At 32.8% G+C, this 121,896-nt stretch overlaps 2 protein-coding genes across 2 annotated transcripts; one reads left to right on the top strand and one right to left on the bottom strand.

The window, feature by feature from the left end:
• Positions 1 to 14,160: 14,160 nt before the first annotated feature.
• rau (RA domain-containing protein rau) lies at positions 14,161 to 115,231 on the bottom strand. Its single transcript, XM_035354417.2, has 8 exons — positions 114,813 to 115,231; positions 96,144 to 96,352; positions 43,993 to 44,170; positions 28,573 to 28,657; positions 27,343 to 27,409; positions 24,959 to 25,091; positions 23,653 to 23,765; positions 14,161 to 19,739 (listed from the first exon to the last, which is right to left on the bottom strand). Exons 2-8 carry the CDS (start codon positions 96,321 to 96,323, stop codon positions 19,602 to 19,604), a joined length of 894 nt encoding a protein of 297 aa, XP_035210308.1. The 5' UTR covers positions 96,324 to 96,352; positions 114,813 to 115,231; the 3' UTR covers positions 14,161 to 19,601.
• On the top strand, positions 29,612 to 39,084 carry LOC146992951 (uncharacterized). Its single transcript, XM_085809588.1, has 5 exons — positions 29,612 to 29,658; positions 30,428 to 30,535; positions 31,044 to 31,162; positions 31,473 to 31,498; positions 32,241 to 39,084. The coding sequence occupies exons 1-5, from the start codon at positions 29,612 to 29,614 to the stop codon at positions 33,924 to 33,926; spliced, it is 1,986 nt and encodes a 661-aa protein (XP_085665714.1). The 3' UTR covers positions 33,927 to 39,084.
• Positions 115,232 to 121,896: the final 6,665 nt, after the last annotated feature.

The following is a 121,896-nucleotide window of genomic DNA, read 5'->3' on the forward strand; positions in this document are numbered from 1 at the left end:
ATGTTCAGAAAACCGCATTTATCCCAAAGTTAGGCGTTTATGCCTTTTTAGTAATGCTGTTTGGCTTATGCGGAGCTCCCGGGAATTTTCAGAGAGGCATGGACCTGTCCTCGGTAAAAATGTTTTTATTTATGTAGATGATAAAATCATAACTAATCAGAAGATAGATGAACATATTAGGAATTTGCGCGAAGTGCTTTCACTACTAAACGAAGCTGTATTAAAAATAAATGCTCAAAATGTAAGTTCGCCGCCAAGGAACTTCCTTTACTTAGATTATAAGATATGTAAAAAAGGAATTCAACCTGGAGATTAAAAAATAATTGCAATAAAAAATTACCCTCCACCAAATACAAGAAAAAGTTGTTCTCATTTTTTGGCATGTATTCTTATTATAGGACATTTATCAAAGGTTTTGCTACGGTAGCTGAGCCACTGTTAGAATTAAAATAAAGCCAAATTTACTTGGTAGGCTGAAGCAAATACAGCGTTTCAACAGCCTAGGCCAGCACCAATTCAAGCATCGGTGTTAAAATTCCCTGAAGACGATGAGAATTTGGAAATCGGAGCGGATGCCTCAAATTACAAGGTTGGTGTCGTGCTGACTCAAAATGAATAGCCGATTGTATATTTCAGTAAAACTCTTAATCCTACGCAGAGGAATTATATCGCTACAGAAAAGGAAAACTTAGAAGTTTTATTATCAATTAAATAATGTACAGCGTATTTTGGAAAGACACCGGTTACTATTTATTCAGATTACGCGATTGTGAGTCCTTTATATTCCGGGAAAGACTCACCGCCAAGACTTATTAGATGGACCCTTGAATTACAAGAATTTAATCTAATCATTAAACATACGCCAGGAAAAGGAAATTTAGTGTCTGACGCCTTACCAAAAATAAAATTAGATGAGTTAGGTAACAACCTTAAATGTGTTAAGCTAAAGGTTAAAGTTCTTGATTCTCGTGAAAATATCGTTTCTGAATTACAAACGGACCCCGAATTAAAATATATATATACTTGTCTAAAAGATCCTGATCATTTCGAGGATCAGGACATACTGCTACTAGTATCAGAGCCGTAAACTAAGAAATCAATGATAATCTATTATTTAATTCAAAAGCAACTAATGAAAACAACGAATGAAGACCGATTATCACAGCTAGGCTAAGATTAAGAGTTTCGCAGGAATTGCATGATTCACAAACTTCAGGCCACCTTGACGTAAGAAAAAGATACAGCGAATTCATGAAGCTGTTTATTTTCCACAGCTACAAAAGTTTGTAAGTCAATATGGAAAGTCATGTCACATTTGCTAGTTAGCGATGTTAATTATAGCACAGCCGGATACATAAATAGCATAAAAGCCACTATTGCAAATGAATTAATGGGAACTGACTTATTACCCACGTAGTGAAGTCAATGAAAATAAATATTTACTCGTCAACATGAATCATTTTTCATAGTGGATAGAAATAGTTTCCCTCTAAACAGCCTCAGCAAAAATTGTAATTAATTCTTTTATAAATAAATACATTTTAAAATATAGAGCTCTATTAAAAATAATTTCGGATAAAGGAATAAAATTTTTTGTCAAATATTCGAGGATCTTTGCGCAGGGCTTGGCTAAAGGCATTTAAAAATGTACCTTATCGGCCGCAATCGAACATAGAAGAGCGGGTAAATAAGAATGCAGTTAAGTTTGATTATACGTAGTTATGTAAAAAAACTATCATTAAGAGCTGGGATAACTGCGTTAACGAATTAGCATTTACTTTGAGTATCGGTAAACAGTTACTACAGGAAAAAGCCAGCAGAATTGTTCCTTGGAAGAAAATTGATTACCCCTCTGGATAAAATATTTTTCTTTCAAAAGATGGCACCAGAATTTAAAATGGTGGAAATGCAAAAGTTAGTCGACGGAGCTAGTCGGATTTTGCAAGACTAAACAAAATTATGCATTAAAAAAATTTAAAAAGGAAGAGAATTAAACTTTCGCGTGCTAGATAAAGTCTTAAAAGTCGAGCATTCTTTATCACGTGCTACTGAAGACAAAGTGGAAATATGTTGCCTAAAATGTGAAGGCCCATATGTAATCAAAGGATTCGGAAAGTTGTTATTTATTTACAGAAAGAAAATGGGAAAGAGCTGATTACGAATATTGACCAGTTGAAAAGATATTATAAAGGATCTGACATGCTTCTTTCAAAAGATATTTTGTAGGAATCACAGCCTGGTAGAAATGCAGTACTCGCAAGGAAGGTTGTGGAAGTTCTGTTTACATCGAAGAAGCAAATTTCTGATAGAAAAAGAGAGCGCAGCTAATAGAAAGAGAGAAGAAAAGGCCGAGGGTTGAAAATTCAACCAAAGCAGCAGGCTAGTGGGAGACGCTCGTCGCTGAAAGGATGAGCGACTACCAGAAAAGCAAATGGATAAGTGCCAGTTTATTTTCTTCACGTATTCAGTTTTTGTTTTGTATCTAAAAGTGCAACAGTTACTGGTTATCTTAAGTTTTCCCTCAAGAGAGGTAATTTGAGTTTTATTATGCACCAAGAACCTTTTGAAATTAAATAAGCATTTATGCGCAATAATTTCCGGTTCAGTCTAAAAACAAAAAAATTTGATTTTAGTCCAACAGACTGATCTTTGAGGAATTTTGACGAAACTCTAAAATAATTTGAGCAATTCATGTACATGTGATGTAAAGTGTAAATCGAAGAGAATTTTCTTAATGCATTGTATTATAAATGTTCCATGAAGTATATTTAATAGTTAAGTATTGCAAGCTTAAAAGTTTAGGTTAATCTGTGTGTTAAAGTAAAAGTAAATGCTTGCATATTTGTGAAAGCTGAAATCTTGAAGTATGAATAAAGTAAGATAAAATTAAGTTACAGCTAGCGGTTTGCTTGTAATAAAAAGTTAGACCCTCCAGCCAACACAAACGTTTCAATGACCTATTTTGATTAGCGTATTAGGTTCAGTTTTTAAATTAAGGTGTTTTTTGAGGTCTAATGTGTCTAAGTTTCTAAGAAGTAAGGATCTCTATTAGATAGTAATGCTGATGTTACCGTTAAAGTGCAGAAATCATTTGTTCTATAGATTATCTAAGTAATGTGCAGATTAACAAGGATGATTTGTAAAAGTGTCGAAAAAGTGTCTTAATTGCCGAAAATTGTTTCATTTCTCAAATTACCTAGGTATTCTGCAAAGTACCTGGATAATATGCAAATTACTTACTAGGCACTCCTTAAAAAAGGAAAATAAGATCTTTGCTGGAAAAACAGCACCGTTTCTATACTCTTAAATTAACATAATGTTATTTATTTATTTTTCGATACCTAAAGAATCAAGTTAATGTAATCAAACGATCACCAAATTAGTTGCTAGAATTAGTCAAAGTGGTATTGTAGCCAATACTACTTTGTAGTATAACAAAAGAAAACAATCCCACTTTTGCGGGACAACCGAACATGGCTTCGTATGGACTTATGGACTTTAATTTTTTAATTATTGGACTTATGGAGTTAAATTTTTAATTATTGGACTTATGGAGTTAAATTTTTATTGGACTTATGAACTTTAATTTTTAATTGCAGAATGATAGGCAAGATTCTTCATGAATTGTATAAATCGTACGCCCTCATTCCACTTATTAGTTTGGTTATTAGCCATCTAAGTAGTGAGCATATTTTGAATCTCTTGATTTGCTCATTCGATACTTCCTTGACTTTGGCTGTATCTGGGTGTGCCATAAACCATTTTGATTTTGTTAGAAAATTCACGTCCGTTATCAGAACGCAAAATACTTGGAGCACCCAAAAGGAGAAAAATATCAAGCAAGTTATAGGCTACTTCAAAAAATATGACCGTTTTGATGTCAGCGGCTTCAATACAACAAATTTTATTAAGTGTCTTGGTATACGAAACTTTTCTTCTGGCCGAGACTGGTAATCAAAGAGATCTACCTAGCATCTGCTACTGAAATGCGATGAAATATCGGCTTTAGAACGATCCCTTTTTTGTTTTTGTTGACAAAGTTTGCATAAATCCGAGAACATTTTTATTAGGGTCTGGGTTATGTTTTTATAAACTGTATTTTATTACATGATCATTCTGTCTCTTCCACTGTGGCCAATATACAAATGAGTAGAATACAATATGTCAAACAGTTCTTTGACATGGACAAACTTTTACACACTTTCTTGCGCATCTGACAACTGTTCAACAAGTTTTTACAGCGAGGCCCAGAGGGTATAGTGGTTAATGGAGCCTGACTGCATTACCGAAGGGCTCGGGCTCGAATCCCGGAGAAGGCACGGATGTAAAATTGTCTGTCCCTTCATAGCAAGCCCACCAGCGGCCGAACGTAAAGACGCTGAACACTGGTAGTTCGGTCTGAGGTTCGAATCCCGCGAACGGGCTGGCTGCATGGGCGTTTTCGTGGTTTTCCCCATGTGTAACGTGTATACAAGCCAGTTTCCCTTAGAAAGTCCTCCACGAAGGCATCCCTTCCTTTAGGCAGATAGCCCTCGTGTCCTTTGCCATAATTGAATAATCCAATCCAATCCAACCCTTCATAGCAAGTAACGGTAGTCGCTTATTAGGTGCCTCCATAATAAAATGCTCACCCACTTTTGGCCTTAGTCATGGCCAATGCCGTTATAGGCAAATCCCCGCCATTTGGGGGGGGGGGAGTTTTCCACAGCTTTTTTAGAGCCAACACATCATACCTCTGAATTGTGCGATAATCTCGAGATGATTCTTTCTTCTTGGAAGCTTTTATTCGCTTTACATCTTGAATTTTGAAATCATACTTTCGTTTTGTCATTAAAAGACTATTATCTTTTTAATCTTCGCTAAAGAAGTTTGCGAAGAATCTTTTCTTCATTTAACTTACCTATTCGGCGCTTGCTTGCATACTTGGAGCTAAATTTACTGTTTAAAAAAAATCGTGACAAATCCACTCGCTAACAGCCGAAAACGAATGAATCAGCATGCTACGCACTGACAGCCGCCGCAAATTATGAGAAATAAGACCAGCGACGATAAGGCACTGGCGAAAACAAACCAAAAGTCGGAGGGAAAAAGCTGTAGGGAAAGTAATGAGAGAAACAAACTTTTCTGATACGGAAGCCGTCATTGTGCACGTTACCTAGGTAAAATGCAGAAAACTATTGATTCCGCAAGTTAACGGAGCCAATCAGTTAATCTGCAGATTAGCTACGTAATGTTCACATTAATGGCTTTTGGGCTTTAGGAGTAACATTGATACACTTGTACAAATGACATTTGCTAGTACATATCGGCACATTTTGTTGAAAAGAAATGGGGAATGAAAAATTAATCCTAGAATAACTGAAGCTGTATGAAAGTTTCTGATAAAATGTAATTGAGAAAAGATTTGGACAGTGTGATTTAAAAAGGAAAATGATGTGAAATATGTTAAATTTTGTTGTTAAATCTTTTTCCTTCCAGATAACTGGAAGCAGAGCAACTGGTCGTTAAAGACCTTGGTTGCGATTATTTAATTTCTGGCAGGGAAGGATGTGAGGTTTATTTAATTTGTTTAACTTGTATTTTTATGTTTTGAACCTGTACTGTAACTTCTTTCTTTCCGTTTTCCCGCCAGAATGCAAATTAGTTTGCGTATATTTAAGTGAGGGTCTCAGATTGTAACTGTTGGCCGTGATGTTTGCTGTGTTTGTTACGCTTGTGTAGAAGCGCTTATATATTTGTGCATACTGATTTTTGGTGTCTAAAAGTGCTGTATTTGGAATGTACAGGCCTTTCGGTTTGTGAAGATGTCTTGCTTTTGAAGATTCGAGGATTTTTGACCGAGTTACAGGCATTTTAGGATTCATGCGTGTTTAGGGGCTCATTTGCACATGACTTTAAAGTTTTGGCCTGTATTCTTTTACATCGACTTGGTGAAGTATTTTTGTTTTGATATTTAGTTTCTATACATCTTTTGCTATCTGTATGGTGAATTTGATTCAATTTCATGGCCTATTTTTAAAGTTATTTTGTATTTGAAAATTTGATACTACGTTTTGTTTACGTTTGAATCTTTGTGATTTTGCACCGCGAGCATGTCAACTTTTAGCCAACTGGAAAATATTGAAAATTCGGATTTTTAAATGTTATAGCAGGAGAGACATGTGTAAGTTGGTGCATTGATTATATATGTTTTTCAGCCCGTTGGACAATTTTTTGAATTTTCGCATGTAAGATTGATTTTATATTTTACTATGAATGCTTTTGAGATTTGAGGTGTTTTTAAGTATTTTTGATTATTTTAATTTGTAAATCTCAATATGTTCAGCTTTTAAGGCGTTTTTAGTTTTATTTACTCCTGATATTTATAAAATTGGATTGTTCGGGTGCTAAAGCTGGATGGATTTGATTGTGCTGTAAAAACATTTTTGATGCGTTTTGCAATCATCTTAATTTTGTAGAATGTATATGTTTTTGTGTGTGTTTCTGTTTATGTGATACAAACCATTCTGTATTTTACTGAATTTTATTGTACATATGAGAGTTCTTGTCATTTTATCTAACTTTAAATTGTAATTATTGTAAATCTTACATTTGTATATATGTTTTTATTCTGAAAATTTTAATACGGCCCCGTCGCAGTTATATTAGTGAATAATAGTGTGAACTTTTCGTGATTTTTGTGATGAGTCAACTGAAGAGTAATAGGGAGAGTAAACTTGTGGAAGCTGAGGGAGAGACTTTGGAGAGTTCGGATGAAATAAAAGAAATTATGGACTGTGGTAATGATAGACCTAACGATGAAGGAAAAATTGAGAGTGTACTCGTTGTTGTTAGATCATTATCTGATTTTGTAGACAAGTTAAAAGCTAGACGAGTCTCACGGGAAATTACCGATGGCCTAGCTAGAGGTATAGATAGAGTTTTGGATTTGCTTGTCTCACAGAATTTAAAGACTATTGAAGAGGACATGGTGCAATCAAGAACCAATGTTTTATTTGATATTAAACAGGATATAGATGAAATTAAGGTTATTTTGCAGAAAGATCGAGATACATGCGAAATGAGGGATAGAAAGAATAAAGTATTGGAGAGAAAATGAATTAATAGTTAAACCAGCTGCGAATGGCGTTGATGTATACGAGGAGTTAAGTGCTAATGTTAGACCAGAGGATGTTGATATAAAAATAATGAGCTCCCATACGAGAAAGAATGGTGATTTGGTGATGAGCTTTAAAGATAGCAGAGAAGTAGACACGGTACAAAATGTTATTGAATCCAGAAAAAATTTAAGGGATAAACTTTATACAAGGATAAAAAGGTTTATATAACCGAAGATTATTGTATATGGCGTATGCAATTTAATAGATGATAAGGAGATTATGGATAAAATGAAGGAGGAGTGCGTTTGTGATGGAAGTTGTGTTCGTCCTCTCTTTAGACAAAAATGTAAAGAGTCCGACGAGATTTCTCATCGCGTTTTCCGTGTAGACCCTCGATGTCAACGTGTTGTCCTGGAAGACTGCAGAGTTCGTATAGGTTGGAAGGCATATTCGGCTAAGCTCTATCTTAATCCGAAGAGGTGTCTGCGTTGCTTTCGATTCGGACATACTACCAAAAATTGTAAAAATGAAATTATATGTTTTAGATGTTCTGAACCACATGAATTTAAAAAATGTAAAATGGATGTAGAGATTTGTATAAACTGTAAGAACTCTAACTCGAAATATGGTACTCATTTGGATGTTCATCACCATGTTTTATCACGAGATTGTGAACTATACAAACGTGAAGTTAGATTTATTTCAGAACATATACATTTAGTGGAATGATTTATTTTGGGTTTTAAGGGTTAGAACTGCGATTGGGCTGTTTTATTATATTTTATACTGATCATTATCTTATGGTGTATAATGTTTTGTTTTTTATTATTAGCTATTGTACTGTTCCCTTGATTATGAAAGTGCTAAATATAAACTTGAATCACTGTGCGGTGGCAGCTTGCCAGTTGGCTGCTGTTGAGGATATTTTGGAACAGAAGTTTGACTTGATAACTGTCCAGGAGCCCTATTATGTAAATACAGAAATCCCACATTTAAAAAAGGGTTGAAGAGCGGTGCATGATGTAAGGGGAAGATCTGCCATAATTGTTACCAAAGAAGAGATTGAATTTATTATAGATTATAAAACAAATGAGATAGTAGCCAGCTCCTTGAGAATGGAGAACATTACAATGGGTGTTGTGTCGGTATACTTCTCCCCTGCGGAAAACTTGAATTTACCTTTGACAAGACTTGAAGATGTTTTGCACAAGTATACATTTTATTTTATTGCTGGAGATTTTAATTCGAAATATTTTAATTGGGGTTCTAGGACTGTGGATGATAGGGGTGTTTTAACCATGGATTTTTTAATACAGAATAATATTATTTTATATAATCAATCAGACTCATTACCAACTTTTGTTTCCGCAGTAGGGAAAGGTTGGACAGACTTGATTCTCAGTTCTGTCTCTCTCTCCTCGTTTCGTATTGAACTCAAGATACATGAAGAGGAGAGTCTTAGCGACCATAGATATGTTGTTGTTGATATTGAAGATGTTCAACCTGTGAGACATGAGATACTGTTTTTACAAAAAATCTTGTTAGAATAAATAAATTTTGTAAAATACTTAAACTGGATATGGAATTAATGACGGATAGACTGAGATCAATAGATGATGAAAATAATTTGGAGAATTTTGTGGATGACTTTGAAAGGTTGATTGTCCAGAGGGCTAAGATGTACCTGACTATACGTGGAAATAAGGTCAAGAAAAACTATTGGTGGAATACGAGTTTGCAAAAAATGAAGCGGCGGACGAGAGCATTGAGAAAGAGTTTTCAGTTCAGAGATATTGATGAAGAAACAAGAAATAAGAGAAAAGTTTTATATAAAAGAGAGATGGCACTTTATAGAAAGCAGATTAAGAAGAGAAAATATGAGAGTGAAATTAAACATTTTTTTGGAACATAAGGTATATCATGACTGTTACTTTCGTTTTGCCCAGGGAAAGCGTCGGCTACCACAGATAATAAGAAGAGTCCAGGAGGGTGAACATAAGGAATACACTGAGGTGATTGAGGAATATTTTAATAAGAATTTTGACTGTGGTGAGTTTGAGGATGATATTATTGATCATGAATTGTTAAAATTTTCAAATTGTTGTGCTGATGATCTGCCTTTTACTTCTAATGAGATCGGATATGTAATTAATAAACTAAGAAATAAAAGTGCTCCTGGACTGGACAACATTTCTGCAGTGGTTGTGAAGTGCCACTTTATAAGTATTATGAAGAGTTTTTTTGTTTTATTATATAATACATGTTTCCGCTTGTTGGTTTTTCCGAGGGCGTGGAAAATATCAAGAATTATGTTTATACCGAAAAATGAACATGCGGTTAGACCAATTTGCTTGTTAAAATTTTTTAGTAAGGTCCTGGATAGACTTCTCACCAATAGCCAACTGGCAAGCTGCCACCGCACAGTGATTAAGTTTATATTTAGCACTTTCATAATCAAGGGAACAGTACAATAGCTAATAATAAAAAACAAAACATTATACACCATAAGATAATGATCAGTATAAAATATAATAAAACAGCCCAATCGCAGTTCTAACCCTTAAAACCCAAAATAAATCATTCCACTAAATGTATATGTTCTGAAATAAATCTAACTTCACGTTTGTATAGTTCACAATCTCGTGATAAAACATGGTGATGAACATTCAAATGAGTACCATAGATTGTATCATTTTTTCTACAGAGAAAATTTTATTTCGGATAGACAGTTTGGCTTTGTCGCAGGCAGATCAACCAATGATGCTTTGTATAAATTGATCAATATTATTTCTGAGAAAAAAAGAGATTATCATGTAACTGTTGTCTCATTTGATATTTCAAAGGCCTTTGATTCCATTATATGGTCATCGCTGCTCTCCACCCTCGTGAATTTTAAGATTCCTTGCAATATATTAAAATTTTTTTGTAGCTACTTTCACAATAGGAAGGTTGTTTATTCATATGGCGGGGATTCTGAAGTGGTTAAATCAGTTTATAAAGGTTGCCCACAGGGATCCTCGAGTGCAGTAATTTACAACTTGCTGAATACGAGTCTTCCCGAGGGCGTTGAAATCATCTGTTATGCAGATGACATACTTTGTGTGGTTTACGATGTGTCTCTAAAAATTAGAAAAAAGATTTACATTGGTGTGTGATGTCCTTGAGAGATGGGCTATAACAGAAAGACTCATCTTCAACTTACAAAAGACATCTTTTTTGTTTTTCCCAAATGGGGGAAGAAAGACTAGACCTCCCAGATTACGATTCCAGGGAACACTATTAAAAAGAGTCGAACAACTCAAATACTTGGGAGTCATGATAGATGATAAACTGAATTTCGAGTCACACTTCAAGGAAATTCAAAAGAGAACAGATTCAATACTCTTATTTTATAAGAGAAATTTTCCAGCGGGTGTCATCGACTTTAAGGGAGATATTATTAGAACTATTTATAGAGTAGTTGTTGTTCCTATTGTGTTATATGGAATTGGTTGTTGGGGCTCCAGAGCGGCGGAGTTGTTGAGAATCAGGAATAAGTTATTGACGATTCACCGGCCCTGGCTGCTGTCACTGGCTAGGTGTTTTAGGACAACTCCAACTGAAACTGCCTGTGTATTGGCCGGCACGCCGCGCCTCTCGATTTTTTTTAAGTTCTTTTATGATAAATTTTTGTTATCTACATGTAAGAGAGATTTTATGTATTATGGGGATTATTTAGCTTATTGTACTGCATTTTATAATGTTAATCCTTACTGCATACACCCAGCCAAGAGAATGAGCATTAATTATGAAATGAACTTTGATTGTTTTGGTGAACTTGATATTTTCACTGAAGGTTCTAGGTTTGGGGAAAGTGTTGGCCTATCTTTTGTTGTTTACTATTACGGTATAGAAATTGATTATTCAAAGATAAAGTTAGAAAATTTAATTCTGTGTTTCAGGCTGAACTTGCTGCTATTTATTTTGCTATGAAATGGTTATTTTGCTAAGAAAAACCTATCTAAGAGTTATAATATTGTAGTTTATAGTGATTGTTTATCTGGATTACAGGCCTTGAAAAGCTACGATTGTAATAACTCTTTAGTTATGGATATTAAGTGTTTATATAAAGAAATTGAAGGTTTTCATAATATTAAATTTAGATGGGTTAAGTCCCATGTGGGTATTGAAGGTAACGAGAGGGCCGACGTGTTGGCCAAATAGGCGACTTTGGATGTTTCCGGGGAGTGTTCCATTGTCCAGCCTTCAAGAAAAATGGTTATTACTAGAATCAAACAGTATTATATTGATTTGTGGTATGATAATTGGAATAATTCGAATAAAAGAAAAGAATATGCCTATTATTTAAAACCTATGTTTAATAAAAGTATTTCTTGTCATTTGGATTTTAATCAAATTGTTACTGGACATGGGCGCTTCCCGGTGTATCTTAAAAGATTTCGCATACAAGAGAATGAATATTGTCATAATTGTGGAGTTGTCGGATCGGCAAGGCACTATGTGGAAGAATGTACACTTACTTATGACATACGAAAAAAATATAATTTTATTAAGATTTTTACAAGTGCTGAAAAAGAATTTAAATTTGCAAGGGAACTTATGTGTTTTCTAAATAATAATCGCTCTGATGTTGGTATTTTTATTTGATAAAAGTTTGTTTTTAAATTTTGTGTTACAATAATTTAAATTGAGATATTGGTGTTTATATGGAATTTTAACATAATTTTATTCAGTGCGTTATGTGGTGTATTTTATGCGTTTTTATAATTATGTATTTTATATGTATTTCATGTATAATTATGTATTATATATATATATATATTTCTTTTTTTTTTTTTTTTTTTGTTTGTTTGTTTTTTACTTGGCGCAGCCCTTGTTTGTCATAAAATCTTGTCGATTGGGTGGATGGGGCTGCGCCCTATTTGTACAGTATTTGTACGGAAGCCGTCAATGTGCACGTTACCTAGGTAAAATGCAGAAAACTATTGATTCCGCAAGTTAACGGAGCCAATCAGTTAATCTGCAGATTAGTTACGTAATGTTCACATTAACGGCTTTTGGGCTTTAGGGGTAACATTGATACACTTGTACAAATGACATTTGCTAGTACATTTCGGCACATTTTGCTGAAAAGAAATGGGGAATGAAAAATTAATCCTAGAATAACTGAAGCTGTATGAAAGTTTCTGATAAAATGTAATTGAGAAAAGATTTGGACAGTGTGATTTAAAAAGGAAAATGATGTGAAATATGTTAAATTTTGTTGTTAAATCTTTTTCCTTCCAGATAACTGGAAGCAGAGCAGCTGGTCGTTAGACCTTGGTTGCGATTATTTAATTTCTGGCATGAAGGATGTGAGGTTTATTTAATTTGTTTAACTTGTATTTTTATGTTTTGAACCTGTACTGTAACTTCTTTCTTTCCGTTTTCCCGCCAGAATGCAAATTAGTTTGCGTATATTTAAGTGAGGGTCTCAGATTGTTAAGACAAAGCATGTTTTACGGCTTGAAGGCCACATTACTTGTTTTGCTATTCTATTTAAGAGTTCTCGTCTTCGGCGTTGCTACTTGCCGATAGTTAAAATTCCCGCATGTGAATTCGGGCTAATGCTCTGGTGTATCTTTTGGCTATTAGTTATTTTAATTTAGATTTGAATTTCTACCTTGAGTTTCTTCGCCATAAGTGCTGGTCGATTTTGTAAGCACGTGAAATGGTGCCTTATCTTCATCTTAATGAGTTAAATAAAGGGTCTTTTACACCCTTTGCAAATTTCTGTGCGATAAGTCGCTTAAAGTCTACCAAAAGGTTAGTCGCATTTTACAGTAGTAAAAGGCATAAACCTTACAGATCTTTCAAACCTAGGAGAATATGCTAGAAATGTTGCGCTAAAGGCGCATCACGTATTTTTACGTGATGCGCCTTTAGTGCAACATTTTTAGTGAGCCAGACCCACTGTGAAACTCGTAATATCTCGTCATAACATTAACGATATCAATAGTTATCAGTTTTGTGTCCAGAGACGAGTTCGGGGTATTGAGAGATGTCCCTGCAAGCTTCGCTCTTAGATGCTCGTAAGCATGTAACACTACTATTATAGGCTATTAGAATGAAAACTGACAAAAAAGAAGTTGATACATTATCTGTGATTCCTACTGAGATTATGATATACACTTTGAATGTAAGCCGAATTTACACTTTATGATTAGTTAATTTGCTTTTCCTCTACCTCTAATACCTCTACTGTTCTTACCACTGAAGATGAGTTTATGTCATTCACCTTACTTTTATCATTGTACTAATGAATTCTGCAATAGCATTTTCATATATTTAGGAATTAGGAATGGTGTTAATTTTCAATAGCTGAGAAATAGGAACTTTTACAAACCATAGACTGAAATGTGATGGATTCTGTGATATACATAGTAATATTTCACTTCTTTGTGAATGAGCTTGGCAATTAAAAGCACCATTACTGATTCATGAACTGCATTATAAGTGGACTGAATACACGTTTTTTTCTTTATAAGTAACTTTCTTGAAGATTTATAAGACTGGAATTACATCATTTTGTTTTGATAAAAACATTTGCATTCGCAATAACCAAAAAGTAGTAATAATGACGTTTCCATTTGTGATCTCGAGGCACTGCATTGCATTAATTCGAGTTTTTTAAAATTTATTTTAAAAAATTAGTTTTATGGTGGTATAATGCTAGTGTTAATGGTGAAGAATAACTTAATTCAAAACAATAAGTGTATTTCCTAAATCTTAAAGAATTATCTCTTAAGTGCCATAATAACCATTATATTACTAATCTTAAATATCAATTTTCTGATGAGATTACAAAAAATCAGTTAGAAAAGATAAACTATGGAAGGAAGAAAGAAACAAAGCATATATTCAAACAGAAACTGTGCATAATAAGCTAGACCAGATTAATCTTTAGTTTCCTTTTCATAAATTTAGGTCTTTCTGAATTGACATTTAGCTTACTTATCATAAATTTAAGTAAGAATTAAAGTTTTAAGTACACAAGACATGTATAATTGATACATAAAAATGAAAGGATATCAAAATATTTTATTTGCTTTTTAGTTAAATGCTTAAATGTTATATTTTACACTGCAACAATGATGAACGCAAAATGTACAAAAAATAAACAAATCTTTTCTTACATATCCTCAAACATCAACTGTAATCATGGATTATCTACTGAGAGCACCACATAAAAGTAAAGAAATATTTATTAAAGCTTTACAAAAATAAATTCTTAATTATATAAAGAAAATGGCTATAGTATAAAACACAGTCACACCAAAATAAAATCCAACAGTCAGAATTTATCACAAAATCATCACCATTTACTTATGAAGAGTATAAATCATGTGAGGTAATTAACTGACAGTTCTGGAAAGCATGTAAATTGTTTCAAATTTCAAGAAATGTGGGCTACTTATGCTTTAATATTAAACTAATAGCAACTGAAATAAAGTTTATAATAAAAATGAGTGAACATGATTTAATTTTCATACAAGGCATAATATTAAAAAGGAAAAGCTACAATACCATACATAACAAAGAAGCCCCCACACATTTGAACACAATTATAATTTCATTTCATTTCGAAATACTTTAATTTAATATGCAGAAAATATCAGGATATGTTGTTATACCTGCATAATTTTTGGTACATACAGGGAATCAAATGAGTTGTTTTGAAATTAAAACTGCTACTTCTATCTTAGAAATTAATAAATATTTGGTACCTATAGGACACATTTCACTAACATTACACATTCAGAAGTGTAAGGAAACATGAAAATTTATACAGTCAAAAGTCTTTAATCCGGACTCGTCGGGACTTCGGCGATTCCGGATTGTAGATCATCAATTGAAATCTGGTAAGATGGCATACAGAAATTATAAAATTAAAAATATGAAACAGTAATTTATGAAATAAGGAGCAATTATGATCTAAATGATATCAAAATTTACAAAAAAAAAAGCTTAATATTTATTTGTTTACTTTATTAAACATTTCTTTCAACGCGCGCATGCGTAAAGCATACATTACTCATAGTCGAAATTAGAAAATTGCAACCAGAAATCTATTTGATGTGCATTCGTGATATTTATAATGACGAGGAATCTGATTTAAGTCATATCAAAGACGGAGTACATTGAGATGAAATACTACATTTAGTAAGGAATTATAAGCCGAATAAAATAAAAACATCTGCCCTGAAGATAAGGATAGTGCTGACAGATCAACTTCCAGTTCATTGCGCGCCGCGATGTTCCGCCCTCCTGCAGAGCAGCGTGAAATTGATAAACAGATTTCGGAATGGTTAGAGAAACAAAGGATATGCCTTTATCCATTTTTTGCAGCAATTCCACTTTTTGTTTGATGGACATCGAAACATGCTTTCGCTTTGTAGATCCTTTGGCAGCTCCAGAATCGGAAATTCTTTTTGACATAATCGAAAGTTCAAGCTTACTTTTATAAAATTGCTCTAACAGTCTGCAAAAAATAATAAGCCGGATCCTATTCGAAGATTAAGAAACAACGCAATTTGCAACATTAACTGAAATAGATAATTTTAGCTTAGCTTATACCGTCCGTTATACATAAAATGCGCATGCGTAAACGTATTGTGTGTGTGCGTAAAGGTGTTACGCGCATGCGGAAACGCATATGTGCATGCGTAAATACATTATGCGTTTACACATGCTCAGAAAGTTTGTAGCTTTGAGTTCCGGATTATAGATCATTTCGGATTATGGACGTCCGGATTAAAGACTTTTGACTGTATAATCAATTTTCAAATCATAAATATAGTACGCAAACTTATTGCTCACTTTATGCAAATAGTAACTTCTATAAGTAAAGGCTCCCCCTCTTTAAGAAAGTGCAACGAGCACAGATGGCTTAAAGTGAAGCAGTTGCCATTAATTTTTATCAAAAACGATTTTGGGCGCTTCTATGTGTTAAAAAAGAAAAACTTTACATAACACTAAATGAAAGAATGGTTCAATAAAATCCATATAATAGAAATAATCACAATCCACATGAATAAAAATTATGTATATCTACAGTATAGTTTCATAAACAAAACTTAAAAGACAACAATTACAAGACTCGGAGGAAATGACAATGATGATGGTATTTTAAGCTGAATCGTCGGAGACACAGCTACAAGGCAGTATGACGACCATCTATTAATATCTCATTGCTTTTTGTATCCAATAAGGCACTGTGTGCAAAATTTCAATGCTTGCCTGCTCCTACTTCAAATTCAGATTAGAGTCATACTCTGTACCTTAAATGAAAGGCTGAGGTAAGTCAGTACACTTAGCTGTTAAGACGGCTGACATTTTTACCACATAGTTTTTTATGGGCAATTAAAATATTTTGCAAGACTTACACTTCGCTGTAATTTTATGAAATTAAGTTTAGCTGCAACCACTGCATAAAGAAAATGATGAATGATATTTTCACTTCTCATTTATTTTTCAAGAATGTGTAAACCATTTTTTTAGTTAACCAAAAACTGGAGAAATTCACAAAGTGGGAAGATGCCAGTATTGTTTCCCAATAGTCATAGCAAAGTCGTTTAAGTTTTATAAAAAAAATTTCATACCAGCATGCAGCTTATACTGAGTAAAGAAATGTAAATACCTTGATATTTATATATACAAGGACAACATTTCCAATTTTGATGCCAAAAATACCACATACAGTTCCTCAGCACCAAATCTGAAATTACTATTTCACTCGAACACTCAAAACTCGTAGGAATTTTTTTTGAGGGGGGGAAGGGGGATCTGCAATAAATTAAAAGAAATACTTTTAGCATTTAGTCCCAATATAAGTTTTAATTCTTTTTCCTTATGATAATTATAGATTGGAATGACAGGTACAGGAAATAAAAATGTTATAACTTTTTTAATTTACAGCAATAAGTTAAGTTATCAAAGTAAAATTTAGAAGTAATAAAAGGAAAGAATAATTAGAAATTATACTCGTGTAACCTATATAAAATATTTACAGTGCAGAGCTTAAACGGAATGTAAAGAATATTAGCAAGTCTATATCTAATGTAATAAAAATTTTAATTTAGTAGTACAATTAAATATTTACTAAAGCAGTGTCCAAACTATCTATAGAAAGGGTGGTAAACACACATGTAGTGCATGGAACATTTAGTGGATTACGCAGCTGCTGAAAATAACATCTGGAGTTGCACTTATGCAAGCTTAAAATAAACTTCCATTTTCTCATGAAACTTATGAAGCAGGCAAAATTATGAATGCATAATATGTCTCATGATCGCAGACTAGTTTAGCTACACTCTTTCATATTATTTATAACATGTACAATTTCTTATACTCAACGTATTCAGAATTTTTTGCTATCATTTATAATATAAATACAGTAATAAATTAATGAAATTAATTAATTTTGCTTTCTAATGCAATATGCAATGAAATCTTTGAACAGATAAATGTGCACATATTTACTTTACGTACTTCAACATTTTCAACTGGCTATACAAAATATATACAAAATGCAACAACAAAGTTTTTGTTGCACATAAAAAAATTGCATCATAATGGAGATCAGTGTCATTTACATACAAGTGCTATAATCAATTTAATTATTCACACGAAACAAACAAATTAGAGTCCCACATGGATGAATAATTATTCAGAATTGCCTTATGACTGATTTATGTTCATATATATATATGTCTGTGTGTGTGTATATATATAAATATATATATATATACATACACAGTACTTCATTCTAAGAATATCACGAAAACAATACACAAAACTTTGGTTTGATGAGTATCGTACAGATATATATATACATACACAAGAAAAATTTCTGAGCATAAAAAATTTCCACAGGAAATAACATGTCATAAACTTGTTACTTTTCAAGAAAAATGAGAGCAATAGCAAAGTTTTTTAAATATTAAAACACTTTTACAGCTCTATTCTAAATACACCGTTAACAAAAATAATTAATTTTTATTAATATTTATGCTTAAAATGGATTTTTCAGAAAAATCTAAAATATGCCTTCAACCTTCTTTTTTCTTTGAAATTATAATATAAAGAGTTTTTACAAAAATATTTTTAATGAATGAAAGCATTAAAAATTTTGAAAAACTTCTAATTATTAAATAATGCCTAATTAATAATATTCAAGCAAATTTAATACAATTGTTCTCCAAATAAGCGCCAAGTTATGGCTGGGTAAGCTGTGATAAAAAAAAAAGTCAGAGATATAAAATAGCTTTGTACCACAAAATCACAACTGCTCATTACAGAGTAAGATACAACTTACACTGAAGGTACAAATACATACATATATTTTGAGCTCTTTATAAAAATGTTGACTTTGGCTTTTTATCACACTAGGGCAACAAAACTTATCAAATTTACAGATCAGACACATTGCCATCATTTCAAAAGCAGTTTTTTCCATTCTGGGATAACAATATATCCTTAAAAAAATTTTAAATTCTACAACAAAATCTAGAAATAATAAGAGCTTTATCAAATCTACCTGTTTACAAAAACTATTTATTACATAAATATTTGTGGCATTTTGATATAGGTATTTAAAAAAGCATGCAAATTCTCTTACATACTTTCCTTGATATGAATGATTGTTGTGTTTCAAGATCATTAATCTCAAAACAATTTCAGTCACTTTTTGTTTTTATATATTGCAAATAAAATAATTATAATTTAAGCTAATGAATGAAGTTCAATTTCAAATCGTAATGATAGTAAAGAAAAACTTAAATTTAAACATAAAGATAAACCAAATAAACAAACAAAACCAACAGGGTCTTGAATTTTTCTCCTCCCTAATATTAAGAACATATTACTTTGGAATATTATACCGTTAAAAAACTACACATATAAAGTCACATTAGAAAACAGCAAACAAAATAGATTTCTTTTCGCTTAAATGCAGTATATATTTAAAAATAAGAGAAAAATTGAGAATAATATAATATGACTAGGTCACAAAAGTATTGAGGCTCATAATATAATTTTGAAGACAATAAATCTAATAAAAAGCAAACTGTTTTAAAATAAAAAATGCATAAGAAATTTAGATTGCAACACTATAATTAATGTTGTACTACTATAATTAATGTTGTACTTAAATTAATCATCAGCAATAAATTACAAAAGCATATTATTGTAAAAGCAATATGACTACAAAAAGACTCAAGACCCTGTGCTAATCATAAACTTAATTTTAAAAAAGTACCATTGGTGTTTTAATTTTTTTATTAATATATTTGCCACATTCTGATCTGGAACTGGTAGCATCTATGGACTTTTGATCATGTAAAACAATTTGCATAAAAATAGTTCTCCAACAAAGTAAAGCAGAACAATAAGCTTTAATGTAGCACAATGTTTAGCTGCCTCAGGGCCATTTTCTCAAATATTTAAAGTAGACTAGTTATTTCATATGTAGAAACAATTCTCATATGTGTTGAAAGCATCATCAGATTCTGTTAAAGAATGGAGGCCCAGACTGCTCCTCCCATACAGCCACTGCAAGTTGGCTTTACCAGATGGTTCATGACTTTGCAACCAAGGAAGCTATATTAATAATAATAATAATAATAAAAAGCAATTAATAATAATGTTTCAAGAATCACTAAAACTCGTGACTTACAAACATACTTCAGATGAAAACAGTTTTGAAAGGCACTTTTGAGTTCGTACTGAATAAAATGAAACCATTAGCTTTTGACTGAATTAATCTCAAAGATGATAAGCAATTAAAGCTATTGCAATTTTAAAAATAATGAATGACTTGATAGATTATATGTTATGTGATTTGATAAAATATAATGATTGGCTTACTGAAAAAAAAATGGTAACCACATATCATTCTATTGCTTCTAATTCAAGCAGCCTTCAAACTGCAATCAAAAGAAGAAAGTGAAATTTTTGCAAACTTGTAATCCGTTTTTGGTCATGGGAAAAAAGCATCATCAGACTCAAAACAAACTTCCTTATTATAAAAATTGGTGTGAAACGCCACTATGTTTATCTTCTTTTTCCTACAAATCATGAACTAAAACCGAGATGAATGTTGGGATACGAATGCTACAGGAAAGAGATTTTTTTTGTTGATTTAGTAATTGTTCTAATATGAAAAATACAGTGTAAAGGGGCTAAATTTTCACTTCTCTATTATAGTATCAAATATGTACATCAGTCTGGGCTATGTATTTATTTGGTTAAATAGCAAGTAGCATGAACTACTCACTCTTAAGTGCTAATCGTGATGTTTTTAAGGAACACTTTTTTTCATCAGTTTGATTTAAATAGGTTATTTAATAAAATCGATATCTATGTAGCATTAGGTATAGCTCAGGAAAAGAAAGGGCACATGATGCATTTTCTAATGGCAAAGTTGAAATACTAACTTGAAATTATGAAACCTTTTCATAATAAATAAAATACATGATGTAGTGAAATATTACACAAAAGTGATTCTTCCACGAAATAAATGTTAAAAATTGAATATTGAAAAAATAGTGAACACTAAAAAAAAAACTAAACAAAAAACGCCTTGCAAAAAACAGATCATTTAATCCTAATACCTATCTTACATTTAACTGCACATATGAACTACTCAACTAAATTTTTAAATCAAATCAATGAATTGCCTGATAATAATAATCTGATCATCATCATATTTTATAATACATTGATATAGCTGTTAAAAAACATTGTTTGCGTAGTGTAATAGTTTTTATTTATGACACAGATGATGGGATATAAGCATAAAATCAAAGTATGCATATTGTTACGAATTTTGTTTATATGTAAGTCAAATTTTATGCGAAATTGTTATAGTGAAATATTACACAAAAATTGTTATCTATCGGAAAAATAAGGTTACAGGAGCAAGCCTATTAAACATTGAGGTAAATGGCTGTGTTGCTAAATTGGAGAGATATCGCTCAGCTGACAATGGTTTGGGCGAGTAGCAACTAATTCCAAATTTGGCAAGAGATTTCCAAGAACCGCGACCGTTTGGGCAACATTTTGGTCTCGTTTTTGTATAACTGTAATCGAACAACTGCAATTTATTACTACATGTAACTATATCCGGCCCTTATATGTAACTTGAACCGTATTTTCTTTTGGTAATTCCAAGAAATGAAAGTTACTAGAGATTTCTTGTCGGCCAAAGGAAAACTATATGTCCAGAGACAGCATCAATTCTCAGTATTTTAGTTTAGAGCTCATTTGGAGTACTAAGATATCTCCGTGAGAACTTCGCCTTTTACATGCACTTTGCATTGTGTTGTGTTTAAAATTATTAGCAGTTTGAAGTGCAGTTACTAACAGGGTTAAGACCGCTGAATACTGCTAGTTCGACCTGGCTTGGGTTCGATCCCAGGCGAACCCAAGCCAGGTGGCTGGCTGCATGGTGGTTTTCGTGATTTTCCCCAGGTATAATGTGAATACGAGTTTCCCTTAGAAAGTCTTCCCCGAAAGCATCTCTCCTCTTACGAAGATAGATAGGCCTTGTGGCTTTGTGGTATTCAAATACCTAACCTAAATACGACAAAATAATACTGGGCTGTCTGAGACTCTCCCCATATTCGAAACAGCGTCTTGTGCCGGAAGTTTGAATCAGGTGATGGAAAAGCATTCCAATAGCAGCTGATATTTCCAAAATAGATCCCGGCTCCCAAACGTCCTTAAAGAGCTACACAGGAGTCCATAGTTCATATAATGTAAAGCCTATGGTCCTATTTGTATAGAAATTTGTAAATACATGCATTTAATTCTTGTTTTGTTGTATGCTATTTATTGAAATTATTCTCTCAATATTGCATTGATTTGCTTTAGTGTTAAGTATGGCTTCCTGTCCAGAGATTGCACTGCTCGGGACGTGATATCTCTGGGAATAGGATAATGTTATGAATTTTGTATATGTGTAAATAACTTTAGTGAAATCATATGTGAAATTGTACTATCTTTTGTATATTGTAACACAAAATGCTTGAAAATCGAAGTTATGCCGGAAAAATAAGGTTACAGGGTGAAGTTTCATTTAACATTGAAGTAAAAGATTATCTCGCTGAATTGGAGAGATTTCGCCACATTGGCGATGGCTTTTGTCGCCAAATTTTGCGAGAAATAGTTGCCAAACTCAGCGCTATTTTGGTCTAGTTCTTGTATAACTGTAATCAGTACTATAATTGTTCCCAATTGTAACCGTATCCGTCTCTTACAGGTAACTTCAATCGTATATGCTTTCCAGCAATTTCAACAATATGTAGGTACTAGAGATTTCTCAGCTTTCAAACTATATAAGCCGGGAGAAAACTCAGTTCTTTGTTGTTGACTCAGTTGAGAAGAGCTGTATGAGTACTTTTGTGAAAAGTTCCAAAGCTGTAAAGATTTTTTTTTTGTGTGGGGGGGGGGGGACATCTTTTTTTTTTTTTGTTTATTCAAGCCATCATTAGTTCTGTCTGCATTCAATGCATGACGAAAACGTACGCACGCAATAATATTTAAATAATGTTCTTGCGAATATGCCATATCACCGAGTATGTAGATACGTGAATGTAATTCCCAAATTTTTTAAATTATTTCATAAAGCTTTTAAATATTCAACAGGCTCTTTAAGCTTTTAGAGAAATTGAAAGCTCGGAAACTTGTTTAGAATTATGGCCCGATTTTCTGTAAACTGTATCTGATAGCTTGAGCAGTATTCTATTAGTTGATTTTATAAAACAAATTAATTTATACACACATACATACTGTACACATTACATAAGATTCTATACATGAGATTTTGAGAAACTGTACAATTTTTTATAGAATCTCTACATAAATCACTAAAGAATTTTTATACATATCTCTATAAAAACTACATCCAGAGTCTTACAGAAATCTCTGTGTAAATCCTTATAGTATACCAGCAATACCTACATACCTAAAGCATCTACCATACAAATAAGTTTTTTTTTAGAATTCTGTAGAAATTTCTATACAGTATCACCATATATCTCTATATAATCTCAATAGAAGCAACATACATAATTTTATAAATTCCGTTAGGAATTTGATTTTATAGAAATCCCTACAGAAGCTAAGTATAGTGTTTTATGGAATTCTGTAGAAGACCTCTAGAAAAATGAGGCCATAATTCTAAAGAAACTTCACTTTTTTAAAATAGAATTAAAATAGAATAAGACACTTTTGCAATGTGATGGTCATAGGCAGTGATCAAAAGACCTCGTGGAGCGATTTAAGAAATTATATATTTATTTTTTATACTATTCTATATTAATACTAATATAACTATTAGAATTTAATTTACGATAGTATTTTTACAATCTGTTATTGATTACGTTCGACGTTTCGACCAAGCATATATATAATATTATCTTATTGTGTTATCAATGAACATGTATGTTGGATAATATGAGAAAATGAAGACATAATGTTTCTTATGAAATAATTTACTGTATTTACTAACCCGTCTTGGGATACCCTCAATGTTTCGCCTGAGTTGGAAAGCAAAATGTTCATTACTGGGCCACTCTTGTTGAATCTGAAGAGGATATTCATTCAAGTGCAGCCTCCTTTCATCTGCAAGAATTTTATATAATTAACATACATTAAAATAAAAAGAAAATACAGCCCTTATTTGGAAGTAATTTTTATAATATCAACAACAATAATACGTAAAACGGCTTCAACTTATTTCTGCATCAATGATATACGAGGGTAGATCCAAACAAACAAAAAAAAAGTTACAAGGATAATACAAAATTATTTATAAATAACAGACAAAAAATACATAAGGGAATGAAGAGGTATCATCATCAGGAATTAAGAGGTAAGGACTATCATTTTCCCCCATAATCACCAAATCTATTTAGACATTTATCTGAATGCAGGAATAACTGTTTAACCAAGCTTTTTTAATGTCCTCCTGTTTAACGCGGCTTTGCAGAAATCACGTCGCTGCTCATTCAGTCCTCAGAGGCTATTTTCACATCACTGTCTGAAGTGAGCCTCATTGCAGATAAATGTCCCTTCAGTTTTGGAGAAAAGAAAATAGTCCCTGGAGTGACTCCAGATTTCCCACTTAAACTTTTGCAGCAATTCTTGAGTTTGGCGAGCAGTATGTGGCCGAGCCGAGCATTGCCATGCAGGAGGGTAACACAATCACTCAACATGCCACGGCGCTTGCGTCGGATGGCTTCATATAACCTACGTGGCACAACAAGGATGGGCAGAAACGATATGGCCACCCTCCAGATACTCGATCAGGACAACGAATCACGGGTCGCACCTCCAAGCGAGACCACTTTTCTAACCGTCTTGGCGTTTTGATCGCTTTTACGCGTATGTGTGTGTGTGTGTGTGTGATTATGGCAAAGACTCGAGGGCTATCTGCCTAAGGGGAGGGATGCCTTCGTGGAGGAGTTTCTAAGGGAAACTGGCTCGTATACACGTTACACATGGGGAAAACCACGAAGCCAGCCCTTTCGCGGGATTCGAATCTCGGACCAAACTACCAGTGTTCAGCGACTTTTACCGCTCGGCCGCTGGTGGGCCCTTTTACACGTATGAAAACTTATTCTACCTACACTCACAACCGCTGCTAGACAACTAGCGCCATCTATCTACCTCTGGAGATAGAGTAGCTCCTCCATAATAATTATTTTTCAAATACTGATGCTTGTAACCTTTTTTGGATCCACCTACATAAAAAAAAGGGCACACAGCACGAACTTAACATTACAATGTATTTTTAGCTATATGAATATACTTACAATCTTTGGTGCAAGAAATTTCATAAATTGAGAATTTTTCCTGATGTTCAGTTGAATTATAGCAATGGAGTACTAATTGTATAAGCTCTGCTACACACGTCCGGTCCGAAACGAGCAGGCTTTTATACAAAGACTGAAAAAAAAAAATTAAACACACCATTTTTAATGCAGAAAATAATATATAAGCTTATATCATTTAAGCAACAATTAGACTTAAAATTTTTTAAGAACCATTTATGTTACATGAACCAAGAAATATGTTTACCAAGGCGGTGGTCTGCAAACTTTTTAGTCCGCGGACCGTACTGGTTCTTTGACGAAATTTCGAGGGCCAAGACCTAATTAGTTAACCACAATGAAATGAACAGAATACACATGCTTTTAAACAAGGCAACGAGATTTTTGCCATTGGATCTATACAACTATGATATTACGAACCACCTTGTTTTTGAAACTTTCCTGCAGTATCTCCCAACAAATTTTTTAAAATTGTTTGAACATTTCCAAAAATATTCTTACAAGAATTAAGATTCAAACATGATCATTGCTGAAAATTTCTATGAACAAATCTAAAATACCACTATGGAAGTAGGTAAAGATAACACAAGAAACCTTTATTCCCGTAAAAAGTACTACAACATTTTTTTTAATAGAATGCTACTGTATTTCACTCATTGTAAATTTAGAAACGATTGTATAATGTTTTATAAAAAACGTGCATGACAGACAATGCATTTATAAATTGGTTGTTATAAAAATAGTTAATTTGTATGCTACTTTATTTTAAATTTTATGAAATTATTTTTTAAAAACTTTTGGCGGTCCGGATTGATAGTGCTCTGGGTCGTAGTTTGGAGAATCCTGCTCTAAGGAAAAGTAATTTCTCAGAGACACAGTCCATTAAAGAAATTAGATAACTTTACCAAATGCTCTAAAAATATGCAAATTAAGGTTTACACGAACACCTTATTTTGAGAAAACAACATTTTAAGGCTGATAACACAAATAACCAAATCTTTTTTTTTTTTTTTTTTTTTTCTTTTTTCTTTTTACGTGTGCTCCGCCCTTAGGCACTACACGGAAAGGGAGGGATGACCCGTGGAGGTCTTCTTAAGGGAAACTAGCTCGTATCCACGTTACACATGGGGAAAACCATGAAAACGCCCATGCAGCCAGCCCGTTCGCATATTTCACAAGTGCACATCAGCGTAGCCACTGAGGGAGGAGTTTCGAAAAGTGGACCAATTGGCTTCTATTACCCTTATGACGCTAAATCTTCGTGCATGTGAGCATATGTTGTTTATGTTTTAATTTGCATTTGTTTCCCAGTTATAAATGTACGGCGTAATAGCAGAAAATCTCGTAGTAATTTCGTTTTATGAGTTTACTTAATTGCTGACGCTTCACTTTCGCGATTTTTATCACGCATTATTATTTGGATTATGGTTCTTTACATTAAGAAAATGACTCACGCTACAATTAGCTTCGAATATTACGCATTTACTAACACCTGTGGATTAACAGAATTCCAGTGTATAGGTTTTTTAATTGAGCTGAGAAGGACTGAAAGTGTTTGCTGAGTATTTCTTGTGTAAACAGTATATTTAAGAGTGAGCAGTTTTTAAATGTGAAATTTAACACACTAAATGAATACAAATGCAAATTAGTAAAGTTCACTTTGAATAAAATTCTGCATTGGCTACTACTATAGAACATCTTTTTCATATAGATTGCAATAAAAAGTGCTGACTTCTATTTACATATATAATTGGTGTAAATATTTTTCTCATATGCATAGTTTTATGTAAAGATAGCATTTGGGATCAGATGTTCATCACATATTTCTTTCTTCATCTTATTTACCTTTTATTAAGTAATATTTCACATGGATATTTTTGGAGTGTCAAATATGTGTTTGTATTTATTTCAAATTCTTTCAACCAGATAGTGAAATCTTCAGAATTGTTTATATTTGATCTAAATTTACAATGAAGACTTTCAGAAAAAATCGACGTTGCTTTAATTATTCTGTACAGAAAATTGCGTGGCAAAATATTTTCAACCATCTTGTTTAAACCTTAAAGCACGCGAAAGGTCATGTGACATGACAGAAATATTACTGTATGCCCATTGGTCCAGCCTAGAAGCCACTCCCTCGGTGGCTACGCAGATGTGCACTTGTGAAATATGCAGCCCGTTCGCCGGGACTCGAACCCCGGATCCATAATATATATTCCAAAAGCATATACCATAATGCTTTTGCAACTGCAAATGGCTTCCTTTAGTTTCTTCTTTTACGTCAAGCGACAGATTTTTAACTATAAAGTATGCACATAAACTAACGTTATTGCAAGTAAGAACTTAATAAAAAGCATAAAACTTACCCCAGCCATCAAACAACTACCGCCGAACACCTTCACAAGACCACCTCTTCTCATTTTCATAGAAAATCTATTAAAGGAAAAAAATTGCGATTTATGTAAAATTATCATCAATATGAAAATAATAAATATGGCATAAAATGAGCAATCGATAATTTTTAACATAAAATGCATTTCGAATAATGTTTTATGTTACAGCAAACTAAAACTAATGTTTCTTCCCAATGATTCAACTTTAAATATTCAGTAAGAATAATTCTTAAACATTCAATAAAAACATATGATTCGTTACTCAACAACATATCTATAACTGTTGCTTACACTAATGGCTAATATTAAAATCTACAAAAATTTCATGAAATATTTGAAATTTAAAAGTACACATTGAAAAATTTGAAAATCAGACGTAGCACATGCAAGAATGCTTTATAACAACAAAAATCGGAAACAAAAACTTTTAATGGCTAAACTTTACAAAAAAGATGTAGAAGAAACCTACCAATACAAAAGACTATTTTCAATAATTATTTAAAGAAAGGGGGGAGGTACTCGAGAGAAACGATAGGCTTTGTGAAAAAAAAATATTATAAAATAAAATTTTAAAAAATCCTCTTTAAATAGGTTATCCTAGTTAAAACATTTTAAAAAACGCAATTTATAAATAAAAATTTCAAAACATTAAACAAAATTTTTTAAAAATCCTAAAAATAAAAAAATGTGCAGTGTGATTAGAATGAGAACAGACTGTACTGAACCATCTTATTCGTAATTACTTTCTTTTTCTCAGAAAATATTTAATCACATGTTCAATGATTAATGAAATTTTTTACATAAATTTATCCTCAGAGCTTCTATGCTATGCAAATTCCTTAAACATATCTACTACGTTTTTACTGTGTTTATTAAACATGTTTCAACTACTTGGTTAAAAAAAATGACACCTTTGAGTGTCTTCTAAAGTACAACGCAGAACAAGAGAACTTAAGATATAGCATTAAACGTGGACAAAAAATTTATGTTCTTTAATGGGGGAGGAATGTCACAGCTTATACGGAAAATTAAATAAACAAATAAATAAAATTATAGCTTAAGCATTAAAAACTGAAATATTTTATTCTATATCTCACGCTTGTATTAATTTTTTTCAGTCATAGTTTGATTAGAAGATAGAACAAAACTGTATTTAAGTTTTTATGATGTCTATTTTTCTTATATATCAAAACAAATACTAACTTAGATTCTCCTCTTGGATGGCACGCCTGGAGTTCAGCAGGGTGAGCATCATCTTCCAAAACTACTACAGATCGTATCGGAATGCCTATTAAATAATAATAAGATTTAAGCTCTTTAAACACTTTAAAAACGAAATTATGGAAACAAGAGAAATAGCGTGATTAACCATAAACATTTTCATTCAGTAAAATGATGTCATGCGAAATAAATGTAGAATATCGCACGAAAACCAACAATTCACAAAATGTGTCCTTGGATTAATTTCACAATTTTTACATATCAATAGTCCCCATATTCATAAATGATTATTCTGCTATTCCAGATCGATATCACGCATCTATAAAGATGAGAGTCATAAAGAACGTTTAAAAATGTGGGTAGGCTTCCGAGCAATTTGAGTTTCTACACCCAGAAATGACGACAGATTTGTTCTGCCATATAATTTTGGATTAAAGAACTTTCAGATAAGTCGATCTAAAAAAAAAAAAACCTGAAATTATTTGTGTTTCGCGTAATGCCAAATTCCTGTATCAAGTTATTAACATTACAGCAGTAAACTAAATGATTCTCGTGTGAAAAATAGGAAATAAATCTTTTTTATCTGCACTAATCAGCTGCTATTTAATCGATGGGCCACCATAGGCCGAGCGGTCAAGTCTCTGAATCGAATCCCGACGTACGGGCCTGGATGCATGGATGTTTTTGTGGTTTTTCCTAAGTGTAATGTGTATAAGAACCGGTTTCTTTTGGAAAGTCCTGCATGAAGGCATCAATCCCTTTAGGCACGCCGTTGTCGACTGCCAAAGAATCTATAGTGAGAAGAAGTCAAGCTTCGACTGCACAGCAACGCCACGGAGAAAAACTGAGTCTAAAATGTGTCTTTTTTGACAACTTTACAGGCGTAAATTCAGGTTCCCTGAAATTCATTCACGCATGCGCGCTAGAGCCAGAGAGGTTGTCAACAACATCGTAGAAGTCGTCATAGCGCGCCATATTGAACGCTAAGCACGAGGATTTCAGTAATTTTGAACATTTGGAAATGGAAAAAAATAATGAATCACGCTCTAGTGATCCTGCGTGTGAAAGGTACGTAAAAATATTTAATTCTTATACCTTTTCATAGTAGAATTATTTTTTAATTACCAGAGTTATGTTCAAATCCATTCCATAACATGGGATGGTAATCAAATATCATGTAATGAACGATTATTAATTAAGTTGGCATTAAAAAAGTTAAAAGTTTCATTGGAACATTTTATTGAAAAATTATAATTCCTACTGTTAAAGAAATCAGAAGTATTTCGAAAAATCTCTATCAAAGCTTCTTACGCAAAATTAGTATATTTGTATATAATTGCGAGGATAAAATCAAGCAATCATGGATGATTTACTATGATTGCTAATGAAAATTATTTCAGTTCTTCATATCCGATCTTTCCTGCAGTTATATGTAATGTATATTGCAACTTCTTCTATTTTCGTTTAACCAGGTATCAATTTTTTAGTTCATGATATTTTCTAATTCTATACATTGAGCATTATTTATAATCAAAGAATCTTTATAATAAACTATTCACAGATATCATTTTTTTGCTACTAAGAACTGAAATATTATCCCAATTTTTAATTATTTTTTAAATTAATTTTTTAATAATTTTTCCAGTTTTAAAAATAAAATTATTAAAGTAAATTAGCTGCATAATTCTGGTGTCATGATATTCATTGGCTCTTTTTTATTTTATTTCAACCTTGCAACTTAAATGTGTTCTGTATATTAATTATTAAATATCCATATTTTATTTTTATATATTCTGTACTGATGTGATTTAAATCTTTATAATAATAATTCATTTAGGTTAAATGATCCTTCACCAAAGGCTTATGTGCGTTGTGTAGTGTGTAATGCCAATTCTTGGTATTTTCCTGAAAGAAAATTCTTTCGGTTTCCTAAAAATCCAGAGAGGTAAAAATTTTATTTTTATTTTAAGTTATAAGTATTTAAAATGCATGAAAATAAGTACAGTATGACAGATGAAGAAACTTTTTTAACTTTCTGTTATTTAAAAAAATTATTCCTTTTCAAATGAAAACGTTATATTCATTAACATACTTTGTGTGATATTCAATGTTGCCTTATCTGTTTAGCCTAATTATATATACAATAGTAATAAAATATTTATGTAAATATTACAAAATCGTAGAAGCATTAGTTGAATATATGCATCAGCTAAAATGAATTTTTTCATAAGCAGAATGCTTAAAAATTTAACATTAGTTTGAGTAAAATGCATAAATATTAATTTTTTTGTACATAAATTAGTACTTAAATGTTATCTACATGTCAAATTTCTGGAAAAACTAAAATATGTATTTGTTTTGCACAGTAATAAGTTACATTTTAAATGAATGCTTAAAACTAGTGTTCCCTGTGTAAAGTAGGTGTAAATTTCATGTTGTTTTAACTTTTATAGATCAGCACAATGGCTTGAAGCATGTAGAATTTACTTGATTGGACGTGACAAGGAAATATTAAAGAAGCCACCTTCTCTTTTATATCGAAGTCGTCTTTGTTCCGCACATTTTGAAGACTGCATATTCCACAACTAAGAAGCATTTTTTGCATTCGAGTGCTAAACCAACAAAATTTGGTGAAACAGGTATGCATTAATTTCAAGTTTATATATTTCAAAAATTTTTAAAAATTTAACCTCTTATATATTGTACTGATCAACAACTTACTATGTTATCTTAGAAAGAGAGTAGTCTGCTGTCTTTAAAAAGAGTGATAAATCTTTTTCTGAAGGATAATTTAGTTTAATCTCCCACAGAAATTTCATTTGTTTACATAAATAATATAACTTATTTATTATGAAAGAACTCTTCTGCTGTTTCTTACATAGTCAATTTTGGTATGAGAGAATGTAAAGTAACCCTTTTTTAAAATCCATTAAATTTTCCTTAGTAAATCCTTTATGGATATAGCAGAATGTTCTTAGAATATGATATAGCAGAATATATTTACGCAAAGTATAATTTTAGGCTTTGAATCAGATTTACAAACTCAGGATAAATGAAATTAACGATAATTAAAAATAAAATTAAAACTTTGGCTAATCTTTGGAATATGGTAACTGGTAGTTTGGCGACATTTTGGTAAGGCGATAAAGTTTACTAGCTAGGACTTTAGCAGTGTAAATGGATAAAGTCAAGAGTGTACGCAATGCCATTTTTGTGCAATTCTGGGATGTTTTTTTAAGTCAAAATAGATCGACGTATACATGGATGATACCGTGTATGTGCAATTCTTAACGCTGCAAGCAGTGGGCGATTCTGCACTTTCTCCCAATTTCCCACCTAATCTTCGTGATGATTAAGCACTTTTGTTCCATAAAAGTTCTAGCATAAGCGTAATTCGGCTAGCAAATTGTTGGAAAAAAATGTTGAGTAGTAAAAAAAAAAAAGAAAGAAAAAAAAAAAGGCCTTTACTTTGTCAAAACAAAATGGCGTCCAAAAAAAAAAAAAAAAAAAAAAACAACTAGCAGGGTTGGTCGCCAAAAAATCGCCAAGTTACCATAATCCGAAGATTAACCAAAACTTCTTTTCTTAAAACTAAATGTCAAACCGTGTTAAAGGTTAGTTAAATATTTATTTGTTTAGAGATGAAATATTATGCATTAGTCTTGTTATATATATATAAATTTTCTTTTTCCTTCCTAGCTGATGAGCTGTCCAGAAACGACAGAGTTGTAAATGTTCATCAGCTGTCTATGAAGTTGTGCTCGAAATTGCAGCAGCATGCAATCAATATCGATGATAATTTAAGTCCTTTGGCAGAAACAGATTCTGGCACTTCACAAACAGATTTTGGCTCTCTAGAACTTGGTTCACACCAGCACTCCATAGAACTAAATAATATCACCGAGACGCCAAAAAGATTAAAATGCAACAAAAATTTAACACCAAAATCTTTAAAAATAAGGCAGTTAAGTCATAAGCTGGCATATTTAAAACGAAAACATTCAGCAAAAAGGAAAGCAAACAAAGCTGGAGTCGAAAAGGCATTCCAGCTGATTAGCTCATTAGTTAGTTCTGTAGTTTTCACTTTTATAAAATCACAAATAAAAGCATCAAATGTGTCAAAATACGGACGAAGATGGTCACTGATGGATAAAAATTTGTGCCTTCAGATCTATCTTAGTAGTCCAAAATCATATAATACACTGAAGGCTTTTTTGCATTTGCCCAGCAAGCCTACATTATTGAAAGCTGTATCTGGTATAAAAATGGAACCTGGATTTTCAGTTGCTGTGCTCAATGCCATAAAATTAGTTGCTAGCAAACTGAAAATCCATGACAGGTATTGCATCTTATCCTTCGATGAAATCACTTTAAAGCAAAGCTTATCTTATGATAAGAAAAGTGATTACATTGTTGGATTTGAAAATTATGGTTCCTACACTGAACTAAAAATGTTTCCCGAATATGCAACTCATGGTCTTGTTTTTATGGTCCGTGGGCTGTGTAAAAAGTGGAAACAGGTCATTGGCTATTTTTTTTCTTCTCGCACTACTCCAGGTTTTATGTTGTGTACTTTGGTCATGGAAGCCCTATCAAAATTATTTGATTGTGGTTTGATACCTGTGGCTGTTGTTTGTGATGGTGGTGCAAACAATGTAGTTTGTTACAAAAAATTTATGAAAGTCACAGAAGAAAGACCATATATTATATGTCAAGACAAAAAGGTATTCACACTTTTCGATGTGCCTCACCTTTTGAAGTGCTTGCGAAATAATTTTAGAAAGTATGATGTTAAATTTCAGGGTGGCAAAATTGCTAGTTGGAACCACATTGTATCTTTGTGGGAATTTGATCGTAAAATGCCTCACAGATGTGTTCCGAAATTAACAGACCGCCATGTAAATGTGGATTGCCTTAGTGCTATGAGTGTAAAATTAGCAGCTCAGGTCTTCAGTCATTCTGTGGCTTCAGGCCTGTGTTACCTTAGTGCACTAAATGGCTTACCCGCATCGGCTAGTCTTACAGCAGATTTCTGTTCAAACATAAATATTTTATTTGACAGTTTGAGCAGTAGAACACTTAAGCACTCTAATCCTTTTCTTGCAGGAGTTACCAAGTCATCAATTCACTTAAAAACCTGGAAGGAAAAGATGGATTTCATCAAAGGCATTGAATTTCAAACAGAAAAAAAATATATCTTTCCCAAGTATATTTGGCTGGAAATTAACACTATCAGCAGTTCAGCAGTTAATTCCAGTTCTGTTGGAAGATGTACCATTTGTATTAATGTGTCGTTTCACCCAAGATGCCTTGGAAAATTTTTTCTCTGTTGTTAGACGCAGAGGTGGAAATAATGACCATCCAACTGCATATGATTTTCAACAGAGGATGAGAATACTAATGGCACAGAATATCATAAGCACAAGTAAGCTATCAAACTGTGAACCTGATAACGATACAGTTTTGATACCTACAGAGTTGCTGACAGTTATCGATAACACTGAGCCTGGAAATGGCAGTGATGTAAATGATATGGAAATTGACTTTGATGATCCCTTATTGGTAGCAAATGAAAATTCTGATACTAGTGCTTGTATTGCAAGTACATCATATGATGTATTTTCACAAAATTCAGCAGCTTATGTTGCTGGATATATTGCTGGAAGGGCATTGAAGCAATTTCCTTGCACTTTATGTAAGAATATTCTTCTTGTTGATAAATCTTTGGGTGAACACACTTACTTTTTGTATTTTAAAGAATTTGATGTAGTGAAAAATGGATTGTGTTACCCCTCACAACAGTTTACATTTACTATTTGTGAGATGGGTGAAAAATTTGTAACTTTGTTTGATAAAATATGTAGCCAAAAAGATGTGAAATCCAAAATTATATCCCAACTGAAACTAATTGATCATGAATGGCTTACATGCCATTATCATGCAGTAAAAATGTGGGAATATATTGTCAGTTCATATGCTCAGCTTATGATATATTATAAGCTGAAAAGTATAAATAACAGCTTGAAAAACAGATGTAGAGGAAAGAAAGAAATTATTAAATTACACTAAAAAGTCTTATTTGTATATATTATATGTATTATTTGTAAGAAAAATATATTAATGTAAGGAGTATGTGTGAGAAGTTTTTGATTTTGTATTTTTGCTATATTACTATTTGTTGGATTTTAATGTTTTTGTAATGTAATGTAATTTGTTGAATTTTACAAAAGTTCATGTAATTTAATTCTCTCTCTCTCTCTGTATATATATGAAATTTCTATTTATGTATATATATGAAATTTGGATTTATGTGTGTATCTTCAAATGTAACTTCAGTATCTAAATTGTCTGTAAGTACAGTGAAACCTCAGTTAACGAATATAGTTTGTTCCTAGAGGTCATCTGAAATCTTTGTAAACCAAACCTAATTCTCCTTTAGGAACTTCTGTAAAATATATTATTGATTCATTCCTTCGCCTCAGATGATTGCAGATTTTAAACTTTTGCATTGGTAACATTTGCACCAGTTTACAATTGAAAAACCAGTGCAAATCATTAAATCTAAACTAGAAAGAAACTAGTTCAGTAGTAGAGTTTTACATGTATTAAAAAGAGTTGGTGATATAATTACAAGATAATGAGAAATGAAAAGGGAAGAAATATTGTTATTAATCTTTAAAATGAAATAGAAATAAATTTTGCTGATAGAAAAAAGGGTTACTTTTCCATTATACTCCCGCAAACTTAACAAATATCCTGAATTAATAGAAAATTACGAATTTAAAAAAAAAAAAAAAATGTATGTAAGAATTGCATTATATATAATTTTTTAACATTATTTTACAAGGTAAATCGTCAGAAAAATTTAAAAAATAAACATTTATGTAATTTTTCTGTAGCAGTGAAAATATAAGTACCTACATAATAAGGACATTTGGCTAAATGAGTAAAAAAACTCAGTAAAATAAGGATTAAAAAAATAATCAGTGTTTTTGTTGTTAAATTTCAAAGAAAAAAAAAATTGTGACACTGTTCAAAGCATGTTTTGTCTTTTTGGTACATGCATAGACTCACATTCCATGTTTCACACATGTATCTTCTATGAGGTTTCTTCCTTGTGCTACAAAGTATACACTGCCTGGATCTAAATTTCACTGGTATATGTCCAGTGTTATTTAGTTTCTTTTCATCAGATGACGTTTGTGGTTTTTTATGTTAATGGGGAGGGCTTGGTCTTTTTGGCTTTGGTACGGATCATTCATTTCCCATTTATACTTATTTTATTCATATTTCATCCCAAAATATTCAGAAAATATTTTTAATTTAAATAAAACTTTAAGCGATTTCAATTTTTATTATAGCAAAGTATATTTACATTAAATTTAAACCACAGGAAATAATTTATAAAATCACAATACTAGCTTGGGGAGCAAGTGTGTTGAGGTCAGAGAAAACTCTCTGGTAAAAGATCAGTAATAAATCAATTTTCATTCAAAAATTTCGGAAAGAAGAAAAAAAAAAATTCCAAAATTGGTGGTTTCAGGGCACGACCACCGCGCGTCAAAGGATTTAGGCATTATATAGAAACAGAAAAATCCTTAACTGTCAACTTCTTCAAAATCTCTGGTAATAATTTCTTCTAGATTGAATTCATTGTTTCATTAGTTATGTATTACAAGGCTTTGTCCATGAAAATTGAATAATAGAGAATATTAAAACTGCTCATTTTTGTTAGAAGTGACCTCAAAACATGTAGGAAATTCATTTATTGATAGCTTGTATGTTTGTCTTTCGAGACAGTTCTTTTTTTTGGTTAGGAAATTTGTTCATCGTGAAACATATTTGTAACCTGAGGTTCCACTATGCATTGAGCTGTGTTATGCTAATAAATTTTGACAATAACAATGTTTATTTTATTTATTTTTTTTAATTTACGTGTGAAAAAAATTCTGAATGCTGTATTTGCTAACATTGCATCCTGCTCTGTATTTTCTTCTCAAGTTTTTTTTTTCAACGTATTTAGACATGTAATTTATAGCTATATACAAAGTATAGAGAGATAAAAAAGTGCATTATGTAACTTAAAAGAATACAGTAGACGCTGCTTATTGTGGTCATGGTTAATGTTATTAATTGGATATTGTCATCGATGTAGTGAAGTCTCACTCATATGAAAACTTGGAAAATACTTTGTTTATCGTGATCAACAATTCAGTTAATATTGTTTATTGTGATCAACAATTTAGTTAATATGTCCAGATTCATACAGAATGGATTTTTAAAATTTAACATTGCCAAATTAGATTAAAATAGATTTTAAAAAATTGTCAGGTGACACGGAAATGTTGCGAAGTGTGAGATTAGGTTTCCAAACACCTTGATTTCAACTTTAGTCATTTATTTAAAATCAGGTTTAAAAAAACAACAACTTTAGTTTGACGTATCCTATGAGGAACTCTATTGATTTTAAGAACAATCACACATAAGTCCTTTCTTTTTCAGAAGCCACTCCCCCCCCCCAAAAAAAATCCTGAAAACACTGATGGCAAATAATGGTTGCATTTTTGCTTAATTTTACACTGGCAGTCTTCAAACAAAAGATGCATTTTTAATTTTAAGATTACGTGTACAGAAGCAGTAAAATAATATTCAGGAACATTATGAGCAGTTCACAAACACATTTTTGCATTTTCTAATTAAAATGCTGTGAAAATACTTGTGTTCTTGATATTTTTTAATTAAATTAGTTAAATTCCATTTTCATTCTGAAGTGCTTTTTTAAAATTAATGTTATTATTCTGCTAATATTATGAAAATAGATATGAAAAAACATGATCACATTAAGTGGCACCTACTATGCAGTGATTTGAAAGTAATATTTGTATGTCTTCTTTGGAAATGTAGTATTTTAATTATTGTTACACCGCTTCATGTGTTCTTTTAAAACTGCTAAATTAATCACTGAATAAATTATAAATAACCATTTGCTTATTACCTTATAAAGTTAGAATTATCTTAAGCAGTATTTCTCACAAATTCTAAAGCATGATGAACAGGAAAGTCTTTGAACTAATATAAAAATTTGCAGAGGTTTTCAGATAGTTTTTAAGTTACATTTTAGGATTGGTAAACAAATAATCTTATCACATATCTTACTTCTTTTCCTTTCAATATGAAATACTTTGTGAAGTGCATAATAGGAAATTTATTGCTACAGTATCTCATTCTATACAAAAAGATTCCATTATTTGAGATTTTATAATAAAAATTTCCTTCTTTTACTAGTTATGCAAATCATTTGAAAATTATCTTAATACAAAATGCATACCAAGCCATTTTTTATGGATAATATATTAAGATATTGTTTTCCATGTAGATGCTTTTATTTGTGATTTGATGAATGGAAATGCATTATACTGCTCAGACCCCTCAGTTGATGATTTTTCTCATACTCTTACAAATGTGCAGTTTTAAGATTCCTGCATTCAGCACGTTAAAAGATATATTTATTGACATTTTTATGAAAATTTGCAGCATTGCTGTAAGCATTGAATAATGGTGCTTTAACATCATGCATTATTATCATTGGTACAGAATGATTTAGTTTGCTTTTCTTTTTGTAAAATATATTTTCTTTTCAAATTTGCCACCCCCTCCTTTTTTTGGGGGAAAGCAAACAATGAATTTAATATGGAAAATAATCCCAAAATTTTCACATTCTCTCAAAACTGTTTTTAGTAGCCATAAGTGACAAATTCAGATTGTTTCCAAAACAATACTGACTGAATCTAAAATTTTCAGTCAGATATTGAATGTTTCTTAAAGAACTAACATAGATTGTTTGTTATTATATAGAAGTTATTTTTTAACTATTATCTCTTAATCTCTAATATGTGCTCCTAAACATTGGGTATTACAGAGTTTATTATTTTATGAAAATTACTAATTTACAAAAATATGACCTGTGTGAGATCTAAGTATTTAAATTTCAGAATAATTTGATTTCTAAAAGATATATTATTGTTGTAGTTTCTGCCATTAAAGCTATGCTAAGAATGTATGTTAGTATACATTCTTAGCATAGCTTTAATGGTTTCTCTCCTTTTTTTGTCTTTGCTATTTTTTCTGTATGATAAATCTAAAATTTTATATATCTCTAAAACAAAAATTTATGAATATTTTACCAAATTTTTTGTTTAAATAGTAGAAAAAAGAATTTCTAATAAAACACATAAATTACAATAAAATTTTAAAATGTATTATTCTTAAAAAACACGAAAATAATGTCATCTAATTATTGTTATACTGTGTTAATTGATATATCTTTAAAAGTTAGCTCAGAGAAAACTTATTTGAAACAAAAGAGGGAAAAAGATTTTATCAGCGATTGTATGAAAAATCATACATTTGCTTGTTATATATTATGTCATAGTGATTTGATAATTGTGTATCTTAGTATGAAATTTTGTGTAAATAAATTTTTTAATATCTTAATTTATATGTGTTGTCTTTATTTCTTTCAAGCTGAATAAGCAAAAATCTTTAATAAAATTGTATTGAAGAGTGCATCATTTATTTATTTTAAAATTGCTAACGGTTGATATGTATTTCAGACTATTAAATATATAGCCTTTGTGTGCTTTGCCATATCTCAGTAATTCTGTCATGTGCAATAACAAACGTTACATTTATTAAATTGCGTACATACGTACTACATGGCATTTAAAATTAAATCATATTTTAAAGCCGTAATTAAACGAAGTATTAAACTAATAATAACCATTTCTGAAATATTTAAGTATTAATATGAATAATTATGAAACGAAAAAAGTGGATGTAAAATAAAAAAATCATATACTGCAAAGCAAAATTAAAAAAAAAAAAAAATAGTAAAAGCTAATTATCAAATAAAAGATTTACGCTTTCTGCTTCACGAGCGTTTAAAGTAAGATCGATTTTCCGCCTCGACTACACCCTGCGTGTTTGCTTCACCGCATACTGACTTGGATTCGAAATTTGCCTGAGGGCGAGCCAACTGGTTTACATTGTGTCTACGAGAGCTTGCCTTCTTTTCCCTAGAGATTCTTTGCGACTGCTTTCCTATAGGCAAATAAACCATTATCTATTAATGTTCCAAGTGCTAATTTCATCCTCTCGTCCCGTTTGATCTGAGCTCAAGAGTTCAATAGACTTAAGATGTCCTAAATTTCCGATTAAATCATTTGTCTGAGAGCAACTAGGAAGCCACGACTTCCTATATTGCAACGATATTCATCAGTATCTGAACAAACACTACTTTTTTTAAAAAACAAATCGAATTTGTAATAAATGTTTTTTGCGTTTTTCGTAATCAGTATCTCTCTCCCAAACATTAACCGCTGCAATGTCGAAATAGAAATTGCTTTCATCTCACGCCTGTGCAATGACCTGTGTGATCTCAAAGTATGTAGAAAAACAGACTGAAATGCACTTAATGTCTTTAGCCTCCAAATAACTCCGAAATTAAATGGGGGAAGTGCGAGTTTTGAAACTTCTCTCTGTGTTCAAACTTCTTGATCTATTCGCTATTCAAGTTTTTCCAAACTTCTTGATCTATTCGCTATTCAAGTTTTTCCAAACTTCTTGATCTATTCGTTATTCAAGGTTTTAGAACTCAACTATGAAGAAACAGAAAGGTCTTAGTTGAATATGTTTCATAATTTTCACTCTCATCTGCATGCGCTGATACTCTACATTGCTGAGGAAAAACAGCAGTTTTAAATCATCTCCACACCAAAATTTCACCGGGCGTGCGTATGTGGGAGCAGCTTAGTGCAATTAAAGATGGACTCGGTTAGTTTCCCGTGTGATTAGCAAGCGTGTCAGTAGCGAGGTCAGGTGAGAAGAGGTGGAGGACAAGGTCGTAGTCACTGACGCGAGGAAAATACCCATCATGGACTAACAGATGATCACGGGGAACATTCGCATATTACTAATGCATAGGATTACTTTCGAAATTATTTTCAGATGGAACATACCCTAATTTCTATGAATAAGGGTATGGAAATAAGCTACCCACCAAAATAGTGAAAATTGGTCGTATAATGGTTGCGAACCTATGCAAAGCTACTGCTTCTGTAATTTAACCCAAATCAAAGAGTAGTCAACTATGTCATGTCTCGTTTATATAGTTCTTGATTCTTGTAATGCGATCTATTCGAGATGGAAGGTTTCAGCAGCACTCAAGACCTCGTAAACCTATACAAAAACGAAAATTTTTCTAAAAAGCTCAGATGTTTTGCAAATCGTTTTAGACCACTATTTTGGAAAGGACAGATGGATTCAGTTGATTTCGCCAATTATGGAAGTGCACGGAAAAGATGGAAGGTAAATTTCTTGCATTTTAAAATGCACATAGGAAGTATACAGTTGGTAAGTTACAGGGGGTTTGTCCATGATGAATCTTTTCTCGTTTGAAACGATCATGCAGTGTAGTGTAACAACTCAAAAAGTTCCGCAGTTAAAAAAACTGCGCAATACCTACTTCATTTACTTATTTTAAATGTCGTTTTGTTGTTAAGAAAGGCAATTAATAATTGTAACCTGGGTTTCACCTATTCATGTGGGCCATAGAAGTTACTTTATTTTAAATAAGTGAATTTTGACTTAGCATATAGGCAAAAGGAGGAATTAAAAATATGCAACAGTACGTGTCTAACCCGATCTAAGATCAAAACGGTCTTTACAGCATTACCACTGCTCACAGAAGTGAAATGTAAATGAAATATGAAATATAAACGGATTACCGTCAGCCCCCTATGCCTATGGGACCCTCGGGCAAGAGTGTAGCAGGTCCACGCATTAAGACAGCTCTGCGTAAGATCAGTGAATGTTTATTATTTTATGATCGGAAAGCAAATGACGGTTTTCTGCCTGGAACGGGATGTCTTCATGGAAAACTTTGTAACAGAAAAAAGGTTCGCATTTGCATTATGCACGAGAGAAATCGATAAAAATTCCATACAGCAAGCAAGTTCAGTAGCCTGTAATGAAAGCTAATATGCGCTACCACTGTTTGGATGCTTCAGCTGCTTTGTTAGTGATGATCCATGTGTAAGCAATTCTAATACTAACACATTTAGAAATGAACCCCCAGTTTCCCGTATCAAATTTGTAAAAACAAACCATAATTTTAAAATTTTCAATAAATATTTTGTTTACTTATTTATTTCCCCCACTCCAAAGCGGTTAATCAAAGCCGATCTCTAAAGACATTTACTCAGATTTCAGCGAATCCCAATAATTAATTAGCACCGGCTTTATGTGTATCGTAATGTCAGACTCATATTAAGCAAATCTAATTTCAAGAAGGTAGGCTATAATCAACCCACAGATTTTTCTACAATAGAGTACTGATCAGCAAATATTAGTTCTGATATAATGCAGAAGATGCATGATAATCAAGGCTTTCAGAACTTTCAGAGTTTTAGCTCTCGGCACAACCAACGGCTAGTTAATATAAAATCTGAAATTATATATCTTACGATATCGTCAGGATCAGTAACTCTGTCTTTGGAGATGTTATTTTCTGCACACATAAACCCGGCTAATCGTCTTTTAAATTAAATTACATTTATCATATTTTCGTCTAAAACATTTACGAAAACCACTGCATTCTTTTAACTATAGCACACTAAAACGATTAAAGATTACGTCAAAAATATGAACATTTATAAGAACATGTATCTTAATTCGGATAATCATATTCCGAAGCAGACATTTCCTTAAAGCTAAATTTGTTGTTTTAAATCCTAAACGTATAAAAACATTGTATTGCGCCTAAGAAATGCTACTGCCACAAGAAAATTCTAAAGATCTAGGTTAAAAAAATTAAAGTATGATTTAGAATAAATTCGATATAAATAGGAAGAAGTTTAAGTTTAAAGAAACTATTATCTTTTCAGGTTGTCACAGTGATATTTTATCGTAATATTGTACTCGACTCTTACTTTCAGTTTCTAAAGTCGGTAGCTAGTGCGAACGATTCTTCAGTAGAATATATTCCAGTTAGAAAATATGCATGGAATGGTGAAAATTTATATGCAGAACACTCGCTTCAATGATGGTAATACAGTCAGTAAAGATTTTAAAAACTAAAGACGTTTAATTTTATGAATGTTGATAATGCTGTTCCCCAGAGCCGCTTGGGTTCCGTAACCCCTACCCAAAATGCCATTAGAGAGAGGTATTTTCTTGATTATAATTCCCAAATACATCCGTTATTTTATACTTGGATTCTTTTTCTTACAATACATTGCATAAGTTGATGGACTTATTTCAATGCATATCTTCTTATTTAAAAAGGTTAGGAAAATTACTCTTGGACGAACATATAAGTTTTAGCCAGCTGTACGTATAGTAAATGACTATGGCTCACGTTCAATCCACATATTTATTCAAAAATTATTCTGATAGTATTCAAAAGTGTTCAATTTAAGCTTTTTATTTAGTTAATCGTCAGAATATTGACATCATAAGAGTTCTTTTAATTCGTTTCTTTAAAGTTACATATTAGTTTTGATTGCTGAGCTATAGCTTTTCTTGATGAAGTGCAAGAACACATTGTAAATTTTTATTTTGTTATTTCATAATGAAATAAAATAGTTTATTTTATTTAAGATTTTTTTTTCTTTTATTAACTACTTGCTGGATTTTATTCGAATCCTCCTGCGCGGAACTACACTTTCGGAAACTACTTTAAGATTTTATTTCGACTTTTACATTCTCGTTCAATACAAAAATTAGCGTCCATATTACAGAATGATGAATCACTAAATGACAATCCCCCCATTTCATTTACAAAATCAAAACTTGTTTCTAACTTAACATCTAAATGAGAAAAATATGTTCAATCAGACACACAGGACGCAAAAAAAAATTAAACTAAAGTTTTTATAAATTCATAATCATCACAAGTCAGATTAAGATTATTTTTAAACTTTTTGCATTCTAAATTTTACATACCTCCTTAAAAGTTAAAGATCTGGACATTGACAAACATCAAGAGTTTTATTTTTAACATGTGACCTAATTACAAATGCCAACATAATTAGATAGTAAATTTATCTGTACATATGAAAAAAGTAGTCTCAGCATACAAATGGATAAATGTTTTGTACAATTTTAACATATATTTAGCATTAAAATTCGATCTCTGATGTTTGATAATTAAAAAAGAAACTACAGAGAAATTTTAAATCCCAAACCCTAAATGACAATTTTTGCATTAAATATGAATTATTCGTTCTAAATTTTGCGTTGTCAGTCTTTATGGACCTTTAAATGAAAATACACCAGAGAGATTCTGGAATGATACTTAAACATTTTATGTTTTATTTATTTATAAAATCTAAAAACAGGTACCTGTTTTCCGCATCCAAACTTCCATGGTGAGATAGAAGAGATTAGGATCTCGATGCTTCATTTTGAACTTTGATAGCAGCATCCGAACCACTTCCTTACTCGTAGTTTGTTGAGAGATGCACAATGTTTTGTACTCCATATCTGCACATAATACTTTTGTGTACACTTTGATAGTACACTGAAATAAAAGAAACAAATTTACATCAGAAAAAATATCTAATCACAACCCATGCTGGTTAAAGGTTAATAAAACATCAACAAAGAATAAAATGGCAATGCTTATTTTGCTTAAGAGTTAATCCAGCTCTGGGTATCTCCCTGACTGGATCACACAACTTTAATCTTTTCAGCAGCAGAGAATATCCTCTTTCATCTTATTCAGTTGCCGGGATACTGTAGTGTTTAGCTGAAATACAGTTATAATTTGAAGCACTTTCCAGAGGGAAATCAGATTGAAAAAAACCTTAAGATATAATTCCAGAAGGACGTAAATCTAAATGGATAGCCAACGAGTATCGGACTTTATTAGGAGAGAATAGAAATGGTGTTAGCACCGGAGTGCTTGGACACCAAGTCCAACCTCCATCAAAACTAAATGATCATTACGAAATACTGCATGGTCTGAATAACTGTTGATGATAAGGCGTTACTTGAAAATAGGCTACATCCGCAATATATTAATACAGAAGCAATAAGAAATAATACAAAATCTACATAGTGCAGGAAACCAAATACAGAAACATAATAAATTATTTACAAATAATTACTTAAGATGGCCATTGGCCAATGCTGTTTGAGTTCCTAAGATTCAAATGGAAACTGTGCGCCAGTTGATGGAAGTAGGAACGAAACAGGCGATATGTTTTAAAATGCAATTCTGCACACTCAGCAGTTGCTTCCGGTAAATATCGAACTCTTGACATAGCATTCAGATAGCCAGTACTTTTAACCACAAGGTCTTCCAAGATTCGGCTTGCTATTCGATGTGGACTGAGTACTTTTATAATCCTTGTTTTCCTGTTCGAGAAGGGACACATACCAATTATGAATAATATTGATGATTCGAATGTCAAGTATAATACTTGACTCATTAAGTACTGTGTACAGTGCCGATGTGGAAAATACCATATAAAATGGTTAGGAGTGCATATTTTAGGATTATGATGGTTGGCAAGACGTTACCACTGCTCGATACAGTTTGAAGTGAATGCTCTACCAAGTACGGTAATGATTATATTCCTTTTCCTTCGGAAATTTCTTCACCCTATTTGGGAACTTGCCTAAGATTTTAAGCAATAAATAATCATTCCTAAATAAAATGAAGATTACAGAAAACGAGAGAATAAAAATCGAAGAAAAAAAATGTACAAATGCACTTTTGTTACCCACAAACGAACTTCAATAACCTTGGATATGCTGATGGAAATATAAAATAGGATTTACTTATTTTGCAGACTGAATGTGGGAAATATGCTGAAAATATTGCTCAATGTGATGAAACATCTCGACGATAATTTTAGAAATTAAATAGAATTCGGATATAACAACAGGAAGCCAAACATATATCAATAAACAAAGAACAAAAAAAAAAAAAAAAAAAGCCTGTTTTGTGATCATCTTATGGCAACCCTTTGGGCCAGTGGGACACAATAGCTGCGTTGTTAGAGTTTGCGCTGGGAAGAGGGCGTGGTTCTGCGCGCCATCGAAGCAGTGATGCATGAAGATCGTGAGTGTGCGTGAGGGTCAGTGCCGCGAATGAAATAACGACTAATGTCCACAAATTAACTGCGATAGCAAGAAGAATGCAACTGCTCTGTCAATGAAATATTTCTCAAACAGGTTACCAATCAAGATCAAAGCTCGAATACCTGGTGTCCTGTAAGTGTATTCGCAACGTGATGCTGAGATTCCTCGAAGAGGGACGTTAACATTAATCTGAATGCAATAATTTTTGCTTGGTTGCTATAATGCGTTCAGATTAAATGCAAAGGACAACAACAATTTAAATTCTTTCCGTTTCACGGAAGGAACAAAATATAATAAGCACTTTACTAAATTTGCTGCCTAAGGGTTTAAAAACCTGTTTAGTAGTGAAAGTAGGCTAATACTAATTTTACTAAACGCGAATTCGAAACTCATAAGTCTTTTAATTCATCAGCACTTTTAGCAAAACCCATGCTTTTAGACTTATTTAAATTTCTAAATACAAATATTCCCAACATATTTAAATTCGTATGCTAAATAGTATGATAAGTCTGCTATCTCATCTACTTCTCATTCCGACAGAGTTTCTCCAACGATACGAAAGTCTAAAACTAAGTAAAAGGTCATTATTGCAATTCAGCATCTTCTAGGAAACTTTCCAGGAGAAAGTCAAGCATTTTCGCTGTTTCTTCTAACATTCAGAGTCGTAGCTAGGGTTTTCAGCGCCCAGGGCGCGCCCCCTACTGCTTGCCAAGGATGGAAAACATTTAATTCTAAAATTCCGTAACATCAGTTTGGCGCCCCTTGGATTCTACGCCCGGGGACAGAAGCCCCCTTTGCCCCCCTCTAGCTACGCCCGTGCTAACATTAATTCATTGGTAAGTTAAATATTTGAATTACGAATAAACCCATACTAACTCTCAGGAAACCACCAAATTTCATATAGAGTTTTCAGTGGAAACTGGGTACTTAGCAGTACGTGATGAAAACTATGCAAACAGCAGGAATCTAAGTACTTCGTTTAAAATACCCATGCTGAGATACTTACCTATGAGTAAAAGTTTTTCCCTCTGTAGTAAATGCGAAGCAAGTTCATACTAACGTTATGCTTATAAAAATGCTGTATATGATATAAGGGGGAAAGATAAAGTTTACATTAGTGTGACTTCGGTCTTTCATTTAAAAATTCTTAACGGAGTGCTAAAAATTTTACAAAGCAGTATGTGTTGTTAAGTAAACTGTAAATATGACATTCACAATGATGCTTTTATTCGCTATTTACATTAAGAAGAAATCACACTAGGACGAAGCATTCGCACCTGAAGGCTTAAATTTTGAAATAAAATACAATTATACATAATTTTACAACACTAACCTGTTAATACTGCTACTTATACAGTAGATTTCTAGTCTCTAGGTTTATCGATGAAAGAAGCAATTAAGACTTCTAGGACTTGTAGAGACTTCTAGGTGTTTTAGAAGCAAGAAATATGAAAAAGCAACTGTATCCTCACCGGAGTTCGAACAATGGATCTTTCACTTGCTATTTGGACGTGCCAAACATTTACACCAAAGCAGCACGCACGGGGAATTAATAATTAATACGTACGATAATTAATATAATAACGATAATCCACATATGGGGAATTCAAGAAGGCAATTATCGGAGCAGAAAACATAAAAAATGAGCAATGCCCTCGCCGAGATTTCAACTCCGGACCTCCTGATGCTAGCCGAAGGCATGGGTGGGATGGAAGAAAATTTCTTATAGATTCAAATAACAAAAATAAAAATTTACGATAATCAGTGATTCTAGAAAATACATTGCTCAAATTCAAGCTTTGCATTTTTTATTTCTGCGCGGTATAAGTATAAAAATTAATTGCTAAATTTAAATAAGACGAGTAGAAATTTAAACCCAAGAAATTCTATTTAATGCAGTAGCACAGAAATTGGTAATATGTGTAAATACATACATACGTGAGGAGTAAGCATTAATTCTGTAAAGGTCTTACTTTCTACAGATTTCAGCTATGGAAACTTAGTTCTTGCTTCAGATCTAACACACAGTGACACAAAGAATATTGCATCTTTGGTACTGACAGTAGCGAATAACTTTACATAAATGACGATAAATCTTTTAAAATCAAGAAACAATCTTTTATGTAAAAAATAAAGAAGTGATTAGATTTCATAAACATAGCGAACACATAAATCTGTTCATTGGAGAGCGACTAAATAATTTGAATTCTCTTTTAACCGAAATCTGAATCTCAGAAAAAATGTGAGTTAACAAAGAAAATTATGACAGCAAAAATTAACCAAAAGTATTCCCATTATATCAACTATAGGCTTAAATCAGATCTTAATCACTTTCTTTTCATACTTAGAATAAGACGCTATTGCAATCTGTCAGTTTTTAGCTAGCTCTATCTCCTTCTAGCTCTTAACGACTTGGATTCAATTCACAAATTGGTTTCCCTGTTTAATGTAATTTTCACGAAAGCGGCGAATGTTGAAACAGAAAGAAAATGAATGCTCCCAAACAGTGAATTCAAATAACATTAAAAAACTTCTGATATTGTCCGTGTCTGTCAAAGCAAAGATCTAGACACATCTACCTGGCCAGAATGAAGATGCGGTAAAAATTTGGCAGAAAAATTTGGTAACTATTAGGTCAAAGCAAGACTTCTGCTTGAACAAATGTATCTACATTCCTCCAGACCACAAAATAAATCTATGAATTTAGATATTTCACTTGTCTACACGTGATTAACGGGAGACAGATGGAAGTACAAAAAAGAAAGCGCAAATTAATGGAAGGATTAAAAAAATGCTTATTTTTTGCCCAATATAAAAAAAAACTCTCGGTAGCTATATATCAATAAAATTTAGCAAACTGCTCGTATTAGCGTAGCACATCTTTAATATTATCGAACACTTATCAAAAGTTTAACAGAAAATACCAGAAACGCAAGTATAAACTCAAAATATACTACTACAAAATTACAAAGTGATATCTGTAAACTAGTTCATTCGCCTAAAAATATCAGCAGTCTGAAAGAGAATAAGCTTTTCAACATCAGATGATCTGCTATGAAGTTTTGGTCATAAACACGATACCGTCTGCTTCACAATTCATAAAGAACTGACAACAAGAGCGAAAAATAACTTTTGCTGCTAGATGACAGAGAAGAAATAATCCGCTTCCTTTTCAAGGACCATCTTCTGCGATGTGAAATATTTCCTTATTCTGTTCATTGAATCATTCCAAATCTAATCATTCTATTTTTGTAAATGCTGCTTGAAGGCATTTTTCTGTCGGCAAATGCTTCTGTTTGGATGCTACGTATGAGCACCATCGTGCATTTTCTGTCGCGACTATTAAATCAAACTAGCAATTCTCTTTTTATACACAAACCAATTTCCAATTCAGATTATTAGAATTTGCTAACCTTCAAAATATTGGGAAAAAAAACTCAATAACAATTGTTTCTTATATACTCACTTTCCTATTGGATTATAAATAATTATTCATACGTTCTTACTTTTCTATCATAAGCGATGCTTTTATTCTGTCTAGTTTTAAAGTGTCACAGCATAAGGCACACGTAAAAAGTGAAGTGTTTGGAATGACGAAAAACCAAAGACTTTCATTCCAATTATATACTGTCAAGACATAATTACTAAAGATACAAGTATCAGTATCGACAACTTTAAAACTGACAAAGCACGATAAAATAAACAATGAAGAAGCTAGAATAATTCTTATTTGAACACATTAAAACAAATCTGGTTACAATCTAACTGACTACACTTCGGACTACCGCTCTAAATACTAAAAATGGAATAACGAGGCTGTACCCAAAAAAAGTGCTTTAGCTGAACTTACATATATTATGCTATATGTGTTGTAGGCATCATTCCGAAATTACGAATCTAAAAAACCGAAGTTTCGAGAAAGCGCATTTTATGATTTTGTGCGTGCTTGATTTCGAGAAAAGTTATGACTATGTTATAGTTTATTCATATCATAGATTACATTTAACGTGGCGAAAAATAATATTTACTCATTCCATAGATATGCACGTCTCTCTTTTATCATAGTGTAAGTATCTAAAAACAACATAGAAGATAAAGGAAAGTGACAAGAGCAAGATCTGAAGATTCATAATCTTGGAGAAGCGAAACGTAAGTAAGACCAAAATATGAAGAGTAAAAAGGATGTTAGCAACTTCTAGAGTTTTGAAAGATTTCATTTGCGCACAAAAAATACGTAATTTGATTGCTAAGGGAAGAGAGTAAAATGTTAATTACATCCAATCATGTCGTGTTATTTCGCTTTTGGAAAAAAATGTTCTAGATAATATCAACAACAAAAAACTGAACAAGTAACAAACGTACAGAAACATAATTCAGTCTCCTTATATTATACGAATAAAATATTATTTAATATAAAGCCTTTAAAGCAAGCAGTAAAATTCCCTTTGAAGGTAATGCACAATAAATATAATGCATTCTACTCAACAATGACAGTTTTTCTGATTCATTTTAAAAATGTATGTAACATCACCGGAAGCTGAGACACCCAGTGACCACAAGCCTTTCACAACGTTTTACAAAAGTATATAAAGTTGTTGTACCCCAGAAACATAAGAAGCACTGAACCGACCATAACATGCTTTCTCTGCATACAAAAAGCGACGCTTCCCGGCAGAAGGAAAAATAATCTTATGCAACAACGTACCTATGCGTAACAACCCGACAAAAGCGGACACCAGGAATGCCATCACGAATCTGTATTGTCATTGTTCCTGTTTGAGCCGTCTCGCATACAGAATGGCTGAAGGAATTACCAGTTCGGAACCGCACGTTGTAAATGGCCGAGCAAACTGTCCATAGAGTTTTAGCAATTATTTATTTATTATTATTTTCCGACAGGGTAAAGCCAACAGTTTCCAGTCAGCAGTCATTAGATTAGCATATGTAGAGGTTAGGTACACGTTATGTGCTTCAAGTTCCCATATCTTACTATCAAAACAGGTTTTGACTGTTTAAAGTTTTTTGTTGAAGTAAAATGTCCTCGTTGTAAACAGTAGTTATAAAAATAAAGTGCAGCATTCAATCATACTTTACAGTAATTTGATCAGCGAGATAGAATTTTGCATGATTTTCTACCTTAGAAGCCAAGCTCAATACTTTTTTTTTCATTTAAATTGTAATTTATTTGGTACTCAGTATTCTGTGAGAAAATTACTAAAATTATCAAACTATAACCTTTTAAAGATATTCTTCAGCTCTTTAAATAAAGAAGAATCAAAAGAGAACATACAAACCCTTCGACTGAAAAGCAGAAGCATTGAAATGCTAAATAAATAAATAAATAAATGTTGCAAGCGTCCCTTTACAACTCAGTAACAAAATTTTTGAAATGCATGAAAAGTTTTATTAGTTAAACTAAAGAGTGTCACACAAAGACTTCTGAAGCCCCCCCCCCCACCGACTCACTAAAGTTGTACCAGTGGCGGGGCATTTTCCCGATACACTTTTTTACGTGATAAAATATGATATCCACTGTAAAACAAGACATCTAGCAATTGCTTGAATTCACTTTCAGTGACACTAAAAGAATGATCATTTGCTTGTTTGCATACCGGTTAGGCTCTTCAACTGTATGTGATATCTTGTCTTCCTCCATCATGTGAAAAAGTTCAGTTGAAGTTTTTTCTGAAACCACATTTACAATATTTTGATAGTCTTCAAAAAGGAATACAGATGGGTGAACTTAGGGCTTTTACTTCATAATTAGGTTCTCCACAGTTTTTTGTTAAACTTTCTATAGTTCCTGCGGTATCTTCTATTTTAGATTCGCCACTTGGTACTGATGTGTTACGGACTGTGACAGAATCATCAATCTATTCTTCACCACTAACTGAATTAGGCTCAGGGAGAATAATAACCATTCCAGGCTCATCAATTTCTTCACCACACAGAGAATTCATATATTCAAGAGCTTCTTGTGCTGTGAGAAATTTTCTTGATATTTTTTTAATTACAAATATTGATCTTTCAAAGACAATTAAAATTTTCACTCGAGTAATAAAAGAGAAGTAACTGATCTACTTTCAGGAAAAAAATACTGGGGGTTATTTCTCCCAAAGAACAAGTGCCTGTGCAGTTCTACAGAAAGGTTTCATCTGACGTCACAGTTTTGAATGCTCACAAGAGAACCACCAGGATCCAAGATCAAAAAGAAACTTTACGGGCTGATTTCTATTTAGAATGTTTTTCTATTTTATACAACAGTAACACCTATTTTTATTATTGCCCAGAAAACATAACAAAATGAACCTTCTTTTACTCAGAAAACCCTATTTAGGAGGTTGTGTGACATTTTACTTTTGCAAAGTAATACAAAAGAAACTCACAGAAAATTCCAGAATAATCTATTCCCTAATAATTCCATATGTCCCTCTAATGTCAATGTATGAATATTTATTGTTTAAAATTGGTTTGAAGGAATGTGATATATGAATGGGAGGAGTGGAGAGAGGAAAAAAAATTTGAGGATCGGACCATTTTCGTGTCTACACGACACCTACAAAATGCATACAAAATACCTGAAAAAGGTAACTTTTTTCAAGGATACTTTTATTTCTATAAATTTCTATAAATCTATTGGCAGAAATGTACACATCTATTTAGGAAAAAGTATAGATTTTAATCCTAAAATGTAGATTTAAAAAAAATCATTTTATGGGGCATTTTCAAAGTCATTTTTTTGATGAAAGTAATTATGACAAGCCATTTTTTTAACCTGCATGTGGTATTTACGTCTTTTTCAAGGGAGTTATATAAAAGTTTGCCTATTTGTTTACTTTTCTTTTCCATTTAATGGAATTTAATTGGGACGTCCTATATTTAGGACAGTGGTTTAATATGGGATAGTTTATTGCTGCTGCTTCTTAATATTCTGTAGCGTATTGTCTATATTCGCATGTAACTCAAAGATGCTCTAAAGATCGGTAATGAAAAATCATCACAAGGCTTTTTGTGAGAGAAAATGAGGTAAAAGCATGTTCAGATAACGAAACTCTCCAAGCATAATTCTGATAGTTTTTGATGTAAATGAACATAATCAACCCTTTATTATGCTTTCTTTACCTGGATATTTTTGCTATAGCATCGGATATTTTTCTTGGGGGGGGGAAGCGTCATTAGATATCAATTTCGCTAGTATTCCTCAGTTTCATTAGTCTGAAAATTCTTGAAGTCGTATGCTAATTGAAAAAGTTTATAGTTTTTTGCCGACTTATCAATAATATTAGAGCATTCCTTCAGTTACACATATCACTATCGCGTGCTCTTCCATAATCTACATAATTCAATCTAATCCATTAATACAATTAACAGAAATTAAGCCAAAAACGCCGCAACACTAGAAACTGTATGAACTAAGTGAGCAATCCATATTTTTATAAATGTCTTCATTACAGTAATAGCCTACATTCAGTTATCTTTATCTCTTTAGCGCAGTTTTTATGCAGCATAAAAGTCTGGCTCTAGGATTCAGTGACACTTTTCATTTGCTTCAATACAAATCAGAAGCCAGAGACATGACATTAATCACTGAATAAAAACACAAATTTTATTACTTGCTAAATGAAACTATTTTTATGTCCAGTAAAGATGCTTAGCCTAAAGGTTCATAATGTAAGCAATATTTATTACCTGAAAAAGCAAAAAAGGAGCAATATATCTTTATCTACCCGATGAAAATTCTTCGAAATAAAAATTTTATTTAATTCCTGTTTTCTAAAATACACTTCTAGGTTTCGTATGTCATAAATTATTGTTTTAACGCGAAAATATAATGTAATATAATACAAACTAACTATTGTAGATAAGCAACATATTGTTTTATCTGTACAATATGTAGCTGGTACACAGTTATCTTTGTTTTATCTACGAAAGCTCAGTTACCTTTCATTTTATCATATGGAAGAAACTTAACTGATGATAAGGTTATTGTAGATAAAGCAAACACTGTTGAACGAACTGTAAAACAATGTAATGCAGTCAATATTATTAACATATTTCATAGTTAGACTTTAGAAAAATATTGAGCTATGCAGACATATTTAACTCTTTTAAAAACCTACAGTTACACAGATGCTTGGATAGGTTAACTTTTGCGTCTTCTGGTGAATACTGATTGAATTTCAATCGTTTAAAGAGTTGGTTTTCATAGCGAGTAACCTGTCTCTGGACAGTTGTTATGCAGTAGTGTTTGTTCTTCGATGCGGAAATGAGTTATTCATTGTTTGTGTATCTTACAGACGTAACCAGATGTTTCATATTCACGAGTCTCCTTCCGTTTCATATTTGCGTGTCGTATTAAGAACTCACCGTAAATCTAACCTTGGTAAACGAGGTTACCTTTCGTACACACATGAATAGTAATAGATAATATGAACAAAAAGAATTCTTGGTGAAACATGACCTACAATGGATGTAATTTAATTACAAAGAAATACATAGAATTAATTTTAGCCGGTTAGCCAATGCAGGTATTTTCTCCCATAGACTGCCATTCATATCCTTAGGATGCAAGCAATTAGAAAATCTTCAATGAAAATTATGAGAATTGAAATGAAAACTATTTGAAACTGAAACATAAAATAAAGAAATAATGACGCCAAGACGTAAAAATTAGGAACCTTATTTTCCATATAATATTCTTATTCAAAAGAATCTTTTGCAATAAATTAGCCGTAACGTTCTTTGCATTTGTCATACAACCTTTTACGACTTCGCCTGTTTCCTTTTTTCTCAGATGGGGAATAGCTTTAAACTCATAAACGGTGGTAGAATGAAAAGAAAATATATCATTCTTAAGCCGTCTCTAGTTCTTTGGTAACATCTGTTAACATCTTTCAAATTAAATGCTTCAAGAACATGTACCATCTTGACAACAACACTGAAATCCGATATTTCAAATTCTTAAATAAATTGCAAAATTATGCGTATGGCAAATCAGAATCATATCTTGTATTAGTCATAATACTTTGTGGCTTCTGAATATTTCATGCAATATTCCAAAGATAGCTTTGATTCAATACTTAAAATACAAAATTCATCATCTGAAAATACAGTCGTCTTTTCTATATATTACAAAATCCAAAAGTACTTTTTAACTTAATGGCTGACATCAGACAAAGGAGTAATAATGGTTATTGAAGATCTCCATGCTAAATTTTAGTATGACATTATTTCGTAAGTTTATACATTGAAAATGGATCCAGATATAATAATGAGCACTTCTATTAAATATTAACGGAACATTAAAATTCCAATGAACATAGGAAGCTTTACTGAAGAATTTGATTTATCCCTAAAGAATTTTATTTTTTTTCCTACGTAAGTTCTTTGTTAACAAAGAGCAGCTCGAGCTTTCACAGTAAATTCATAAATATAATCAGTACTTTTTTCTAAAACCAAAACATAAAACATACGTTTAATAAATTCTGAGAAACACAGAACATAACGAACATTATGTATTTACCGATGATGTTCTACTTTTTTCTAGATGCAATGCATAAAATTCTAAGATCTAATGGATATTTTTTAAGTGTATTATCATATGCAAATTAATGAATTTCTGTAGCTACCAAATACAAGCAAACCTAAGATTTTTCCTCCGATTTTCACATATAGGTACTCGTGTCTTCATAAAACTCCAATATGAGAAATGCTTGTTTTTATTTATATTGCGTTGGCACGACAAGGTTATTTATTAATCCCACAGGACTAATAAAAATTTCTCCTCCGATTTACGAACTAAAATTACACATTCTTAAATAAAGTTAAAAAATTTTAAATTAAAAAAATACCTCAAGTTTTCAATTTATTTTCATTTTTTTCTCTCTGAAAATAAAAATGGGAAACAAAATTCGTAATTGGTTAATGAAATTTCTCAGACTTTTGATCGAGAAATTTAAACTGATAAAGAACAGGAACAGGAATTTGCCTCCACAACTGAGGTTGAAAACGTGTTTTAAAACTATCGATAGAAATGAAATAAAAGCGATTTCCCCACAAAAATGAGTGAATCAACTACAAATCGTCTTATAGAAGTAGAAAATATTCGAACCTATGAAATAAATTAATTCAGAAATCAAAATTTTTCATTTGATCAGAAAACTACTTCTAAAATATGTCTTGTTCGTCTCTTCGCATGATAAAGTTTGACATATTTTTACATGTATGTTAAATAAAAAGAAAAGAGCGCGCTGATCTATAAATGATAAGAATAACAAAAGGATGCTCATGTCTTGACTAAGACTGCCCTGTATGGGTTTATGGAGTCGCTATGGAATTTTATTGAGCAGTTGTTATAAAACAAACAAAAATAAAATTAGACACATATTGCATTTTTCAATGCGATTCATTCATGAACACAAAATTTTAAGAAATTTTTTAAATGGCCTTTATGAAATCTAAAGTCGAGAGACCATTGTATGTTCAGAAAAAAAGACCATATTAAATACTTCTGTTGACTGTCTCTTCATATGTATAGATGTAATGCAAATTTCTCATTCGTTTAATCAAAAACTCTCTTGACATTTTCAAAAACCAATTTTTAAATAAATGTAGTATTGCTTGATTAATGATATTTAATAATAAGGATTTAAGCCTCAATGAATAGTGCCTGTAATAAAGGAATAAATATATTTAAACATCATTCTTCGCAGAACTTCAACACGCATAATCTAAAATATTTCCGCTCTCAAAGTATATATTTCTGTTATTTGATAGTTAAACATCTGAGATTTTTATGATATTTAATAATAAAAATTTAAGTTTCAATGAATAGTGCATGTAATAAAGCAATAAATATATTTAAACTGCATTCTTCGCAGAACTTCGACACGCATAATCTAAAATATTTTCGCTCACAAAGTATATATTTCTGTTATTTGATAGCTAAACATCTGAGATGAGAAGTCAAAAGTTTGCAAGTTATAAAGTGATCTATCTTCTTTACCCAAAAATACAAATAATAACAGCGTTACAGCAACATAAATTAAATACTGAATAATTCATGACAAAAAACTAATTTGAAGAAAAGAGACTGTAGCTTAATTCCTGTGATATATAGGAAAGGCATATTCAGAGCTGTGAATTTGGAAAGCAGCAAACAATACAATCATCTACTGCTATTTGAGAAGCACTTAAAGAGAAGCTAGATCTCTAAAGCAGAGATATGTAAAAGCCTTGATCATACCGGGTGATTACGATAAGGACAATGACTCACATTTTTATCTCTAAACACCTTTTACGATGTGTCTAGGGAGTATACTTGAAAGTATAATAACCTTTATTAAACAATAACCACATACACAAAAAACGGAAGGGACTCAGAGTTTATTTTCTTTCCATCTTGATATTTCTCAAATAAAAACATAAAACATACGATTTCAACATGACTAGTAGTTATCTATCACTCTAAAGGAAAATAAAGTATCATATCCTTATTGAATTTGGCGTAATATTGTATTTCTTAATAAATGTGATAATTCTTTTGTTTTTCGTAAATATAGAAAGAGATATACCGGATTTACTCCTGTATTTTTTCCCCTCGCGTAATTTTCTCCTTAGCAAAAATTTTTTAAGTATTCACATAACTTTCATCTTCTTCAGGATGTTCAGAAAGCGAGCTCCTTTAAATTTTAAAATGAATTCATCCACGTAGTGATTGTTTTCAACTTACTAATTGATTCGCTCGCGGATTTTTGGATGCGTGTGTTCCGATTGATGAAGTAATGCTTTTGATGATTCTGAAGATCACTGCAAGTGGCAAGAAAGACTGAACTATGACAAAGACAACAATGATGATAGCGACGACTTGTAACCTGTAATAGACAACACAGATAACCGTTTCATCAGCATTAAATGTTTTAAGGTCTAGGAAGTAGCAGTGGATAACAATACGAGCGGGTGAGATTCAGGATACAGGGAAGAAGAAATGAAGATATCAGATATTGTAATGATAATATTAGTACGTATTCTCATTGGAATATAGTTTCTTTTAAATAAGTAATATTCTGATAAGTTACCGGTGGTTTATCCATCAATACTTGCCATTTGTTATGCTCTAACCTTCAGAAATTAAATTATTTGCATAATATTCCCTTCTCATTTTAATACGATAAAATTAGTAAAATTAAAAAAGGGGGGGGAATACGCGAGTAAATACGACATATCTTTAATGTATATGATAATACTACAATGAGTGGAAATGGAACAATGTTTAATATTTCTTATGTATTTACTTATACATATTTGTTAGGAAAGACGAGTTTCTCGCAGAAACATTTTGAAATTGGATCATAATATTTTCAATGCACCAAGAGCACAGATTAAACGGTTACATATATATAAATTGTCGTAGAATCAGACGCGCTCTAAATAGTTCAAATGTCCAAGAACTGGTCCGGAGAACAGAAGGTAAAAGGTTCTACTACGGGAAAGTATTTTTTGTTACAGATCCTAACCCCTGTTACTCACTTGTAATTCTGAAATTTTATAATTTTATAATTTACGCAGTTCGAACTCGGCTTTTCTTAACTATCATTTGCTTATCTTTCAATAGAATCAGTTGCGAACTCAACACACAGAAATGGATGAGGCAATAAGGAAACTGGCGGCCGCGTCAAAACTGATCAAAATAAGTTGCAAAACACTCTTGCAGTAGAGCATTAAAACAAAATTCTGTTCCATGAATGTATTTTAGCTTTTGAAAATGACAGAAATCCACTCTTCGTCCTGCAAATTTTCCCAAGAAGTAAGAAACAGGTCATAACTGTTTCATAAAAGTTAAAAAAAATATTATATATTACATATTTATTTCTCAAATAAATACTACATGTATGAAATAATAGTGAGCAGATAAATTTTTCTGATTTCTTTTATTTGTATTGCGATAAACCTAACAATGCTCGAACCTTTTCATTATTATTTAGAACACTGATTTTTTCCCACTTTTTTTCTTTCTTTCTTCACCCCTCCATCTTTAAAACGTTAACCCAAATGACGCTATAGGAAAGATACTTATTTTTCTTCTCACTTAAGTGAAGCCCAATATTCTTTGTAAATACGTTTTTAATGACATTATCCAGCAGTGGAATAAGGAAAGAAAAAAGTGTATGCGTGAAAGTACTTTGAGTTTAGGATCTAAAGAAAAACTGTCAATACAGTTTACTTAGTTTCGAAGTTTGCCATAAGGAAACTCCATTTTAAATTACGAAAAATTATTACGCAGTTTCTTTATTTTTCAGATTTTATGATTATTGCCTTTTAATACATTTTTAATAACAAAATAAAATTTATCTTTTTACTATTGCCTTTAATTCAAGTATACTCTCAGTGGATATTAAACATACTATACTCAAAATATACTAAAAACGCAGTTAAAATATGCAGAAGATACAATGAGAAATAATTTTGAGATTGGATGCGTTTCCAACAGCAAGACGTCATTTTTCATCAGTTCTATTATGAAATTAGAAAGCAGTCGTATGAATACTAACAAGAAGGATAAACTCCTAAATGGAAGAAAAAGGAGACTTATGAGGGAGGGTAAAACCTTGAGGATGCGAAAGGCCACGTAAAGATGGAAAACCGGATAAAAAGGTTTGATCTCAAAACATAATTAAAACCCAAAAAACTAAGAAAAGGAGAAAACAGTGATTTGCTTTATTTCACCTTCAGCTACTAGTAAGGGATATTGAAGTCACTCAGCACACAGCTTTAATGCATCTTTTAACAATTGAATCATCCATGACGTCTAAGAACTTAACCACTGACAAGCGCAATATTTCAATTCATAATTTAGCCCTTTAAAGCATAGTATGAATTAATCTTTCAATTTTTTATTGCTTAAAAAAAACTGAAACAATTGAAAAATTATCTAATGATACGCTTTTACTTCTGAAGTGAAACGTTTAAAATATTTTTATACAGACGTCATTCTTTTTGTGAGATTCACCAAAATGTCAAGACTCTCCCACCTTAAAATGAATCAAGTGAAGTTTCTTATAAATTATGAATTATCTTCACAGCTCGATAAGGATAACATGATTCTCAATTCTTCTTTGTCCATTTTCTATTCAGAAACGTTTATGTTATAGGTTCAAACGAGAATTCAATATGAGAGCCCCATTTCATTAAAAAAAAATCAGCGGTGATAATATCTTTCTATGTCTTAAAACCTGAAATTCCGCTTTTTGCATAAATCCGTATTTATTAACTAAATTCATATCAAGCCGATATAAGGATCTTGATGACCTTTTATTCATTAACTTTGTAGAGATATTAGGCTATTTCGAATGCAGGAGAGATGAAAAATGAGCAATGCCTTCGCCGGGACTCGAACCACGGACCTCTCTAATACGCGTCGAGCGTGCCGATTACTACACCATGAAGGCATGCTAAGAAGGCGGGAGAAATAACTTCTTACACAACTTAAACTAGAAATTTTATTAAAAAATAAAGCCATAATTACATTTTAAATAATTTACAGTGTAAAAAATGTTTGAAGAAATTTCAATACATATATATGTCATATTTTCTAAGCACAGTAGCGATGGCTGAAACTCTCAAGAGCTTTCGATGTTCGTCATGGCTGTGGTTAAGGCATACAGATGAAGATAATAAAACATGAACTTGAAGAATTTCCAGTCTTTATTCTCACACATATCCAATTAATTTGGCAGACACATATTCAATCATAATTAAATATGATACATTTCTATGTACATTAGGTTTTTTAAAGCAAACAACGTACGCAGTTGAAAAGCAAAGCGGCGCGAAGATGACAAAGCAGCAGTAAGAGAAGATGACGCAGTTATCTTGTCAGAGCATTTATACCAAGTTTAATCTACAAGTACAGCTAATGTATGATTGGTTAGTTAGTAGCGTTACATAACGTCGAAAGATCTCGTATTTGGGAAAACAGATGAATTTAGGGAAAAAGCACTAAATTTAGAATGTTAATTTTGAGGTCGCCAATTTTTTTTTTAAGCTGCCATCGTATTTTGTTATATCTTACACACACACACATATATATATAATCTTCTAAATTGTTATTTTGTTGCTAGGATGGTTTTTATTTAATTAAAGATTTCAGTCACGGCATTCGTAATGTCAGAAATACCTATTTCCTTTGGTCAAAACTTACGGCGCACAGAACAACCCCCCCCCTTTTTACTTCCTTGTACGAAGTAAAAAGGAAGTATTGTAATCGCGAAAAGTTTCAGGCAACATATTTCAACGAAAATATTCATTTTGACCGCTATCGAATGCAATTTAACGATGTTTTTGCGTGATATCTGTGCGTAAAGACAGAATAAAACATGTAGATGTGCACCTCGTATTTTGGTTGCAATCGGCCGCACCAAACGTATATAAATATATTTATATATATATCCACTCTGTTACCCGGCTCAATGATCTCAGTATCTTTACTCTTATATGTTTGTAAATTGTACATTTTTTGCTTTAAAAATGATTGAATTATGTTGTTTTTATTTTCCGGTTAAGGTTTTTATGTTCTTAATTCTGGAAGCAATATTTGTACAATTATCAACAATTTAAAAGCTGTTTAAGTGCGGTTAAGTTTTGAATAACATGGCGGACATATTTGTTTACATTTGAAACAGCAGAATTGCAGATTTGTTGTCAATCTAGAGAGACTAAGCTTCGCAACACAAAAATAACGCCTTCATTTATTATTCCGAATTAAATCATGCTTAATCCTTTCTGGAACGTTTTCGAGGAAATAAGTGTTTAAGATTTACTTCGTAATTTTTAATGCAGATGTTTTGAGTTTTTATGTATTTTTGCCTTGTCGCGAAGTGAGAGCTGAATTAATTGAATGAGAAATACTAAATCTTTTTGTGTAAAAAGTGAAAAACTGTAAAAACTGTTTCTTTTCTGTTTTGTTTGCTTAATTTCTTTCATACATCGTTTTAGCTTTATTATAGTATTTGAATAGAACATGTGGCAACGATAATTCTTCAAATGATATAAATTTTGTGCATTCAGAGTGTCGTTATAGTAAACAAATATAGTGAATTTTAAAGAGTGCATTTATTCTATTGTGGTTTATGCGCTGTCGACGAAGTAGATTTAATTCAATCCAATCAATTTAAATGAAATTCAAGAAAAAATGCGTATAATTTAATATTCCGTACAAGGAAGTCATGTGGTGTACATATCAGTTTTTTTTTTTTTTTTTGTTTTTTTTTTGTTTTGTTTGTTTGTTTGTTTGTTTGTTACATTGAGAGAGAGTTATATTTTTGAAAATTGCAGTTCTAAATTTGCAGTAATGAACCGGCTACACAATGAATTTTAGATCATCTAAAGGTTTGACGTTTGTTCGTTCACAAACCAGTAGCACAGGTGCCTGTAAAAATGTTCTATGATCAAACTTTGACATTCAACTCTAGAAATGGGATAATTGCTGGTTTTTACGCACCCATCATATATTTTCATTTCATGTATATCTATAGTGAATGTAGTTGTAATGATTACTAGATTTGGCACGATAACTGAGTTCTAACTAATTATAAATGCTCAGTTTTTGCAATCTGCGGTACCCGTTAAGCTCACACACAACAGCGAAGTTTCGTTCAATGGCGTTGCAGAAGCCACGCATGGTTCTTATTTACAAGTCAGTTAGCAAGAGAAGAAAAGGCAGAATCGCTTAGAATTGGAATCTGAAGGATTGTGTGCTAGCTTACGTGAGAAACTGACATAACATGCGAAAAAAAAAAAGCTGTAAAAGAAATGATTCGCGAAATGGTAATAAGATGTAAGAGAGAAGCTGTGAAAAGGAATGATAAAAAAGAAAATGATGTAGTACATAATGAGCGTTTCTTCGAAGCATTTTTCACGGTTTTGGAGTCATTTCCCTTCGAACTGGTTAATTTCAACCAAAATGGTGAGAAAAATTTCCGATTCTTAACTGTTTTTTTCGTTTATTTATTTACCGAAGAAAGTGGGAAAGTTTTGCTGATCAGAAAGAAATCACATCGGTTTAAACAATGGCTTTTTATGGTTTAGAATTCTCTGTATGTTGGGATTGGAGAAGACAATTCCGACATGCATGAAATAGCCATGTTTCGAAGACCTTTCCGAATTTAAATGTGCGCGAAATAAACGGCTAAAGCACATAATCACAGTTTCTCTTTCATCATATAAATGCATACAGTTCTATAAAGAAAAAGAATCTATGAATGAATAAATAATGAATAACAAAGCTTATTATGAATATGTTAGTCCCTGACAGAATGCTATTATTATTTTTTTTTTTGAAGGGGGAACTAAAGGGTTCAAAATCCAGTAATATGTTCGTCCTTTACATGAAACCATTTTAAGTTGTACTACCTGAGCGATAAAAGATAGACAGTTCTGAATGTTTTGGCTTAATGTCTTTAATTCATCATTTTTTACAAATGATAACTTTCCTCATAAGAACAACTAATAATCATTTAATTCGAATCAGCAGAGAAATACTCCAAGTAAACCTTAAAATTTTTCAACCATTTAATTCCATATTTCCCAAGCATTTTGATCGTCTCGGTCGATATTTATTATAACTGTGATTCATTATGATGCATACCCACACCGTTTCTCTTAAAAAAAGATGGAAAAAGAAGATTTGCCCCCAAAAAGTAATATAATGAAGAAGTAATAATTATCAACAAAAAACTGATACAATTATTATTAATTCTTTTCTCAACCTCTCAAAAATTTTTCTCGACTTACAATTCGGGAAACACTGCGATACAATTAATATAAGTTCTTTATACCGATCTTTTGTTTTTCAAAATGACTTGAAATTTATAATAATTATTATTATTTTCTAATAAAATTTAGTACCTGTTAAGATGCGAGATTTCGAAGCTTTATAATTTAATATAGGCAGCCTTACAGTTCTCTTTTGTAATGAGTTGCTTCCTTGCCTACTTTTAGTTCCGATTTATTTTCGAATCCGTATGATAAGTCGTAAATATCACTGTTTTGTCTCTCCGTTTAAACACCAACAGTTCCGAGTTAAAAATTTTAAATTTCTCGTCGCGTGTCACTCATTGTGCGTTAATTAGTGCCCTAAATCGCATAAACATTTTTCTAGACAGCCTCAAGCCAGACACGGAACAATCGTCGTTATAACAGCCTCCGGCGAAGTCACATTCTATCGCGGATGAAAAAAGTTTTTCCCAAGGCTCTTTCAATTAAATGCCTCCTGCCTGCAGACTTCCTGTCACCTACCTCGATACTTCCTGCCCTCAGGCCGTCTGTTTTCACTTCTGACTGCCTTACTTTTAGAAAAAGGATGCATATTAAATAAGGATATAATAACCCCGAACGCATCGGAAAATATAAAATAAACATTTTATCAACAGTGTCAAGACTCTTCTATGAAAATTAATTTATTCCTTCGTATTTTCCAAAATTCAGGATTGCATGCACTTGCATATAGAATACGAAACATGACCTTTTTTATAATCGTAATCGTCCTGCAGAACTGCAATAGCGACCTCAGCACAATAATAAAGTGAAAGGATAAGTAAAAAGGTGGGATAGGAAAAGGATAGCCTGCATCGGATGATACTGGACCACGAAACCGGCAGCAGGCCCATTTAGTCAAATAGCCCAATCCCAGCGCAGCAGCATACGCACAGTGCAATCTTTAGTACATATAAGTCATTAACAAAATAGTCCGCACAGCAGCAAGGCTACTAAAAGCTGTCTATTAAATGAAAAATACGATGCATCAAAACATCAACCAAATCATTAATTCATCTAATAGCACGCAAATCCACTGTGATGGTTCATGAATAGTTGATGGGCTTTTATGCAAAGTTCGGTGAATGTACTTGCTAATTATACTACAGCAAGGATCTTATAAAGTATGATTCTAAGCATGATGTCACAGTAAATGGATAAAGGCAAAAGAAAGATTACGATAATTCGTCGCCAAGATTTGGCGATTGGGTCCATTCCTCCCCAGTCGCCCTTTAAAAGGGATTATATAAGGCATTTTTTCCCTCCTTTACGTGTGCCTTCGCGGTGTAACCGGAAAGCATGCCGAACTGGTAGTAAAAAGGTTCAGTTTTTAAATCCCGGCCAGGCACTTCACGTTTTTCATGTCTACTGCTTCAAAAAAGTCTAATATAACCTCTGGTTATAAATATTATTTAATGTTCTCAAACAAAGTTAGTTCCTAATTTATTATTACATACTAAGTAAAAGAGAAGGCATGAGCACACCAAAATATGAACCCTGTGTCTTCACTCATTCTTTCTTCTAACTGAAAATATTATGCAACTTGCATGTCATGAACAATATTTGTGTCCGTAAGCCAAAATAAGAGACACGAGCAAAATTGGAAGGTTTTTGAAAAATTAAACATTTTAAAAAGAAAAAAAGTCATGCATTTCACGTTCGAATGTCTGCACAGAAACGTTCAAAAACTGGCAGTGAGAAAGCTAATAGTCCCACATATGTTATCAGTGAACCGTTAACGGAAAATAAGCGCTAATCAAGCTGAACAGTCTAATGCTGTTTGATCTGATATTTACATGCTAGTAACACGCATCTTACCTCTTCAACGACATTACCAAAACAAACAACATTGAATGCACAAATATACAAATAATGCATGGCAAGCTAGAACAGGTAATATGCAGATCAAGTTACAAAGTCAGCATCAATCATTAACGCACATTTTCATATTCATCTTCATGTGGTACACGAATTAGTTTTTTCATACATTTAGGTGCTCTTCTACAGCTACGAAACTCAAATACTATGTCTATTATTTGAAAATAACATCAAAGAAAATGAAGAAGCATAAACATTAGTCTTTTGGTTTGCTTTTCAATAAAAGATTAAAACTCCACAATCTTAAGCTAGTTATACTACATTTCACGCAAAAAGCCCAGAGGACTGACGGTTTCAGGTAAAGCAAGGGAAGTGGATGGTTGCATAATTTAATGCAATCCTTTAGAAGAAATTCCCTCTCGAACATAATCACGTAAAGGCAATAATCAACCACAATGAAGTTTCTTGCTGATTTCTGAAAACGACCAGCTATTTTCCGGATTTACTGAGCTGAAAGATAAACGCACATCTCTAGTTATGGATGCGTGGTAAAATCCTGTCTAGCGGAACTTTGAATATTCAGGGCGAAGGTCAGACACTGCATTTCTTGATTGCTTGACTGCTTCTCTATCGCCCACCAACGAATAGATAGATTCAAGAAACGCCCAAAAAGAGATCGATGACTACAACAGAAAACTGCTCTTTTGAAGAAGAGATGCATCCGTAGAGGTTTCTGGTCCTAGTGATTGAAACGGTTAGCCCACTCGTCGCGTATTTGAGAGGTCTAGGTTCGAGGTCGGCGACGGCAATGCACATTTATCGTGTTCCCTACTTCAAAAATAACTCTACATGACCATGTTAAAATACTGCAAATTTTGTAAAAAAAAAAAAAGCTTCTACATAAAAATTACATCGAAAAATAAAATACATTTAAAATAATTTTTGGGGCACCATTTTAATCGCTGAAAAAAACCCTCTCGAAAATAAACCAACTGCCTCTCTTCTGCTAACCGGAAGCAGAACTTAGCTAAATTTTGCGCTAATTACGTTCTTCATTTATTTACATTCGATTTTCGTTTAATTTTCTTTATTGTTATTGTTTTGACTTATTCCACTTTTCTGACAGTAACATCAGAAGGAGTCCACGAAAGCCATCGTGGGAAGGCGTGCAAGATTGCGCCTGACGTTGGCAATATCCTTGAGCACCATGCAGGTGACAATACGACTTTGCTCAATTTTGACCCCAATTTTGATGGAGAGCACCCAAGCGGGGCGGGTCCGAGGGTCCACCCCTCTTACCCTACCATCAACCTCTCGAGAGGACTTTCGGCTCGCCGCAGATTTAGAGTCATCTCATGCGGCACAGATACTATACAGACATCCGTACCTTCTCCGGGATTCGAACCCAAGCCCTTCGGTACGGCAGTCAGCGTCGCTAACTACTATCCAGGTTGAGCGGCTTAATTTTCTTTAATTATGTCTCAGTTCAAAGCAGTCAACCGGTTTTTAACTTAATCAAAGTAAAGAACATTTATTTTTTTATGAAAATAAAATTATTTATTTTAAAATCGATTTTATATCAGTTTAAAAATAAAATGTAAAAAAATTAATAAAATAAGTAACAGTTAAAGTTAATTGATCTAGCGATCTAAAATCATTTCAAATAAATTAGAATAAATTGCTTTGTTTAAATAATAAAAATTGCTTAATAATGAAAATGTTGTCAATGATGAAAACCACATTTAATATTAGCACGAAACTCTGAAAATTATGATACAAATTGCGTTATTTTTATTATTAATATTGGAAAGCAAGCTAAAATTATGAACACACAATATTAAATCCCAACGCTATGGACAAAAGTCGACCAAAATAAAATAAAATAAAATAAACTATCAAGTTATCTGATTTCCCATTTGGCATTCGAGAAAACTTTATTCTGTGGCTAAAAATTAGCTCACAGAATCAATTTTTCATCCATGTGAGAGTCTACGTGCATTGTTGATAATGATAAATAGTTAAAAAAAAAATAGCCACAGTGTTACAAGTTAGGAATTACGAATTAATTTGCAGTATTAAAGAATCATAATATTATAGAAATAATTCGATAAAAAAGCAGTTTTACGCATGCCGTAAATATCGTGGAGTATATGCAGAACGGAAAAATGAATAGGTTTTATTTTTCATAACAACTACAAACGATTAAGTTAATTCAAAAATGAAGTTCAATTTTTTTTTAATGCTGCAGCGTAAAAAAACTCAAAGCTGCTTACATTGTTTGGATATGTAATGGCATCACTAATGCAGTTTAAGATAATAGTCGCCCTTCTTAATGCGTTTATTTGAAACCTTCCTTAAAGAAGCATGACAAGCTAAAAAAATAAATTATAACCTTTATAGAGTAAGTGCCAGTAACAAAGCAGCACTCAAAGGAAGAATAACTATAACCAAACTATTTAAAGAAATTGAATGATGAAAATAAAAGCAACCGTATTAGAATAAAATTCAGTAGCAGAACCGAATTTTTCAACTATGGTAAAAACGTCCGTCCTCCTTCTCCACCAGATGGCGCGATAATCCCCAACAAGAATATGCACTGTTTTTCATCCGTCAAGTATATCCGTCTTAATTATATAGTGGTGTTGGAGGCTCGTATTTTTGAGTTTTATATGGAAGTGGGTTCATTACATCAGAAATTATTAACATGAAATTAGATAACTTTCCTTAAAGAAGAGCGACGGTGAAGCCACATGAGTTTAAGCGGTATTGGATATATTCTTATTAATTAAAACAATAATGCTTAGGAGTGTAGATTATAAATTACAGTAGTTAGCAGCGCAATGATCAGCGAGGCATTTACTTCAGTAAAACAAGAAGACGGAGATCAAAATTAAAATATAAGAAATTAAAAATTAAATATAAGAATGAAATTAATAAAATGTTTTCAAGAAGCGCAGATAAAATATTTGACTCGACAGTTCGGTAAAAATAAAATTGATTGGATTCAAAGCACGCCAGGGCTATCTACCTATCAGTATCATCGCTGAGGACTATTAACGGGAAACTGCTGGTATTCACGCTATATATAAGTAAATCTACGAAAACTTGAGCATCCCGTTCACCGGGATTTGAACCCGAGTCGAACTACCAGTGCTCGGCGATTTTATAACTCCTAAATTCGGTTACTCTATTTATTAGTTTCTAAATACCATTGATACAACGGTTAAATCCCTAAAATTATATCAATATTTTCAAACTGGTACAATTCTTTTTATAATTATAAATACGATATTACAGTGTCATAAAACAAATTGACAGTATCTCCCGTCTAGAATTAGCTTTTGCATAGTTAAGATGGCGGCTAACAGCTGCAGGTTAAACCTATACAGATAAATAAACCATTAAGATCATTATTTTAAAATTTATTATTTCAACATTATTTCCCTCATTTCTTCGTTTTTAAAGCTAAGCATTTAATAATTTTACTAAGTTAACGTACAAACTTTTTGTTATTGATTCAGAGGAAATGGGGTATGAGAAAATATGGCCGCTGTATATTTATGCACGTGCATTTACTTCCTGAAAATTTCTATGTTTTATTCATTTTTAATTGAAAGTGCAGTTTTAGATGATTATTAGCAGTTTATACTGTTTTGGAATAGTGCATTCAAATATCTGTAAATTAAAATTATTTAGAGTTATTTTGATAACATATTTGATCGAGAATAATTTATATCTCGCTAATATACACTGGTGTGCAAAAATTAAGGACGAAGTCGAAAAATTAGCATATAAGCTGAACGAAGAGGCAGAGCGGACAGAAAGACAAATCAGGAGATTAAGTAAGGTGATGTACGGTAGCACATGCGCAGATATGCAGGTAGACGTAATGGGGGAGTGTCTGAGTAGTATAAAGCATGTTGTCGGTGTAAGATCAGTATTTCTGGCAAAGAGATTGCACGCCGTATAGCAGTTAAAATCACACCGAGTTGCTGCCTCAGCGAGAAATGGCGAATAATCAATCTGTTAGACGACATCTGGATGCTTTTACCCGAGGTCGAATCATTGGGAAGTTGGAGGAAGGCCGCAGTGTGACAAGTGTGGCTGCAGAGTTCGGAATTGCTCACAGCATCGTTTCACGACTTTGGAGACAATTTCAAACTACAGGAACAGCTATCGGGGGTTTAGTAGTGGTCGTCCACGAGGAACCACACCCGCAGATGACCGGTATATTGCCTTACAGGCCATAAGAAACAGGCGGCAGACAACGGGAGAAATCGCTAGACACACGACACAGGCGACTGGACGATCGATATCGCGTTTTACCGTGGCCAGAAGACTGCACGGTGGTGGTCTGTTTGCACGACGCCCTGTACGGTGTGTACCTCTAACGCCTGCCCATCGGAGAAGGCGTTCTCTGTGGTGCCGGGAACACCGGAATTGGAGAGACAATGAATGGGGACGAGTACTCTTTACAGATGAGAGCAGATTCAGTCTGAGTAGCGATTCTCATCGCATACTCATCTGGAGAGAGCGGGGAAGCCGCAATCATCCCTCGAACATCATTGAAAGGGACAGGTATGGAGGTGGCGGTGTTCTCGTTTGGGGAGGCATCATGCTTGGTAGTCGTACAGACCTTCACATCTTCGACGCAGGTTCAGTCAACGGGACCCGTTATTTTAACGAGATTCTTCTTCTATATGTGCGTCTTTTTAGAGGCGCTATGGGTCCGCAGTTCATTTTCATGGACGACAATGCACCATGTCATCGCACAGTAGCTGCCGAACAGCTCTTAGAGAGTGAGGATATTGAACGTATGGATTAGCCAGCACGATCTCCGGATCTCAATCCCATCGAGCATATATGGGATTTTCTAGGAAGACGCTTGGCAGCTCGTACCTTACCACCAGTAACGATTCCGGTGCTTCGATTGGCGCTGCAAGACGAATGGGCAGCAATGCCTCAACAACTCATTGACACCCTCATTCTCAGCATGGGCAGACGTTGTGAAACCTTCCTAGCAGTCAGGGGAGAGCATATTCCCTATTGAAGATCGGATGTTTCTTGCTAGACACCCATCACAGGGATGTTTCGGCCTTCAGTCGCATTGCGCTCCATGCTACTTTTTCAATAAAGCTTCTTTTTATCCCTCTGATTTCTCTTTTAGTAAGTGTTGCTTACATTACTCATGTCCTTACGTATTGGGGATCTTACGGTCTTAAATGTGTTGATTTGGAAAGCTTTTGTACAAAGTTATATTGAAAAAAACCGTCTCGTCCTTAATTTTTGCACGCCAGTGTATTGTATAGTCTAGAATCAAAGAAAAAACAAAAAATTCCAGGAATTACCAAGAATTTCCTACATTTGGCGGTTTTTCTAACGTTCCTCAAGATTTTTTCTATCATAAATCTATCATGCAAATCAAACTCCAGTGACAGAGAAGAGATTCGTCACACACTCGGATAAACCACCCAACGTATAGTTACTTGATTCGGCTAGTTGGCTCTAGTAACTAATTTCACAGCTAGTGATTTACAGCAAGGCGAAACTGTAAACGAAAGTAGTTTAAAAAATTTTTAAGGGCCGTAACTACCTATTCCTAAAAAACTGATTCCCAAAATCAGTGCGTGAATACCACATGGGCGGTTGATATATGTGTGTTTGTTTTTCTTTTCATGCTTTCTACGGCTTTTGATTTAATTGCCCGTTGCGACACTTTTATGTGCTTCATTCATCTTATGCCACACTGACCGTGTAATCAAATATTCACTTTATTACAACCCATTTTTTATAATGCTGCATTTCACGCTTAGGGTCGTTATCTTTTTTTTTTTTTAAGTGTTTTTTTTTTTTTTTTTTTTTTTTAAAAGTTTTGAATTGCACTTATTATTTCTCTCTCTCTCTCGCTCTCTACATATATATGTGTATGCGTGTCTCAGTAGCAAGGTTGCAAACTTATAAGAGAGATAGAGAGCAAGCATGCAGAAGCGTAGCTAGGGTTTTCAGCGCCTGGAGACAACTGAAGATGAGCCCTTTTCTCTATGCCAAGAATGAAAAATTTCATTCTAAATTTTCGTAACATCAATTTGGCGTCCGTGGATGCTGCACATTGAATCAAATTGAAATGTAAGATCAGAAAATGGCATGTACTTTCGGTAGTGTGAACAGGAAACATCAGAAATAAAGGACGACCCTTACGTGACTGCGCATTTTAATAATAAATGTAAATTTACAAAAGTAACAGATGTCAAAGAAGATTTCCCCACAAGGCTGTAATGCAGGACTCACGTCTGCGACTCAAGGAATCCGAATATTCTGGCAGATCCTGGGCATGTCTTGGATTTCACCGGTAGCTACTACTATGCGTGCAACCAGTTCCTAGGTGCAACCAGCAAGGGTATTTTCATAGGTCTCGAAAAGACGTAATCAAGGCAGTATGATCAAGCTCGATCTACTGCTTTCCAAACGTAAGGTTTATGTATACGAGATGCATGTTTGCTAACTCCGCATTTGTATAATCATCTACACTACTATCCCTGCGTATGTATGAGAAATGACGCTTCTCTGCTAAAACGCTTGGGTCACTCTTGGCTGCGCAATAATGGATAATGGCTGCGCAATGGATGCTTTCCTGCCATCTACCGCAGCAGGAAAGCATTTTTGGTCCTGTAATTAGGGTCAACGCACCTAAAACTAGTTATAAGGAACAATTATATAAAGAGTTTAGTACATGAAATACAATTAAAAATGCAAACCCTAGTACACTTATTGGTTTTGTATGGCTGTTCGGAAGAAAAATATTTCGCAATCAATTCGGACGAATATTTCGGAATTCATAATAAAATAGGTATTCAAGTTAAACCGAAAGCAAAGCTTTAAAAAAATTGAGAGTTAATCATCCTTTTACCACCAAGGAAGAAGAAGCCAGTCAACTTAAACGAATAAAAATTTCAGGTTATCTCTCAGCAATTTGTATGTGTCACAATAAAAACTGGCGTAGATACGATGAAGAAAGTGGAGCTGCAGTATAAAGATGAAGATGCATTCAACGCCTGATTGGTACAAGTCTTTATTTACACCTATTTTAATTATGTAGGATTACATATTTAGTAAAACTGGCGCACGAAGCGCCTTTATTATTTCATAACTGACAAGCATACATAAAACACAGCGTTACAACCGGTGATAAAGAGAAGCGACAGATCACATGCCAGCCAGGTAGAAACAAAAACAAGAGAATGGGTAAGATCATGTTGCTGACGACTGATTAAGGATGATGAAGTTACTATTTTTTCAACAGAGGGCCATACTGTTGCTTTTTTACTATTGGCCTTGTAAGATTTTATTTTAATTAAGGAGTTATGGTTTTGGTTACCCATACCTCTGCTTCCGTCATTTTCCACCAGAATGCAAAACAGTTCAAAGTATAAAGAAGCATTAAGTTTCAAATTTATCAGACAGCGTTTGGCAGCTTGGGCTGGCTCTTAATCTACTTTGAATTTCTGCTGTTTGGAGTAGCTTGATGGCAAAGATTCGTTTGCTACGATTCTTCGCGAGTGTTTAGTCATGGAAGGAAATGTTTATCTCAGGCTTTGCTTACACCGCATGCTACTTTAGATTTACCTTGAATTCGAGTTGGAAAGCTGTATTCTACCCACAGGCTGGCGGAGTTCTCTTTCTGTTAATTTTTCAGTTTGTGTAACCATCACATCGACGTGATAATAAATATCTTCAATTTAAGTTTGCTTTGGTTGCGCTATCTCTAGCTAGGAAAGCAGATATTACGAAAAGCCACCCGATAGTCTTACGGTTTCTGAGCAGTTAGTTGGTATTTATATCTAACAGCATAATCATATATAGTCTAATAAGTCGAAGAGCGATTACGTATTTGTCGGAGCAGGAAACGTTAAACCAGCCGTGCCTCGCCGGGATTCGAACTCCAGGCCTTCCGACTGCTAGTCAAAAAAGTATGCAATGAGGAAGAGCACTCCTTGTATTCTCGCTCATTTAAAAGGCGACGGGGAAGAAGGGGGGAACTAGTAGTGAAATCCAAGTGGTGACGAATTATAGTCCACCACGTTTTAGTCGGGTACCATTGCAGTTCTTCTAGAATTGCTGAAGTCAGAGAACATCATAAATCAGCTATCTTCTCGCCAGAACTCGAACTCCGAAACTTCCTGATTGCTAGCCGGACGTGCTTCTAAATGATTTAGTTGGACTTGCGCAGAAAAACACATTCATTGCTGAATATGTAATAGTAGTCGGTATAGTTTAAAAGCAGTTCCGCACAAATCCACATCTTAATTGTCTTTCGATAAATTAGAACAGCGACTTGGATTATTAATTTTCTTCACAAAATTTTAAGTTACTGGATTGCACAAATGTAGATTTTTAATAAAACGTTTATGTTATGTAAACGTTAACATATACAAAATGATAAATACCTTAAAGAGTTAGGATAAAAATTACTTATAAATTAAAGTTTGTACGCATGCCTAATTACATATTTAAACAATATTGCATGCATACCGATAGTGGTTATAGATAGCGATGGTTTGCCTTTAGAGAAATTTCAAAAAGGCTGAAGTTCGTTTTAAGTAAATATCCCAAAATAAACTCGCGAAAAACTAATAATATACAAGAAACACACAGAACTATCATCAGAGGAAGAATGGACACTTCTTTAAAAAAAAATATGTCAGTAAATCATTACGTTGATCGAATGTTTCTGACAAGTTGGGCGGAAGTGCTACTTGTTGCCCATTATTGGTTACACGTGATAGAAAATTTCATGTTCCCGCAAGGATTATGTGCAAAAATGCCGCTTGTGCGAAAATGCCAAGTGCGCAAGTATCACATAACCCTTCCAAATACGCCACGAAAGCACGCGGTAAGAAAGGAGAAAAATTCGTTACACAGTTTCCTTTCCTACATTCAAATCTGAACCAGATTCAGCATGGGAAGTAATAAACATTTCTGACGTAGAAGTACTGAAATTTTGATTCATTATCTCAATAAGTTTTTCATTTGAAGTATTACGAGACTTATTAATCGTTCCAAATATTTTGTTTAACATGATTCGAAAGGGAATAGATTAGAATACTTTATTTAAGTAAAGCACACGAGAGTTATGTGCATGTGTTTCAACTCAGTTTTCTAAAAAAAATCTCAGACCCTTCTTCCTCTACTTCTAACTTTTCAAAAGGATTTTCGGTTTATCAGATAGTAAGTCCTCCCATACCGTAAGGAGACAACAGTCGAAAACGTCCATGCCTTACTCAAGATTCGAACTCAGAAAAATGGCGGGAAAAACTATCATCGCATCCAGAGCCCATTCCGTATATATATATATGTGTGTGGTTGTGTGTGAGTGTGAGTGTTCTCGTTTCTTCCCACATACGAGTCCCCAAACTTTGTTTTCTAAAAATATTGGTAACATAACATATAAATAAAATTTGGTAACATAAATTATAGGTTACCAAAAAAATTATATCGTATATATTAAAAATATATGGGTTAAAATTATGCAAATTATTTACCTTCCCATTCGTGCTCATTAAATGTGAGTGTGTGTATTACGAATTTTACCCTGTTCCTTTCCAGATATTCATAGCGCTATATAATGAACAGTAACTCAAATATTTAAACATTACGCAACTAAATAAAAATCCCGCAAGATAAAAAAGCACTGATTTAAAAAAAAAAGTCTAGACAAAGCGTTTAGACCTGGCAGTTCCCGCGCCCAAACCCATATTAACATAGGTCATAATATTTTTCCAGCAAGGACGCAGTGGATCGAAGCCTATTATTTTACTCGCAACGTTAAGCAACTGTATAAGTTCTCATTCGCGGAAATTTTTAGCAATATGAAAGCTTGTTTTGGGGGGAGAGAGGGTTTCTCATTAAAACGGAGCACCCGAGTTGAAGGGCTGGCTGAGCACACCCCCAACCTCACCTCCAGAATCGAAGCGTATGGCTGCTCAACCGTATTTCCAGTCTTGAAACACAGGGAAAACTGCAAAATGCTACATTCGTGGAAAAATAGGGCCCCGGGACTTCTCGCGCCGGAAGAGCCCCCACCATGAGACAGTAATGAGAGCCTCTGATTACTTGGGCTATTCACAAACGCATGCGGTTTTAATAAGTAGTAAGAGGGACCGAATCCGGATTGTGACCGGATGCAATATTTCCGATATGGAAAATGGGAAATATAATTATCACAGTTTCTCTCCTTTCGTCTTGAAAAGCTCGTGAGTTACACTATATCTAATAACTTCCATCATTTTCCTAGGATAAATAAACCTATCACAGACTGAAAAGGAAAGCAAACTAAGAAGCAGTTTTATGGCTATTTGAATGGGTAAACAGAATATTCGAATAGTAGAAAACAGTAAAAATGCAGCTGTAAAGTACGAAACATAATAAAAGGACGCAGAAAATCTGAAGTATCTTTACACGAAGATATGCTGTATGTGACAAAACTTTAGCTGAATTTATATAATCAAGAATAATTAATTACATAAGCTGATATTTATTTTCACCAAATTCGTTACTCGTATTCAGTCTTGCAGCTCGTGTGATAGCTCAAACATTAAAATTAAATAACGCAACTAAACATCAGTATTTTCGCACTTAACTATCCATACCACTACGTACAAGTTAATAAGTAATTAATAAGAGGCAACAGTAAACAATATGTAATTTCTTAAGATTTATTAATTTTTGAGAGTGATACTGCTGTAGAAGTTAGCATATATTAAACAAATTGTCATACATCCTATTGTGAATTTAAAAAAAGCTTAGTCAGACATAGAAATTATCAATTTCAAATGATATTCGTTCTTTCTTATAACAACTACTCTAATTTTGTTGAAGGAAGTCTAGGCCTGATAATCTGAATAACAGACACGGCAACACATTAGTTGCGGGAGGAGGGGTGCAATAATTTTGATCCAAGTCCCATGGTTTCTTTGATATTAAACTACTCAGTTACACTTCTCAATGTTTATCTGTTTTTGTTCTTTTTTTTAAATCTTTTACTACGGATATTTTTCCTTTCATATCACTTATGCGAGCAGTCAACTTCCGGTTATCCTTAGCGGATTAATCGCGCATTGTATAAAAAAAAAGCAATGCTTGTTTATTGCAGAAGGATGGGAAAATTAATCGCAAACCATCAACATAAAACAAAACTTTCAATGGAAAATATAAAAAGGAAAAAAACAAGTGTAGGACTAAACAGCAGAGACAGGTAAAGGCTTTAATATTTGGTAATTGCTTTTTTTGTCCGCCCCTTCATAGTAGGCAACGGTGGCCACCTATATTAATTGCTTCCATAATGAAATGGCCACCACTTCCGGCCCTTATAGAGGTGAAAAAAAATATTGAGAAATCTCCTACAACAAAAATTAAATTAAAAGTCTTTGAAAATCAAAAATAAATCAAGTATACAACCATTAATCTTTTATTTCACATTGACTCCTATCGCGTTACAAGAGTAAAATAAAGACAAATAACAAGTGTAACATAAAATGAAGCAGACACATAGACAAAAATAGGAAGAAACATAGAAATAAGGGGTTAAGCACACATGCCGAATTAAAAGGAGAAATTTGAATCATTTTTAGATAATCAAATTAACTTATCTTCTAGCTTCAATTTCTTGCAAATACAGGCAAATGGTACGCAATATTTTGCTGTTAATTATAATATGGCTTATTTTTCTTTTCTGTATTTTATTGACTGTCCTCGGATGATTTAGAATTAACCGTAGATGTCGTTTCCAGTATTATTCCGGTTAATCCGGAGTTAACTAGATTTTCGAGAAACATATACGAGTTATATCTGTCGATTTGTATCTATACCTGCCTATAAATGGATATGTATACATATAAAGAAAGTGAGAAAGTATACATAAAATATAACTGAATCAGCAAATAGTTAAATTTAAAAAAGACACCTTCTGAAGGAAATGTGAAAGAAAATGCAGATGTCTCTGCCTCTTAAAATTTTTATTTGAGAAATCTGTTAAAATGTGCACAGTCATCCATCAAAACCTACCAATTAAAACTAATTTTATGCATCCACACAAAAATAAAAACCGTTCCTATTAATTGCTTACATTTATTACCTAATGATACTTTAAATGCTTGCATTTTCTCCGATTTTTCACTGCATGATCTTATGTTACAGTATGTTTCTATGGAACGACCAATTTCGATTTCTGAAAAGCCAGATAAGAGACGCTTAAACTAACAAACAAAAGCAAAAAGTATTATTTGTATAAATATACACACAATGTCAGAAATGGTTCGTCATTTTAAAACCCTCCAGCCGGTCAGGCCGTATATAACATTTTTTGCAGTGCCTTTACTTAAAGTATGTATACAGTTGATTAAGTGCAGTTACACAGTTATTTAAGTAATGTATATAGGCTTAAGTAATGTATATATATTTAAGGCAGTTTATGAAAAGAAAACGAACCCAAGTATAAATTACCAAAGGCATTTCGGTATTACAACGCAGAAAATAGCACTTTCTTATGGCAGTTTTGGAAAATCCGGGATTTCGGAGCCAAGCTTTTGGCCGGTTGGAGGTTTAAAAATGTTGGTTTGGTTTATTTGATTATGGCAAAGCACTCGAGTGCTATCTGGCTAAAGGAAGGGATGTCTCTGTGGAGGACTTTCTAAGAGAAACTGTTCGTATACACGTTGCACATGGGGAAAACCACGAAAACGCCCATGCAGATAGATCGTTCGCAGTGATTCGAAACCCGAACCGAAAAAGCGCAGAACCGGATAAAGCGCTGAACTACCAGGGTTCAGCGCTTTTGCCGCTCGGCCACTGGTGAGTTATTTTAAAAATGTAGGCAAATTTAATAATCATCATTCTAAATTTTAGAAATATTTATTGTGTTCTAAAGAGTTCCATTACTGATCAACAAATGACAAGTGTTAATTAAATTATTCTAAAAAATCCTGTTGTTCATCTACTCTGTGAAATTTTATCAGTTATTTTTATATATAGCTATAAATGTATGTCTTTGTGTGCGTACATATACACACTGAATGCTCTAAAGAAGTGCCTCCTTGCTTCTTTCGAACAGAAAGTTTAAAAAATTGTTCGAGGGCTATATCACAAGCATATGCCAACATATACAGTTCTAAATCGGTAAGGGATAAAATTAAAATAATAAATCTACGCCGACAATTTCGGTTAAAATGTTAAGTCCACTTAAAGCTAAACGAAAACAATCACGGACACAAACATGAAAATGCTCTTGAACACCATACTCAGTTTCCAAAACGGTGATTGCTTGATTTCGTAATTTCCGCATTTGCAACTTTACAACGGAAGAAAACGACAATCAGTCGCGCTATTTTTATAAAGCCAAATTTTCTTGGGAGCTATCTTTACTTTCAACTTCTCAGGACTATAATTTCCAGTTTTCTTTTGCTCAACAGTTCCGAATTCTGCGAAACTAGTCTTTTATATTTGCTCTTGTTCTATTATATTTTTAAACAAACGCATATGCAGAGATTTTTCTTAAGTAAATCTGTAAAAGATTTGCGAAACAAAAGAAAAAAATTTTAAAACTGGGTTTGATTTCGAAAGAAAAAAGCTATTTAGATCTCATAAATTACATGTTGTTTGAGCTATCTTAGAGAATCCATTTTCTTTCTAAAGGGTTTTTTTCGACAGAAACAAATGAAATGATTATAGGCATTGCTTTTTAAGAAGGTCTTTGAAGGTCTATAAAGGTTTTTGTTTCAAGAATCTTTTAATCGAGAGCTGAAGGATTCGCATGAGATTCGAATGCCCGGCTTATGGATCTTTCAAGTAAGTGTTCTCTTAAACAAGTTATTAAGCATGTTTCCGTTTCCTTCTTTGTAGTTGTAGCTGACCAGTCGCCTTACAGTTCTATCTAACTAAAGACAAAATAAATGATTTAATGAAAGCGCGTCATCCATGATTACGTACAATATGAATCTAAAACATATCGACACTATGAATCGGCAATACGAATCTGCCCTTTGACAGAACTATAGAAATGATTTTCATTTAACTTCTGCCCTATCCCTAACCAACTAAGTGCCTTTAGAAGGCAATGTTTTCTTTCTTTCTTTTTTTTTTTTTTTTTTTTTTTTTTCCAGAAGAGTATTGCATGTAGATTCCTGCATTCAGTTAGGCAGATAAACTATAACATTTTACGTTTTTACAATATTACAGTTTAGAAGAAATTTAATGTAAAGAACTAATTTCAAATAAATGCGTGTAAAATAGAAAACTGTTAATGTTATTGAAGTGCTTTAATATGTTTTAGAATATTAGTTATTTAAGAACAAAATAATAAAGCTAACCAGAGAATAAAAACTATTATAATATTAGGTAAAATACTTATTCACAGAAAAAATAATTGGTCGAACAATCGCAGGACAGTCAGTTTTCGAGTGACCGAAAGTTAGTAATAGAAGAATGCAGTTTATAATACTTAACGGTTGGGAATATTGAGAAATGCAACTCAGAAACTGACCAAAGTCATGGGCCGTCGGCCCTTAGTTGTATAGAGTTAATTCCTAAGCGTCAGCTATTGATCTATTCGTGCATAACACGCAGAGTGTTAGTAATATCGAGATCCAGCACGTAATCCTTCAGGAAAATTCCTCCAGGTTCAACAACACATGTCAATAAAGATCCTAAATAGATGTTGCGTGTGGAACAAAGGAACGCGAAGATCAAAAATATCTTTTTGATCAGGCGATGTACACAATCGATTTTACAATCCGGTGCCCGGAATTTATGTCAATCAGTAACAAGGAGATCAATTCTTCCTTCGAAGCGTTGATATAAAATCAAGATGGCCTTTTTGACATCCACTGTGTTTAGATTGGAACATTCAGAATGCTTATTCATTGAGGCTTCGAAGGAAAAAGTAACGCTTTCATTTATTTATTTTTAGCTGCTGGACCATGTTGAAACTATCAAAGAAAAAAGAAAAAATGCTACTTACGATTGTAAGTCCCAATGAAAATTCCATCCGGGTGGTAAAGAAATTAATCAGCTTGAAGAATGCAAAAATAGACCGACGTCTTGATGAATCAAACAATTATTCGCACAGGATCGTCGACAGCGCACTAAGTGACGGCTTTAAATCGGAGAAAAGAATTCTTTCCAAGAAGTAATTGATATGTTCTTGAAGAAACACTATTTAGTTCTTTTTTTCATAATTGACTAACTAATCATTAAAGTTTAGATAGGTTAATTTATATGCAATTTTATAGTCTTGCTAACCAATGCTAACTATGAAAAAACATATATATATATATATATAGTCAATATTATTCATGCATATAAATTTAAGGATAATATAATGTATAATAAAACGTGAATTTGAATATAAAATGTCATTCTCTGTATAGGCATAATTCATTGCAGGTTTAAATACAATGTAACGCTGCAGGTTTCTTCAGAATGTTTCATTTGTAAGAACGAATACCATTTTCGAGCTTACTTCAAATAAAATGTTTTTATATAACTTATAATGTAATTTTTGAAATAAGTTTTATTTGCATCTATTCTTCGACGTTACCACTTAGTGAAAAATAGTATCAGAGGATTTTTCAAACATTTGTGTTTTTATCAACAACAAACAATTATGAATTAGAACGTGCGATATTTCTGTGCCGTCTTTTCTTCCTCATATATTAATATTATTATCGTAACAAATAGAAAGTATATGTTAAGTTTGTTGCCTGAAGGTGTGGCATTGATGCAATTTTTGAGTAATAATCGAAGATCGACTCGCTACTTGTTGAATGGGCTAAGGAATTGCAAATTATACACTTCATAGACAATGAACCTTTATTTTTGCAGAACAAATGTTTGCAACATTATTTTTTTTACAAATACTGACTATAATTCAGAATAACATATACATTTAATATAATTAAACAAACGGTTTAGTTACATAAAAATCTGAGGATAAAAATGATACAATTTTGCCGCGTCTCAGATTGATATAAGATACCGCGTTTGGTTACTGAGTCTCAGATTGACATTAGATATTTCAATTTTGTTAGAAAAATTATTTATACAGTTCAAAGAAATTTAACTGAAAACTTTCGGGTTCTGTATAATATTCTTCACGGTGAAGACTAACAGTTTAATTTTTACAGTTAAAAATAAATTCAAAACTTTAATCACTCTACCGTCAGGTCTGTTTTAGACAAAACGCTTTCATTCCTTTGTATGGGTTCAAAGTAGAAAGACATAATTTTTCCGTCATATAGAATGTGAATACAGTATAAGCACATTATTACACAATAAAAGTAAATATTCAATGAGCTAACACGGCAAAAGAAAAAAATATATAAATTTAAAGTTTACGAAGTAAAAGCAAACAATTTGTTGTTAGTTTAATTTTAAAAAATGACAATCTAACCACTTACAGCCTCAAGGATAAAGACTGAATTATGAGTTATTTAAATTGGACAATAACTATTAGATAAATCTTTGAAAAAATACGTTGAGGCCTTAGTTTAGCATTTTTTCAGAATCTGGCAAATTTCTGGTTGATCCGCGAATATTAAAGTGGGAAACGCTTAAAGTGATAATTTTATAAAATCACTGCACTGTTTGTCCTCAGTTATCATTAAAAATAAGAATGAAAAGCAGTAAGAAATTTAAAGCATCAATTCGAACAGTGCTGGTCACTTTCATCGCAGCCTAATACTACTTTATTTGTAAGAAACAAGTACTTCCCGACCATTCTTTTTTAAAAAGTAGGACTTTCGCGAGCAAATACTATGCCAGCTGAGGGAAGTATGGTCAAAATAAAATCTTTGATATATAAAAGCAAACACGAACTGCATCAAAAAAGATTTAGAAAGTAGTGAGATATTAAGGAACTGAATAATATTCAAAGGAAAAGGAACAAAAGGGATGAAATCATGCAAATTTTCCCTTTCCATCTTGTCTTATGACATTTCTATGATGTTTGTTAAAAGTATCAGTATCTTATGGCTAGAAGATAAGATTTACATCTAATTCTTCCATTTGAAACTTAAAGGAAGCGTAGCTGATTTCAATATAAAGGCTCGGTGAAACTGGGGTTTATTTGAGGGGTGCCACAAGTGTCTAAGCACGTTAACAAGCTGTTCAAATTTAAACCTCCACGGTTTTAATATGCTAATTATGTACGACACATGTCCCTTAAGCATAAGAAAAATTATTTGCAACAAAGCTGATCATCTGTAACCCACTCGATTTCACACACCCACATTAAAGAGCAGAGGGGATACGCAACCTATGGAAACAGGCATGTGACTTTCATAGAGGTGGCGTGCCAAGGGTTCCCGACCTTACAGCAAACAGATTCCCACAGATTAAGTTTGTTTTTTCTTGAAAAGTCCAGCATGATGAAGAGCGCTCAAAACTGTGGGAACCGGTTGCGTCGCATGCATATAACGCCAACGATGGGAATAAAATAAATGAAATCTTTTTTCACTACAAACTCCGTAACAAATTAGGGAGGTGACTTTTTTTCTTTGTCTTTGCCCGCATCCAAATCGTGGAAATAAAACATAAATCAATTACAGCAAACCCACTGCAAAAGTTGAGATGTTAACCGTTTTGGTTCCATTTAGAAAAACTGTTGCGCTGTTTATTAAGAAGCTGTGGATTAAAAAGTGCACCTAAATGCGTGTCAAGGTAAAAGACATAAATTCGTAAGTAAATTTAACTCTGTTCTGCTAAGTACAATGCTTCTATTAATAAAATTAGATACTCTAAGAAAGGTATAACGGAAATGGTGGCAATGGATAAATTTGATTTGTCAGCACTAGACTAACATTTTGTAAGGTTCTAAATTGTGTCATGCCTGCTCGCAAATTGTACACATAATAGAAACATTTATTTAAATGAAAACAATATCGTTAATGAGCTAATTTTATGGCTCTAAAGCAGAGAATGAATTCTGCTAGTGATTAGGATTAAAATTGAGTTCATAGTGTACGTTTTAGTACGTGTTATATAAATTCGAAGACAGCTGGGAAAATGAAAATTTCTAAATTAAATCTTACCTTAATTGAATGAAATTTTTATTTTAATTGCGCAGATTATATTAACAGCTACTGCAAAACTGTTCGATACAATATTACAGAGGAATTTTTTTTTTTTTTTTCGTAGTATTCGTACTATTCGGTCTACAAATATTTAAAATACACTTAACATCTTCGCTTAAGACGATTTACCGTTTAAAACATCTTTTTAACTAGACTACTTACCGCTTATTAAATTTGTTGAATTGTATTAAACGTAGATAAAATACTTACACAAAAGTCTAGGAACAAAGTCCTAAACTATTTCTACACTATTTAAACTATTTCTACACGATAAATGAGCATGCCAATATAAATTCTATCAAAATATTCGGAAACTATAAACTAACCAATATATAAAATTAATAAAAATGCATAAATATTTAAATGCAAATTATATTCCACAATAAGCGTTATTCCGGTACATCAGCCTAGAAAATAAATAAATAAATACGATTAGTAGATTATATTACCGCAAGGATATTAATTTGACTGAAGTGTTTTAGTTTAATTCAAAGAGTTTGATAAAGCGCTTCCACCTGAATGAAAAGCTACAAGAATTCAAGCAACGTGATTAATTTTAAGAAGGTTTTCTTTCTCCCACTTTTAATGCATGCTCAAGAATTGTTATGTTATACTAAAATGTCAGTTGAACATATCTGTATACATTTAATTTAAGTAACTATAATTTTTGCTGAAATGAATACAACTGGTACATTAAATCAGATGCATTAAAACATAAATCACATTAGTAATTTGTTGATGGGTATTGAAATGATCCTTTTTGTAGAGAAATAAACTAAACCACACAAACTTTGTTACCCAAATATATTTTTATTACAGGGATCAGCTTGTAGAGACATTAGGATTTTTGGAAGCAGACAAAATGAAAAATTAACAAACGCCTTCGCCGGGAATCGAACCACGGACCTCTGAAATACCGGCTCAGTGTGCTGACCACTACACCACGAAGGCACGCTAGGAAGGCGGGAGAAATACCTTACAAGCTTCAGGTATAATTAACACGCGTAACAGAATTACGCAAAGATTATGCAAAAAACTTTCCAGGCATCTCAGATAAAAGAAAAATTTCCGTAGAAGACTTCTACGGAAAATAGTAAAACAGACTATAAGTGAGCATTCGTTCGGACCAACAAACTTATTCGCGTGGCAATTGATGAAAAAAATTCGAAGTGCACACACGCACATGCGCACACATACTCTGTAATAAAAATTCATTATTTGGATGGTCTTATTTAAAATAAATTCCTTTTATCAATTTATATTTATGCTACTATTTTAAAACATCTATGTTCCATATAGGATAGTTTGAGGTAACTGCTTCGTTACAGTTCCAGAAAACAAAATTTAAAATTTTACACAGTTTATAACATAAAGTAATGAAAGCTGTTCACACTATGCAGTATTTAAAAGCATAAAAGCAGTTGTATTTGTTGAAAAAAAATCACAATCATGTTTTGTCTAAGCTAACATAATTTCTAACAAAGTACTATTCATTCTATTCAAACCAAAAACCACGATGATCGAACAAATTAAGTATTGTTTGTGACTCCTAAATTGCAAAGTTTAAACACAGTACAACTGTTCGTAAAGCAATTCCTCATCAGCACAGCCTGAATCCCATGTGGTCCCCCGCCAGACCCTTATCTGGAGGTTCATGACGCCATTTTCGAGCCTTGTCTATTTAGAGAATTCTTTCCCGGTTCATTTATTAATTTCTCTCTTGGGTAGTTTCGAGGTTTCCGTTTTCACAACCACTACACGCTGATCAAGTTTCAAGCGCGGGTACTTCAGTAGCGGACGGATGGCATGTTGCTATTTTTTCCTTGCAGGATTGGACAATTTTGCCGCAACTGGCGTTTGCTTCCAGAACTAATAGAGTAGATTAGAAGAAAGAAGGGGGAAATTTGAGGAATATAACAACCGCAGCGATAAGCGGATACTTGAAAACTTCCTGTTACAATTTTCAGTGGAAATAATTCAGTTTTCATAGCAAATAAAATGGGTAAAACTACTACATATACTAAATGCGAGCATTCTGATTTATCGGCATTCATGCAAAATCAAAATAGTGCACCCTCAAATTAAGTAATAGAGAGTCAAAAACATTACCATAATTTATGTTTCAAATACTGATATCGCTGTTAAAAAAGGCGATATGTGCTAAAAACTTATCTACGATTTTCCTCAATTTTCACTGAATAACAGTGTGATAATCCCTCCAGCACACGCAAGGAATCCATAATTCAATCCAAAGAATCAACTCAACTTTCAGAGTCAAAACGAAGTCAATAAAGAAAAGTAAATTTGCCAAAAGCAGGCAACTGGGCCCAGATTCTCTACACAGTAGGCTAGTGACGTCATTACAAAACATACTGACGTTCAGCTTTACCTTTTCAATCGGTCGCTCCATGGAACGACTTTATTATTTTTGTTACGCGTGGTATAGAACTTACATACATTTTCCCTTCTGAAGTTCGACAATTTCTTCGCAGCCAGTACGAATACTTATCAAAATACACAGATGTACAAATGTTTATAAAATGTACCGATGCTTAACGTGTTTTGTATTCATAAAAAAACAAACTTTTTTTTTTATTATTGTTTTTGTGTTTATCCCGTGTAAGTAATGTGGACAGTTTTATATAGCTATCAGTAGAAAAGCTATGGGTCCCCTGTTTTGTGCATAATCTAAGACGTCAGAGCTTACAAACTGTGAGCAAGTCGTTGAGTTTCGTATGCTTGGGAACATTTCTCATCGCAACCTCCAGAGTACTGGGTGCTATGGTGTCGAAAATCATGACAGTATAAGTTCATGGTAAAACATCTTCTGCGAAACATATTAATACTAGAAAAAGAAAGCTGAATATAAAAGACATGGTACAGAAGAAAACGGCGACATCTAAAAATAACCTGAGAGTTCATTCTGTTCTAGTATCAAAAATTGCAATTCGGAAGGAAACAAGCAATTCGGGATTCGGAAGGAAACAAGCAAAATATTCATAGAATGTGTAGAAATTTTCAAGCCGTTTGTAACAGATATGAATGCAAAATATCTTTTACAGTGGTGTGCTTTTACAGTGGTACGATTTGGATTCTCATGCCAACTAAGCAAGCCATACTAACCAATCATGGAGGCGGATTTGTCAGTTTTGGGCCGCCATCTCATAATTTCCCGCAAGCTTTTAAGTAACGCTAGAAATAAGGAAACCACGAGTTAAAATTTTAGCCATTATTTTGACGAAAACACTGTTTTCTGCAGGTGATAGTATTTTCCTGGATGACAATGCTCCCAGCCATACAACTGATCTGTCCGTTCGTGGTATGAAGAAAATATCTTCCCTGACCTACACAATCTCTCCCATTGTGATTTATAGTCGAAATACTGTCATATGATTCAGAGGAAGAAATACTAGAAATCGATATCAACTACTAACATCTCTACAAGATACTGTACAACTTATCCATACAGCAGAGTGAAATATTTTTTTAATTTAAAGATCGACTAAGAATGGAATTTGTGTAATTCATAACTTATACAATTCCATTCTTAATCGAATTCAGATTGTATTACATTTCAGGAGTGATCTTACGCTAGATTAATAAAAGATAATAAAAGATAATCATTTTAATACTTGGTATTTCTTATTATTTTAATAACTCCTGGTAGCTTTTGCAACATACCATGCTAAATATAGCCAAAGATGAAGCTAAATTTCCAGCTGATATTTAATTTAAGAGTTCATCACTGTTAGCAAAATTGCATGAAGAGAATATTTAATGCAACTAAGCTTAAATTTAATAACATCATTTGTGTGTTAAGCTAAATTAAAAGAATGTACAGTTTGTTTATCAATACATTTTTCTAATACTTAACAAATCATTCTTGCACACTAGAAAAATTTACACAGTCAACAATAAATACTTCAAATCACTTAAAAAATAAATCTAGATCATCAGAAAGTTTAATTAATTGCCTAAAGCTTCCAAAAGCATTCCAGTCAATTGCAAATATTTAAATTTTATAGAAATAACGCTGATTCAATTGTAAGATATGCACAGATTTCACAGCGATTTGAATTCAAAACTTTTATGTATTACAACAGGTACAGAATTTAACCACGAAAGAAACTGGCAAACTTTCCATTGATAATTAAAAGCGCAACGACCTATTCAATTACATAACATTAAGCAGCACATTTTACAAAATGTCAATTCGATTTATTTAACCCAAAACCAAAAAGCTCTTCGAAAAATAAATCACCTTTTTTGGAAAGGCTTTTCCAAACCGCCAGTTTACCTTACCGCATCTAGGGCATAACAAAACTCATTTGGTAATTCTCAACAGGCTGTATTTTCAACAAGTAACTCCTAAATATACAGTACTATTTCTAAGATAAATTTTCTAGATATGTTCGGAAGAGAAAAGATCAATCAATTACTAATGAGAAGCATGTGACCGAGATAAAACATTCCCCCAAATTATAGCCATATGGGGAAAGCAGAAATGAACAGGTATTTAGCGCAGATAACCACAGAATTTTGCTTTTAGCTAGCTTGTCCTGGTCAAGGGAGGAAGTAAAATAGAAAGAGCGGTTATTGCTACGCAGCCGGTAAATGAGCAGTAGTATTCTTTCTTAAACTGGGTTATTACCATTACTTCATTTTCTAACTTTCTAGATTTCCTCTTTTTGAGAAATAAGTTAAAAAACCAGACTTTTACTCATTGCACAAGAAGTATGTCATCTCAAGCTTTCAAGAACTGCGGATGAATCACTTCTTAACAATGATACTGCATAGTTTCATTATTGCTTTAAATGCAATTGCAATCGCATTGAGATACATACACGTATTCTAGTGGCGTGCTGTGGTTTTTCTCAAATAGAAGTAATTATGAAGACAAATCAAGTACTGAATACAAACAGTAACAAATACAATAATGCTAAGACGCTGTATTAAAGTTATGAAAATCGCAAGGAAGGGAAAATCTATAATAACTAAATATTTTTTTTAATTTGCCATAGTAAATGAAAACGAAAACAATTAAAAAAAAGATACGTGCCGTAAAGAACACAAAGCTAGCAAAACAGACTTTTCTTAGTTTGAAAATATATTATTGTTTGAAATCATTGTTTTGCGTATCATTGTTTTGAAACTTTATATAATAGTCTACTTTGAAACAGTAATAATGCGCAAATAGCAGCAAAACGATACTTTTTGTGATCCCTTCTTCCTTATCTTGGACGCATAAAGTAGCAAAAAGTAAGAAGGCTAAGCGATCAAATCATTGCATTGTAATACTGATAACTGATCAGTACATTGACATACAGCAGCTTCAAAGCTTAATTGCGTATATTCCGTAGGGGTGCATATCAGGACTCTCATTTGATCAAGACCTCTCTAGGGTTTAAGCTTTGAATTACTGCCGCAATATATTTTACTTTAAACTGTTTCACGTTTTACAATAACACTTTCATGAACATGAACTAAAATATGGCTCCCAAAAGTTAAAGCTAGCTAACTGAGCGAAAGTGTGAAGCTGATTAAAATTTCGAATAATAGTGTCTGGTAAGCTCAGAATGAAGTACAAGCTGAAATTAATCAAACAGCCACAAACTGAAAACATGATTTATAGATTTTATTTCATTTGCTTTTCTAGACTACTTTATTTGAAAGTCCATAAGCTAGTCTTTTCCTTCTGCTTTCTCCTATGGCATCTCGACTTAACTGCAAAGTTATTCACATGTCTTTATTTCTTTTAGCTTATTTACGGGCTGCTGCTTTAGAGAAACCGTTTTAGTTAAGAACTTTCCAAGGGTTCTGACGAGGTTTTGTAATCTCATTATACACAGGGAAATCACATGTAAACGTTAGAACCTGGGACACACATCCAAAGCTTCGTGTCCGATATTGTGACGAAATTCTACACCCTCTTGTGCGTCCTTTTATTGCTGCGATAGGTAACGACGCGATGTTTATGGACGATAATAACGCCCGCCCCCACAGAGCTCGAGTGCTGCGAAGTTATATGGAGAGGGAAGAAATTCCACATCTACCGTGGCCGGCTAGATCATCGGACCTGAATTCTATAGAGCATGTGTAAAACATGTTGGAACGATGGATAGCAGGTCGCAGGTACCCTTCACGAGCTCCGACATGCATTACTACAAGGATGAGCGTTACTGCCACAACAAGCGATCAAAGACATATTATCAGCTTGCCTCGCCGTTGTTAAAAACACGCATTTTAGCTAGAGGGTATCATTACCCGTTATTAGCATGACGTCTCCCTTGCGCATTCTTTGCTGTAGTCTAGTAATGCCACACCAACCCCTTGAATTAATTTTACGTATATTCATTATACAGTTTTTGTTTTATTCCGTGTTTTGCTTTTGTTCCTTATTTTTTTAACCAGGAGTGTATTTATATAACAAGAGCACACACAGAAAAATGTGATAATTATGCCCCACTAAAGGGCATCTGTGAACAAGCATGAGACCCAGTAAAAGAAACTCAAATGGGGATGACTTACCGTCGACCATAATTTAGTTAGGGTGCCACTGAAGAGGCTTTTAGGTTTTCCGAAGCAAGAAATATAGAAAATCACTGTTACAGGAATTCGAAACATGAATCTTTCACTTGCTTTTTGGCCGTATTAACCACTTACCCCACAGCACCACGCACGTGGAATTAACAATTAAGGCAATTAATCAATTCTACCTACAGAATTTCTTACAGATTTAATTAATTATCGCAACGCAAAATTTCATTGGCATTAATCTCAAGATAAAATAGGAGTAAATATGTTTCAAGCAGAATTCAAGCTGTTCCTCAATAAACATGTAAGAGTTTTACTTGAACTGAGAATAGACTTCGAGAATTTTGGAGCACATATTACTCAAAGATACATTTTCACGCACACATACATATGGAGGGGATGGCCAAAGAAGAGAAAGATTTTTAAAACACATACTCCAGGAACTAAGCAATAAAAAGCAGTAAGATTAAAATTCATAAATCCTTATTTAATGAGAATAAATGTACTAGAAAGTGAGGGAAAACGAACACATGTATCGATACGCGTGGATGGAAGATGAAATTCATTATCCATCTTTAACGAATATTTCAACATTGTCGACATGCCGCAGGAAATCCGTTGCGGTTGAATCCGTGGGCAGAAGTGTTTGCACAGCAGGTTTCGCTTTTCCCAGCAAATCCCACTCCAACGGGACACAGCTGACAAAACCGGACATTCCTCATTCCGTCCTCGCAACACGTATGCAAATTAGAGCGGCGTCTGCCTCATCAAGAAATAATAATCTAATGCTCCTTTTTTTTTTTTTTTTTTTCCCCGATGCGCCGAAGATATGATGTCGAAGTTCTCGCCATCGATCAATCTTTTTTTCTAAGTTGTAAAATGAGTCAAAAGCGCAACGAGAAGAATCTTCCCGAATGAATTCGTGTATCGGTACAGGAGTTTGATCGTCGTGATGATGACGTTCAGTTTATAAACGTGTCCATTTACATGACTTTTAGTTTGATTTTCAGTGTGAAGGAGTAAGCAGGAAAAGGATTTTTTTTCATGAGCGAAAATTAGGCAATTTTGTAAAGCCAGATGTCGTGCAAATTATGAAATACAAGTCTCTGCAGTAAGAGAGAAACTGAATAAATCTGAATTTGCAGATGTCTTCTATAAAATGCACGTGAAAGATAACTTAACCACTCACTGCTGCTTATCTATAATTCCTTTTTGAAAAATTTACATATGCAAAAAAAAGACAATATTTTTATTACAAAACTAAAAACCCCAGTCGCCCTTTAAAAGGGGGAGTATACAAGGTATTTCTCCCACCTTCCTACCATGCCTTCGTAGTCTGCAAGCTGGGAGCGTATGGTATAATGATAGTCATAAGATGGTGAGAAGTATAAAAATATTCGGAAATTTTGTCAGTAATAATAAATTTGTTAACCTACCCGTTTTACGCAAAAAAAAAAAAAAAAAAAAAGACCTCACGGACTGCATGCGTATTACAGGCCACTACTGAGCTAATATAGCGAAATTCACAGATATTAAGTAAAATTTAATTGAGTCAAACGAAAGAAAACTCGAATATCCATCTTCACCATAACAAAGCAGTCTTCAAACAACATTCCAGTAACAAATGATCCTCACAAGTTTAAAGAACAATACATCATACAAACACCAGCTCCAATCTTTCAGAAAGGGCAGAATGACGGCTAAAAAGACAAACAACTCGACAATTAACGCACTATAGATAAAGACAAGGAAAACTCGAGAAGTATTTAAACAAAAGAAAAAAGAACTAAAACACGGATATAAGAAACGAGAGCACTTGTGTGTATTGCTCGTGCCAGAGTAATGAATGGCAAGTACGTCAGATGGAATCCCAACAAGTCCATTACATACCATTAGAAACCGCAGACAGAAAAAAGGTAGACAAGACAAATGAAATTAAAAAAAAGAAAGAAACGAGACGATTTTAGACAGAAAAAAGACATATGCATAGTAATGAAATATATTAAAGGGTTAACGCCATGTTGCAAAGATTAAAATGATTACAGAGAGAGTAAATTACGCAAGATAAACAGAACAGGAGGAAGGGCGATTTAAGTAAGAAAAGTGTTGTATGAAGAGTAAAACAGAATATTAAAGGGTCAGTACCAATGTAAAATGCGTGATTCTTCTCAATTTGGTTACAATTTGGATATAACAATATTTAGTCCAATTACCCGTTTTTAAGCGTGATAAAAAGAGCGAAGATGTCACACCAAAAAACATATTTGAATTTAAAATTATAATTCGTTTTCCTTCATTTTTTGCAAATTTCTTTACATAAAAATGGAATTATTAACATTCTATTCGTGAAATCTCACTTCACTACGAATTTCGTAACTACTTACAACAAATCATTTTTTATTCTTTATATATATCAAATTATATTTAAAATAAGCAAAAAAGATAACTTTGAAAACTGCAAAGGATTCCAACCTCTACGGCAATGCTTGCTAAACATTTTATTAGCCCGGCCCATATGTGTGCATGGTTGCAGCTTTTGCAGACCCATACACACATAGTTTGGTGATGAAAAAAGAGGAACTGGATTATTTCAGTTAGCGTCAAAGCACACATGGACTGTCTGCTTAAGACAAGAGATGCCTTCGTGGAGGGTTTTTAAGGGAACTAGTTCGTATTTATGCACATGGATAAAATCACGAAAAATTCTACGTAGCCAGACCATTCGCTGGGACTTGAAATCGTAATAAATTACCAGCAATTCAGCGATTTTACTTTTAAGCCACTGGTAGGCTTAAAAAAATACAGGAAGAAAGAAAAAAAAAACCAAAGAAAAAGTAATGGAATACTAATCAAAATGTGCGCAACTATTTGCAGCTAATTAATAACTAAAAACTAATTAATAATTTTAAATATACAACTGGTTATAGACGAAAGAGAAGCCTTCAAAACTATTCACGACCCTCCACAATTTGTCTTCTTACCCAGTGATAAGTCGCAACCCGCAATTTGGAAATCGTAGCTTTGTGAGATAATTTAAACACGCACTCCTTTTTACCATTTCGCGACCTTTGGATTTTCGCGTATACTCCAGATCTTGCCTCAATGAAAAATGAGAAAAAGTCCAAAATTAAAATATAATAAATTAAGTATTTATGTGAAAGGTAATAAAAAATATTCACATAATTTTATAATTTTCAAAACTTAAAAACCTGGTGCCGAAATATGTGGGCGGCACGACTTTGGTAGATATAGCTTACTTTAGTATCCTCAACATTGTACCATTTTCTTCTACACTGATGAATTAAGGCATTTTCTTATTTAGTAAAGTAAGCAAATGATAGTTGCAGAAAAATTACTTCAAGCTGCTTCGTATGTTCATAAAAAAGAAACACAACACAGTTCTTATAAGAAATCGGATTTAACGTAGACTTCTAATTTTAAGCATTTTATTTAAAACAGGCCGATTTTAATGCTTGGATTAGTAAATAAAGAAGAACAAGACATACCTTTTTTTAAGCATTATTTCTAAATGATAATGCTTTATATGTCCATGAATATATAAATATGTTTCTGAAGTTTATTCAAGGCTTAATGCAAAATAAATGTCTTGTAATGTGAATAGTGCACGTCTTATAAAAAGAAAACGTGAACTGCGTCTGTTCGTTGTATTAAGCGGTATGCCTACATTTGTTACTAACTATTAAAACAAAAAACAAAGAATATACACCCAGAATTTATTTGCTAAACAGCAAAACATTGGTAATATATCACATACAAAGGAGAATTAATATCTTGCATTTAAACTAATAGCAAAAATGTCATAAGTAATGATTCAATATTTGAGAAGTATTCAAATGAATCACAAAGGCCTTTTACATGATTTAATGCTTAAAATTGTATTTTTATTAGACATAAGCAAATATTACGTTAAGTCACCTGTTGAAACAGTGCTGCTGATGTATACACTGAAACGCATTTTTCTATACTAATTTTGCTAATTATTACGATTATGCAATATAATTTTTAACTTCCGCATACTAAGGAGACCGCGGTGCTAAATAAAAACATGTTTCATCCACTACAGCTGACAAACAAGACTTTGCACATATTCTTTGTAATTAGCTGAGGAAAGGCCATTTTAACCAGGTACAAAAGCAAAAACGTTTGGCCTTTTGCCAAAGCATTGGGAAGGACGATGAGTCTGAACCTCAGCCAATGTTTTCGCTCTTTCGAAAGGGGTTTTCCGAAAGAAATGAAACTACGACCTAATGCTTCTTTCTCTCTTTTTCGAGGTCAATCTGCAACAGGTGAATAGGCAAAAATAAAAAACAAACATATTCGTAAGAGCCCGTCTCGAGTTCAGTTAAATGTAAGACATCCGCATTAAAAGCGAAAGTGTTTGCTTAAGGACTTGCAGTTTTAGAAACGAGTTTTTCAGAGCATAATTCTGAGGCTTCTTGATTACGCCATATTATTACAAGGTGGGCCAAAATACGTAATTGAGATCGATGATTATTCGAATTCCGTTACAGTGATCTTGTTTTTAACAGGACAATGGATTCCATACGTCTCCGCCTTTTATTTTTATCTAATAATCAATTTGACGCAAAGAGTGCATTGAAAAGCACTATTAAGTACCTTACTATCAATAGAGTATGAGCTTATTATTCAGCTGTTAGTTATTTTTGGCCTATCCTTAATTTTTTTTAAATATCGTTAGCAAACAAAATATTCTACATCCCTTTTAAACTAATATGCAATGATTTTCTTACCGTTCATCTTCAATTTGCGACTGGCGCTACGCAGCCCTACGTCCAGAAAGAACTTCAAAGACACAATTTTGATCGCAAGATCTCAATTTACTGTTATTCGTAATAAAATTCTGAAACGGTTAATTATACATAGACATTTATTTCTCACCTCAGGCGTAGAAAATGTATGAAGACTAGTCTAGACACACAGCAGATAGTTCTGCGGACTTACTTCTTTCAGCAGTATCAAAATTACAATTAATTAAAAAATTAGTTCCGTAGTACAATTTTGGAAAAGAGTTCAAGATTTTATTTTATAATGTCTGCGATTTATCGGTAAAATTATCAACTATCCCATTTTTTTAAAATCTGAAACTCTTTAACATTATACTTTATATGTTCAATAATAAACTGGTGTTTAACGCAAAAAGAAAACAAACGCAATTTATTGCCCCACATTTAAACAGAAGATGAGTTGCTTTAAAATATTTTTGAGTTTTCTACATAGGTTATATTGTTGGTTACATTAATATACAGATATATAGTTCTCGCAATAAAAAGTCACGTTCAGTTATTCTTTACCTCAAATCTTGGACATACATGCGATAAAAACACCCAACAGTCTACTCTGCCTTATAGAAATCAGTACCATGAAGTTTGAACAGAAGACATCTTCAGAATCAAAGAATTATAATCCCTCGGATGACGTCACATTGATGGCCACGGTTATTATGGAAGCAAATAAGGAGCTGAGGGATTAAGAAGACAAAAGCACTGCCACCCAGGAAGTAATTCTCGATTTAACTAAGTCCTCGGCTTATTTATGTTTATGAAAACAGAAATGACATAGAACAGAGGAAGCGTTTAAACTTATTGCTTTATTGCTTTTAGAATTCTAAAGATCTTGACATACAAAGCTTCTAAAATATAACCAATTGTAAATAATCTAACTGGAATGTTAAACAGAAAGAATGAATGCTCACAAGATGTACAAAGACCAGGCACTGGCAGAAAAAGATCCTTGGAGATAATAAATGCAATTATTCAATGTAGTGCATTAAGTAGCTCTAGGTAGTTAAGAAATGGATCATGAAACGAAGAATTACAGCGTTTAAATTTTATTTACTAAGGTTGCTAGACTCAACATAATCATTCAAGCGTGTCAAAGAATTTCCATCCGCACGCAATGCATTATAACCAAATCCCAACAGCATATTTTCTTTGCTGCACGCAATTGATTGGCTTACTTATAACTCCAGATATTCGGAAGTGTCAAGACACCTCTTTTTAACGGGCACTTTTATGCGCTGTCGTAGTTATGCAATGATGATGCATTTTTGAATTTTGTTCCAAAGACGTATGTACTCACCTTAGGCGGCCGGGCAATAACGTCATGCAAACTGCTTGTGCTAGAGGAACGACTGGATAATGGTTCTTGGGCACCAGAACTACCGAAGCTCAAACTGCTCGACAGGCTGACTGTGTCCCGGGAAAGGCATTTTTGTACCTTGTACGGGGACAAATTTGTAGAGGACACGTGCTTCAGCATCCCCTCCTCAAAGCATTTTCACTCGTCAGCTGAAAAACAAAAGCAACAATCAGAAGTTTCGTCTAAATTTTTACCATAAACTGACAACTTTACTAAATGCTAAATTAGGCAACGAATTGCTGAATGAACAAAAAAATTTCATAATCACTTTGAAATATGAACTGAAAAAGGATGTTTACGTTTGACAACAATACATTCAACTGCATACAAAATATTGATATTAAAAGGGGGGAATACAGAGGAAAAATAAGACGGGTATCACATGTGTCCCATTTTCTACTCTAATTAAACGTTCTTTGTTAATTTAATTCTCAATTACCATGCCCTACTTTTTGACTTCCTCAAAAAAGCATACTAATTATTTTGAAGAGGTGTCGGAGAAAGGATATTTTGACATTTTAAACTCAATCTTCTTTTTTTTAAAGCTACTAATAGATGAAGAATTAAATTCATGTGGAGAAGAAATGATAAAATATATTTTGAATCGTTTGTTCTTTTTACTTTAATTAGTTATGTATTACATTTAAGATAGCTCTTGAGGGCTTTGCCTTAATCAATTAATGAACCAAATATATTTTGTCGAATATATGTGTTATATATTCGACAAAATATATTTGGTTCATTAATTGATATTGTCGAATATAAGTGTATATATTTTGTCGAATTTGTTTTCAATTCATTTCGATATTCGAACTCTCCCTTTTTCAATACTTATTTCAATTACTTTGTCGCGCTTAAATTACTAACATTTTCATTAGGTAAAAATATACCTACTAATTTCTTCTGAAATTCAGACTGCAAAGAGAGGTAAACACTTCAACATGAACTTTCTATTATTCTATATTAACCCATTTCTTCACTTGTGCATTTAGGAACGCCTTTAAACATTTCAAGGGATATAAAGAATCTAATTTCCTTACAAGTTTTTATTACATTCTTTGGTAAAATCTTACATACTATTCAGCGACAAGACTTTGGCAAAGCTCCGTCAACTATTTGGAACTCGTAATTAACGGTCATGAACTAAGACTCAGAAAGAAGATTCTAGGAACCGCAATTTTCCCCTTTCATTATATGAGCGAATTCTTGTTAAATAATGAAAGAAAGTATAGGAATTCTGGTTACCCACGAAACGAATGGGAAATTTCCATCGGTTTTCAGTCTCTTCGAAAAACACCATTTCCACCGATCTACTGAAGATAATCTCTTAAGGTTTTAGCTGCTGCAATTATCTGCTAGCAAACTACCATAAACATTAATAAGAAACATAGTAACCCATTTTTTAATAGGAATATTGCCAAGCTCTGGGGCATATTTTAACCCCTATTTTCCAATTAAGTTTCTCATTTTTTGCTAATTTTGCCTTGTTAACATATAGGATCGTACAGAAATTAAAACCTAACGCTGGGTATTATATTTCCCCTTCTATATTACAATCATTTTAAATTAAATTTGAAGCACATATATAAAAGATATAAAAATATTTTACAGTTCATAATATTACAAGCTCATTGTAATTTAAATTCTCGTTGTAATTTCATTAAGTGCTCATTGTAATTTAAACAATTATCTTTGTGTAGGTAAGTGAGTCATTCTATTCACCATTCTAGCACTTTCCTAACATTTTATTATCGCGACCCATATGCCCGTAGCTGCAATTTGTTAAGACTATCTTGTATTACTTAAAAAGAGAAGAAAGAGAAAAGACGGGAAGAAAAAGGCTTTTTAAAATATAATAATTTAATAATATTAATAAATCAAAGCATACACAAATATTATTTTAATGATCACTTAAATAATATACGGATCAATAAATAAATATATATGCAATTACATAATAAAACAAAAAGTACAAAACTTGTTACGATACGAACTGACTTGTTATTGGATCGTTACCCATAACAGGGAAAAGCCTGCACTGCAAAAATTCTAAATCAAATGCAACCAAGTCAACCACTGTAAAAGTCTAAATTGTTTGTTTTCTGAATTTCGTGATTTCGAACCTAATTTAAAGGCAAAATTTTTTATTTTTTAAGAACTTCAATGCTCATTTTCCATTTTTTTATACCCTTGTAGACATTCAAACTTACTGTTATTGCTCAAATTGCATTATTTGAAATTGTCCTGTATACGTTTAAGCTAATAATTTTCAATAAATTTTAAAACATCATTTTTTCCTTTTAAATGCATTTTTAGAAACAGCTTATTCTTCGTAGAAGCCATTATTTAAGAAAAAGGATGTTTAGTTTAGCAAGTGACGCAAAGAAGCTTAAAACGCAGCACAAATTTTAATAAAACAATCCTCAGAATTTACACTTTTAACACATAACTTCAGAGACCTGCTGCTATTAGCTTCAACACCTAATAATATCCCAATAGTTATTAAATAGGTTCACTTTCTTCAAGCTATAGAATTGGTTTTGTCTCTGCTATTTTGTCTGAAATGTGATGCTTTTCACCTCTTCATCCAACAGATGTCGATCTGCCTCATAAAAAAAAATATTTCTAAAAATGAATCATTATTCCTTAACGTATAAGATTCTTTTCTAATTGCTCTACGTCAGGAGGCTTGACCTACCAGCGCGTCGACAGGCAATTTTTGATAGCTCATCAAAAGTTTTAAAGCAACCTATTTCTTACCGTACAATTAATATATATATACATAATTACCAATCAATATAATTATTAATTTACTGTTAATATCTACATTTGTTTATTATTAACTCCATAACTGCTTTGTTTCCTTGGAATCTCCTATTTTACACTCTTTTTCTCATAGGAACTGCATTTATGTGAGTCGCGAGGCTAAAATGTTTGGAAAACAGCGTTCTAAGTTATTATCAATGAAAGAAAAAAAGAGGGGGCTTGGAAGCATACAGCAAATGCATAAAGATGGAGGATAGAAATTTAGTTACCAAGAAGGTCCCCGTAGGAGACATTTTCCTATTAATTTTTTATTGGCTAATACAGCGATACAGTGGCGGGAGGGGCCATGCTTCTCATTTTGCTAAAGTACAGGTCTGTTATATATTTATTGCATAGTTTTATGTATTGTCGTATTTGCTGTTGCAACAGGTTGTACGTTAAAAAAATTCCATTTTAAAATTAGAGGGAAATTCAGTTGGGGGGATAAAAAAAACCTTTATCTTTCTGCGAAGCAGGCAGGAAAAAAAGGATGGAATTACGCACAGGCAAAAATACCAGCCATGCTACCAAATCCTTACAATTCTTTTCCGTTTCCTGCTTTTCCTGGAAAACGGACTTTTTCCATGGACGACTTATTGTAGAAAAAATGACGATGGATATTTTCCCAAGTAAACAAAATTTCATTTGTTCTGGAACTAAGATTCAAGTTTACCATAAACATATTTCAAAATGCACATGTTCTTTATGCATTTAGAAAACTAACACAAAGCTTTAAAAATCTCTAATAGAAAACTTTATAAAGTACAGTGTTTAAACAGCATTGATATGAAAACGCCATAAAAACCCATATGGATAGTTCTGATGTTTTAATTAAATACTCTACGGACACAAAAAAACAGAATCAAGTACAGATGAAAGCTTACGGTTGCTAAACATGCATTTTTAATACAGCAACAGCTCCAAAGAATTCCATTTGTTAGTTCAAGTAATTCCCATTATCAAATGTGCCAATGATTTACGAATCCTATCTAATAGTACGAGTAGACAATGAAATACAACCAAGGCCTGATTCGGGCCTAGGCACGATGTTCTTTCATGGCCAATTTTATGATGAAAGAAGTTTTGTGAAGACGTTAGACAATTTTTCGAACTACCTAAAATTCCGGGGCTTGGGTAATAATCAATTATTACAATGATTGTCAGTTCATTCAATTCTGTTGAGATTCTTCATTTTGAACATTATGAACACGTCCAAAATCTATTATTCATTTCATCGGACCTTTACTTCTAATTCTGCATTCCGAAGCATTTCGTAAACCTATAGTTACAATAGTGAAATATAACAATGAAAAGAACGGCAGACCTCTATCGCAACATATAAAAAATTAATTTTTCACACAATTTACGACTCTTTGTATCGGCTATACTTAATTAAAAACTTGGGAAACCGAGATTAAATGTGAGAATTCAAGCGAATCCTTTCCTGTAATTCCAGGACATATTTCTTCTTTCTAAAACCTATCGGGTCAGGGTCGCTGAAAATTTTTACGGATGTCATACGAATAATTGCTATTCCCTCCTGCATTTTAGCTGTTTCAAACATTATCACTTTTAATTTGTTTGATTGCAAGGATATTGAATTACGCAAGGAATTACTGTTGTGTAATTTTCAGTCTTTTTTATTAATACACCTAATGTCAACTATAATTACCTTCAGTTACAGTAAAGAGACATACTTGCTATTTCTCTGGAAAATTTTAATTTAAAATTGTAGTTACGATGACCTACATTAGAATAAAATGAATCATTGAAAAAGCTGATTTTACGCAGTAAATAGAAACACAAATAAAAGTTTTCAATATTTACTGTTTCCTTGCAATGATCAGGGTCAGATATTAAGGTAGTTGAGATTAATAAAACATTTATTAGTTTGAAAAATGGACATTCTTACAGTTAACTCTTACGCGGTAGTTAATTTTTTTGAGAAAAAGGTATTTTACATTTGGTATTTGATGCCAAATGTAGCGGGAATGATAGCTTACGCTAAAATATGATCTTTTCAGACCTCAAGGCGTTATTACTTAATTTTTCTGCTAACTCAGTATACACGAATAATAATCAATATCACGAATAAAAATCAGTATTACCGTCTTTCTAATGCTGCTGATACTCTCTCTCTTCTCTTTGAATAGTTAGCAGAAATGAAGGGGGGAGGGGAATAATACTTTTAGAAAATTATTAATTAAATCTGTAGGATATTATTAGACACTCAGCATACTACAAAAACAATTGATCATCTTCAAGCTTATTACAAGACAATGAAAATCAAAATTACATAATGCATGTTCTTATTAAAAAATTGCAATGCCACTGAAGAGTTTTTCCGAGAAAACTGAACCTATGCCATTAAAACATGCTTAACAGTCTTCTAAAACGAACTGGCAACAGTACCATCGGGAGAAATATTAAAATGTTGCGAAACCAAATTCGGCGGTTTATTTGCGAATTTTATAATTTTAACTAATTAAAAAAACTGTTATTCACACAATCAACGGGCCGGATATTAGAAATCCGGACTGCCCGAATGAAACCGGCCGGTGGCAATACTGGTGATAACAAATCAATATACCAGATGGAATATTAGCCCTTCCTCGCTGAAATGGGCGTTCTAATGTCAGCCACCTGCCACCGTCGGAAGCTTTCAGAACAATGGCCACTATACTGAGATGTCAATAAAAGTACCATTTGTTTATGCTTTTTTTTTTTTTTTTTTTTTTTTTTTTTGTGAATGTTTTATAAAAAGAAAGTTTTCGGACAAGAAACTTTCTCTTAAATAGCTAGCTACTATGGGAACTCCGAACTAATATCGTTAGATGCAATGATGCAAGAATCCTCATCTCCATGAAAAAGGGAAGTCGGCGAACTCCATAAAACGTTAAGACAGAGTACATTGTTATCCACAAACGAACTGAATACCTCAACGTAAGGGGGAGAATTTACTACACGACAGCGAGTTTATTTTTATATTACTTGCGCAGTCTTTATCATAAGTTGCGTAATTATAGAAACGAACAACTAGTACCTGTTTTGAAAAAGGGCCTCTATTTAAATTGAAAGCGGCTAAAAAATAATAATTTTAATAATTTTAGCATTTTAAATACGTGTCGTTTAGCATTTCAACTAGGTAGAAAGGGGGGAGGAAGCAATTACACGCTGATGTATGGCGCGTCTCTTATTTTTAACAGAATGTTTAAAGGAGAAGTTCGGAATTTAAAAAAATAATGACGTAAAAATAAATCTAAAATACTGTGCTGGCATTAAGTTGATCATACTTGGAGAATGAATAGACTGAATTACTTGGATTACAGCTAAGCACGCAAAAGCTACCCGACTATACAAGCCTATTATATTTGAGACTGAAAGAAAGACAAAAGAAACAAAAGAGGCCATTTTGAACGTGATATCAGTTTTAAAAAATCTGTTTCCTTCTTTTAGGCAGTTTTCTGCACAATACTGAAAAGAAGAAAAAATCGCGTAAGTGGAATTAACATTAATAACGAAAATTCCGAAAACAAGACTGCATAACGATGTTCATTTAGAATTTCTGGTTTAAGCAATATTTATGGTATTCATAAAAGCCGTTTACAGATATAAAAAATAATCTTAAAAAATCAATTCACTTCTGATGAAAGCATATACATCCAACAGAATATTATTTTATTAGACATTGTTTATTAGGATCTGCAATCTCTTCGTCGAAATGGAATAATGCAAAGTTGCTACGATTGGCAATATGTCAAAAGACTCGTTTCTCAGTTAATATGCGTTGCTTACACTTTAGTTTAAGCAGTAACTAAGGGAGAGACCTCTAATATAAATCTGCAAATCATCTGAGGCTGAAATCCTGAATTAGAGTTTAGGATTTAATCCTGTAAGGTATGGAATTCTCAAGCGCATTTCATAGGCTCCTTCGTCAGGCAAATAAATATCTTTAAAGGGAAGGGAAAATATTCTTGAAACTTTATTTGCAAAAGGCGATTATATGCAATTCGTGATGGAGAAGCAAAGTGTTCTCTTAATTGTGTAAGACATGAATTCAATAATAATTATTCTTTCACCAAGTTCATTCTAATAGAAACTTTTAAACAAATTTTAAAAGTAGCTGGACAAATACCCTGAAAGCTAGAAAATAATTCAAAATTCATAACTGCATTTACAAGGTATTAATGAATACACGTAATATGCAACGTATAGTTCATCTTTATACAACATACAAGTGTTATCTTCAAAGCGAAAGAGTGTATAGCGATCGGAATTTCTAATATGTAACACAATCAAGTTCCACGGTTCAGGTAACAAACATGAGTCAAAAGTTCTGCAACTGACACACGCTCGCCACATGAACCTTGAACCTTTGTGTTTGAACCTTAAAACACCTGATAGCGCGCTTCAGCTGAGTAGATGGGTACACAACCGCTCAACCGGAATAACGTCACACCGGTGATCGGTGTTCAGGAAATCATGTTTCGCGACAAAAGGGAGACAGGAAAAGACTGAGAGGAAGAAAGGACGCTAAGTTCTTAAACAGCTGGACAAAATATGCAAAAATGACCATGGTTTACAACAAACAAACATGATTAAATTATTCATTCTAACACAAACAGTTATACAGAATAACTATCTTTCATTAACATTAAATATAAAAAAAAAGTGCTGGCAATCCAACAGTTTTAATTTAGTTATAACCATAGGTATTAAGCTAAAATGTACCCTGTAATTACTGGTACGACAAATACTTAAAATTCTTCTTTGCTTAAAATTATGTCATTTCCAATAAGCGAAAAGGATTTTACAGTTGCATATTTATCTGTGAAATTGGATCTGCATTTTCTTGCATTAATTTTTTTATCAAAAATAATGTAAAGAATCAGAATCTACTGGATAAATTTAATTTTAGTTCACTTAATTAAATAATTGGATGACCGCATCAGATGAAATGACTAGAGTAATAATATAACACAAGAATAAAAAGTCACAAAGTGAAGCAACGGGTTTGCTCTGTTGGTCTTAATTCTTTGCATTACCATATGAAACGCGAACATGAAGCATTTCGTTTAGAAAGTCTTCCACGAAATAAGCTCTGTAAAGCCAGATAGAAGTCAACCGTTTCGCCGTCCTAACTAACACATATTATTAGTTCTTCTTCCTTTGCCATAAATGCGCACGACGATGACACTAGTGATAACGCTTGTTCACTTCACAAATGCTTCCTTTGTGTTACCATTTTTAATTCTTAGGCTAAAAAGCTGCTGCAAATTAATTTATACATTTCTATTTATTTGACAAAGAGACTCGAAACTGACATGTTGAATATCAATTAATTACATTACGAAATGTCTGCTAATTTCCTCATTAAGCAAAAACACTTTTCAGGATTACTAAAAAACTTATTTGTTTTAAGCAACTTTAAAATTATGTACTAACCGCTATTGTTTTATGGGTAATACCATTTGTTTTTTCAAAATTGGACACAATGAAGTTTAAATCAAATTATTAAATCATATGTAATTCCTGCAAAGAGACTATATCAAATGATTATAGAGAAGTTGTTTTGGAGATACTGCATATTTCTCTAAAACGCATTTCTACAAGCCAGTTTAGTGTATCTCTGCTAACCTGCTAGATGTAACTATCGAGACAGTTACAAAAAATAAATAAATAAAGCTCCATAATTAACTATTATTTAAGATATAATCGCTTGCCATTAATGTGTGTGATTATACTCTAGGTTTTTTTTATTACTATAATTATTAAAGGTAGAAAAACTTATAAATGATAATAATATATAAAAAGAACTTATAAATTATAATAATTTATATTTATATAAAATAAGTCCTCTATTGCAGTGATTCTCGAGTTCTTAATAAAATATATGTTCTAATACCACATTATTTTTCAAAAGGAGATAAAAAAAATGTCAGTTTCGTTCCAAGTGAAATATGTGCCTTCGCTTTAATCTTATTAATTATGAGCAGACGTGGCGTTATAAGGATATGAAAGCCATTATCCTTGAGAAAGGCTGCATTTGGTCTCAAGGATGAAAATTACATTAAATTAAATTATTAAGTACTGTCAGGTGCTTTGTTTTCTGCACCCATTGTTTTTCAACTAGCCTGTCTTATATATCGCACTCTGCTGTAGTGTAAACTTTACAGGTGGCATGCTGTCCAGTGATTGGCTAACGCAAAATTTCTTTGTCAAGGAAATAAAACACATCAATCAGTCCCTCAAGTTTAAAAACAATCTTAATAAATTCAAATGTAACGCAGATGCAAAATACGGTGAGAAATCCATAAACCACAACAATCAGTGTTCAGAAAGTGGAACGAATATTCCATTGAGCACGTGAAAAAATCACGTGCGAAAAAAATTCTAATTGTTTACATGTTTACTCAGATGGACCCTGAATAATTATTCAATGTCAGCATTAAAGTAAAAAAACCTCTTTTATGCTTACGGGTAAATAAATAGCTGCTGACATATTGCTTTGTTTATTCCTGAGGCTCGACTTAGATAAAACAATAAAATGTAAGCTTCAGTGATCCTCAAGCGCAAAACTATTGCTTCGTTAAGCATCAAAAACAAATCACAGATTGTTTATCACTTATTTTCCGCTTTCGATTTCTTTTACTTTCAATGTCAAGATCAGTACGAAACAAGATTTCATTCATTCCTTTCCCCATTTTTTTTTTTTTTTGCAAATATTTATGTTAAAGGGCTTAATTGGCGATAATCACCGATATTAAAGATCAATACGAGATGAATGAAGTTATGGACTCATTTAGAATTCCTCACGGGTGTAGTTACAAGCTATCAGTCGCAGACATATGCCTTACAATATCCGTCAAGAATGAAGTATCTAAAATCTAGAGCGAATTTGGTCATTTTCATCTCAATTTGGTCATTCTTCATTCATTTTTCTTTTCGGGCTCCACTGGACCTTCCGCTTATTCCCTGAAACTATGTTCAAAATCAATGCTGCAACTAAGAACTGAGTGAGTGTGAGAAGTTGTTGCATGAATAATGAATGCATTAAAAAGAATGTGAAGAGAAGTAACTCTAAATGAATACCGTTTACCATACAAGCGATCATGCAATTACTATGAAAGTTGTACACTAAAAATAGAATCAACAGATAACAGAAGCAATCAAAGGCTTGTCATAATAAGAGGCAGAATTAAAATTAGTACCGATTATAACATGCTATATACTATACTAAACTAATATTAAGCTTTGTTCCGTAAACACCACTGTTGCTCCGTTACAGTCTTTTCATGCTTAATTAATTAATTAATTAATATGAGTGAAAAGATTGAGAACTCTCCAACGACTTGCCAGTGAATCTAATGAACGTATAATGCAGTCTGGAAACACTATTTTTGGTTGTCTTGTCATTTATGTTTTCAATCAAAGGTCCACAGTCTTGTTTATACCTCAAACATATTCTGCGGAATCATTGCTGCGACATTTCTACTATAAGGACAATACAACATGATTTCGCATGATGAACATGATGATAAGCATCATGATTAACAGGGTTCATGTTTAATTCATTACATGATGTCTCCGATTAGCATTGATGCCTAGGATGAAATTCTTGTCAAAAATGAATGATGAAATTCGTCGTATCAAAAAACATTTTTTGGTGTTAATCACACATACACCGATAAGCATTTCCTTCAAGCCGAAATGCCGGTCATGAAAGAAAAGATAATGGTTACCACTGAAAAATTACTCGAGAAAAGAAAGAGATACTTTATGGAAGTCATTCTAACGGAAATTTCTCCTATTTATAGCATTCATGGAAAAGATTATAAAAGCCTTAGACAATCAAACTGCTCGGCCATTCAGGAAAAGAGCAGAGCTGAACTACTAGAGTTCCTCGACTTTAACCACTCGGACACGGATGAACCATGAAAGATTTGGTAGAAGTAAGCAGTTTTAGAGGATTTACAGCTTCCGCTTAGTTCCGGTGATTTATTACTGTGTGATTCGTATTTCTAGATGACTACGCCTAGACATCGGAATGGCCTGAGATAATTCACAGAAGAGTATTTATGAAAGGCCTTGATCTTTTCTACCATTGTTTCAGATGAATGTGCAAAAAAGAATAAAGCAAAATTATGCCGCTTTGGGTATAATTTGAATTGAGGAAAATTATTTGAGACATTTTATTATTGTTATGTTACCAGCCATTTTGTTCTTCAGTTACGAGAAGCAGGATTGTATTATCCATTTTCAGTTATATTTTCAAATACATAATAAAGTTTCGCATTAGTGAGTTGTTTTTTTAACATTCAATTGTTTTAGCTCGAGAGCTTAAGTTTATCATTTTGAAATGAACAGAAAGAGATTACATTCAAATTTTACTGTTGACATAACAATGCTGGCAAAATGGAACTGGGTAATTCCTAACTTAAATTGGTTCTCATCTGATAAGTCTTAGTAATCTCTGATACTGAATTTAAATTTGATGATATAGCCTGCATATTTTAACTTAGGCACAATTTTTGTAATGAAATACCGGTGAGCACTGCATTTAAAAAATTCACCTTTTATTAAAAAACATTGCTTGACAGCGGCAAACGATCATTGTGTAACGAGACATATAACATGCAACGTAAAAACATGCTTTTTCAATTATAATAATGGCGCAAATGTTTATAAAACTTATTAGATAGGTATATTATCAATTACATAAATTAATTGTATTATAAAATACATCAGAAATATTATTAAAAAACAAAATACAGCTATTATTTTTAAGAAATAAGCGTACTGCTTTCAAATCGCTCGCAGTTAATTGAACAACACGTAGTTTTATTTTGAAAGACAAATACAATTATGCCACGACGAATAGCAGTATCTCTGAGAACTCCAGTCTGCGTAGACGAGAATTTTAAAATGTATGCCTCGTGGAATAGCAACATATGCCAGACCGTGTCAATGATAAATGCGTAATTGGAAAGAAAAAATGGAAAAACTACGATATAGATTTTCTAATGTCAAAACCACATATTACGCTACCCATTATTTTAGAAAATGTTATCCATATCTGATTCTAAAAGTAAATACAGTTAAAAAGATCTTTCGCGATGGCCTACTCCTTCAGATGACCACCTCACAAAATAAGCGTTATTTCTAGGATCATAAACAAATATCGTTATTAAACATCATCTTTCTAAAAGATGATCAAAACCATCGGAAAATGTGAGTGGTCTTAAGAAAAGTTTCAATGTAGGGTCCTATTATGAGTCTGAGTTCCTGGCACAAAGTTCTTTTATGGGTTTTCAGTACAGTTCGGTTCGGTTCATGTGATCACGGCAAAGCCTCGAGGACTATCTGCCTTAAGGGGAGGGATGACTTCGCGGAAGACTTTCTAAGGGAAACTGGCTCGTATACATGTTACACATGGAAAAAACCACGAAACGCTCATGCAGCCAGCCCGTAGGCAGGATTCGAACCTCGGCCTGAACTACCAGTGTTCAGCGACTTTACTACTCGGCAGCTGATGGACCTGGGTCTTCAGTACAAGACAATGCTGAAGACCCATAAAAAAGAACTTTGAAAAACTCTTTCTATGCGTGGTCGCACCAGTGGGCGAGTGGTTAAGATCGCTGAATGTATTGAAGTTAGACCCGGGCTGGTTGCATGTTTGGTCATCAAGGTTTTTCTCATGCGTAACGAGAACACGAGCCAGTTTACCTTAGAAAATCCTTCATGAAGGCATTTCTTTCCTTAGGCCCTTGAGTACAGCCATACAGCCCTTGAGTGCTTTCCATACCCCAATAAACATAATCTTTGTGTGAGAGAAAAAACAAGGTTTCAAGAAACTATATCATTTTGGAAACATCGTGAAACCTAGGGCTCTAAGTTCAGGGGACAATCAAGACTTAGTTTACTGCACTTAGAAATAAATATAGCTATAAATACTTTATTAAACTAGAGATGGCAAAAAATAAATGCCCAATATCGCAATACTTTAACTGAATTTAAAAGGAGGAACGGAAAGAATAAGCAAACCAAAAATTTTAAAAAAGAAAACTAAAATCGATAATATCCAGAGCCTCATAATTCAGAGAATACTCCTAAATCAGCAACCGCAATCAAAACACTCGTATCTTATTCACATGAGGTATGAATGCAATAGATGTTGCTGAACAGGTGCTACGGGTGCTACATGTTCAAAGCGGATCTACGGAACAAGATAATTATCGACTAGAGCATATTAACCTCTGTGTCTTATTCCAGATCAGAGCTTTTCTTCATAGCTACAGGAGCGTGGAAGAGCGGACCATGAACTTCAAGATATTCCACAGACGACAAAAGACTAGTGACAGGGCAAAAAAGGTTCTTCATTTGAGACTAGAACCGACAGCCTTATTGAAATACAAGTTCACGATATATGTGTTTCATTTCATTAAAAAAAAACTGAATGTTTGGATTATACTTCCAGGAAATACAAAGCTTTTTTACACTTAAGTTTTACGATTTATCTTCTTCAAGAGTAAAACATTTAAACAAAGTTGCAGTTTTTGTCTACATTTAAGCTTTGTGAACGCATCAGTCCACACACTTTTTTCCTTTTAGTACAGCGTTTTCTCATTCCACCCTTATTTGTCCGATAAAGGTTCCTGTTCTTTATTTATTAGGAATTTGCACGACAATGCAATGAGAGGTTCGAATATTCTCTAACAGAGGTAAAACTAAACAATCAACATTTTAAATGGTTACTAAAATATTCTTTCCGATTCAGTTTCTCGTAGAAGCCACTGAGCACAGCGAGTAGTTACAAAGTTTCTTCCGATCACAATTGGATCCAGAATGTTTCAGAGTGCACCCATTTTTACGTTTTACAATATTCTCCGCGAATACATTGATTATGGCAAAGTTTTTCAAACTGTATGCGGCAGTTGTCTTGCAGGGACGGCACAGAGACTCCGCGAGATTTTGCTTAGCATGATGTTTGTTATGCTATTTTTAATGTAATGCGCTATTTTATAATGCTCATTCCTCTGTACTAAAAAAGAGTGCAGAAATTAATGTAAGCACTGTTTACAAGAAAATGATTCACTGCACAAAAGTGCTCAGAATTGGAAGAAGATTTTGTGTAACAAAGAAAGTAAAGGATGGAAAAGTTTGAGAACCTCAGGTTTATAGACAAGACATTTCCCAATTTTATTTAGTCTTGGAACGTGTTGTAGACAAATTCTGCTGAAATTTCAGTTAGACTTCCAAAGGCATCGTCATGAAGGATACCCTGATAAAGGTGCTGGAACCTTTATCCAGTTCGGCCAGCGCTCACAAAAACGAAAACCATCATAAGGGCATTCCGACAGAAAGGTGTCGGTACTTTACTGATGAACAGTTTCTTTTACTTGAAAAAAAGCAACAGTCTTCTTGAAGGTTTCCAGCAACGTTATACTGGTACTCTTACTTTGCACGTAAGGTTTTAGTTTGTTACTCTGATTAATAAAGCAAAAGAAAACAATATTTTCATAGCTGTTAGTCCGTCATAACACGGACGGCAGTTTTAGAAATGCTGCTTTTCTTTAAGTTAAAAACTTTTCTTCAAAAAGATTTTCTTCACCGCAAATGTATACCTGTATGCCAAAGCATCATTTTGAAGTTTTCTTGTCTTGGTGAGCACTGGCTGACCTGCATGAAGTTGCTGACACTTTTACGACGAAATATCGTTATACAACAATCCCATTGTGCGATACCTTACTTGGATCATCATGAATGTTGTTTACTTAACGTTCTTGCAGCCGAAAATGAGTGTGGGAGGTAAAAATACTTTTGCAATTTTGCAAAAATTCGCGCACGATTTAGAGGGAACACTGGTTCAATCGAGTTAACACATCGATGACTTTTAGATTAAAAATTATTACCCTTTTATAGTTAATAATTTAACAAAAACGTTATAGTTGGCTGTGGTTTCAGTGGATAACAAACACTAGTTTAAGCTGATTATGAATGGCTATAACATCGTACAGAAAACATCGATACGCCAATTGACGCACATAGTGTCGTACTTTTCTGGGATAATCAATACATGATTTTAAAGTAAGTTCCCTATTTAACTGAGAACAGCCAAGAGACATCCATGAGAGAAATTTCCTCTTCGCAGCTTGCATTTATTTTGCTCGAATCTCATACAGAAATCGGGAGAATACAATACAGAAAATCGGGAGGGGGGAAGCACCTGTCCTTCAATTAAGCTAATTTTACCAAAACCGCTAAATTTGCCCGAAAAATGCATATATAAACAGGCGTTATTCAGATACTCTAGAGAGCTGTCAGAAAACGAAAGTAAATTTTTAAAATGTGTGTGTGGGGGGGGAATGAAATGAAAGATGAGAATGCATCGGGAAATAACATAAAGAATGCATTTCGTTTGCATTAGTATTGCATTCGTTTGCATTTATATCTCGTTCCACTACTTCGATGAAAACGTACTGCTAATTACGAATGAATCTTTCATGGTAGCGGCTTCATAAAAAGAGCGCGCAGAAAGAAATAAAATTAATGAGAATAATTTAAGATGGTAATCAAAATTCTTTCATCCTGATTAAATTTTCAATTGAAAAGCACATATTTTTTTGCTCAAATAAGCTACTGTTAGTTACCTCTTTTAATTCTTTTAGAAATTGAGGAACAATCTTCAGCATTATGTAATACAATTTTTGCTAGAAATTAAAAATATTTGTAGAATACATAGTGTAATATAAATTTTTTATTAATTTTATATTTCGTCGTTTTAGTAATAAGCAAGTCATATTTTGATCTTCGAAGCCCATTTAATTAAAAAGTTAATCATTACACAATGAAAACTAAAGTGCCAGAAAATTTAAGTCTTAAAAATAGAGCAATCGAACTGGGATATACACAGCATATGGATATCGATATAATTTCCTTCGAATAACAATTACTCGTTACAGCCGCCGAGCAAATCTCCATGGCATATGCGCTTGTTAGCATCAGTATGGCCTTGCACTTATCACAGTATTAAATTCAAAAATGGCAACAAATCAATATTTGAAGTGTGAGCATAGACCTATTAAATTTTCTATAAAACTTTGCTCGCTTTCAGAGTTGAAAGAATGACTATTCTTGTCTTACATTTAAACAGTCTTTCATATCTTACTACATTCACATACGTTATTCCTCCTATTGTCATAATTGTACGTATTTATGTTATGAAAGAATAACATTGAATTTGAATTTGAAGAAGAATGCAATGATTTTTAAGGGCCTCTTAATAATCACGACACTTTAAAAGGGTATTGTTTAAGACATTTTCAACAATATTGCCATTCCGAAAAAAAATGCAAGCTGAGTAAAATCATTCGTGCTCATGTCGCAATCGCAAGGGGCCCACAAATCTTTAAGGAATTTCAAAAAACAGTAAAAATATTCTATGCTTTATGAGAAAAGTGGCAATCTGGAAGTTCATATGAGATCCTCTCCTCCTCCTCCAATTTCATAAAGCTGCCACCGAGTTCAGTAATCTTAATACTGAATGGAATTCCATTATCTATAACACTCTAGAATCACTACAGTATTAATGAGTATTATTTATATTTAAGCCTCAAAATGAAGTCCTTTGACTATCGAGTTGATGCGATTTACGAGTAAAGCGAATCAGCTAGAAACAATGCTTAAAATTCATTATTATTCACGAATTATTCCGTCTCCTTTAACTAGGATGCCAACATTTTGAAATGCGTAACAAAATAGCAGCACTTGTTCGCTAAATGGCAGCACTGACGATAAATGACACTTAAAAATCAAACCTTAATAATTGAGGTTCATTTGATAAAGCCAATAACAACATAGCTAATTTTAGATTAAAGACCAATTACGTTTATAATGAGTACAATCTCCGCTTAGAGTATTTCGAAGTATCTAATTGTTTCTCAATTTTTCCAGAGGACACTAAAAGAATTATTTGGGGAATAAGAACGTAAGTGAAGGTATGATTCCACAAATTAACAGAGATGTTTAACCAAAATAATAGGAATACTACAATCACAACTGATTTTATTGAACGTAGTAGTGAATCTTCAGTAACGCTGCTTCGTTCATTCATTCGCACCATTTTCCACTTCGATCCAAGAAGATGCAACTAAAAGACAGAGTTATAAGGAGGTACGCAATAAAATAATACGAAAGAATTTATTTTAAAAGTTACGAAGATACATGCTACCTATAAGATTTAGGAAAAGAGGGGCGAAACCTAAATATTTTAGTTAGCTGCACTAGATAAACATGCTACTTTAAAGTCGTTATTTTCAACAAACAGAGATGGTATGAACACATAAAACACCCTGGAATGTGCATGGATTTTTGACGTAAATAATCTTGAACTTGGTCAAGTTCCATTTTCTGTTGCAACTAGTAGGCTTGCAATGTTCATTTGTAAGCAAAGTCCATTTTGATACTATTGATTCAAACAAATAACTTCTACAATAACATTATCAAATGCAGGGGTTATTCATTTTACTGCCGTCAGATGTTGGTTATAATTTCTTGTTAATTGTTCTGTTTAGAGCAGAACATTAATTCTAAAACTGAATTTTGGGGCTCCTGACAAGAAAGACGCAACTTACATTAATTTTATCATTTTGCATCGAAAACTTCATATATTCGTTTCACTTTTCAAATTGTTGCCACCAAATATTATCGCCCTGTGTTATATTTAAAGAAATTAAATAAGGAAGAATCTGCATAAATGTATGTATGTTTCTCGCATTGTCATAAAACAACGGTACCTATCAAATTTTGAATAACGTAATCCTCCACCGAATATGGGGATCTGGAAGCCCTAATTTAGAATTTGTTTTATTATCGATTTCATATTTTGTAACACTTTAATAAGTATTTTTATTAACAAACTCAACGATTTCAAAGCGAGCAATGGCAACACTCTACCAAAAAACTAAAACGAAAACAAAAACAAAAAAAAAAAAAAAAAAAAAAACATTTTTATCTCCAGCATGCGAGACTGTGTATCGGAAATTCTAAAGATATGCTCATTTCAAAATTATTTTGCGATATTGCTGTTGAATTGAATTTTATGGTTAATTAACAAAGGTAACACACAAAACGTTAAAAATACACCTCTTTGGGCATAATGTAAAATCTAAAAGCTTTCAGATTTTTTTTTTTTTAACAGAATAGTGGTATTCAGAGTAAGATATATTTATAATTAAATTAATTACATCAACACTTAATTTGGAACTGTTTCTTATTTTAAGTTCAAAATATTTTTTTTTTTATTTCAACCTTCAAAATTACATTTCCGTTTTTAAATTTTTCCATATGAGAAAATTAAAAGGTCTGAATCTCGCACTTTAGATCAGTTTACTTACTTCTGAAAGTGACAACATTCCAAAGAAACAAATTTATTAGTATGCAATACGTTTACAACTCTTCGACAAAGTATTTTCAATAAATCACAATTAAGCTCACGAATGTCATTTATAATGGTGATGCGGAAGAAATGAACAAAACTTCATTTTATCTGAAATAATCAGTACTAATTTCATTTGAAAGTAACCCTGTCAGCTCTTACTTTTTACTCTCAATGTGATAAGAATCGAGAATAATGCACATAATTCTCTTTTTACGCACTCTTTTATTTCAGTAGCTACTTAACAAATTAGAAAATTAGCAAAAATTTCTAATAATATATATGCACTCCAAAAATTTAAATACCTAAAATAAAGAATATAATTTAACCCTTTGCATCGATATATTGATATATAAATACAAACATACCTTTCAAACTGATGAGCTACACAGATGAAATCCGCCAAAAAAAGTCCGTGCAGTTATTTCCACTTACTCCTTACACATAATTTACTATGGAGCAAATGCATCCGTCTTTTCACTGAGTCTCATTTTTTAGCACGACCTGTCATTTTCCCATGGGTATCAAAAACAGGGTTGGCTCTGGGTTCACGCGACGTTCTCTCTGCACTTGGGGTATCATGCACTTTCCACAACTATTATAACTGCACAATCCAATTTAACTATACACTGTCACTGGTATAAAGTACAACAGGTGCATCAGCAAATTTACAAGGATACCCAGCTGAGGTATTAGCGCTTAGCACGAGTTGAATAACATGCTCTCCGAACGCGAGTTCAACACTCGGACATGATGCACCGACGAAATATATTTCGCGTCTGTTCGCTAGTCCGCTTTCATTCCTCCCGAATGTTTGAAAACGGAATTTTCCCTTAAGGGATAAAACTTCATCACACACTCGTCTGGCGTACTACGGAATTCTTCCCCATTTTCGTACTCAGTGTCCCTGCGTAGGGATGTTAGGCACAAAGCAACAGGAAAAGGCTGGGCCCATAAAACGGGCCTCGGGAAAATGATTTGACAAATAGATTGCTCGAAAGTTTACTGGCTGGTGGCTAGGTCGGTCTCACATATGGCGTACGTGAGAACCGTATGGTTCTAAAAGACGATTAAATTGGGAACTTACACATTCAACTCACTTTGTCTTGCTATTAAAAATAATAGTAAGTACTGAATAAATGAAATGAAAAGAAATTAATGAGAGGATACTTATTGCTAGGGAAGCCTTTCTTTGAAACTGCTCCATAATTGACAGTTTCATTAGAACAAGGTTTCTTTCCTGGGATCCCTGTTCCCAAGGCTCCCGTATATTTTTTACAGAACTTTATTTCTGGGAATTAGGAGAGTTTCCAAGAAAATTAAATTTACTTTAAATGGAATTATAATATAATGTTTGAAGACGAATGGTGTAAGTTATTGCATTCTGAAGCAAAAAAGTTTTCGGTTTCTAATGGTCATCAAATAACTGTCATTGTAATAAATTTCTGTACGGAAACTGAATGTATAATTAATTTTAAAGGTATAAGACTTCCTTTCTCAATCAAAGATTTTTTTTTTTTTAATGTAAAAATTTTTAGCCCAAAAGGGCGATTAATTTCGTTTTGCCATTTTGCGTCGAAAACGTTAAAAGTCCTTTCCACTTTTCAAATTGTTGCCACCAAATATTATCGCCCTGTGTTATATTTAAAGAAATTAAAAAATGCAGAATCTGCATAAATGTATATATGTTTCTCGGAGTGTGATAAAACAACGGTACCTCTAGCCATCAAATGTTGATTAACGTAATCCTCCATAGAATATGGGCAACTGAAAGCCCTAATATGGAGTTTCGAATTTCTTTTATTATCGATTTCATATTTTGTAACACTTTAACGAATTTTTGATTAACAAACACAACGATTTCAAAGCGAGCAATGGCAGCACTGTATGGAAAAAAAAGAAAGAAAAAAAAACATTTTTATCTCCAGCGCGTGAGACTGTGTATCGAAAATTCTTGCGATATTGCTGTTGAATTGAATTTTAAGGTTTAAGTGCGAGAAACATGATATGTAATAAATAAAGGTAACATACAAAACGTTAAAAAAAAATACCCCTTTGGGCTTAATGTAAAATCTGAAAGCTTTCAGATTTTTTTAATATTAAAAACTTTCCATAATTTTTTTTTTTTAAACTTTTTTTTTTTCTTTTCTTATTTTCTCTTTACGTAAAGTTTAGTATTGTCAGGTAGCAGTTATCGATGGAGTAACATTCAACTAACTATAACTGAACAGTATTTTTTAATTTCCCTGCATTTTTTAAAAAAATTATATACGCATTGCATCCATCTTCAAATCTCTATGCCTGATTCATTGGTGGCAGCATTTCAGGAAAATATTATGATGTTCCTTTTCTCGGATGAAATATTCATAAAAATATTTCACAATTCTTTAAAATCGGGAAGTATAAAATATCATTCTGTTTGCGTCTTAGACGTTAACTATCGATTTAACTCTACCAGTAACGCTGAAACTCTCTGTGGATAAGAAATTGAGTCTAGACATGTGAGCACTAAAGATGAAGGCGCCAGATAAACGAAAAGAGACACTGCTAATGTACTAGTTTAACAAGATGGATACATCACAATAGATAACAAATTTGTTGGTGTCGATCAGAGATTCTAAACGCTTTTCTTGCATTGACTCCTTTTAAAAGAATAAATTACTTCATCAACCGTCCCCCCTATATTTTTTATAATATACACCATGCAACATAATCGTAATACAAATAATTGTATATAAACAACTTAAAGATAAAAATAAAATTAAGAATATGAACGGAAGTTTTGAAAAAAATGATTGATTAGATTTATATTTTATTATTTTTGTATTATTATTATTATTTTTAATTTTACAGAAAATAAACAAATTTTCAGAAACAAAAATTACAGATTCTAATTGCCCAAAGTTCTCTTTTAATTAATGCAATGGTTGCGATTGATGTCTCCTCTTTAAAAAAATACTCACCTGTTTCTCGTTTCCTTAGTAAATTTGTAAATAGGAGGGGAACGCGGGAAGGAGGGAGAAGATACTTTATCAATTATTGACTTGACTAAAGCCTGTTTCCAGTCAGGGTCCAATAGTTGAAAGGGAGGGGGGAATCAATAATGCTGATTTGGTAATAACTTACCGGATTGACGGATATTTTTATCGGATGACTTTTAGATTCTAAAACTGAGCTTACCCATGTGTTTTGAATAAGTCCTTGTATGATACAGTTTCATATCAATAAACAATTAATTATCAATTTTAGCAATGAATTTTTTTTTTTTTTTTTTTTTTTTTTTTTTTTTTGTAATCAGTAGGATCTTGGTTATTCCAATTAATTGCCGCTACATATTCGGCTATCGAACCCTTGATGGTCACTGACCCTCTTTAAAATTACATCTATCTCCAAGGGATAAATACTGATCCCACTGAGAACCCCTGGTGTAGAGGAATTCCCCACAGATGAAACAAAAAAGAATAATTTTATAAAGTATAACATAAAAGCCAAAATTCTTTTTCTCTTGCTGCAAGTACTAGTAGTATATGATGAATCCTACATGTAGCTACCAACTCTTCCGACTTTTATTAAGTTTGTTTGTTTGTATTGCATTTTCTGGTACAAACCTTACAAGGTTATCTACGTCAAACCAGTAATCCGATCTTACAGAGAGACTCCCGGTATTTCATATGATTTCCCAGCAGATCACCGAATCTCCCGGGTTTTAATTTTTAACCTTTAGTATCGAAAACTGCTTAGAAACCTGTTCCACGGCAATAAATTAAATTTATAAAATTAATTAAACTTAAATTGTTCAAATTCCATTCCTACCACAACTAGTGATGTTCAGCATAATTTTTTTTATTAAATTTTATTTTATCTGAATTGTCTTAATCTACAGCAGACCTTTGAAGAAATTTTATGAAGATTTAACCAATGTTTAATCAGTTCATATTTGTATTTAATTTTGTTTTACATCAATACAGGGTACATTACTAAGCTTATCCATACAATAGTACTCGTACTTACATTAATCATTAATTTTATTTTCATCGCATTTAAAAGTACTATTGATAAGTAAACTTTTTCTTCCCTGCTCACGATTTTTTCAGTATAAAGGTGTAAAAAAAATTTCGAAACGAAATTAGATATAGGATATAAAAATTAAGAACATCTAACTAGGTGATACAATTACATATCATAGTGATGCAATTTATATTTTACCTCAGAATCATGTTTAAATAGTTTAGTGATCCGAATCATGTTTAAATAGTTTAGTAATCCGAAGCATGTTTAAATAGTTTAGTAATCCGAATCATGTTTAAATACTTTAGTAATCCGAATCATGTATTATAAATTGAATTTTAGTCAATTTATAGTTCTTTTGAACCGACGTAACGCGAAAATATTCCGGAAACTTTCGATTTTCGAGCTACAAACCTCTCAGTTTTTCATATTTTAAGGCTAGCGGTTATGAATGTATAAATGGTGGAAATTATTTTCCTCTTAACATGCAAATTTATTTTTAGTTGCAGAAAAGGAATGTAATCTGTTAATTTTCCTTTGTTTAGAAAAAGTATGATTTTAAAGTATGTAAGCATATATAATTTAATTCATCCAACAGTTTCCGAAAAGCAATGCAACCTACCGGGATTACCTCGTGAAACGAAAAATGAAAAACCCTAGTTGAAACCTTGATTTACCAATACCATCTGAATATTTTGTTTTAAAACTGTACTTCTTATTATTGTTTTTCTGGACATCTATTTATTTACTTATAAGCTTTTAAGGCAGAGTTGCATGATTTATATACATCCCAATGCTTCATTCATTAATTCATGATAATTTAGCTCATGCTGATACGCATACATTATAGACAGAATACTTTTATTTCTGAGTGACATGGAAAAATGGCGGGGCAAAATCGACAAACATTTTTAAAGTCTGGGCTCAGGAGTCTGGGCTGGGAGAGATTGGTGATAGTGGATGAGGGGTAGGTAAGGTAAGGTAAATCGCTGAGTTTGCTTCCGACCCAGGTATAGATATATCCAATCAGAATTGGTTACGAACTCGGCGGGAGTCAACCACTAGCTACCAGGCCTCAGCCCTGGGCAGCCCCGGCTGAGCAGACGACATTTATAAAATGCAAAAAAGAGATATACATATGCATACAAGGCACTTGAAGAAGGGTACTACAATGTACAAAGAAATATATGCATGTGCATACAAGGCACTTAAAGAAGGGTACTACAATGTACAAAGAAATATATGCATGTGCATACAAGGCACTTGAAGAAGAGTACAATCAAAATATATGTGTATACATACAAAATACGAACTCATATACAGATATAAAGTACACACTTACATACATAGATATTCCGAAACAAATAAAAGTATACATACTCTCACTCATATTGATATATACACCCATACATATACGTTATCATGATAGTTAAAGTTTACAAGAAGCATGCCATTGAGGTACGCGTGATCCTTAGTATGAATTAGGTACCATAAATAAAAGATATAAACATGTACAGATACATTACAGCATTCAGATACAGTACGAACTTTATGTATGAAAACCTGGCACAGCATAAATACAAAATTACATATTGTACATAAATATCACATACTCTGTTGCTGACGTATTGAACTAGCTTATATAGACTTTTATGACTACTATCTTCCAGCGTCAGAAGAGTAATTGCTAGTACAGTAGTCAATTATTGTTTTCAGTTTCCGCTGGGCAACTCTGTTACTTTGTAGATTCTGGAACCAATTTGGCCAGAATCTCGCTCCTGGTTGCTTGAGGCTGTGTTAAGTGCTGTGTGTGGGCAGGAGAACACAAAATGATCTGGATGACCCTCCTCCCCACATTCACAGTTACCATTCTCTCTCAAGCCAAAGCGGCAGAGGACAAGCGTCTACGGAGAGAAGGCAACTTTTGAGATCATGAATCTGATCCTCCCGTCTTACGCGCATCTCAGTTTGCGCATCATGTGACGTTAACAGATACGTCAAAAATGTGTCTGTTTACATTTTGCATTTGACTTCGTGCGTTTTATGCTTCGTTAGTATGTGAATTTTGCTTTCACATATTTATAATGAACTGAAGAATCTCTCAATAAAAGACCCTTCTCACTGCCAAATACTTAGGAATATTGTGAGGATTCTGCTTCAGAATATTAGAATATATAGCACCAATTTAAATGAGCTGGGTGGTGATATCAATGATCATTCAAGACAATAGATCTGAAATTCACATTTCCGCTTTGATTACGATTGGTAACATCTTTCAGAAAACTGTAATTTCAAAATCTTACAACTGTTCTATTTGCAAAAAGTGTATTTTAAATGCCAGCAATTTATAGCATCATTTGAAGAACATTCATTCCAATAAAAAGCATATTTCTACTGCTGAAATATTTAATTCCAATTCAGATCATGCATTTTATAAAGTCGTCAATGGTAATTCGATTTCATATACTTTTGCTTCAAAATCCAGTATAACTTCAAAAAAGATTTAGCTGCCCTGATTCCAAAAAAATGTTTCTCAAGTAACAGCAATCTAAAATGTCACTGCATGAAATTGCATATATCACAACAAACAACATTACTCAAAGCAAGTAAAAATAAAGTTTTCCAATTTAAATGCAGTTTATATAGTCGTCAGTTCAACAATAATAAAAATTTATTATTTTCACAATCAGATAGCGCATTTACTGCCCTTGAGTGTTCATCATTAAAAAATTATATAAATGCACATTATGTAATGAAGGTTTTCCAAAGGAAAACTTTTCATTACATTTGCAAATGGAACATGAAATAGTCATTGAAAAAGAAGAGAGAGATTTCTCTGTGTTTAATGATTTCATGTTGTGAAAGGAGAATTTTGAAATGGAAACATAATCTAAATTTTTTTAATTTACAAAGAAACATGACCCATTACATGTAAAAGATATTTATTTTGTATGCCATCATTCAGGACATTATTTTATATCTAAAGTGCAAGGCATGGGACATTTAAAAATACAAGGGAGTAACAAAATTAATGCTTATTGCCCAGTAAGCCAGTTTAATAATGGAAAATGTACTGCTTATATAAAAAAACCCATTGTAAGTCATAGAAAGGGTATAGGGCATCTGTCTCTTACAAAATTAGAACGGCAGTTATACCATTCTAATGTTAATTTATGTAACTTAAATTGCTGGAAAAGTATCTTTTGATGAAATTTTAGATAAAATTCAAGATTCTGTATATGATACTGCATCTTTTGACAAAGAATGATTTATGGAATATTGAAAATTCGGTACTCTTCCGTTATCAGAACCAGAATCAGAAATGTATGCATGTATGGCTGGATGGATGTGTTCATGTATGCATATATATGTGTACATATGAATGTATACATTTCTGAATCTGGTCCCAGTAACAGAAGTGTACCGAAAATTCTTATAATCCAC

This window comes from Stegodyphus dumicola, chromosome X2, assembly GCF_044657685.1.
Source record: "Stegodyphus dumicola isolate Sdum_Otavi_A_Nest chromosome X2, ASM4465768v1".
In the NCBI taxonomy this organism is placed as follows: domain Eukaryota; kingdom Metazoa; phylum Arthropoda; class Arachnida; order Araneae; family Eresidae; genus Stegodyphus; species Stegodyphus dumicola.

What these genes read in the sequence shown, in the direction of transcription:
- LOC146992951 (XM_085809588.1), top strand. Translation starts at nt 29,612, where the DNA reads ATGGAAAAAAATAATGAATCACGCTCTAGTGATCCTGCGTGTGAAAG. An exon ending in AGTGATCCTGCGTGTGAAAG is followed by an intron (nt 29,659 to 30,427) that starts GTACGTAAAAAT and finishes TAATTCATTTAG; the next exon opens with GTTAAATGATCCTTCACCAA. An exon ending in TTGGTATGAGAGAATGTAAA is followed by an intron (nt 31,499 to 32,240) that starts GTAACCCTTTTT and finishes GAGATGAAATAT; the next exon opens with TATGCATTAGTCTTGTTATA.
- rau (XM_035354417.2), bottom strand. Translation starts at nt 96,323, where the DNA reads ATGCTGAAGCACGTGTCCTCTACAAATTTGTCCCCGTACAAGGTACAA. An exon ending in TTATTGCCCGGCCGCCTAAG is followed by an intron (nt 44,171 to 96,143) that starts GTGAGTACATAC and finishes CTTTTATTTCAG; the next exon opens with TGTACTATCAAAGTGTACAC. An exon ending in TTGAGGGTATCCCAAGACGG is followed by an intron (nt 19,740 to 23,652) that starts GTTAGTAAATAC and finishes TTATTAATATAG; the next exon opens with CTTCCTTGGTTGCAAAGTCA.